At 36.0% G+C, this 144,179-nt stretch overlaps 1 protein-coding gene and 1 non-coding gene across 3 annotated transcripts; both read left to right on the plus strand.

The window, feature by feature from the left end:
• The first annotated feature begins 1,280 nt into the window (after positions 1 to 1,280).
• DDX60 (DExD/H-box helicase 60) lies at positions 1,281 to 104,542 on the plus strand. Of its 2 annotated transcripts, none has more exons than XM_030312780.1 (38): positions 1,281 to 1,409; positions 4,629 to 4,738; positions 4,871 to 4,940; positions 5,855 to 6,044; positions 7,110 to 7,451; positions 9,456 to 9,572; positions 11,877 to 12,038; positions 14,523 to 14,684; positions 22,129 to 22,270; positions 23,231 to 23,386; positions 26,496 to 26,601; positions 27,549 to 27,664; positions 29,156 to 29,316; positions 32,480 to 32,732; positions 34,529 to 34,695; positions 35,239 to 35,397; positions 37,177 to 37,326; positions 40,076 to 40,195; positions 41,349 to 41,444; positions 43,049 to 43,164; positions 44,232 to 44,362; positions 44,449 to 44,558; positions 50,882 to 50,986; positions 51,550 to 51,678; positions 52,954 to 53,078; positions 57,340 to 57,498; positions 60,602 to 60,749; positions 62,897 to 63,049; positions 65,217 to 65,321; positions 70,385 to 70,585; positions 76,333 to 76,437; positions 76,729 to 76,870; positions 78,487 to 78,608; positions 86,023 to 86,170; positions 87,490 to 87,632; positions 92,508 to 92,659; positions 100,508 to 100,570; positions 103,815 to 104,542. In XM_030312780.1, exons 2-38 carry the CDS (start codon positions 4,735 to 4,737, stop codon positions 103,912 to 103,914), a joined length of 5,130 nt encoding a protein of 1,709 aa, XP_030168640.1. In that variant the 5' UTR covers positions 1,281 to 1,409; positions 4,629 to 4,734; the 3' UTR covers positions 103,915 to 104,542. The 2 variants fall into 2 exon arrangements, with proteins under 2 accessions (XP_030168640.1, XP_030168641.1); XM_030312781.2 differs by lacking the exon at positions 1,281 to 1,409 and adding an exon at positions 3,741 to 3,813.
• A 1,052-nt stretch (positions 104,543 to 105,594) lies between these two features.
• LOC115513187 lies at positions 105,595 to 105,696 on the plus strand. Its single transcript, XR_003968604.1, has one exon. It is a non-coding gene; the product is annotated as a U6 spliceosomal RNA (small nuclear RNA).
• Positions 105,697 to 144,179: the final 38,483 nt, after the last annotated feature.

Raw genomic sequence — 144,179 nt, forward strand, 5'->3', positions numbered from 1 at the left:
GAGAGAGAAGTAAATGGATCATGGACTAAACAAGCACAAGCATTGTTTAGATTTCTCAATGATTAGATCATCATCGGTGATCTTTGACAGAGCAGGTTCAGAGCACATCTGGCCTAAAAGGGCCAGAGGATTTGGAAGAGGGGGAAGAAGTGTTGTAGACAATGAGTGGACCCATCAGGTTATTCTGCATAATTCCACAACTCAAAATCCTTAATTCTGCAAAGTACCTTTTGCCAGAGAAGTTAACATGTTCACGGGTCGCAGGATTTAGAATACTGATTTCTTGACAGGAGGAAGGAGAGGATTATCATTATTAGAGATGTTAGAGAAAGACGGATATGAATATAATAGAACTTTAGGCCAGTCATGTGTCAAGTTCCAAATTTTTAAGTTTCCTTCCTCAGTTTCGTCATCACAAATTTGTAAATAAGTGAATGAATGAATGGGTGCCTGATGGATGTGAGCAATGTCCAGTCTCTCCATCCCTTTTTCTTTAACAACTTGACTCTTCAATTTATGACAAGAAAATATGTCACGCACTGCTCTCTCTGTTCTCTGTGGGACAGTGTCTGCTCAACTGTTCTTTACCTGCCTTGCAGACAAAGCAGCTGTGGCTCTCCATTGTTGCTAATATTACCCAAATCACTGTCACCTCCAGTTGCCTCTTCCTAGAATTCGAGTATATTTGCACATGAATCTAAGCACATTAAGAGACTAGAAGGAAAGAGAGGCTAGGGTTAAAACCCAAATTGACAATAGTTTCTGCCACGAAGGGCAGACATTTAGCGAAAATAACATGAAGGCAGAAGTAAAAAGCGAGCGGGCTGCGCTTTCGATTTTTTAATGGTGTTTCTTGGCTCCACATATAGTTTGCACAGGGCAGTCATCATTATCTTCTCCTACTAGAACTCCACGTTCAGGTGTTCCTTCCCACTGTTTTTGTTTTTGCATCAAAGGGGAGCAGCAAGACCCACGGTGGAACTTCAGATTCCACAGTGTTCTACTTGATCTATTTCTAAACTCTGCCCCTCCTTGATTTTTATCTCCCAGCTGTCCCAGATCTCTCGGCCTCACTCCCCTCTGTTTCCTGTCCGAATTCCGAAGCCCAGGTTACCGTTTCTGCTATGTCTTAAGGTCCCCACTGAAGGGAAGGATGTTCAGACTCACTCTTCTGAAATCCGTCGGACCTATTTCGTGATAAAGGAAAACGAAACTCAAACGTGCCCGATGTGAGAAACGAAACCAAAACTTCCTTTCCGGGTACAAAAGACTGGCCGAGGCGGCTCGGCAGGTCAGAAGCCAAGGTTCAGGCGCCCCCTCGAGTTGCCACTCAGGGCTCCGCGCTCTGAGCCCCTGTCGGTCGCTTCCTTCCCTGCAGGTGCCCGGCAGCTGCTCCACCGACGCCACAGGTCCGGTGCGGACGCCGGGGTGGAGGTTGGCGGGAGCAGGGGAAGGTGCTCCGGGGAGCGAACCGGGGTGGGGGCGGAGGCGTGCGGAGCGGGCTCCGAGGCGACCGGGGTCACTGCAGGGAGAAACCCGGAGTGGAGATGTCGCTCGCGGTTCCAGCTCTCTGGTCCAGGCGGGAGGTGGCCCGGGAGCGGCCCCGGACGCGCCCCGCTGCGCCCCCCGAAAATCGTGGTGGACGGGTCTCCCGTTGGCGCCCGGAGGCAAGGCGTGGGGAGAGGCAGAGGAAAGGGACGCAGGTGGGGAGCGCGGGGTCTGGAATCCGAAGGAGAGGGGTGAGCGTTCAGGCTTTTAAGGGGACCTCTTCAAAGAAAGACTGCTGGGATCTGGGGCCTTAGGGAAACTAAGGGAGGTCAGATCTGAGCATAACCAATATGACCTAGACATCGGTAGCTGCAGGCAGCTAGCATCCCCACCCCACGCACAATCGGGGCGCAACTACAAACTTGCAGAATCAGAATCTGCATTCGAATAACTTACAGGCGATTCCTACCTACCCCTACATTTCAGTGGCTTCATGCAATAATCATTTATTTCTTATATAACAGTTAAAAGAATGTAAAAATGGTCAAGGGACATGTATTTGTTTTCTATTGCTGCATAACAAATTACCGCAAATTTGGGAGATTAAGTCAATAAAAATGTATTATTTTATAAATTTCCGTGAATCAGAAGTCTAGACACAGAGTAACTGAATGCTTTTACTCAGCATCTCACCAGACTAAAATGAAGGTGCCTACTGGAGCTGCCATCTTGTCCAGGTTCTTTCCAGTTGTTGGAAGAATCCAATTCCTTGCAGGTGTGGTATTGTGAGGTTCCCTGTTTTCTTGTTGGCTGTTGGCTGTGGGTTATTCTCAGCCTTTAGATTCCACCCTCAGCTCCCGGCCAGGTGGTCCTCTCAAAGCATTGTGGCTTATGTCTTCAAAGCTATCAGGAGAGTCTGTCTCCTGGAATGTTGGAGTCTTACGTAATGTGACCTAATCATGGGAGAGACTATCCCATTCAATCTTCCGGTCCTGCCCACACCCAAGGAGAGGATATTATACAGGGCAGTGCACCAGGGTGGCTGGAGTCTTGGAGTGCATCTAGAATTCTGTCCATTGCTGGTCAGCTTTTCTCCAGTGTTTCAGGAAATTGACTCTTTCCATCAAGAGGTTCCATCATTCCCTGGGCCTTATTTTCTGAATTGGGCTGTCTCTAATAATCTATGATTTCTCTTTTTTCCCATCCCTTCTCTTTTTTCTTTTAAAGATTGTTTAAATCAGAACCCAGATAAGGTTTTGGCACTACTGTGATTGGATAATATGTCTTTAGGCTTGTTGTAGTCTCTTTCATCCTCTTGTAATTTGTTAATAAATTGGAGTCCCTTCCCTTCCCTTCCCTTTCCTTTTTTTTTTTTTGGCCTTGTAGAGATTCTAATCTTCCTGGTATCATTTAACAGGTTCTTCTATCTTATAAATGTCTCGTTAATTAATTGTTGCTACTAGAGTTTTGATCAAATTCAGGTCAAAATTTTTGGTGGAGTATTTCTTTTTTTTTTTTTTTAATGTTTATTTTTGAGAGAGAGAGAGACAGAGACAGAGAGCTAGTGAGGGAGGGGCAGAGAGAGAGGGAGACACAGAATCCAAAGCAGGCTCCAGGCTCTGAGCTGTCAGCACAGAGCCCGACGCAGGGCTCTAACTCGGGAACAGCGAGATCATGACCTGAGCCGAAGCTGGACACTCAACCGACTAAGCCACCCAGGCGCCCCTAATATTTAATATCAATGTGTGCCTCATCATTATATGTTCTTTAATGTCATATAATATGAATATCTATCTATCTATCCATCTATCTAATCTATCTATTATCTATCATCTATCTATCAAGTTCCACTGCCCTAACACACTATATGGCATATGTGAAGAATGTCTCAATATTTGTTTTTTGTAACAGAATGCTCAAGTGCATTTTCTTCTGCCTCTTTGACGGTTCTTTCTCAATTACCTTTGCAGACTCTTCCTCTTCTCTGTTGGCATTTATTAAATATTAGTGATCTGCAAAACTGTATTTTCAGTCCTTTCTTCTTCTTTCATGATACTGTGTCTATCTGTCCAAGCAAGTTCTTCTACCTCAGTGGCCTTATTTACAATAATATTCAAGTTACTCACATATTCAGGTCTAGCCCAGACCTTGGGTTTGACCTCTAGACCTACATATTTAATTACTCACGTGACATGTCCTACAGTCTTAAACTCAAGTCAAACTCAGAGTGACCACAAATGAACTCATGATCCTTCCCTGAAATGTAGGCTTGTTCCAAGGTTTCCTGCCCAGGGAATGGCCTCGTCCTCCATCCTGTTGCATCAGGTAGAATCTTAAAATCATCCTTGACAACCTTCATTCTTCCCTCTTCTCCATCCATATCAGATCCATTACAAAATTATGTTAAACTAACCTTTCAAATATTTAATATCCATAGGGGTCCCAAACTACCATCAAACTGTATTGCATCAAACTACTCTCATTACCCTTCTGAACTGTGGTTTTCTCTCTGCTTTACTAACAGGAACTTTGATCCCATCTTATCTATTCTCTCTACTGCAGCCAGAGTAATCTTTCAAAATGTAAAGCCGCTCATAACACTACGTGCTTAAAGTCCGTCAGTGGATTTTAGGATGAAAACATGCCCTCAAAGGCTCTGCCTGCTCTTATATTTCTGTAACCCTCTAGTACAGCTAACTCTTTCCTCACTCTCTCCATTCCAACCTCGTTGACTTCTGTTCTGGATCTAGAACCACCCATGCTCATTCATGACACAAGACTTTTGTACGTGGTATTTTCTGGTATTTTTTGTGCACGGTCTTTTCTGCCTGGAATGCTACTCCCCCCATCCCTGTATTTAATTAAATTTTGTTTCATCCTTCAGAAATCAACTCAAGCATTACTTCATTAGGGTGCTTCCTCTATCCTCTTTGTCACAGTTTAAATTTTCCATTGTCCATATGATTATCTGATTAATATTTGTCTTTCCTGATGGATTTTAAGCTCCATGAGAACTAACAGCATGTTGCTCTTTGTTCATATATTCCCATTGCCTGATGTTTTGCTTAACACACAGTAGTCATTTAATACTATTTGCTGATGGAATAAATGAATTTCTAATTTTTCTTCTTTCTTTGTAGGTCTGTCATGTTCATTAATAACTGCCACTTAGAGGTACCAAAGTAAAGGAAATTTGCTGTATTTAATGTTTTCCAGTTCAGGTTCGAGGTCCAGAGAGCAGCAAGAATGGGTAATTTTCAATTTAAAATATTTATAACTTACAAAATAATGATTCTTTAAGCTACATGGATTTAATAGAATTAACATAACTTTATTGTTATTTCTTCTTTTTCAAATAATAATTAAATAATTTATTTTTTAGGTTTAGAAGAACACATGATGTTTTTAGAAAAAATGTCACAGTTAATTATGAGTGCATTGCCAAAAGCCAAGTGAGTATTGTAATAAAGATTTCACTACGTGGAGTTTAAGACACAAAACAAATGAACATAGGGGAAAGGAGAGAAAAATAAGATAAAAAGAGACAGGGAGGCAAAGAACAAGAGATTCTTAAATACAGAGAACAAACTGAGGGTTGCTGGTGGGGGGATGGGCTAAATGGAGGGATTAAGGCATTAATGGGCATTAAGGAGGGCACTTTTAGGAGTATCAGGTATCCTATGTGAGAGATGAATCACGGGGTTCTACTTCTGAAACCAGTACTACACTGTATGTTAACTAACTTGAATTTAAATAAATAAATTAAAAAAGAGGTGTACATTTGGATACCATATTTCCTGTATATCTATTTGACATGAAAGTAATGTGTATCTATCTCAGTATATATATTATAGTATATTATATATACAATTATATATGCACATGCATATATAAATACATATATGATTGTTTAACATAGAACTTTGAGAGCTGTTTGATAGTGAATGGAAACAGTTTTGTCTTGCATTATTTGTACACAGCTATCAATGAACCTATTGTTTTATAAAGAAATAGTATTGATTAAACAGGAAGGAAATTTAACACAGGTCTATATTCAGAATAGAGGTGTTAAATTCCCGATTCCAATCCAGATTCTGCCATGTGGTTTTACATCATTTGCTCTGTCTCTTTGAGCCTCTTTTTCTATGTCTATAGAATGGGAATGATCCCACCTTCTTCCTATGAGGGATAGTCATACATATGGATATATTTGAAAAGTCTTAGCGTAGAGACGGACATAAAATAATTCCTTGGCAAATTCACCTACTGATGATAGTGATAATGGGAGAATAATGACAATGCTACTGTCTTTTGGGGGCCTTATTTAATGAATATGTAATTTTTGTTTTAACTGTTTTCATTTTAGACATTCCAGTTTATTCAATGATTTTGTTGAATCTGAATTTTTTCTGATTGATGGCGATTCATTACTTGCTACATGCATATGTGAGAAATCATTAAAGCAGGGGCAGCAGCTCCACTTCTTTTATGTAATTGAATGCTATCTTATGGATCTTATCAGTAAAGGAGGACAATTTGCCATAGTTTTCTTCAAGGTAACATGTGATTTAAGACCTAAACCTAAAATTCCTTACTATTTTATATTTTTTTCTTATTAACACGTTAAATACATGTATAAGAATTCATAGTTTAAAGGGAAGAACAGAAAAAATACCCATAGTCCCCGTATTCAGAAGTTACCACATTTAAGGTTATATTTTATTTGCAACCATTAAACTTTATATAAAGACACACACGGTCATGAAGGAGGATGAGTAGTCTCTACAGAAGCTCAGTTGGATTCAACTTTTCCAACTCGGAGAAGCGCTTCTGTTTTCAGAACTCTGTAGTCAGTTTCTTTGAGCCTGGAAAAATGTCAAACTCATTGATACTACTTCATTTATTCTTTGTTCCATAGTAAATACCTCTGAGGGAAGGTATTTGGTCTTCCTTTTCTGATTATGAATATAATTAATAAAATATTAACAGTATCAAATACAGAAGTATAACCACTACCACCCTTTCCTTATCCTATCCCTGAAGGTAACCAAGGTATTACCCTTAAGGGTTTTGGAATGTGTCTGTTCAGTCATTTTGCAGTCAACACTATTGTTAGATTTTTAAACATTGCTGACTTCTTGCAAGTGATGTTTTGAATACAGAGCCGGTATTCTAACCTCATGTTTCCAGTCCAGTTTACTGCACTAATTTTGATCTGTTGAGAAAAACCTCTGCTGCTTCAGGACAATCACACTAAATTGGGATCGTCCTCTCCAAGTGGTTCACCTCAGCTTCCTGTTCTGGATAATTTATATCCGCCATTTGCTTTTGCATATTTTTTCTCTCCTTTTTCTTTTTGAAGTGAAATTGGAGAGGAAAAGAATTAGACTACGAAGGGAAAGTATGATAAACCCTGAGCATTATGTGCTTGCTTAATGGGGACGCCTGTATTTAAATCCAAACTGTGATTTATGGCACGTATTTGTGAAATGACAGTCAAGGTCTGACTATAACGCAGAACAAAACTGTATTGGAACCTTTTCTTCTAATGACTTTAATGATACGTGTAAACCAACTAAATGGTAATTTCAAAAAAAATATACTTTATCCCATTCTTACAGGATGCTGAGTATGCATATTTCAGCTTCCCTGAACTTCTTCCTTTGAGAACTGCTTTCATTCTTCATCTTCAGCATAATACCACCATTGATGTTCAAACAGAATTTTCTGGATGCTTATCACAAGGATGGAAAAGTTTCTTAGAAGACAGTTACCCATATTACCTGATGGTTGCAGATGAAGGCCTGAACCATCTGCAAACGCACCTTTTCAACTTTTTAATTATTCAGTCTTGGTCAATCAAAGTCAATGTTGTGCTTTCCTCAGGGCAAACATCCAATATTCTTCGACTTTATGCGTACCTTATGCCAAGCACGTACACGAACCAAACTTTTTTCAAAGAGGTAATTGATATCTAAATATAAATTTCTTCTAGACTTTTACAGAATTTTCCAAGTTACTTGACTTTTATTTCTACCACTTCTATGGAAATTATCATAGGTTTCACAGAGAGGTATAGAAAATTAACAATAATGATAATACAAATGCAATCATATGTTCAGAACTTGTAATAACAACAATGATTGGTACTTCTCATGAGTCATTTTTTAAATCTTGTCAACAGCCCTTTAGTTAGGTGTAAGTATCATCCGTGTTTTGCAGATGAGGAAATAGATACTTGAGTAAGTAATTTGTTCATTATCAATAGTAAATGAATAATAAAGCATGGATTGAAAAGGAGCAGTCTGACTTTAGCCCTTATGTGCGTAACTACTGTGTGGTATACTGCCTCCAAGTTAATGAAGGTCAGAAATGCACTCATTTGGAGGTAAAAACTCATGCCTCTGTTGCTAAGACATACTGGTGAAATACTTGTTAATACGGTAGTTTTAATGAGAAAACAATGGAGAAGGGTGATGAGGATGGGAAATAAGCAAAATGCTTATTTCATAATATTAAGGCATTAATAGAATTTTCAGAGTATTTAGATTTTAATCCTTTGCTTGATCTTGTTATTTTGCTGCATTGGTATATTTGACAATTACTACACTGAAATTTGGGGAGTTAAAAATACTAATTTTATAAATGAATCTAGTTTCTGGTTAATTTTCACTACTTATAGTGAATCCTCATATGGAGATATTAATTCTGTATTTCATCAAAATAATTTGTGAGTCAATTAACATTTTTTACTCTTTGACAATACTGTCATACTCCTTCTGCTATTTGGAAACATCCAGATGGTTGTCATGAAATCTGATAAGATAGTTTGTTTTGCTATAGTTAGAATCCCAGTCATTAAACTATTTCCAACTCTAGTTGCCTGCTGTGGGTAGGATCAGCCCTGGAGTTGATTTTTATATTGGGAAGAGGAACTGTAATCAATTGATCTCATTTCATTCTGTGAAAACAGTTTCTGAATCTGAGCTTGAAGAGTGCTCTACAAACATCCTTCCCAGTCCGTCCTTAAGAAGATTTTTTTAAAGGTCCCTGGCTGGCTCAGCAGTTGGGTGACTGACTTCAGTTCAGGTCATGATCTCAAAACTCATGAGTTTGAGCCCCACCGAGCTCTGTGCTGATAGCTCAGAGCCTGGAGCCTACTTCGGATTCTGTGTCTCCTTCTCTCTGTCCCTCCCCTGCTCGCACTCTGTCTGTCTCTCTCTCTCTCAAAAATAAATAAACATTACAAAAATTGAAAAAGAAAATTTTTTTAAATTTTAGGTTTTATTTCTAGTATAATAATATGTTTCCTAGGTTAGTGAGTACTCATTTTAAAGAGGTTGTTTCACTTATCTATTTGAGGACTATATGAAATGCAAATAAAAATTCAGTGTAATAAGTGATGAATCACTGAATTCTGAAGCCAGTATTACACTGTATATTAACTAACTAAAATAGAAATAATAAAAACAGTATATGATGATAATGGCTGGATAATAGGTACCTGAGGGGAGATGATGCTATTGCTTATTTAAATGTATGTTTGAAAATTTTCACAATAAAATATAATGTATTAAATGGGCGCACTTTTTTTTTTTTTTTGAGATGTTGGAAATGTTCTAAAATTAGATTATGGTGATGGTTACACAACTCTGTAACTTTACCAAAAGCCTTTGAATTGTCCCCTTTATGTGAATTTTATGTTATGCTAATTATACTTTTTACAAAGTTTTTTAAAAAATAAAATGCACTAAGTTCCCGGACAAATATTAATTCAGCAAAGACAACATAGTGCTGCTTGACAGACTTTAAAAGTATTGTTGATGATCTGTAATTACATTAGTGTAATTTTTTTAACTTGGAAATATATTTTCACAATTATATCTTCAATATATGATTTTCTGTAGTTGGAAAGTGATTAGATATTTTATTTATGACAATTTATGTGACTTGCTTTTCTTTTACAGAATAAAAAGAAGATTGAGAATGCTTATAAAATCCTGATTAAACAATTGCAAGAATGTAGAATTTTAGCACTAGAATCTCTTTTTGGAAATTTAAAATGGAAAAATATGATGGACGAGGTACTGAAACTTTTAAAAACTTTTTATTTGAACTAATTTTTTAGTTATAAAAAAAAGTTGCAAAAATAGTACTGAGTTCCCATAGACTTCTCACTCAGCTTTCCCTAATGTTAGCATCTTATGTAACCATGGTGCATTTTTCAAAACCAGGAAATTAACATCAGTGTAATACTATTAACTAAGCTTCAGACATTATTTGAGGTTCACTTACTTTTCCATGAATGTCCTTTTTCTGTTCCAAGATTCTGTCTAGGGCTCCACGTCCATTTAGTTATTTCTATCTAGTCTCCTCCAATCTGTAGTAGTTTCTCAGTGTTTCCTTATCTTTCATGACCTTGATGTCTTTCATGACCTTGATGATGATATACATGGTGGTGATGGCTACATGGATGTATATTTATCTTCAAACTCATCAAGCCTGGTCTTTCTGAGCACTGTTTTACACTTTTTGAAACCATAAGATGTACCATTCTTATCTTGTATTTTTTCTATCCCAGCCTTGAAATCAACTACTTCTCTAAGCAGTTCTGGTTGCTTTTATTGGAAAGTAGAATTTAGAAGCCAAGATCTGGGAATTAATGTTTGTTCATTTCCACTGGGATGTCATTACTATAAGGACTTTTCAGCAGACACAGCTAGGAAATATATGTATATATGCTAAGCCATGCATACACATCTGTCTATTTTTTTTAAATCTATCTATGTATCTATGTATCTATCTATCATGTATCTATCATCTATCTTAAATATCATGCTTTCACACCAATGACTTTTACTCCAGTTCAACTTCATATGCTTCATTTTACCCCTCCCATTTCTTTATTTGTAATTTCTTTCTCCAACTGTGAGAAATTCAGCTCTCTCATTACATACAATATATTTACTTATTTTTCATCAATTCTAATATATACATATAGTTTTAGAATTGCTAACCATATCATGTGAGAAACATATTCACTAGGTGGATTATGGGATTTATGTGCAGTTCTTTTTAGCCTTAGTCATAGAATATGTTAAAATACTGCTTTCCAAAGTTTTTTAGGTTAGTTCTTTTCTTGCTCACCCCATTCAGTTTGGTTATGTTATTCATTATTAATACAGGTAGGTTTGTTGGTTAATATTTGTATTTCATTTTGGGTCCCTCCCACCCATATTCAGATCTTTAAAGTAAAAAAAAAATTAATGTTTATTTATTTTTGAGAGAGAGAGAGCACAAGCAGGGGAGGGGCAGAGAGAGAGAGAGAGGGAGACACAGAATCCGAAGCAGGCTCCAGGCTCTGAGCTGTCAGCACAGAACCAGACGTGGGGCTTGAACTCACAAACTGTGAGATCGTGACCTGAGCCAAAGTTGGACACTCAACCAACTGAGCCACCCAGGTACCCCAACCATATCCAGATTTTTAAAAATTAACCTGTTTATTTTGGAGGGTATGTGAAAGGTATATGAAATATACTTATGATTCTAAGAATCAGAGATCTACAAAAGGATATACTCTAAAAAGTGACACTTTACTCTTATCCCTGCTACTCTGATCCCATTTTCTACTGTTCACCACACTTCCAAATACTTCTGTAGGTAACTTGTCTCTTTAGTTTCAGGTTTATCCTTCTGGTGCTCGTTTTTTTCTTTCCTTTTAAAAATTAATTAAGTAATTAATTTTTGCACAAAAAAGCAGACGTGTGTATTTTCTTATATCCTCTTCTTTCTTAAATAAAGGATCACATAATGTAGATATTCTTTAGTGACTTTCTTTGCAGATTTAGCATGTTCTAGAAATCATTTTAAAGAGATTTTAAAAATCTGTCTCATTATGTTATATAGCTGCATAACACTCCCTTGTGTGGATATACTGTAATTTATTTAACCAATTTCCTACTCTGGAATTTATATTTATTTATATTTAAATATGTTTTATATATTTTTATTTATACAAATATAAATGCTGTAATGACTAATGATATGTATGTGCAATTTTGTATTATTAGAGGTATACCTTCAGAGTAGATTTTAAAAATGGAATTGATGTGTCAAAAGGTAAGTGTATATGTTGCTTACTTAGGTCTTATCAATTGTCTTTCTAAAAGGATTATATCACTTTTTTTTTGTCTTTCAGTTTTTAATACTTCTCTGTATATTACAGATATGAGCACTCTCATCTTAAAATTTTATTTATTGTTTTTAACAAATATTTATAGTTTTATGTAATCCCTATATCTATCTTTGTATGATTTTTTCTGGTAAGATCACTTGAATAAAAATATTTTTTTAGATGTCATAATGTTTACAGTTTTCTTCTGTGACAGGCACGTGAAACTATTTCTCTGCTTAAGCAACTCTGGCCAGAAGGATCTGACATTCGGCGTGTTCTTTGCGTTACTTCATGCTCGTTGTCTTTGAGAATGTACCATCACTTTTTAGAAAACAGGAACAAGACTATCTCTGATCAGAACACTGACATCCAAGAGGTGTGATTATTATAACTTTCTGTGAAACGTCATTGCTGTCCACTTTTGAAATTTTATTGATTTCTATCTGCCTTTTCTTCCTTTTGGTATTTTATTTATTTCCCTAGTTTATTCGTATAAATTTCCCCCCAAGAGGGAAAAACTGGAATTTGTTTACAGGAAATATCTATTATATTGTTATATGATCTAGTGTTTTACTATACAGATTTTTGTACTTCTTAGTACCCATTCAAGTCACATTTGTCCAATCATCCAGAAGAAGGAGGAATAAGAAAGGAAATTAGCACATGGTGACAGCTTACATTATCATGTTCTGGGCTCTATGCCTTGTGCCTTTATATACTCACAACTGCATTTTAAGGGAGGTATTGTTATTCCCACTTCACATATGGGAACACCTGAGGTTCAGATAGTCCAGGAAACATTCCTCAATTAAATAGCAGTGTGAATTGAAACCATGTCTGTTTTGTTCAAATTCCATAATACCAAACTGTCTTATCCTCATTGTAGTGTCTTAGTGCTGTCCTTGCTAGAGAAGTACTAAAGGTCTTAAACTTTTTTAAAATTTTACTTTAATTTATTAAAAACTGTTTTTTTAATGTTTATTTTTGAGAGAGGGAGAGAGAGAGAGAGAGAGGGTGCAAGTGGGGGATAGAGAGAGAGGGAGACACAGAATCTGAAGCAGGCTCCAGGCTCTGAGCTGTCAGCACAGAGCCCAATGAGGGGCTCAAACTCACTAACTGTGAGATCATGACCTGATTCGAAGTTGGAGGCTTAATGGACTGAGCCACCCAGGTGCGCCCCCCCACACCACCGAAGGTGTTAAACTTCTTTATGGTTGATAGAGTCCCTTAAGAATCTGCTGGCCAGTATGGATTTGCTCTCCAGTAAATAGTCCTCCTTATATATATGTGTGTACATATGCACATGTACACACACATGTGTGTACACACATTATTTTATATACAACCTGACTGCGAGGGCATTCTTGCTTGAAAGTTTTTATTAAAGAAAAATGAAACATTTTGTAGCATTTTTGTACACTCTCAGAGAAATGAACAGGACTTACAGCATTTTACCTAACATCCTTTATATTTGGTTTTCCAATATCTACTTGAATACATATTTAGTAAAATATTTTTTACATGATTAGGCATGACATTTTAAATTATTATCACAAAAATGATACCAGACCGAGTGTATCTCTGGAACTTCTTTTACTATTAGACTACTTGGCCTTCTGGGGGCATTCTGAAATAAGTCTTAATTTTGCTTTACTGACAACCCTGCAAACATTTGAAGATGGCTTGGAGACCCTTGTCCCATTATGTTAAATATGCCCATTTCTTCACACTTTTTCTAATTGGGTAAGTTTTTTAGATGTGTCCTAGTTTATTCACTATGGTAATGTTCAGTGTAACTTTTATTTTTATTTTTTTTTAATTTTTTTTCAACGTTTTTATTTATTTTTGGGACAGAGAGAGACAGAGCATGAACGGGGGAGGGGCAGAGAGAGAGGGAGACACAGAATCAGAAACAGGCTCCAGGCTCTGAGCCATCAGCCCAGAGCCTGACGCGGGGCTCGAACTCATGGACCACGAGATCGTGACCTGGCTGAAGTCGGACGCCCAACCGACTGCACCACCCAGGCGCCCCTCAGTGTAACTTTTAAAGTATGGTGCTTTAGTGGCTCCTGAGTGGCTAGTCGGTTAAGCGTCCAACTTCAGCTCAGGTCATGATCTCACGGTTTGTGGGTTCGAGCCCCGTGTTGGGCTCTGTGGTGATAACTCAGAGTCTGGAGCCTGTTTCAGATTCTGTGTCTCCCTCTCTCTGCCCCTCCCCTGCTCACGCTCTGTCTCTCTCTGTCTCAAAAATAAATAAACATTGAAAAAAAATTTAAAGTTGATGCTTTAGGGGCACCTGGGTGGCTCAGTCAGTTGAGCATCCAACTTCGGCTGAGTCGTGATCTCATGGCTTGAGGGTTGGAGCCCCACATCAGGCTCTGTGCTGAGAGTTCAGAGCTTGGGGCCTGCTTCAGATTCTGTGTCTCCCTCTCTCTCTCTGCCCCTCCTCGCTCGCTCTGTCTCTCTCTCTCAAAAATAAATAAAAAGATGAAAAAAATTTAAAGTATGATGCTTTAGACAGAATAGGGCATTTAAAGTATGGCTCCATCAGTGCAAAGCCCTGTGGGATCATGGCTTCTTTAGACGCTGGACCAGCTCACCTAAAGTTAGGCTTCACTAAAAATACTAAAGAATGCTTTATGTAAACTGCTCTTCAGCTGGCAGTTCCCTGTCCCCTTACCTGAATTCTGTATTTTATATGCATTCAAATTTATGTATGAAGAAAAAAACTCAAAAACATAGAATTAAGAATGTAATAAAGTGTGATTCCTACACAGGAAAATGTGGCTGCTGACTGTTGTGGTACTACATGCAATTCATAGCCTGGTGGTCTCTATTTTGCCTTCTTTATTTTATTCAGGTGGAAAGTAATTGCTTAGACATGATGCAAGAAATGGAAGATTTGTGTAAACTGCATTGTCTCAGTGTGGTTTTTCTACTCCACTCACCTCTTTCTCAAAGGGCCCGTGCTAGATTCATCACTTCCCATTGGGCTAAGAACATTCAGACTTTCTTGAAAATGGTAAATATGCTCTGTATTAGTTTGTTTATTTTTTGTTTCAATTGTGTGATATAAAGAAACCACAGTCACCTTCAAAACAGATTTAAAAGGGAATAATGGCAGCCCTTTGGGGACTTTAAAGGTTTAATGGCCCAAGTCATTTTCTTGCTAATTTCAACAACTCTGTTTGGTAATAATAACAAACAGCATGCTATATATCCAGCCTAAGGAAAAAACTCTCTATTTTCCTTCTTCCAGTTTCTGTCAAGATCAGGTTTTTGTGTTATTAATTATGTGAGATTGGTAACCATTGTATTCTGCTCTTGAGAGGAATTAAAGATACAAATGTAATAGTTATTTTTGTCCATTACAGATATTACTTAGAGAATATTTGTAGACTGTAGGAAAATAGCAAAAACAAAAGAAAAACTTACCCAGGTACCCACTATTCAAGTCAATAACTATTAATATTTTGGTTTATTCTCTTAATTTTAAATGAATAAGTCTTTCTGTTATTTTTTGTTATTGTTTGAGACATTGGAATGAATATATATATTCATATTCATATATGACATTTTCTTCTCACATATTTTTAGAAGTTTTCTTTCATACTCTTGGTTAGCATAATTTTTTAGTGGCCACTATTTTTGTAATGGATGTACCATGGTTTACTCACCCATTCTTATATTGTGGAATATTAAGAGGGTTTTAATTGTTATAAATGCTGCTGCTATTCTCCTGGTTTTTGAGTGTAAGCCTTTTCCTTTGATTTGGGGATGTTGACTTAGACTTCATGCCCAGAAGTGGGATTAGTGGATCAATTTAAATGGAAAATTAAAAAAAAAATTTTTTTAATGTTTATTTATTTTTGAGAGAGAGACAGACTGCAAGCAAGGGAGGGGCAGAGAGAGAGGAAGACACAGAATCCAAAGCAGCTCCAGGCTCCGAGCTGTCAGCACAGAGCCCAATGTGGGGCTCAAACTCACAAACCATGAGATCATAACCTGAGCCAAAGTTGGACATTCAACCAACTGAGCCACCCAGGCGCCCCTAAATGGAAAATTTTAGAGAATCTTGACACTTTTAGTCAAAATATTCAAGAAAAATATTTTAGAACCAATCAATTAGTAAGCTAGCCCCAAAATATTTATCTAATGTATATGCATTGTGTGAATCAATGGGGATACAGTGAGAAAAATAAGACTATATTTACCCATCTCATCCTACACTTTCATAGAGCTACATTTTGCAGGAAGACAGATACTGATTTTTTAAAATTAATATGAAGGAAGAATTACAGGATACTTTAGAGTCTGATGATAAAAAGTCTCAGTTCAGTTAGAAAAGGATGGCTTCTTCCAAGAATTGAAGAGATGTGAAGTAAGGCAAATATTGAAGGATGAGTAGGGATTGGCAAGTTGGTGAGAGGAAGGACACTGGATTCTAGGAGGTGAAACAGCATTCGGGATCATCCTGACAATGGCATGATCAAGGAACTGGAATACAACTTGTAGAACTAGAATAGAAAGAGAAAGTGATAAAGCTGAAGAGATGGGTAAGAGGCAAATCATATAGGTCTGTATAGGTCCTGTGAAGAGAATGTGGAGATTTAACTTGATCATAAGCACAATGAGAACCAACTGAATGATTGCAAGGAGATGAATGGCACTTTCATTAAAAAACAATTTCTTCTGGGCGCCTGGGTGGCTCAGTCGGTTAGGCGTCTGACTTCAGCTCGGCATGATCTCACAGTCTGTGAATTAGAGCCCTGCGTGGGACGCTGTGCTGAAACCTCAGAGCCTGGAGCCTGCTTCTGATTCTGTGTCTCCCTCTCTCTGCCCTTCCCCTGCTCATGCTCTCTCTCTGTCACAAAACAAAACATTAAAAAAAAATTTCTTTGGTTTGCAGTGCAGAGAGTTCATTGTAGAGGTAAAAATGGATTTGGGGAAACCATTGGGTGATTGTTACCTCAGTTGATATATATGCTAATGATATTAGGGACTAAGGAAATGGTAAGTAGGGATGAATAGCAGTAGGCAATTTCAAGAATTATTTAAAGTATAAACTTAAGTTTAGTGTGGGCATGGGGAAAAGGGAGGAGTCAAATGACTCTAGATCTCTGGCTAGAGCTTTTGTGGGGACAATATTATTGTATGAAGTATAATTGCGAAGAAAGATTATGAATTCAGTTTTGGGAATATTGAGTTTACGATGCCAGTGAAATATCCAAATGGAGATATCTAGTAGACAATTTGAAATACTGGTTTGGAGCTTAGTGGAGTGGAGTAAGTTGGTGGTAAAGAATTGGGAATCACTAGCCTATGGATGTTAATTAATGCCATGGTGGTGGATAAAATTATTTTGGGAAAGACAAGAGGGCCTAGGACAGAGACCTGAGATACTCCAATATTAAATGGTTAGGGATAGATTGACACTAGCAAAAGACACTGAGAAGGAGCTGCTTAGATGAATAGAGCAGAAAGCTAAGACAATAGATTGTTGTGAAGGTCAAAGGAACTGGGATTTTCAAAAGGTGTTTGTGGTTAATAGTACCAAATGCTATGGAGGTTGAGGACCAAAAATACTACTTTGGGTTTAATGACATAGGACTCACTGTTGATTTTAATGAAGAGACATATTAATGGAGAGCCTAGAAGCAAAAATCTGTGGTAGAGTGGGTTCAGTGGTGAGTAGAAAGGAGAAAATAAAGGTGAAAATAAGTTTACATGTAACAGGTTGAGATTAAGGAAAGTGACACAGGATAAAATGGGATAGGAAAGTGTGTCTATTAGGAATGTTTTTAAAATGGCAAAGACAGAGCATGTTTAAATGCTGATCATAAAATTAAGAGAATAGGATGAAAATACAAGGAAAATAAGGTGAGAGGGGATAGGATCTAGAGTATATTCTTATACAGAGGGAGCAATATTGCCATTTTTGTAGGAGACAATAAAGAAAGAACAGTGCAACATTGGCTGTGATAGAAGTTGTAGGATAACTTTGTTCCTATGTGCTGGTTCAATTTTCTTTGTGAAGTAGGAGACAAAGTCATATGCTGAATGTTGTGGCAAGGAAGCAAGCCCAGAAGTGTAGAACCAGGAAATATTTTGGAAATATTTATTGGGGAACTTAGGGGAGTAAACTGTACTGAGAAACAGAGATACCATTCTGTCCTGCCTAGCACTTTTGAATGCTTATTTGAAGTTTTTGACAAAACAATTATAGTGGCATCACTTTGTATTATTGTATGATTTTCTTTTTCTGTAGTCGCAACAACATGGCCATAGGCACAAGGAAAGCAACTAATTGGATGGTATGGAAAAAAGGGACAAGATAATTTAGGCACAAAAATGCTATTAGTGGATCTATACAGTTTGATGGAAAATAAAAAAGGAAAAGAGACTTTAGTATCTTTGCAAGAAGGTAGTAAAAATGATAGACTAGGAAACAAAGTTTCCTGGAGACAGACCAAATGGACTCTATTGGATAAGGAGAAAGTAGAGGAACTGTAGAACTGGACGTCCTGATATGATCAATAAAGAATTGTGAATGATCATTAGACAAAGTTAAAGGCATGGGTCAACAGGTGGGAGTGAGGAAGTATTCATCAGGGAGTGTGGCAGATGCTATTGTTGTTTCCTTATCTATGTCTGCCACTTACCTATTTTTCCCTCTTACTGTAAGTGCAACTCTCTGCCTGAAGGTTTTGTTTTCTTGATCTGAAATGCTGGGGTATTAATGTTTCTCATGCCTTCCACCAATGACAGATGAGGAGTTGGTGGATGAAGACCCCAGCTTCCTTGTATACAGGTTGATATAACTCTGAAATGTAGTTAGGGATTCTTTAGGGATTGGGGAAAAATAATAATTGTTGGTCTATGTATAACAAATATTATTGAAAAAGAAAATTACCATCTTCTGCCCCCACTACATCTCCCTCATAAAGTGTCCATGAGTTGGGGAGAGGGAGAGAGTTGGGGAATAAATGAATAGAATCACCATAAGTGGGGTGGGAAGGGCATGATAGAATCTTCCTAAAGTTTCAGGGGTCTGTGTATAAAAAGAAGCTGTGATTTAGTTCCCAGGAAAAAGACTGGGAGAAAGCTAGCCTCACCTAGGATACCTGTGGCTATGTATGCCAGGGAACTTGTCTGGAAAATGCAGTGTGTTGTCTAGGCATGAAAGTGTGGGAAATCTTCCCTGTGCTTCCTGAGGGAAGGGCATCTAAAAGTTCCTGTAGGCTCTAAATGAGTCATGGTAGTTGATCGAGAGGGAAGGAGAACCTGTGATTCTTCACAGAGTTCTCAGAAGCCAGATGAGGGGATTTAAGTGGGAAATGACATGGAAAAAAACCCTCTAAATTTGAAGACTATATTTCAGTACTCTAGGAATTCCATGGAACCAACTAGAGGCCAATCCATGGCCATTTGACCATTTAATCTATACAAGAGATCTGGGACTATTGCCTGTATAGAATACTAAAGAGTGAGGTATAACTGGAGACAGCCATACTGAGTGGTAGGCACTTTTTTTTTTTTTTTTTTTTTTTTACTGAAATGAGGATGACACTTAGGTAACACTCCTGTCAAAGTCTGGCATGGGAGATGCAGTGGCGGCTCATGAAGGGAATTGATCTGAGTGTGACTAGGAAGTAATTGGATTTTACTTTGTAGTGCTTAGATTATATTTATTGAAATAGCATAATAGGGATGTAGGATCAACAATTAAAGTTAAGAAACAAATATTCATGATTGTTTATCTAGGTTTGTATTTATGGGCATTTACAACTGTTCTAACAGAAGTGTTACAAGGTTTTGTGTTGTGGTGAACACAATATCATGTGGTTCTGCTGATGCTTTGGGGAAAAATATTTTCCTATATCCCAAATCCCATTGGGGAATTTTTCTCTAAGTAAGTTTTAAATGTTTATATATTTATTTTGAGAGAGAGAGAGAGAGAGAGAGAGAGAGAGAGAGAGAGAGAGAATCCCAAGAAGGTTCCACGCTGTCAGCGCACAGCCCCACAGGGAACTCGATCTCAAGTGATATCATGACCTGAGCCGAAATCAAGTGTTGGATACTTATCCGACTGAGCCACCCAGGTGCCCCTCATTTATAGAGTTTTATAAGCAATTTTCTTTATGGACAATGGTCATTAGGTGAAAAGGATATTATAAAGTCTGTCTAAATTGTGGAATGTTCTAAGATGGCTCTGCAGGAAATTGTGGTTGTAGCTGATAGAAACCATCATTCTTTAATTAGGATGGCATGGACTGCTGGGCAAGATAGGAATAGCTACCAGTTATTTTGCACCAGATTTATGTGTGTACTTTGCCTAGCCTATTAACATATAATACTACTACTCTTGTATCTTCATTTTACAAATGAAAAACTTGGGCTCAGAAAGGTTAAGTGGCCCATTAGCACAACTGAGTGATCGAGTTGGAGCTAACTTCATTTCTCTCCAGCCTCCAAATCTGTGCCCTTCCCACCATCCTCTGCTCTCTTAATGCGGGGAAACAACTGATTATCCCACAGTCAAGCATCCCTCTGTTCCTTTCTATTCTCCATGCTTCATTTTGGTAGCACCCAGTGACTGGAAGTGTAAATTCAGGTAGCCTCTGAAATGTTCACAAAGAAAGGCATGTTCTGAGACCTCTGGAGAAAGCAGCTAAGCAAACTGAAGGGAGAGTTTAATGTTTACTCACATCTGGACACTTGGAGACCACATGGAGGCACCTCTTGTAGGAAGTGTATAAAATGAGGAATATTTGCTATACTATTTTCACACGTTACTGTGTACTTAGTAGTATTTTGTGAAAGGATTAGGTGGAGAGAACCTTACATGACAGTGGTTTTCCAAGTATGGTTCCCTTGACCAACAGCATCAGCATCACCTGGGAACTTCTTAGAAATGCAAATTCTTAGGCTCTACCCCAAACCTACTGAATCAATCTCTGGGGATGATGCCTAGTAATCTGTGTTTTATCTGAAAATCTTTCCATGTGAGGCTTATGCTGAAGTTTGAGAACCACTGCTCTATGGCTCTGTGGAGGTCTTTTTAGTATTTTATTATTGTTTAAATTACACTATAGGCAGGAGGCTCCTTCTTTGATATTTATGATTTCTCATGAACCTTGGGCAGTCTCCCTAACTTATTTGGTCAAAACTAGGTTTTCAAAGCAGTAGCCCATAGCCACAAGTGGATATTGAGCATTTGAAATGTGGGTAGTCTGAATTGAGGTGTGCTCTAAGTTTAATTTTTTTTTCTTTTTTTCAACGTTTTATTTATTTTTGGGACAGAGAGAGACAGAGCATGAACGGGGGAGGGGCAGAGAGAGAGGGAGACACAGAATCGGAAACAGGCTCCAGGCTCTGAGCCATCAGCCCAGAGCCTGACGCGGGGCTCGAACTCACGGACCGCGAGATCGTGACCTGGCTGAAGTCGGACGCTTAACCGACTGCGCCACCCAGGCGCCCCGAGGTGTGCTCTAAGTTTAAAAGAAACACCAGATTTCAAAAGAATTTAGTATGAAAAACACATAAACTATTCTGTTGATATTTTTACACGGATTACACATTGAAATTATAACATTTTGGATATGTCATGTTAGATCAATAAATTAATTTTGCTTTTTTTTTTTAAATGTGACTTCTAGAAAATTTAGAATGAGATATATGCTGCTTGCCCATGTTACGTTTCTATTGGATACTTCTGGGGTCAGTTTCCACATCAACATAGATAAATAAATTGTTCATGTTCGGAAAGTGTTTGGTTTTATCATTGAGGGATTGTGGAGCAGAGAACACTCGGTTTTCCCCCTACTGAACTTTATTCCCCAAAAGCTATCATTGGCTGAAAAGATGACTAGGCTTTCACTCGCTGAGGTTGTCTACTCATGTCTACTCAGCTCTGAACTAAGTGTGGCCAGTGAAGACATTCTGCCTGTGTTAGACATGAAGATAACCTCACTGTCATAAACTCCACAAGAGCGCACCAAAGTAGATGGAGCGGAATCTTTGAGTTTGAGGATTCAGCATCTTCCCCTGAACAAATGGCATATTTTAAATCCTCTTTTGACCTGAAAGTAAAACCGGAAAACATTAAAACCTCAGTAAAGAACAGAAGCGCATTTGAAAGCAGAAGTATTTCTGTAGCATTGGAACTATATCTGTGCATTAGTGTGAGGAAAAAAATTGTATTGAGTCCAACACAGGTTTCTGTGATTCAGAATAAGGAACGATGTTGAATTAATTTTTTGGTCAGTTTGGTTTTATTTTATGATCCAGTCTTTTTAGATATAAAGCATTCATCATTATCCAGCTCAAAAGGTCTTACATTAATAAGAATTGGAGGAACCTTGCCAACTTGTCTTTCATTGGATTATTGATGTGTTTGAAGTTGTATAATAGTTTATTGCTAGTATAGCAATTGTCAGTGACTTGGTTTTATTTCTAATTTTCAGAAAAAGTGGTGTGAATATTTCATCCTAAGTAATATAAACATTTTTGAATTTTGGAATCTGAATTTAATTCACCTTTGCGACTTAAGTGATGAGCTTTTGTTGAAGAATATTGCTTTTTACTATGAAAATGAAAATGTTGAAGGTACCATCTTAATATATTATAATAACTGTACTTTCACCCAGAGATAAACATTATAAAGAACTTAAAATTTCAAAATAATTTTCCTATATGTCCAACATATAACATAACAATTATTTTCCTCCCAATCTTTGTTTATACATGTATATAAGTTTTATTTAGTTGCAATCAGAGTGAATGTTATATTTTTAAAAATTTTAACTTAATATACTCCACAAGTATTCTTAGAAAAAATATGTGTTTGGGTATTTAGCATTTCTGGATCATTTTAACAGTTGAATTTTTCATTTAAATATATGCATAACATTTAAAAATATTTACTTTAATTAATATAATCAATCTATTACTATGAGATATTTAGGGAATTTTAATTTTTTCCCAAAGATAAAGCTGATTTGTATATTTGGAAAAAAATAAAAAATTAAAATTTATTTTTCTTTCTTTGAATTATTTTCTTAGAATAATTTTTTGCTGTTTCTTAATAGCCAAAAGGGGAAAAAAACATGTTTTAAGAGAGCTATAGCCCATTGTACATTATTGAAACTTATTTGACCTCTAGAATTTGGTTCCTACACATAGCAAACATTGGAATGAGTTAACTGCATTTAAGTTTAGCAACCCTCTACAAATTTTCTCATCTCTGAAAAATGAGCTTTGTTCAGTTTTATTGGTTGTAGAAGTTATATGTGGCATAACCTTTTTTAACCTTATAAAATTGATATCCACAGTTATTGTTAGTTAAGACAGTTGCAATCTTAATACTTAGCTATCAAATAGGAAAACAAGATAATTTGAAAATCTATAGTCACATTAGGGACCATATTCATTTAGGTATCGTGTGGAACTCACTGAAAATTTCACTGTTTGAGAAATATTTCAGAACTCTATGAATTTAGTAAAAATGTGTGCTTCTCTATATATAGGGATGACTTTTAATGTTTAGTACTTTTAAATATTATATAGGCCTACATTTGAATTTGGGAGATGTCATTATGAAGGATTATGAACATCTCTGGAATACTGTGTCAAAGTTGGTCAGAAAGTTTTCTGTTGGAAAGCCATTTCCTCTGAGAACAACAAAACTTTCTTTTCTTGAAAAGAGTCCATCACCAATCAAAGGTAATAAATCTATAAATTAATTTGAAATGACAGTTCAAGTCTCTGAAAATGTTTTGAATGCACCACTAACTAAATGCTACAGGTCTAAATTATTTTCTGGCACTATGCATTTTAATAATAAGTTACCTCTCACTGTATCATTGGGGTTATATATATATATGTGTGTGTGTGTATATATATATATACACACACACACATACATATATATATATAACCCCAATGATACATATGTATACATATATATATATACACACACACATATATATACGCACATATATATACACACACATATATATATATATATGTATGTTTTGCTCGTAACTAATTGTTGCCAGTTAAAAAAATGCCAGTTATATGTGAGTTTCATTTCTATCAATATGGCAGTATAAATCAGGTGAAAAATCTCTTTCGGGAAACAATTGAAATGCTGGTCAGACACACTAAACATCTTTTTGTATTATCACATCTAAACTCAAAAAAATAGAAGGGAAATTCCAGGAGTCAAAAATAAAGGGAGAGGCTGATCTCTGGGTAATTCAAAATGAATTACTCTGATAATTTTTAATTATAAGTCCATCTTCCCAAGAATCTGTGGTTTCAATTACATTGTAAGTAGGGTCAAGATAACACTAAGCCAGATAAATAAGGTGATCAGAAGAATCTGGTACATTCTCTGTAAGGGAAAAACATCATAAGGCCTGGTTTTACAGGATACATGTTTTACTCATACTCTGACAAATCTGAGTACAAATACAAATTTATAAAACAACAGAGGAAATAAACTGCTAAGAGAAACAATAAGCTATGGAACTAGAATAATTTTGTAATTATCAAAAGTAGAATATACTATATACATACTTAAAATGCTTAAAAAAATAAAATATGAAATTTGAAACATGAGAAATAAAGTAACCAAAGTTGTAGAAATGAAAATATTGTCAATGGATAGGTTAAAAAGCTGATTGGATATTGCTAAAGAGAATGTGTGAACTAGAAATAGATCAAAAGAATTACACTTCAAAATAGAGATGACCATGTTATATACCTTAAGCTTATACAATATTATATGTCAGCTACATCTCAATAAAGCTGAAAAGAACTTAAGAAAAAAAAAGAAATAAGAGATGAAACAATAAAAAAAGATATGTCAAAAAAGAAGATATAATGAAGAAGTCAAGCCTTTCATTCATTTGGAGATTCACAAGGAAAGAATGAACCAATGTGGGTTAGACAATATTTGAGGAGATCGTGGCTGGGTATTGCCTGGATTGATGAAAGACAAGAATTGCACATATAAGGATGTATGATGAATCCCAAGTGGGCTAAATTAAACATAAGCACGTATACACTCATAGATAAAAACACACACTGGATACAATATAGTAACGCTGTAGAATACAAGAAAATAAATATCTTAACAAGAGTTAAAGAACAAAAATTAGTCTATGATACACTACCCTATAACAATGATAGAAATCAGAATATAGTGAAATTACATATAATTCTTAAAATATCATTTAAGAATGAAGAAATAATTCACCATTGTAAGAAATACAAAAACGAATTTATCCATCATCATAGCATCACAGAAGATGTTTCCATACAATTGAATTTCAGGAAGAATAAAATGTCCCCCTAAGGAATATGAGAAGGAAAGCTAATGGGAATTTGGGATGTGTTGATATATTTCCAAATATGGGGGAAGAATATATATACTTTTATATCCAGATGAGTTTCACCAAGACTTAAAATTTTATTTTTTATTTTAAAAAAAAATTTTTTTTAACGTTTATTTATTTTTGAGACAGAGAGAGACAGAGCATGAACAGGGGAGGGGCAGAGACAGAGGGAGACACAGAATCTGAAACAGGCTCCAGGCTCTGAGCTGTCAGCACAGAGCCCGACGCGGGGCTCGAACCCACGGACCGTGAGATCATGACCTGAGCTGAAGTCGGACGCTTAACCGACCAAGCCACCCAGGCGCCCTAAGACTTAAAATTTTTAAAAAAATTTTTAAGTGTTTATTATTTTCAAGAGAGAGAGAAACAGAGTGCGTGTGGGGAAGGGGCAGAGAGAGCAGGAGACAAAGAGTCCAAAGAAGGCTCCAGGATCTGAGCTGTCAGCAGAGAGCCCAAAGCAGGACTCAAACCCATGAACTGTGGGATCATGACCTGAGCTGAAGTCAGATGCTCAACCAACTGAGCTACCCAGGCACCCCTCACCAGACACAGACTATTGAGTGCAAGTAATTTATTGATCCCAGGAAGAGCAAATAAGGAAGTGGTTAGGTAAGATCAGGAAGAGAACAAAACCAATGTAGGACAGGCTACTGGTTTCCACTGTGGGTAACTACAGGTAGATTTCACTGAGAATCTTAGAATGGTGTACAAACCACCTCAGAGATGTCTCACCTGAAGAGACTGGGGCATTTACTGTGAAATTCTTGTCATGTTTTTGGCTGAGGGTTATCTCTGGGGCAGTGGAGACTCAGCACCTCTGGCCTTCTTCACATGGCTGTAAGAAGAAAAGTGCTCTGGCAGAGACTTGGATGATGAAGATGTCAGGCAAACACAGAACAGTGAACACCAAGGGATTAACAGGCACAGCAATAGCAGCTTACCTAGAATTATGAACCAGATAGTAATAAAAAAGCATTTATTAGCCAAATATTATATACACATATATATCTATACATGGATATCAAAGAGCATGTAAGAAAATACTGTAATGATACCAAATTTCATTTCCCCTAACTTCTTTTTTATTTCATTTTCTTAAAAGTATTTATAGGGTAGATATCTGAGTAAGAGTTCCATATTCAAATTCCTTATAATGGGGGAAAATAAAAGGAATAAAGAGGACACAGGTATTTTTCTACTTACTTACCTATGTGCCTAAATGCTGCCTATTTCGTTATACTCTGCTATGTTCCAAAATGTTTTAATGTGGGTAATAGCTGTATGGGAAGGTCTGGAATTGATAAATGTAAATAAAATCAATGAAAAATGGTTTTTAATGTAAAACTTTACAAAATGATGTATAATATTCCTGTATGAAAGTTTCACATTTTACAATGTCTTAATTTTTTTTTTTTTTTACTTCTTTACAGATACTTCCAAGGAAAATATTCCTAACTTGGGTTTTATTCCAATGTCATGTGAATTGGTTGATAAGTTTGTTGGTGACATTTTGAAAGATTTGCCTTTCTTAAAGAGGTATAAGAACAAAAATGTCTCAATAAATGATTGGGTGGACAAATGATTTACAACAAATGTCGCAATTCTATGAAGTGCAACAGATTAAATGGAATATATTAGATGCAATATGTGTTTGTAATACCAAATGAGTTTAATAGCAAATTTATCAGTGTCTTTGATCTTAACTAGGTTAAAATCAACATGGTTTAAAAAAATTTTTTTTAATGTTTATTTCTTTTTGAGAGAGAAAGAGAGACAGAGCATGAACAGGGAAGGGGCAGAGAAAGAGGGAGTCACAGGATCCGAAGCAGAGTCCAGGCTCTGTGCCATCAGCACAGAGCCCAACGCAGGGCTTGAACTCACGAACCACGAGATCATGACCTGAGCTGAAGTCAGTCACACTGAGACACCCAGGTGCCCCCAAATCAACATGGTTTTAATCTTAGAGTAAAATTACTCCAGCTGGGGTTGCCTGGGTGGCCCAGTTGGTCAAGTGTTTGACTCCTGACTTTGGCTCAGATCATGATCTCACAGTTGGTGAGATCAAGCCTTGCAACTGGCTATGCGGGCTGTGCAGAGTCTGCTTGGGATTCTTTATCTCCCTCTCTCTGCCTTCCCCTGCCAATGCATGTGCACATGTGCAGCTCTCTTTTTCTCTCTCAAAATAAATAAATAAACATTTTTAAAAAAGTACTCCAGCTGGATGTTTTTAATTAATGGATCAATAATGAATATTTGTTGATGTTGATGGTACTGTTAGACATGTTGGCTAGATTCTGGGTTCTTAGGCACCTAATAAACTGCTTTTTGGATTCTAACACCCACATCATCTTACAGAAAGAGGAAAGGTGGCTGTGATTTTTTAAAAATATTAAAAAATGAAATCTAAAAAAATGAAATCTGTGCTGTGTTCTGTTTGGAAGCATGAAATTTAAAATATGCATATATTTCTTTTTGTATCATAGCGATGATCCTGTTGTAACTTCACTGGTTAAACAAAAGGAATTTGATGAACTTGTGCATTGGCATTCTCACAGACCGCTTAGTGATGATTATGACAGGACAAAGTGTCAATTTGATGGTGAGTACTGTGACTCTGTTGAAATAAATTAAAATCAATTTCAGTCTCTGCTTTTTATTTTGTAATGAAAAATTATCAGGTTAGGAGCCACAGTTATACTTCTTTTTTTTTCTTTAATTTTTTTTGAGAGAGAGCTCATATGCATGTGCACGCAACTGGGAGAAAGACAGAGTGAGAGGCAGAGAGAGAATCTTAAGCAGACTCAGGGTTCGATTTCACAAGTGTGAGATCATGACCTGAGCTGAAATCAAGAGTCAGACACTTAACTGACTGAGCTACCCAGGCACCCTATAAGTTATATTTCTTGAATAATGATAGTCTACAAGGTATTTAGATGTATGACAGTAAAGATAGTAATGAAGAAGTCCCACTTCGTTTACTGATAGTCATACATACACAGGTATGCAGATGTCCTAGGAAGTGAACCAATCCTGCATTTGTCCCCATAAAAATTAGAAGCTGTTTTAAAGAAATATGGTTTATAGTTAAAATGCCTGTGTATTCCTTGAAGTTCAAAACACCAAGGCCATAGTCTTTCAAGCAATTTCAGCTGCTTTTACATCACCCAGTTGATTACGTGTACCAAGTTCTAGCATTTTATGTACCTTCCTGCTGAGGATGGTTAGAACTGCAAAAAGAGGCCCATGAAATCACTAACAGTAGATCCATAGAGATCGAATTAGGGATCTTGTCTTATTAGTTCCCTTGTCTTCATCTCACTTTTGTCTATCCTGATGCTTAACCTCCACCCTTCTTCAAGTTGACAAAACTTACAGAAGAATTGAGGAGTGTGCATAGTAAGCTCACTCATATGAAATACTTGTCAGTCTGCATTTATAAATGGCTACTAAGATCCTGAAAGATGTGGGGGGGTCTTTTAGATTAACCATTAATATCCTTCAAAGTGGTTTAATTTGATATATGTAGATATAGACACAGAAAAATTAACCAGCTTAATTATTGTCTAAATTGTAGTTTGTTTTGGGTGTGGGAGCAAGTCATACCTTGATTGTTGGGATTTCCTGTGTCATTGGATTTTTCCATAGTGAAAGTATTCTTCAGTTGCTAAGCTGTTGGCTCTGCAGCTATGGTTGGAGTAAGGATTTTCCTATCAAGTGATTCCAGAAGCCAGAATATCTAAGATGGATATATTCTAGATTTTGCCCCTACCTTCTTCTTAAACTCATTCACAGGGCACATAACAGAGGTAATACCTAGAATCTGTCATTCTTTGTAGCATCCTAATATTTGCTTTGGGAAGTAGACAGTGAAAGAGTGTTTTGTCACTTCTGTCCTTTAAATAAAGTAAGGAATTACTCCATAGACAAGATTTAGCCTGACTTAAGATTCCTTCTTTAACAAAAGTAAATCAGACTAAATTACTATTCCAAACTAAAAAGTACATGTGTGCATGGGATGGTATGAAGAATTAGTGAGAATGTTATTGAAAAAAAAATAATAGTTTTACATTTCAAGTCTTTTCTTTTTCAGAAAAATCTAGAGATCCTCGTTTTCTTAGGTCTGTGCAGAAGTATCATGTTTTTCAACGATTTTATGGGAGCTCATTAGAATCAGTCTCTCCAAAAGTTGTTGTAACTCAAGCTGTCAAGCCAAAGAGTAATTTCAGTATACCCAAGAACAAAAAGGCACATGTAGGTTCTATTAATTCTATCATATTTAAAACTTTTTTTTTTCCTTTTCTTAAGTTGATATTTGTTCAATTCCTTTGGTAGTTTCTTTCCATGCTATGCTTTTTCTTTTTATATATGATCGTTGGATTATTTATTATTTATTTGCTAAGAAAGTCTAACCTCCATATAAAAGGTTATATATGATCCACTGTGCATAATAAAATATATTTATGTATTTGGAAAAGAATATAAGATATTAAGTTACTAAAGGCTTAGATTTAGAAATGTTGAAGTAAAATTAAAAATATAGTTCTTTGGGAGTTCTGGTCTATGATGGCAATATAGGAATTTCCTGAAGTCACCTCCTCCTATAGACATAATGAATTTACAGAGACATACAGAAGAATTCTCCATGAAGACAATCCAGAAACTAGAGAAAGAACTCCTACACATTGAACAAATGAGAAAAAACCCACAATGAAACAGGTAGAAGAGGCTGAGACACATTGTCACCAAAAACTCCACCACTGCTGCAGAGACACAATTGGGAGAGAACTCACAAGTCTTCAGTTTTTCCCTCAGGAGGAAAGGATTGGGACCAAAATTTTGGGTCTAGCACCCCAACATTTTAGTTCCACCTGAGGAATGAGCCTCCCTAAAACATCTAGCTTTGAAATGCCAACAAAGCGGGGCGCCTGGGTGGCGCAGTCGGTTAAGCGTCTGACTTCAGCCAGGTCACGATCTCGCGGTCCGTGAGTTCGAGCCCCGCGTCAGGCTCTGGGCTGATGGCTCAGAGCCTGGAGCCTGTTTCCGATTCTGTGTCTCCCTCTCTCTCTGCCCCTCCCCCGTTCATGCTCTGTCTCTCTCTGTCCCAAAAATAAAAAAAAAAAAATAAATAAATAAATAAAAAAACGTTGAAATGCCAACAAAGCTTGCATCCACAAGACCCACAAGACTTTAGCCTGGCTATCTCCCCAGGGCTCAGCACAGAGGCAGCATACCAAACTGCTCATTCCCTATCTTTCTCCGAAAGAGGCTGATTTGCATACTTTAAAAACAGGGAAAGAGGACTATAAGCATTGTTCTAGAGAAAACTATCAAATCACAAAGGAAGAGAAAAAGAGAAGAGAAGAATAAAGTCAGAAAAAAATTAGTGGCAATAGTAAGTCAATACCTATTAACAGTTAATTTAAATATAAATGGTGTAAATTCTCCAATCAAAAGACATAGAATGGCTGAATGCACACTAATACTAATACTAATATTAATATTTCATTTATAATTGCATCAAAATATCTAGACATAAATTTTACCAAGGAAGTAAAACACCTGTGCTCTGAAAACTATAAAACATCAATGAAAGAAATTGAAAGCGACAAAAAAATGGAAAGATACTCCATGCTCTTCTATTAGAAGAATCATTGTTGTCAGAATGTCCATACTACTCAAAACAATATACAGATTTAATGCATTCCCTATCAAACTACCAACAACATTTTTCACAGAACTAGAACAAATAATCCTAAAATTTGTATGGAACCATAAAAGACCGCAAATAGTCAAAGTAATTTTGAAAAAAGAACAAAACTGGAAGTATCACAATATATACACAAGATATACTACAAAACAGCATGATATTGGCACAAAAACAGACACATAGATCAATAGAACAGAATAGAGAGCCCAGAAAGAAACCCACACATATATGGTTGTTTCAAGAAAAAGGAGGCAAGAATATATAATGGGGGGAAAGACAGTTTAATAAATGGTGCTGGGAAAATTGGACATCTGCCTGCAAAAGAATGAAAGTAGACTCCTACCATATAACATGCACAAAAATCAACTCAAAATAAAGACTTGAATAAAAGACCTAAAACCATGAAACTCCTAGAAGAAAATGGGGTAAGTGCCTTGGCATTGTTCTTAGCAATAATCCACTTCTGGGTATATATCATAGGAAATGAAAACAGACTATAGAAGAGTTTTTATTTTCATAGCCAATTTTATTGTTAGTGAGATCATCCAATTACGACTTTTTCTCTCTCATTTAGGGCTAGCAAGAAGGTTCTGTGTTTTTTGTTTTGTTTTTTTGAGAGATGTTATAAAGTAGAGAGTTTGCAAAAATTCTTATTACATACTGTAAGATATGAAGACTGGAAAAAAATCCCATTTTTTTCTTTTATGTCATTAGTAATTAAATAAATTCTCTCATTGGGACTAAACACCCTCAACATTGTGTAAATATGCTTTTGTAGCAACTGTTCAGTAAGTCTGCATATTCAAGATATAATAAGCATTGTGTATGGCAAAGGGCCAAAGGTCACTCTTATTGAGAAAGAACCATGCTGAGTTAACCCACTTGGTAGATGAAAACTTTGGGACACCTCAAATAATATTGATTAGAATTAAGTATTGAGAAGTGTGGCAACTAATATTGACTTTATTATAGGCAAAGTTTAGATATTAGTTTCATGACTAACCTGAGTAGTGGGAGGTTTATCAGAATTTTCTTGTCAATACATTCTCTAATTTGAATTTTTAAAAATATTTATTTATTTTTGAGAGAGAGAAGAGAGAGAGAGAGAACACAAGAGCAGGGAAGGGGCAGAGAGAGGGAGACACATAATCCGAACCAGGCTCCAGGCTCTCAGCTGTCAGCACAGAGCCCGACGCGGGGCTGAAACTCATGAGCCCTTAGATCGTCATGATCTGAGCTGAAGTCGGTTGCTTAACTGACTGAGCCACCCAGGTGCCCCTATAAGTCTCCAATTTGTTTTTTGCAGATTAATAAATTGGGTTGGTGAAAGTATAGTAAAGTGGGTCCATATTGTATTTAATCCATTACAGGGAGAGCAGCAGGAACAAATGCAGGAAACATGAAAAAACAATGGCCTGATGTTTCTGATCTACACCACTTGAAATCTGCAAAATTATTTGTGGAGAGGCTTTTTAGTCTTAAATTTAATTGTCATAAATTTTCAATTAACAGAGGCTTTAAGAAACAGATACTAGGAAAAAAAAGGAAACAGATACTGAAATTAAAGTTGTTCCTATTGAAGAATGGGATGGTTGTCAAAATGATCAATATAGACTTAAAAATATTCTCCCATATGTGAAATTTAATCTTGGGATATTTCCAACTTCTTTTATGGTATGTTGTTTTTTTGTTTTCCTTTTTGGTCAGGAGACCAAGGCTGAAATAATTACTAGAGAGAATAAGAAGAGGTTATTTGCTAAGGAAGAACAAAAAGAGGAGGAAAAATGGAATGCTCTGTCATTTTCCATTGAAGAGGAAATGAAAGAGAACTTAAACTCTGGAATAAAGAACCTGGAAGATTTTTTAAAATCATGTAAAAGTAACTCTGTGAAATTTCGAGTTGAAATGGTCGCGTTAACTGCCTGCTTGAAAGCGTGGAAAGAACAGTGTCGCGGTAAAGGTATGTGACTCTATATTTTTTGCTTTGATAACTGGAGAATTAATAAAATAAGGTAATGATAATGGATGTCATTTATTAACTGGAAATTTGTGTTAGAAGCCTTAGATGCATTATGTGATTTTATCCTTACAAAATTCCTCTAAGTCTTATTACTTCTTTTATCAGTGAGCAGTGAAATCTCAGAGAGAGTCTAAGTAGCAAATATACAGCACATTCCTAAACAAATTCAAATCAAATCAGTCAAAGATGGCTTAAGAATAACTACTTCAAAATTGTGCGCATAGTCAAGGGAACCAACAATGACGGTGAGGCTCCCTGGGAGAATCTGTCACTCATCTTTGATATCTGAAGTGCAAACATTTTCTTGCTAGGTAAAACTAAGGATTATGTTTGCTGAGCATGTTTGAATTCTTCCAAATGTTGCTATTGCTTGCATGTGCTCTACTTTGCAATTTCTGTAGAATGTGGTAGAATAAAAAAGAAGAGACAAGAAGAGGAAGATAGAGGAGAAATAAAACTGGGTAGAGACATATAAATTGATAACAGGTGAATGATCATGTGCCATAATAGCTCCAAACTGACAATTCTTCCTAGTAAACCTACGTGATCTGTCCGGTTTGAGCATCTCCACACTCTTGAATCCATTTAACACATGGTTACCAGGTTCTTTTTTTTTTTTCCTTCTACTCTTGTTCTGCTAACTTCAATCTCCTTTAACATAGTCAGCCTTTCATTGTGGATTCTGTCACAGTGAGAAGCATAAGATTTGGCTTATATATTTCTCCCTAAACAACATGTTGTATCGGAATTTGCAGTTGATTGCTACTAAGAAAGATCAGAATTCAGTGGCTTACTCTCCTGAGGGTAAGAATTCTATATTGAATTTGTTTTGTAGTCTCTTACAGTATTCAGTGGGTGTTTGGTAATATTTGTTAGATAGCTAAAATATAAGCCAATTGGAGAAAAGGCGAAATTAAAAACAGCCCTAACATGGTAAGTATGGAAAGATTAGAAGTGTGGAGGAATAAAAAGTATATTTATATCTATAAAGAAATGAAGAAGAATTAGCAAAGTCTGTATCTGGCAATTGTAACAGACTGATTGAATTGACAGCCTCCAATGATTACACCAAATAGTTATCTGTGGTCAATAGTAGAATTCAATAAATGTTGCAAAGTTTTTAACCAGATCTTTAAAGTCATCTAAATATTTTTCTTTGACCACGGTAGAGCACACATGAAAATAATAGGTGGAGAAAAGATTTGTTGTTCCCCAGAACTCTTATACAACCTTGAACTTTAACAATCTTCTTTCTATCATGAACTGTAAGATTTTTCTTTGGGGGCACCTGGGTGGCTCAGTCGGTTAAGCGTCCGACTTTGGCTCAGGTCGTGATCTCGCGGTCCGTGAGTTCGAGCCCCGTGCCGGGCTCTGTGCTGACAGCTCAGAGCCTGGAGCCTATTTCCGGTTCTGTGTCTCCCTCTCTCTGACCCTCTCCCGTTCATGCTCTGTCTCTCTCTGTCTCAAAAATAAATAAACATTAAAAAAAAATAAAAAAAAAAAGATTTTTCTTTGTCTCTGTTACTTGTACAGCTATTTCCCGGTTACCCATGGAGATGATGAAGTGGGTATAGCTGCACTTTTATTACATTTTTCCTAGTCCTCTTTATTCCAAAACCTTTGTTAATGTTAAGATAGTGAATTTAACTAGGTCAGATTGATAGCCTGGATGACTAATCTTGGATAATCAAACATTACTTTTGATGATCTTTGTATGTTGTTTATTGTTTGCTAAGGTGAAAGCACAAAAGATTTAAGTATAGCTGTTCAAATGATGAAAAGGATCCACTCCTTGATGGAAAGATACCCAGAACTTTTGCAGGAGGCAGATCAGCAACTCATAGCCAGATGTCTGAAGTACTTAGGATTTGATGAATTGACAAGTTCTTTATATCCAACCCAGGTAATTTTCAGAATAGCTCCATTTTAATAGAATAATTATTGGGTATACATAAAGTATCTTGCAAATTAAGTCACCTCTTCTAGATTTTTTTTTTATACTGACAGTATTTCCTCCAAGTTCAAAGTCATTTACTAGTGATTCAGCTGCCTGTACTTGAGATAATCTAGAATTAGAAAATTGGTACAAATGCTTGTCTGGACAGACTAACTGCCAGGTAATTTCTGCAAAGCCTTAAAACTAATCCTGTGTTTAATTCTAGCAAACAGTTTAAAAACTATATAGTAATTATTTAATTGTCTTTAAATATATTAGATTGTAGCTATAAATACCATAATGGATATTTGAAAATCTTGATGTTTATCAATATACTCACAGTTAAGATAATGATTTAGGTGGTAAAGAACTTGTTCAATAAATATTACAAAACTGAAAATGTGGTAAAATACTTTTCTCATAAAAAGTGCTCAGTAATAAATATTTTAATTATTTAAACAATGTTATAGTTTAAAATCACTTTCCAAATGGATTTTTGAATTAATATAGGTTGTAGGAGATGACATAGAGGAGAAGAAAATGGATAAATATTCAGTTGGCATGGGACCAGTTCGGTTTCAACTACAATACATGGGCCATTATTTGATACGAGATGAGAGAAAAGATCCAGATCCCAGAGTTCAGGATTTTATTCCTGACACGTGGCAGGTAATAATTGAATGAAACAAAAATTTTATTTTATTTGTATTTTATTATTAAATGTTATCTCAGAAACTTTTCATTATTGTGGCTTTACATCTTATATTTGGCATGAACTTAATATTGAGTCCTGTCATTTAAAATTATTTCGTCATTGAAAATTGACGTCATTGGTAAATTCTTTTTCGCTTAAAGTGAAATTTTCTTTTCATTCATTTTTTTGTATATTGACCACTGCCTAGGAGGTACTTTGATGAATTCACATATATATTTTTAAAGTTGTCTGTGTGTCATCCAGTTGTATCATTGCGGAGCAATCTCTGTGTTTTCCCTGTGTCAATAGGATTTCACATGTAAATGTGCAGAATTTTGGTAGTTTAAATAGTACAGCAATTGTTTAGATATTTACATGCTACACATGTCACCATAGTAGTCATTCTTCTATAAATAAATGTAAAATTGATGGAAATAAAACTTAGAATTAAATGGTGTGGTTCTGCATAGATTGGACTAAAAAAATTGCTGATAAGTTGAACATGTTGACCTATAAAAGTGCAATTTCATAGGTTCAATCAAACAGACTTCCAGTTCAGAATATGACTTTATCTTAAGAAGCTGTGGTTTATATATACAATGGAATACTGCTTGGCAGTGAGAAAGAACGAAATATGGCCTTTTGTAGCAACATGGGTGGAACTGGAGAGTGTTATGCTAAGTGAAATAAGTCATACAGAGAAAGACAGATACCATATGTTTTCACCCTTATGTGGATCCTGAGAAACTTAACAGAAGACGGTGGGGGAAGGGAAGGGGAAAAAAAAATGTTACAGAGAGGGAAGGAGGCAAACCATAAAAGACTCTTAAATACTGAGAACAAACTGAAGGTTGATGGGGGGTGGGGCGGGAGGGGAAAGTGGGTGATGGGCATTGTGGAGGGCACTTGTTGGGATGGGCACTGGGTGTTGTATGGAAACCAATTTGACAATAAATAATCATATTAAAAAAACAATATGACTTTATCTTATATTGATGATGGTGGGATATCTTAAAAAACTCCCCCCTCCTTTTCAGTAATGAGAGGACTAGTTCCTTACTTTAGTGCAGGACACAAAGCAGCCAGATGCTCTCCATTAATCCCCTGCACATTTCAGTTCTTTTGATGTACACTTTGAGGTGTGGCCCAGAGTGGACCTAGATGAAGAATGTGCGGACTGAGTGAGGTTTGGGATGTTTTTCCATCTTCTGCCAAATCATATGATTTTTTGATTATTCATCATTTTGATGAATAAAAGCATAAACTGAGGGGATGAAATTTCACATGCCCTCCAAAGGAGGGATCTGGTATTCTTCTATATACAAAGTGAAAGATAACTGGTAAAATTATGAATGGTTGATTTTTTTCTCCTCAGCTACCTTTTCACCATCATAAAAAATACATACTGGTTAGTTCTTAGAGCTTCATTTCTCAAAGCCTTTGGAGAAGAGCTGTATTTAGTCAATGACAAATACTTAGAAAAAAAAATCTTCCCAATGACAAGATACTTTCTTCAGTCTCAGTCACCATTTTTCACACACAAACCTACCTCCGGATGCTCAAAAGCGTAACAATTCTCTCTTCTGAGAGAATGCCGCGAGTTCTTCAGACTTTCCTGTTATGTTTCTTCATGCGTTTTCAACTCCCAGTTATTCCATTTGAAGTTCAGAAAAATATTGGAAGTGTATTCATATATTTGTTTTGGTAACATGCTGTTCCTGTTGTCCACATGAATGGTGTTCTGAACCCTGCAGCGTGAACTCCTCGATGTTGTGGATAATAATGAGTCAGCAGTGATTGTTGCCCCAACGTCCTCGGGCAAAACCTATGCTTCCTACTACTGCATGGAGAAAGTGCTGAAGGAGAGCAATGAAGGGGTGGTCGTGTATGTTGCACCAACAAAGGTAGTGCTCACGTGACTTGAGTTTTCTCTTTCATTCCTGAACCTCCTCTTTTAAAATAATGCATCTAGTCACGCGGTGAATCTATTTCACTTTTTGTTATTTATTTATTTTCCAGTCTTCTTAATCTATAATTGGCATATAACATTATTGTGTTATTTAAGGTGTACCAAACATAATTCGGTATGTGTATATTGTGAAATGATTGCCACGGTGAGCTTAGTTAACGCCCATCACGTCATATAGCTACAAACTCTTTTAGTGATGAGAACTTTTAAGATCTATATATACTCTTAGTAACATTCAGCTGTGCAGTACAGTATTGTTAAACACAGTCACCATGCTCTACATTACATATCTACTACTTATTTTAAAACTGGAAGTTCATACCTTTTGTCCACCTTCACTCATTTCATCCATCCCCTCTTACCCCTACCGTCTGGTACCCACCAATTTATTCTCTGTTTCCAGAACTTTCACTTTGTTTTTTGACCCGCATTTTCCCCTGCCAGTTTCAGAGGCCAAAATAACACTTTTCTTAGAGCCATTGTGAGGAAAAAGTCTGGTCTTGGGATTTTGTCATTCAGCATTGTATTTGAATCGAGAGAAGCACCCACACTTTGCTGGGCAATGTTGAGTCTCTTAGGAATCTAATACTGCCTTTCCAGAATTTATGAGATTGATCTAATCTGCTGTTGGGCATTTGTGACTGGCCTGTTTCTCAAGCCAGATTGTTTTGCCATTTTTCTTTTATGTCTATTACTGCCTAAGGTTGAGCTTAAAAACAGAAAGTATGATCTTTGTCGTTTAGGAGAAAGTTTGATTTATGGAAAGTATGTTTGCATTTCCTCATTCATGACCCTTTGCTTGTAATGTGATTACTCTTAGGAAAGACAAATTTAGTTGAGATAACTTTAATTCTATAGATTAAAATGAATTCAAATTCCATTTCAGTTTCTAGGAAAATGTGTAAAGTTTAGTGACTTGTGGTCAGCCTGAGAACGAGATTGATCAATACGGTTAATTGAAATTGGCACTTTATTTTTTATTGTAGCTTTTTGGTTTTTCATGGCTATTAAAACATTAAGTGTTCATTGCAGGAATTAATAATATTTATCAAGAAAAATTAAGCCAACCAGAGATGGAATTTTAGTAAGTCAACACTGTACATATTGCCAAATTACTCTCTTAAAAGTTTAAATCCATTTTTATTTCCACTGGCACGTATAGCTATAGTCTCTTTTCTTCTCCAACATTTCTATTATCACTTGAAAAGCTTCTGCCATAAAAATAAAGTTTCTGCGATACTGACAGGTGAAAACTTCTCTCAGATTTCAATTTGCGTTTCTGTGATCACTACTACTTTGGGTATCTTTATGTGATTTTTTTTGGACATTGACATTTTGTTTTTGTAATTTTTTTAATGTTTACTTACTCTTGACAGAGAGACAGAGAGAGAGACAGAGTGCGGGCAGGGGAGGGGCAGAGAGAGAGGGAGACAGAGAATCCCAAGCAGGCTCCAGGCTCTGAGCTGTCAGCACAGAGCCCGATGTGGGGCTCGAGCTCACGAACTGTGAGATCATGACCTGAGCAGAAATTGGACGTTCAACCAACTGAGCCACCCAGGTGCCCCTGGACATTGACATTTCTTTATTCATGAACTACTTGTGGATGCATTTGCCCATGTTTTGATTTTTAAGGAAGAAGTGGGCTTTTCTTTTTATTGAGTTGTTAGAGTTTTGTATACTAAGTATATTATTCTTTATATGTTATAATAAATATACTTTAATTTTGGCTTTTTACTATATTGGGTCATATAAATGATAATAATCTGTTCATATCTTTGTGTAGTCAGGCTTATCAATGTTTTCATTTAGTATTTCCATGTGTGTGCCCAGATATATGAAAATATATGAAAATGTTCACTTTTAGTGTCTTTATGTGTATGTTTTAACCTTTATGTTTTAATCTATGTGGATTTTGGTGGGGGGGGTGGCGTGTGCATAAGTGTGAAATAGATGTTCATAGATTTCCACATACTCAGTTCCACTAGCCAGGCTACCTACTTGATCCAAAGTATTCATGTATCTATATTTTTTTTTACATTTTTTTTTCAACGTTTATTTATTTTGTTTGGGACAGAGAGAGACAGAGCATGAACGGGGGAGGGGCAGAGAGAGAGGGAGACACAGAATCGGAAACAGGCTCCAGGCTCTGAGCCATCAGCCCAGAGCCTGACGCGGGCCTCGAACTCACAGGACCGCGAGATCGTGACCTGGCTGAAGTCGGACACTTAACTGACTGCGCCACCCAGGCGCCCCTCATGTATCTATATTTAAACTTTAGGTATCTGAAGGAAGTCCCCAAATATGAGAACTAGAAATCTGACTATCCTTCACTTGATCTTTCTTTTATAGTAGACTCACAGCTTCTTTCTAAGCCTTTGTCAAAGGTATTCAGATATTTTCTTTCTTATGTGTGAGCAACATTTCCTGTTTTTTCTGATTAAGCCATTTTTTTCCCATTTTACTTTAAGTTGAGGTTTATCAATGAGGTTCACATGCTTAGTCAAATATCTCAAAGAGAATATGTGAGTGTATTTAGAGTAGATGGGTATAAGAAAGGGGCTGTTAAGCTTCTGTACTTGTAGTCATACATATTTTTAGACTGTTCCTGTTGTTCTCTGAGGTTTCACCTGTGCTTTATTATGTGATTATTGAATCTCTTCCTTTATCAATCCTTTATCAATCAGGCCCTTGTTAATCAAGTGGCAGCAACTGTTCACAGTCGCTTTACCAAAAATCTGCCAAATGGTGAAGCTCTATGTGGTGTTTTTACAAGGGATTATCGTCATGATGCCCTAAACTGTCAGGTAGGATATATTAATTAATGCATTTGTTATTAAATTACTTAATAGTACTAATATATGTTTCTTACACTAGAGATTCCACATCTGCACAAAGCCTTGTGGAAATATTTTTTTTGAATTTACAAGAGATGAATGACTTTAACAGAAAATTTAATATTGTTATATTCCAAAGAGTGAGAACTAGCACTCGTCTTTCTCTGAGGACGCTTAAATTTTGATTTCATATTTCAGTTATTGTTTACTGCATCATCTTGATTTATAAATGGATTCAAAATGATCCGAAGAGTCCAATGTTATTAAAAATTCACAAACACTGATTTCTAACAAGAATTACTTTGTCTTGCTAATTAGGAAACTCTTACTGTTCTTGATGAGTAGGATACTCATCATAATTTCAAAAATGTTGTGTTATTGATAGAATACCTGACACTAAGTAAATCATAGATAGTTTTCCTCCTTAACGAATTCATAAATAAACAAGTAAGACTGAACAAAAAGTGAAAAGATGATCGTAGAACACAGCAGAGCAGGCATGAAGATATGCTACCCAGATTGCCTCTCAAGGACAGTTTTGCTGCCCAAATGTGGCGAGGGTGGTCAAGACAAATACTAGCTGTCAGTTCCTCCAGTTCTGCCTCCACAGTCTGTGTCCTGTGGCTGAGTTAGGCTAGAGTATGAACACCGGGACATTTTGGCCTGATGTGGACTATTTCTGACAACCAGTATTCACTCCAGAATTCTGAGCCAGGTTGGCCAGGGTTTCTTCAGGCTTGTTTTGAAGGTTAGCTCCTTCCTCAGCCCAATCCTGCTTCTCCCCATGTTTGAAAATAGAAATTCTTCAAACAAAACTATCTCAGGGTCCGATTTTGAGGAAATAAACCTGTGATGATTAACTCTGTTTGTATTGCTTTGAATGCTTATAGATAAGAATTTTAAACTTCAAACTGATATTTTGCCACTTTGATGCATAAGAATTATAGTTTCATAAGGTTCAACCTAATATATCACAATTTTAAAGAAACATTCTCAAAAGTAATACTATATCCTAGTTATTAGCAGGTACATTTAGGAGTTATAACTCTATCTTTATACTCTTATAACAAAGTCTGCACATAGTAAGTATTCAAAATGTTTGTTTATGCAATGTTATTTTTAGGTACTTATTACAGTGCCTGCCTGCTTTGAAATTCTGCTGTTATCTCCTCATCGCCAAGCATGGGTGAAAAGGATCAGATATGTTATATTTGATGAGGTAGGTTTGGTATTATTTCTCTAGGTTGATTTCCTAGTGTGCATAAGTGTTATAATGAAGATATTTGGTGCTTCAAGACATCTGTCCCTTTGTGTAGAGTTCAGGTTTGGCAGTGGCAGGGGTGGGGGAGGTGTTGCCTTTTAAATGGTTTCCCCAGTGAATCATATATCTTTTGGCTCTGTTTTCCTGTTGTGATTCAATAGGGGTTATTAGTATATGCGGCGGAGCTCTATGTGGCAAAGATACCTGCTATTGATGACTACTGTTTCAGGGGAGCACAATTAACCACCATGGCATAAGTTTTCCTGGATAGAAATTTCAAAATCCAAACTTTGATGTCTAAAGCCAAGAATTTTGGTCTCTAATAATAATGACAGTTATATAAGTTATTTTATCAGTCACGGACCCAACAGGAAACAAATGGCAGAGTAAAAACACAATTCAAGAAGAGAGTTTTCCAAAAATGTGTGTGAGGGAAACTCACATTAATAAAGATTAATACAGTAATCTAGGCCAGTAACTTACCCCTGTGCTTTAAGGGGCAAGGCAAAGAAGCAGTTACTTAGACTCAGAAGGAGATTCTGATTGAGCTAGCCACACTGTGAGTACTTATCTTAGTTGAGGGACATAGCTAGTTCAAGGTAACCATTAAGGAAAGGATCCAGTGGAACAAAGACCTCATGCTCATTCTCCTCCCTTCTTCTGATCCCTTGCCAAGGCTGTCCATTGGCCGAGTCCAGTGGAACCTGAGAATATTGGAGTTCTTTTAAAGCAATCTCTATAGGTCATTTTTTTTGGCCAAGGAGAGCAGGATGGAAAACAATGGAGATTTATAGGGGCAAATAGAAGATATTTACATTTTTATAATAGGAATTAATATCTTGTTCCATGTGTAAAGGAAGATACTGAAGAAATTTAATTAGAGACATGGCCTGATCGAATTTATCTTTTAGACCTATCATTCTGGCTAATGATATGAAGAATGCTGGGGGCATTAAGGGAAGCTAGGATAATAGTCAGGAGGATATTGTGGTAGTGCACTGAGATATGATGATGACTTGGCTGGCAGTAGACGTGCAAAGAAATGCGTAGATTTGAAAGAAATTTCCAGAAGTAAGAGAAAGAGGAATTATTGATGGATTGGTTATGAGGATTAAAGAAAATTTGTGTAGGGGTGCGTGGGTAGCTCAGTTGGTTAAACGTCAGACTCTTGATTTTGGCTCTGGTCATGATCTCACATTTTATGGGATGGAGCCCCCTGTTGTACTCTGTGCTGATGGCACTAACAGTGTGGACCTGATTGGAATTCTCTCTCTCTCTCTCTCTCTCTCTGTCTCTCCCTCTCTTTCTCTCCTCCTCCCTACCTCTCTCTCTCTTTCTTTCTCCCTCTCTCTCAAAAGTAAGTAAATAAATATTTTAAAAAAAAAACAAGAAAATACATGTCAAATTTTTCTATTATCTGGATTTGGGGATATTTATAAAAACTTCGTATGGGCAGTTAAAGGTAACAGGAAAGTGTGTATGATGATCCAAGCTCTTACATCCTGTTTTAATTTGCTATTTTTAAGTAAGCTTTTCAAAGGAGAAATTTTTTGCTTTAATAGGTCCATTGTCTTGGTGGAGAAATTGGAGCAGAAGTCTGGGAGCATCTCCTTGTCATGATCCGATGTCCCTTTTTGGCTCTTTCAGCTACCATAAGTAACCCTGAACATCTTACCGAGTACGCCTTATGTTCCAATTTATATAAATGCTTTTGTATTTAAAATTTTATACTTTCTATATGGGTTCTGACGAGTTTCATAACATTCTGGTGAGTTTATTAACTTATCTCCGACTATTTAAGGAACAGAGCATCAATAGCACCTCCTAGCAGGTGCTGAGAAAGGCCACACTTAATAAAAGAAAATCAAGGAATGTCCCAGGCAGATCTGCAGTTGAGTAGAAAATTTCTTTCATATCCCTAAAAAAGTTCACTGTAAGTGATAGATCTGTGTTCTTTGTTTTAGTCCTTTAGCAAGACATAAAAAATAAAATAGTATAATGACACACTCTGCCCCAGACCCTGAGATTTCTTATCTTGGCCCACTTTGTAGATGTTTGGAAAGGTAGCAAAGACTTAATAATTGAAAGGCCCATATCATTTTGTCATTGGGCTAGATTTTTGCCTACTAATAATAACCATTATAGCAAAGACTACTATGTGTTGGGCAGTGTTCTAAGTGCTTTGCAAATATTAATTTATTTCAAATACCCAACAACCCTTATGATTTACTACTTGTGATTACTACTATTAAATAGTACTTCTAATACTACTGTTATTATTTCCATTTTTGTGGAATGTGAAAATGTGGAAAATGAGGCACAGAGAGTGTCAGTGATTCAACCAAGAACCACAGATAGCAGTAAGGAGGCTGGGATTCAGTCTCAGGTAGTATACCTCCAGGGCCTATTCCTTTAAGTACAATTTTTAAGGCATATGAAAATTTTAAAAATGTTTATTTATTATTGAGAAACAGAGAAAGATTATGAGCATGGGAGGGGCAGAGAGAAGGGGAGACCCAGAATCCAAAGCAGGCTCCAGGCTCTGAGCTGTCAGCACAGAGCCCAACGCGGGGCTCGAACTCACAAACTGTGAGATCATGACCTGAGCCGAGTCTGACGCTTAGGCTAGCCGACTGAGCCACTCAGGCACCCCAGCATATGAGATTTTCTTTATTTAAAATATTTAATGTCACAAGAAGTACTACTATATTACTGCTTACATGATATGTAAATTTATCTTTTAAGGTGGCTACAATCAGTAAAACGCTACTGGAAACAAGAAGACAGTACAATGGGAAAAAATAGAAATGCTGGCTATTGTGCCAGTTCTCACAAATATCACTTTCGAATGAAGGAATCATATAAAGTTAGACTTGGTATGTTTGGAATTTTTCTTTTGCCCTAAAATCAGTCCAGTCCTTATGTGTCCATTGATTTGGAAATTCTTGTTCTTCATTGTTAGTGCTCTATGGAGAGAGATACAATGATTTAGAGAAGCATATATGTTCAATAACACATGATGACATCTATTTTGATCATTTTCACCCATGTGCAGCACTAACAACAGATCATGTAAGTAATACTTTAGCCATATCTGTTATGAGTAATATAAATTACTTGTATATATATTATAATTGAAAAGCTGCCTACGTGATTCTTATCAGAATTATAGACTACATACTTTATATCATTTTACCTTAGTTTTCTTTTTTACTTTGTTTATTGTATATATTTGACATGTAGCATAAATTTAAGGTGTATAACATGTTATTTTGATGTACTTATATATTGTAAAATAATTGTTATAACAATATTTAGCACCTCTATCATATTACATAATTATAGTACAATATTATTATCCATATTTATTATATTGTACATTAAATTTCTATGTCTTATTTACTCATTGCAAGTTTGTACCATTAAACAACACTGATCTTACCACCCACCCTACCGTACATCCCCCGATAACCATCATTTTACTGTGTTTTTTACGAGTTTGACTTTTTCAGATTCCACATATAAGTGATACCACGCAGTTACTTGTCTTTCTCTGACTTATCTCTGTATAACTTATAATGTGATCAAGGTGCATCATGTTGTTTCAAACAGCAGGATATCCTCCTTTCTCAGGGTTGAATAATATTTCTAACCTCAGTTTTTTTAAAAGTAACAAAAATAACTTTGTAGTCTTCAATGAACCCTCAGTGGTGTCTGGATTCACAACGCTTGAAAATGATGAAAAATTTTAACCTGAAGTTTTTTGGTTAATTTTATTTATTCTTAGAGATTTTCTTTGTTCATTTTCCTTCTTCTCAACATGTATGTCTCTCCATCCACTTCTGTGACACTGACTCTTAGTGTACAACTATATGTGGACAGTTCCTAGTATATGTGAGAATCTGATCACTGAGTTAGGTTAAATAAGGAAAGGATGTTTTGCTCACATACCAGTCACAACATGATTTTTTTGGTAGCAAATTAATAAAGTAGAGGTTTGGGGACATCATTTGGGGTATTGGGGTGTCTGTGGAGGAAGATTTCTTAATTTTCCTTTCATAATTCTCTTCCTTTCTCATTCTATTCTTAGGAATGGCCCATTCAAGCTTAATTGCCTCTCAGAGTGATAATTAGTAGTTTGTCTTCCTTCCAAAATCTGTCTTCCTTCCAAAATCCAAGTTGTCAGTTAAGCCTCCTAAAACATAATTATGATCTTGCCAAGCTTTAATGAGTTTCCTTTGGAAGTTACTGAATGCACAGCTCCTTAGCTTGGCTTCCTATGGCTTCTCTGACCTCACCCCAAAATCTGATGTATCTTACCTGGAGGTAAGATTTATATTTTACCTCATAATTTATATTGTTCCTGGAGTGTTTCACTCTAGATTCCTAATGCCAGCTGTCCAGATCCTGTTCATCTTTTATGACTCTTCTAATGTGAAACATCTTCAGAGTCCTTCTGTGACCTCCTTAGCTGGATGTAATCTTCTACTTCTATAGCATCTTGTCTGTATTTCTTGTATGACAGAAGTCATGATCAGCTTACTGCTAAAGTTACTTCTATACATGTGTCCTTTATCTTACCAGAATAACTCCTTGAAGACAAATTTTGTGTCCTTATGAGTTCCTAACAAACTGTATATAAAAGGTGCTTAATAAATGTATGGTACATAAAGACAGCCAACCTAAATTGAGCATTGAATTTGTGTTCTAATAATTGTCCATATTTTGTGTCTTGGAAACATCACAATAGTTTTAGGATGGATGTCTTGTTAATATTCCCATTTACAAATGAGGAAGGTGAGGCATAGATAATTCAGCTAACTCATTCTTGCACCGTGAATAAGTGTTGGGGGCAGGTTGTAATCAAGATAGAGTACAGAGTTTGCCCTGTCATCACGGTATTCTGAGTAATCTGTTGAATAAATCCTTGAATGAGTGAATGCATGAGAATCACTATAGCTTTTGGGCAATATTGCAATGGCTTCTAAAAGCAACTGAATGAATCCTAATCCTGGTAATTTTCTTATAAATTTTATTACAAAAGTTTCTCTTTTGTGTGGTAATGGCCCAATCCAAACTCTAAATAAAACTGAACTATGGACAAAATTCCTGTGACTTAACTCACACCCCAGACTTAGAATATGGATGATGACCCACACATAAATAATAGACTTCTTTTTCTGTCTCTGCTTCTCTCTCCTTTTCTCTTTCTCTCTGTCTCCTTTTTTCTTTCCCTGTCATCACTTGGCATTTTTATAACAGCATAGTATTTAAAAAATTATTTATTTTGTGCAGGATGGTTCAAGGCAGGTTATCTTTAAGTAGCAATGAGCACAGTGATTTGGAGTACCTAGCAAGAATGGCATTTTGGTCCAAGTGCCTTTCCTCTATTCTCAGTAGCTATTAATGGAGTAACTGGAAAGCAACAGAACTGCTACATACAGTGTGCTCTGACCCTGTGTGACTTCTGCAAAGGTCATGCTGTTGTATGAGTCTTCTTGACTTCGGGACTTTTGTAGCAGTCGTGGAGGATGTACTCAAAGGCCCGAGCATTATTAAATGTGTGTTGACAGCTGTGTGTGCAGCATATGTTTTATAGTATGTTTCCTTAAAGGAGCATCAGTGAAAAACAGGTAGATTTTTCCAAACAAGTAAAGAATTCCTGATCTTGTATAGTAAACTTCAGATTAATATGAAAGAACTGAGTGGTGAGAAAAAGCATGATAAATTGCAGCAACATAAAGAGAAGAGCCATCCACCTTGATTGTCGCCCCTACAGCTCTATCATAGAAATCATTTCAGAAGGGAAGGGGTGGAACAGGATGAGTAAACTGGCCTTAATCCAACTGAGGTGAAGGATTGCCCTTCCATCCATGTGAGGCTTATTTCTGGCAAAAAGCAGAGCTTGGCCTTTGCCACCAATTACCATGTCACACAGGAACAGCTGCTCACTCCTGGAGAGCTGTCAGCCCCAGGAAGTCCTTGAAAGAACTGTTGCCTCTTTTTGCTCAGTACAGATCAATGCCTACCATCACCTGTGGCGTTAGGGACAATGTAGTTTGCAAAAATAACATCATGGTATAATACTATTGTATTTACAAAGGAAGGATGGGACAAATCTGTGACCCTTTAGTTTTCTTCCTTCTGTGTCTAGGCTGGCTCAGGTTTTGCCAGTTCTTTCACTGTGTAGTGGAGAAAAATTGAATTGAATTCCCAGCTTCTAGCCACAGAGTTATTAAGCTAGTTTTAAAAAATTAAGACTTATAAGTTGATCATTGACAGTTGAGGCATCAACCACGTGCCAAGTATTTCACTAGACCTATTATGTAATCTAACTTAATTCTTACAACAAATCTATGGCATAGGCAGAATTATTGTCCATTTTGGAAATGAAGAAAGCCACGCTCTGTACAAAGGTTAAATAAGAGACTTAAGAAATCATAAACATTCTAGTGACAGAAATAAGATTTATATCTTAAAAATTGTGACACATTTTGAATTTATTTTACATATATGTATTTTAGTAGGCAAAAAGTTGCCATTTTCAAGTAGTATTTTTTTTAAGTTTATTTATTTTGAGACAGAGAGAGAGAGAGAGAGAGAGCAGGAAAGGAGCAGAGAGAAAGGGGGGGAGAGAGAATCCCAAGCAGGCTTTGTGCTGTCAGCATAGAGCCTGACACAGGGCTCGATCCCATAAACCAAATGGTGAGATCATGCCTGAGCTAAAATCAGAAGTCCAATGCTTAAACCAAATGAGCCATTCAGGTGCCCCACCACCTTCAAGTAGTGTTAATAAAAGAACAAAATGCTAACATTCCAAAATAACATATTCAGTTACTATGTTGACATAATGCAGTCGTTACTATCTAGCTAGCTTTTAATAGTCCAACTGAGAGATGCTAAATGATAATTCCATGGAATGATTTGCATCCTACAAAGCTTAATTCAAGACTAATTGATTTTTTAATAAATATATTTGACATGTACCATTGTGAAAGCTTAAGGTGTACAACATGCTGATTGGACACATTTATATGTTGCAGTATGATTGCCCTTGTAGCTTTAGCTAACACCCCTGTCAGGTCACATAATTAAGATGTTATTTTGTGGTGGCAGTAATTAAGATCTAGTCTCTTAGCATGTTTCATGTTTATAATACAGTATTGTTATCTATAATGACTATACTGTGCATTAGATCTTCAGGACTTACGTATCTACTAGTTTTAAAAGTTTAAAAATCATGCCGATATGTGTATCTTATTTGATTTTACCACTCTATCAGGCAGAAGTACAGATATTTTAATTCCTGTATTATGGATGAAGAACTAAACTGGCCTTTTTAAGTAGAATTGAAACTAAATCTTCTAATTCAAACTCTACTGTACTTTCCATTCTACCAGTTGTTGTTATTGTTGTTGTTGTTGTTGTTGTTGTTGTTTTCCAAATGTGTGTGTTTGGCATGGCTTTATTGCCCAGAATTTCCAAACCTAGCTTTTAAAACTTAACAGCTATTTACTAAAACAAATGCCCTATCGCCACATAAGTTTGGAGAAATCTGTATATATTGTCCCTTCTTTGAGATTTGACATTTCCAATGGCAAACCTTCTAGAAGCCTATTTAATAGAACACCCGTGAAAAGACACTCCCCTTTCTTTTAAAGAATACCTACTGGCATTTCAGGGATCATGGTTTGACAGGCAATTTTTTTAGCAATAGTGGCTGACATCAGCAGAAAATACTACAATGCAAGCTTTTTCAGAAACAGGAATTTTTGATTTATGCTTTAAAATACTTGTGGAAAAATTAATGCCCTGCATTATCCAAAAGGCTTAAAGCAGAACCAAGGGACTGAGCTGGGGAAGAAGCTTTCTTGACTGTCCTGAAGGTGATCTGAAAGTCTTCGTGTTAAAGTTGACCAAGTTCTTATCTTAGAACTTAAGCAAGTAAGACTTGTCCCCTTTAGCCTGGGTTGGTACTCTAAAGCAAAGAATCATGTTACTAATTGAATCAATTTCAACCTGCAGGGTACCGGTTGTGTTTTCTTGTCTAAATAGTCCACCAATTTTTTAGCTTCCCAGTACTCTTGATTTGAAATGTGGAAGCATCTATAGAGAATTAGCCCAATTAAAAGGTTTGGGAAACAATAAACCCACTTTTTGAAGTTTTTTTTTTTCCCCAATTTTGCTAAATCAAGCACACTCTTGGTTAGTATTTTGTTTGCATGTAGCACTGACCATCATTTGAACTTTTCAGTTTAGTGCTGTTTTGAAAGTCTTTGCGTTCATTATAGTGACTCTGAGGCTGCTGTCTGAAAAAAAGAGGAAGAACTGAACTAAAACAAAAGTATTTATTTGGGGTCTTAGAATTGCAAACTGGGAAGCACAGATTTGGGTAGCAACCCAAATTTTGTCCCATTGAAAAGTAAATGCCAAAGGTCTTTATTAGCAAGACCTGGTGTTGCAGGAGTTTTTGCTTCAACTCCCCAGGTTCCTTGTCTTGTGGCTTCGAAGAATGAAGAGGTGGGCACAAAATGAGCAGCAGGCAAAAGTTTATTAGAGTATAAGATCAGAAAGGAGGAATAGTAGGAAAGCTCTCTACAGAGAGGGGACATTTGAAAGTGAATGCCTGTGAACTATAGGCTAGAGTCCTTGTTTTATAGGGTTCGGGTGGGCCCTCCCTTCTCTTACCCCTAGTTCCTTCTCAGGTCCTACCCTCATTGGCTTGATAAGTCTAGGTGCTGGCTTGTCCCTTCGTGATTGGCTCATTTCCATTGTATGAGGGGTGGTCTATGGCCATATCATTCCTTTTGGGTTATGCATTTTATGGTTTACTACTTATTTTTAGTTAGGTCTTTTGTCAAATTCCTGAGGGAAACCTGAGGGGGAGTGGGTGGTGTTTATTACATTCTTAAGAGGACACTTACCCCTGAGGGGGGTTGGCTGTGGTCAGACCCTCCTAGTATTGTTCCAAAATATGTGTCTTTTCCTGCCCTGGTACCTCAGGTCCTAATCATTCCCTCTCTGCCTATTTTATCCTATCTTTCCCTATCAGGAAACTTACACAAGTTGTTTTCCAAAAATTATGATTGGAAGATATGATGACATTTTATAATTTATTGGTTTTCTGAGTACATTATGTCAGTTACTAGGAAAATATCTTTTTCAGAGTGTCTAGTTTTTATCAAGAATGCACATGCAACAGTCCTGTTTTCAGTCCTATTCCTTTGCCCAGTTCAATAGTCCGTTGTAGTTACTGTTTCAAAAACAGAATAAAGTTTTAGTTCCAAAATAGGGTCTCTCATGTTCGGAGGTTTTACCCAGGTTCATGAGGCAAAGGACAGAACATAAGATAAAATAAAAGAATATTAAAATTGTTAATTTTTTTTTAAATGTAGATTGAAAAGTATGGATTTCCTTCTGACCTTACCCTTTCCCCTCGAGAAACCATCCAGCTTTATGATACCATGTTTCAATTCTGGGAAAGCTGGCCCAGGGCCCAAGTAAGTAATAATTACACAATTAATCTGAATTAATGTTATTATAGTGGATGGTAACATTGCTGTTCATAAAGACAAATTCTCACCCTTTCTGATCATGTGCATCTAATCTTTTAAAATCATACATACACTCTCCAAAATACAACTGCCCCTTCTCAGACATTCTTCTTCCTAATATTGTGTGTGTTACTTTAACAGGGGTGCAATGCCATTGGATTCTTGAAAATATTTCTTCTTTCAATTTCTGGGATGCTACAATATCTTAGTCTCCTTTTACATCTTGGATTCATATTCCTTCATCTTCTTTCGTTGTGCTCCCCTTCTCTCTTTATGCCCTAATTGCTGTCTGTTTTCATCTTCTACTTGGTTTTGCTCTGCATTCTTTCCTTTGAAGAGTTCATGTGTCCTATTAGGTTTATGTACTGGAAACTTTGGGGGGATAAAAAGACATTTAATAGTTTATACTCTCAAGAAGCTTGTAATTCTTTTAGTGAAATGTATAATTGAGAAACATCTTTGGATTTTCTTGCATGATTTTATTTAACTTTGTGGCATTTCTTTTCAAGGAGTTGGATCCAGAGAAATCCATTCATTGTAAGAATAAAATAGTCATTAAAAAGTTGGATGCTAGAAAATACGAAGAGAGCTTAAAGGCAGAATTAACAAGTTGGATTAAAAATGGCCATGTTGAGGAGGTAATTTTCACATGTTTTTTGGCAAAACAATATGTTCCTTGTTTTCTTGAGTTACCTTGGTGTCATTATCACCACTACTATTATTGTTATTATTTTAGTCTTCAATTTTCATTTTAGGATTGTAAGTTGAACTGGAAGTCTAGTGATTCAGAGATAGAATAGAAAGAGGAAAAGGAAATTGGTCTTTGTTTAATACTTGGTGCTTTCTAAAACATGTACCACAAGCCAGGAATTCCTGTTTGGTGTTATAATAGATAAGAACAGAGGGGTCACTATCCACAGAGTCAGTGTTCTTGATGACAGCAGAGAGATTGAAATCACAGTAACAGTAAATGAGAAGATTCTTTACTCCTCTATCTTCTGCTGTCTTGGGATTTTTTTTTTAAGTTTATTTATTTTGAGAGAGAGAGAGAGAGAGAGAGGAGCAGAGAGACAGGAGGAGAATACCAAGCAGGCTGCATGCTGTCAGCACAGAGCCTGATGGGTGGCTTGATCTCATGAACTGTGAGATCATGATCTGAGCCAGAATCAAGAGTTGGATGCTTAACTGACTGAACCACCCAGGCATTCCAATTGTAAGTTTTTTCTTTCATGATTTTTATTGCAACTTGTAGGAACTATTTGTATATTAAAACCTTAACTTGGGATCATGTAAGTTTTACATATTTATATTAAGTAAGTTGATGGTGGTTTTTATATTTTGAAGTTTGTCTTATTGTCACACATTGTGGTTTTGATTTTTGGGGAGTGACATATATTAGACTTTTCCCATGTGAGTTTTTTACATTACGTTTTGAGTTAGATCATCTCCCATTCAGAAACATAATTAACTTCCATTTCCTTCCATTTATTTTGTCATTTAAAAACATTCAGAATGTATTTGAAAGTGATTTTTATACATGACATGGAGAGAAACTGATTTACCCTACCTTCAGCCACAGTATAACCAGCAGCATTTACTCAACAACCTCTTTCTGACTGATTTGTGTGGACTTAAATAATTGCATGTTAAATTGCATATATGTGTGCATGTATATATATATATATATATTCCTCTTTTTGTCGTTGTTCTTTTAGTGCATTGATTTACATATTTCTTTGATGGTTTCTTTACAAAATTTTATATTTTTATACTTACTTTGTTATTATAGTTTATTTTAAAAAGCTCAGAAACATAGATTAGATGACCATGAAAATATTTTAGCCAAAAGTAGTAATTCCTTTTTTTATTATACAGCATTTAAAACTAATAAAATTTTTTATTCATTGCTACAGGCCAAAATGGTTCTGAGGAATCTTAGTCCTGATTCAGTATTTAGTTCAGGAAACACAGTAAAAATGTTTCCACTGCTCGTTGAGAAGCTAAGGAAAATGGAAAAGTTACCGGCATTATTTTTTTTGTAAGTCATCTAATTTAATTTTTTTTTTATAATTTGTATCATGCTTATTCTTTTAAGGTGAGGAAAGTTACAAAATCCACTGTTGTAATAAGCTATTCATTACTGTTTTTGGTGCTCATTTGTTAGCAGAATGCATATTTAGCATCTTTCTAGTTCAGTTCTTGAAAAAATTTTTTTACTTGTGTTATTACAAATTGCCATCTTTAAATAGTTTTCTACTCCTTTTTTTGTTATATTTTTATTGTAAACTATTATATTTTTATTTCGGTCTTATACATTTCCAGTAAATAATGAGGTTCTTTGCAAAATAAATTGAATGTTTATGATGCACACAAGTATCCCATATAAAATTAAAGTATCCTTACTATATGTTAGCATCTTTATTCACGGGGTATTTTATTGTTTTTAATTTATGGTTATGGGAATTGTAACTTTGAGACACTGCTATCTTGCTAAATTTTATGTGCTGTAGCATGAAATAGCTTAAAATTGAATGTAATCATCCAGTTTGGGTGAAGTATAAATTATATGAAAATATACTTATTAATTGGATATTAACTTGGATCACATAGTTTGCGATCAGAAAGAATGCTTTATTTACTTTAGATAATTTCAGACTATTTTAAGCCATGGAAGCTTTAAAGAAGCCACAGATATAAATAAATAAATAAATAGTAAATAAGGCACCATAATCTCGCTTAAGTGGCAAAGTTTAATGAAATTGTTTACACCTAAATAGACATATAGTAATTAATCATTACTGGTGATGTATATTTAAAATAATAATGATAATTAAATGTATTGTTGTGTTTGGAACTTTTGGAGATTACAGTACAGTGGTTCCTTTGACCTTTGTTATTGGGACAAGGAAAATAAATTTTCAAACTACTAAGAAGTTACACAGCTCACCTACTTTACTTTAGAGTGTGGCTATAGATTTCAGTTAGAAACAAACACAATTCTGTGCATCTGGGATATTTCTGGAAGCCTAACTATAAAATAGAAATCCAAAAATAACTATATTTATTGTTCATGTACACATACATGCTTAAAATATTTAAAAAGCAAAATATTTTCACCTAATGTGTGAAGGGAGTCAAGACTTACTTCATAAAATAAATAAATCATGGAGATGTAATGTACAGCATAGCTACTATATTAAGAATATTGTATTGCATATGTTGCTAAGAGATTAGTTGTTAAAAGCTCTTATCACAAGTGAACAAATTCTGTAACTATGTATGGTAACAGATATTAACTAGAATTATTGCAATCATTTCATAATATATGCAAATATTGAATCATTTTGTTGCCCATCTGAAACTAATATAATCTTGTATATTAATTGTACCACAATAAAAAAAAAAGGGCAGTGTATAATAGAATATATAGTGTTTTATGCACCTGTAAAAGCTTCTTTGGAACCTATACCTAGGAGCACAATCACCATATTTTGTAGTGTGGACAAACTAATGGGGTAAGTTGACTTACCCCTAATGTGGTTTCTTAGCTTATGTCCCATCAGTAGTTCATGAGGTTCTATTGTGACCTATCGTCACAAGCTTGTGGGATCGGTTTTTCTAATTGTTGCCATTCTGATTGTGTAAAATCATGTCTTGCTACTGTTGTAATTTGCATTACTCTGATCGGGATTGACTTTGAGCATTTCTTTCAAGTAAGTAGTCTTTCAAGTTTTTGCTCATGTGCTATTCAAGTAATTTTTCTTTTGGGTTTTGTAGCTTTTTTTTTTTTTTTACTATTTCAAGAATTCTAAAAGGTGAAAGATTTATACGATCTGAAGAGAAACTAGAGTATTATTTTCAGGAATTCTAATTAATTCATTGTCAGTTACTAATTTGGCAGTTATCTTCTCTGAGTCTAACACCTGTCCATTAACTTTGCCTGTGCTATTTTTTGTTAAATAATTCTGTTTAATTTTGATTCATTAAAATCCATCAGTGTTTAAAAAAAAGGAACATATTTCACAAAAATATCGTGGATTTAATTTTGCTTGAGGAATTGAATCTTGGCATGTCTATGGAATTTTGGGCTCTTTAGAAAATGTACTATGAAAATGCTTGGTCTTATGCAGTTTAATTTGCTCATAAGTAACTCCAGATCATCAACAAATCAGGATACTTTAGGGCTCAATCTGTGCATCTGAGAGCTTTTCAAATAATAGTTGTACCTGTCAACGTCTCCAGTCTGGTCTCTAGAAAAAAAAAAGTGTGAAGCATGTTTAATGTTAATGACGGTATCAGTGTGCTTAAAAACATGCATTTCACAGTCAGGCTCAAGTCTGGATCCTACCTCTGTTGTCAATTAGTATGGCACTTCGAAACAGCTACCTGATGACTTTCAAACTTAGTTTCCTCATTTGCAAAATAAGGTGAGAAAAATAGTAATGCATAGGGTTGGGGTGAGAATTAAATACAAATAAATTATGAAAGTCCTAAGTGTAGCACTACACAGTATTATTGGCTGAAGTCCAGTCATGAACACATTCATTTCAAATAGGTTATCAGAGAGATTTGAGAGGAAAAAATTATTTCCAAGTGATTTAGATTTTTAATAGTGAAGTACTGTGATGAAAATGATGTCATTTCATACAGATGTTCACCTACATCATGTAAGTTGCATTAATATAAAAGAGAAACAACATGATTGCATAGTTAAGAACATGGACTTGGAGGCCAGACTCAGCCACATACAAGTGTGGAGTCTTGGGCAGATCACTTATGTGTCCATTTTTTCAGTAGTGAAACCGGGATAGTAACAGTGCTTTCCTCATAGGATCATTGTGAATACAAAATGAGTAAATATATATAAGACAGTTAGAGTAGTGTCTGAAAATAGCAGGTCTAAGTGTTTACTAACTTTATTGTTTCATTGTCTACTGTATAAAATTTCCTGCCATGTGGTATAGACTGCCTTTTTTTAAATCTTTACTTCACCAGTATGCCAATTTATTTACTTTTCAATAGCTAACAAGATTTTCTCTTCATGCTAGCTCTTTAAAGACTTTACAAAAACTCTTTGCCTCACATTTAGAAAGCTTTATTGATGAGAGCCAACTTACGATTTGCTGTAAGAAGCTGTGGTTAGTATAGTAATGATGGCTATTGGCTACTGCCAGCCGCAGCATTTTGCCAATAAAATATTGAGAGGAGATTAAAACTTCCATGGACATTTCAGTCTTCTTATCAAAGGTCCTAGCTTCCTGACTCAGGGAAATGCATGTGATGTAAAGATAAGGAATTTTTTTTTTTAAATTTTACTTCCCCTAGAAACATATTACTCTTCACATACCATGTGAATTTGGTCTTTTACCTATTTTCCTAGTTAATATATCAGGTCTGAAACGGCCAAATCGTTACAACCTGCACTAGGTTGCTAGTTTAAGTCCTACAGTAGCAGGAAGCCTGGACCGCTAGGTCCCTAGGTATTTACGTTTCAAAAGGTATAAAGCCCAGAGCCTGGAGACATTTCTGGATTGTAAAGGCCAGCAACACCTGAGGTTTATCTGGTTTCTGGAAAGAAGTAACTACAATCCAGAAGGTTAGGGTGAGAGCCCGAGATTATCTCCATTACTGCCTAAGAGCAAAGTTTTACTGTATGATCTCACTGTATATATAGAATCTAAAAAAGCTGAACCCATACAAACAGAGTAGATTGGTGGTTGCCACGGACTGGGGGCACACAGCGGGTGAGAGAAATGAAGACATGTTGGTCAAAGGGTATAAATTAACTTTTATAATATGATTAAGTTCTGGGAATCTAATGTACAACATGGTGACTATAGCTAACAATACTGTATTGTGTACTTTAGAATAGCTAAACGAGTAGATCTTAAATCTTCTCACCACACTAACACACAAAAAGTAACTATGTGAAGTGATGGATGTGTTACCAAACCTTATTATGGTAATTACTTTGTGATATCCACCTGTATGAAATCATCCTACTGAACACCTTAAACTTATACAATGTTACATGCCAATTTTACTTCCATAAAACTGGGGGAAAAACAAAGAGAAAAATAAAGGAGTCTCTACAACTCATAGAAGATTTGTGAAATCTGAACTTACATATATTTACAGAATGCTAAGGGCCTTTGATTCTGTTTAGGAGGTAGACCTAAAGATTAGTGGAATTAAAAACTTGACAAGTATATGTCAGGATGTTAACAATAGGTGCAAATTTATTTGAATCTTGATATGATATTGTTTTCAAGGCAAGGAGTCTTTTCATTTGTTTGTAGATTTAACTTAGGAGATGTAGAAGAGAGGGCTTTAAGTGTGAGAACTTCCCTGGAGCAAAAGCAAGCGGAAAAAAGGTCTCTCAAAGCTGATAAAGAAGCCCATGATGTGACCAACAAACTTCGAAAAGTTAAAAAATCCATCGAGAAACAAAAGACAATGTAAGTATTTAACTAAACAAATTAGTGGCTAAAAAGGTTAAAATACTTCATAAGTCCAGTCGGAAACATACTTTGAACGTGCAACAAAGAAGTTCTAATTATTGCTTGGACTTATTTGCCAATTGTGTAAATTTGGGTGGGAGAATCAGGTGAAGATAAGTGGCCATAATATTTATGTATGTATTCCTCAGTTGCGTAGATGAGTCTCATTTAGGACTTCAGAGAGGTAGGACCACAGCCTATGAGCATAGGTGGATTATGTACCTGACGTAATCATCTCTCAAACTAAGCATATGTGACTGCAGCTCTCAGTTCTCAGAACAAAATCAACACATGTTGTCTGGGGTCACAACATGGAGGTGTCACTGATTTACCATCACAGTCACATAAGTAAATATAGGATGAATTTTAGAATGCATTGAAATGCCAATTTTATGCTTGGTAGAATTTTTTTAAATTTTTTTTAAGGTTTATTCATTTTTCAGAGACAGAGAGAGACAGAGCATGAGTGGGGGAGGGGGGTGGGGGGCGGGGCAGAGAGAGAGGGAGACACAGAATCTGAAGCAGGCTCCAGGCTCTGAGCTGTGGGCACAGAGCCTGACATGGGGCTCAAACTCACAGACCATGAGATCATGATCTGAGCTGAAGTTGGTGTTTAACTGACTGGTGTTTAACCAGGTGCCCTGGTAGAAATTTATTTTTGACTCCTCTTTCTTGTTCTCATGTCTAATCCTGACAACTCTAGGTCCAAGATTCTCTCCCTATTATTCTCTCTGCTTTACTTGCTGCCTGGTTTAGATGCTCATTATGTCTTCCTTGAATGACGATAGAGGTCTTCTTTTTAGACTCCAGAGCCTTAGAGGTCACTACTCTCCAGTATAGCTAACAATGGCCCTTGCTAACATTCAAATTGGGTAAATTATTCCATGTTCAATATTCTTTTTTCCTTGCTTAGATGATAAAGTCTAAATTTTTTGACTGTTGTTGGTATGCCAACAGGTTTTAGGTTTTGCCCTAACTTTTTCAGCTTTACTTTCTACCACTCCCCTCCAGCAATATTCAGTATGTATGGTTCTCCTTACATGACCTGTTCTTCTGCATCTGTGTTTTTCCATGATCTGACCCATCTGCCTAATTGCACTCCTTTGTGATTGCCCCCAAAGCTTACACTCATAATTTTGCTATCTCTTCTCTGAATCTTTCCCTAATTCTCCAGTTGAATTTAGTGTTCTTTTTTCTGTGTTCTTGCTACACTTTTAATAATTAGTAGATCAATTATTATAGTGTATTGCTGTTATTTTTACTTGTCTTTCTTTTTCCTACATTATTAGTATTTCCCTCTTTTTATCTCTAGTGCTCAGCATGTTGCTTGACAGGTAATAGTCATTTCATAAATATTTTTAAGTAAGTCTGAGCAATCAAACGCAGATACTTCTTCAAAGCTGACACAGATTTTAGAGCTTCTCTCATTCAGAGTTCTCAAATTCTAGGGCAAGCTATAATTCGCTGCTGAACTTTCTGCCTCTATTATTTCTGCCTGTTGTATTATTTCCTTAGAAGTAATGGAAGGTGAAGAGCCCAGAGACAGTGTAGGAAGTATAAGCCTTTTTAGTACTGATCTTTAGACAACTTTTCTTCAGGGCACTAGGAGACATCATTTCAAATTGGATTAGTGACCAACAATTCACACTATAAAAATACAAAGAATGTTTTAACACTTTGTTCAGCACCATCATTATACGGAGAGTGAGAGGGGGCCTCTGCCTTGGTCCTTGTGTTTTGGAGAGTACTACTCTGGTCCTCCTCTCTTTGTATCTATTCCAATAATATTAGGTGTTAGTGGATCTTAGGGGACTTGGCCACCTGGAGCTCATTCTCACCCTTTTAAATTCTGCATTGTTATGGAGTTATATTTGTCAAGGTAGGAGAAGAGAATATATTTTATTTGATAGTTTGTTACCTTGATTTAAAACTTATAAATATTTAAACCACAATATGTGGGCCTCCACTAGTACTCTGCCTCATGCTCTGCAAACATTAGGGCCAGGCCTTTCCATAGTTATATCCTTGAGTTAAGGGTTATGTTAGCTGGAGGTGAGACCTCTTAGTGATGGGTTACACGTGAGGTCATCTTCTCATATTTGGAATTGTCTTATATTCACAGTTAAGGGGAAAACTGAAAAAAAAATCAAAGAAAGGGTAAGTGATCTGGGTATCTGTAAAAGGCTGTCACATTGAGAGGTAATGGATAATACAGTCTGATGACATGGCAGAGGTTTATGCGGCCATATCTTAGGCAAGATTCCCTAGTAGCGCACCCTGAAAGGAGGGTATCGGTGTAAGTGATTTATTGAAAGGTTGAGCTCATGAGGGCCCTGTAAGAAAGTGAAGGAAGCATAAAAAGGGAAAGTGAAGAAAATATGCATAGATATGGGTCTTGCTGCAACATTGCCTGAGCCTGATCCAACAGGGAGATCTGAGAGCATCACAAAATTGCCCAACTTGGGTCAAGGTGGCTGATTTTTGTACTTCATGTCAGTCAATTACTGGCTGTGGGCAACTTCCTCACTCTGAGGAGAGGTTGGAAGCTCTTGTCCAGGAAGCTCTTGTCAGTTGAGAACAATTCTCCAGGGAACAGTGTAACTGAGAGCCCTTCCTTACCAACCAAACTCAGAGAGCTTGTAGCCTCTACCACAAGAAGGAAAGGAGAATGGCCTGAAATTGGCAATGTGGAGCAAGGGGTATGCCCACGTTACCTCCAAGCCTAGAGTAATGAAAGATGAGAAAGAGAAAATGATCACCAATTTAGTAAGAGGAATCAAAGTCCTCTGGGGAGAACTGGATGTGGTAAGAAGGCTACTTGCAGCAAGAAGGTAAGGGAACACTCAGGGAAAATATGGGTGTACAGGGAAATTTTTTTGCTATGGGATCACAAGGCCCAGAAGCTAATGAGGAAGTGCATTAGAGGAGGAAGTTTGAGTCAAAATAGTACAGATGTATATAGGAGTGACTGTCTGGGTGATGAGGGGGTCTGGGAAGTCATGGGCTCACTATGGTAAGCAAATCTGACTATTCATTGATTAAAATTTATTTTTATGCACAGAGATGAGAAAAGCCAGAAAAATCCCAGAAAAATGGATCAAAGACTGATACACGAAGCTGAACATACTAATCTACTCAGGACTTTAGAGAAGAACCTGGAAATCCCTCAGGAGTGTACCTATGCTAACCAAAAAGCAATAGACACAGAGGTCAGCTCTTAGAATGAAATGCTCCTCCAGGAAATGATTTCGCTCATCAGCTGTTATTTCTCAGTTATAGACAGTATTGAATGCAATAACTAAATGCAATCTCTACGAGAATAGAAATCTCTGTGTGTGAACTTCCAGTTACACATAACTCTTGAGGGCTTTGCAGAGCATGTCTAAAAAGGATAAGATCAGGATTTATAGATTATTTCTTGTTTGTTAACAATTAGTCCCTGAGATGGTCTGCCCTTTTATTATTTTTTCTTTCACAAAAAGGGTTTCGCAGCCTGAATTCTAGACTTCAATCCCACATGCTTCATTTGAATATTTGGGTACATATGGTTCAATGCTCTTTAAATAATGTACACAGAATTTGTCAAAATCAGAAGCTTTGTATATTGTAGTTAAAACATACCACTAAAAAGACATTGTTATATCTAAAAGTGGTATGTCAATTTTTTCATTAAAACTTTTTTTATAAACATTGGGGTACAAGTGCTACTGCTGGGAATTGACCCAAGGGATACAGGAGTACTGATGCATAGGGGCACTTGTACCCCAATGTTTATAGCAGAACTCTCAACAATAGCCAAATTATGGAAAGAGCCTAAATGTCCATCAACTAATGAATGGATAAAGAAATTGTGGTTTATATACACAATGGAGTACTATGTGGCAATGAGAAAGAATGAAATATGGCCCTTTGTAGCTACGTGGATGGAACTGGAGAGTGTGATGCTAAGTGAAATAAGCCATACAGAGAAAGACAGATACCATATGTTTTCACTCTAATGTGGATCCTGAGAAACTTAACAGAAGACCATGGGGGAGGGGAAGGAAAAAAACAAAAGAGGTTAGAGTGGGAGAGAGCCAAAGCATAAGAGACTCTTAAAAACTGAGAACAAACTGAGGGTTGATGGGGGGTGGGAAGGAGGGAAGGGTAGGTGATGGGTATTGAAGAGGGCATCTTTTGGGATGAGCACTGGGTGATGTATGGAAACCAATTTGACAATAAATTTCACATATTAAAAATAAAATAAAAATAATAAAAATATATACCCTTTTTTAATGCAAATAATTAATGCTTAAGGTAGATGAATTTGAAAATACAAATTAGTATAACAATAAAAGCAATGCCATCAATCAGAGGTAATCACTTATCTTCTGGATAAACCTTTCATTCGTGACTACACACACACACACACACACACACACAGGTCTTTTTTTTTTTTCTTTTAAAGTTTATTTATTTTGAGAGAGACAGAGACAGGGTGAGTGGGGAGGAGCAGTGAGAGGGGGAGAGAGAGAATCCCAAGCAGGCTGTGCACTGTCAGTGCAGAGCCCGACGTGGGGCTTGTACCCATGAAACCGTGAGATCGTGACCTGAGCCAAAACCAAGAGTTGTGGATGCTTAACTGGCTGAGCCACCCAGGTGCCTACGCACACAGTTCTATTATATACCTTTTTTGTTTCTTTTTTTTTGTAAACTTCATGGTCTCTCTCTTTTTTTAATAACCATGAATTTACATCATCATTTGAATTCCTTCTCAATATTCCATTGCATGGATGACTATACAACTGAAGTGTCTTTGGCTTTTGGACACTTAGGTTGTTTTTGTTTTTTTGTTTTTTGTTTTTCTTTTTCTCCCTCTCATAAGCTGTATTTATCTTTGTACATATAACTCTACACAAGTGGATTTCCTTCTTAGGGAATTGACATTTTTAAGGCCATTTGTGATGGATTTGCAGTGAGAAGTAAGCACTCCCCCACCATATAGGATGAGGAACCTGCCCGGCCATTCTGGAGAAGTTTCTCTTTCTCCCTGGGGAGAGCTTGCAAGGCTCCCTCAGGTCATGCACTCACACTTCCTCCGGGTGTTTTATCTACTGTGTCGTCAGGACTTTTCACCTGAGTAGTGGGGTGAGAAAGTGAGAGACAGTCTGTTCAAGATTTTGGAATATTTCCTATAGTTACTGCTGCTGCCATAAGATGTTGTTTGTACTCACGTAGAGTCCATTTCAAGCACTTGCTTCGTTTTGTCAAACGACTGCATAGTATGACTGTTATTTTCATTTAACTATTTTATTTTCATTTAAATTAAACTTAGATAAGAAATGATCAAAATCCCTAACACTCTTGCTTCTTTCAGACTTTGCAGATGGTGTTTGATCGAGTAAAATCCACAAGAAAAGGTGAACAACTGAAGGCTTTGGCAAGAAGGGGTATTGGATATCATCACAGCTCTTTAAACTTCAAAGAAAAACAGTTAGTTGAAATTCTTTTTAGGAAAGGATTTATTAGGGTAGGTAAATGTTTTCATTCCAAAAAGTGAAGCTATGTGTGTGGGAAAGTGAATGTCCATGAAAAATGGACCACTTTTTTCTCATCTAATTATATCTTTTTTTAAATAGCCCATAATGTCACTGCATATTCTTCCATCTCATTTAATTGAGGGAGGAGGTTTGAAGTTTATCATTTAGCTTTTCTCTTTTTCAAGAGATTAAAATATTCTCTAAACAGATACTTTTCTAAATATTTCTGTAATGAAGCATACGTATTATGATCTTGGAACAACCCCTTTCTGTTTCATTTATAATATCTAGGGAATTTTGTCAGCTGTTCATATAATTTTGGCTACAGACATTCTTTCCTGGGCTTGGAGGACGCTTATGATAGGATTTTGACCAAATCTTTTCGCAATTTAATAGCTGAAATAAGAGCAAGAATGCATTGCTTCCTCAGTGCCCCATTGCATAACTTGGCAATGAATCATTCCTAAATGAGTCACTCCTAAATGCTCTCTCTCCTATCACTAATAATGGACAAGAGGAAGATTACTTTAAATAGCTTGAAAACCAACCCTTATTATGTTTTACTTAGTATGTTCCATGAAGGTGCATGGGGATAATCTGGATAAATCCACAAGGAGGATTTATATAATTTCTTTGTTTACATCTTGAGTAATATTTAAAAATAGCCTGTGAGTTTTAAAAATTATCCATATTAAAATTTTTGTATGATGGATATTACATTTGTGTGTGTGTGAGAGAGAAAGACAGAGACACAGAGATACAGAGACCCAGAGTGAGAGAGAGGGAGGGAGACAGAGCAAGAGGAGGAGGGTTGAGAGGAGAGAGTGAGAGAGTACTACAGTAAGGAGTACCTTTTAATCTTGAACTAGATGTTGAGAAAAATTCAAGGGTAATTTTTTTAATCTGGATAAAAACAAAACCATGTCATTAACAACTTTGCTTAATTTCTCTCTTAACTAATAATAAGCTATTTATTTGCTTTAAAAGCCAATAACTGGACACAAAATTTTCTCCAGGATTATAAATTCAGGAAAATAGGCACACTTATTTTGATCAGTATGTCTTGTGTCTAAAATACTATATGTTAAGTGGTAGTGTCTTAATTACTATTATTTTAATAAATGAATAATTGGATCACTGTAGAAAAGACACTATGGAAATAGTGATAGCTTTGTTATAAAGAACACATTTTTAAAAAGGTGTTTTTTTCTAGTTACAGCATAAATGTAATGTTTTTACTCTGCCCACTTTTTTTAATTGAAGAACTTTAGAAAAATTCTTAATAAATGTGTTTTTCATTGTCACAGATATATTCAGTTACAGAATAAATAGAGAAAATTATTCCAAATACTTAAATATTAAAAATAAACCGTAGCATATATGACAGTCAATGTAAAGAGAAAAAGAAAGCCATTTAAAATACCCAACATTATATGAGAAAATGAGCAAAAGTTGATCATTTAAGAAACTTTAAAGTTTATCCTACCCCTTTGTTTGGCCAGTTATCAAGGCAATTCAGAGGGAAAAATGAAACTTTGTTTTAGTATTATGATAAAATATGTTCTTTCCAAAGAAATAAACTTCACAAATAAGTTATAGTGGATGAAGTAGGCAATTGCCCAGAAGTGGCTTTATAAAAGTATTATTACTGTGTCATAAGGAAATTCCCTTTTTAGTTATTATTAAGAAATAGTTACTGAACACCTGTCATTTATTCTTCTCAGTGTGGAGATACAATGGTGAATAGGGCTTGGAGTCTGATATAGGAGAAATAAACAAATACTATCACTATTATACTAGTAGTCATTAATGCTATGAGGAGAAATAATGTAGGATAGTGTGGGTGGTTATTTTGGGTGTGGTAGACCAGAAATTTCTCTTTGACATTCGAGCATAGAACTGAACAAGCCAGGCGAATATTTGGGAGAAGAATATTACGTGCAGAGCAGTGACTGGTATGGTCCTGGGCTGAGAATGTACTGGATGTGTTTGTGAAATAACAAGATTACCAACGTGGCTAGTATCTGTAGCCACTTGGTTCACTTGGGAAAATACCATTTTCCCAGTGTGGTTCAACTGAACTTCAAAGAGTTTTAGTAACTATATGGCATTCTATTGAAATGCTATTTTATGACATAATTTTTTTTTTCTCTCTAGGTGGTGACAGCTACTGGGACACTTGCTTTAGGCATCAACATGCCTTGTAAATCTGTGGTTTTTGCTCAAAACTCAGTCTACCTGGATGCTTTAAATTACAGACAGGTATTTCAATATGCATACACTCACTATTGCATCATGAAAATAGGACCATAAAATAGTAAAAAATGTGAGCTGTTAGTTTACAAACCTATTGCAGTTTGTGTGCTAGCACACCTTGACATTCATTCATGCCTGACTGTCATTTTTAGCTGTGGTATAGAGGAAACATGTGAGCTTGGAATGGTGTGGCCATCACTAACCAGATATGTGACCTTAGGTGAGATATCTGACCCGCCTGATCCTTTTTTCCTATCTCCAAAATAGGGGTAATAATTATTATCCCATAGCATTTGCAAAAATTAAATGAAGTAATTTCTACAAAAGATACACATCAAAGGTGCCGGATAAACATTTACTCATTCATTTCCTGTGCATATGATTTTGCCTCTGGAGCTAACACTTCTCTCTTTTTTGCTCCCAATACACAATCTTTTACCAAGCCCATTTCATTATTCTCCTACATGTAGTGGTATTCGATTTTTGCCTTGCAACTTCTGCTTTCAGTATCTCTCATCATATATTCTTGGCCTTGTATTATTTTTTTTAAATATTTATTTATTTCTTTTGAGAGAGAGAGAAAGAGTGGGGAAGGGACAGAGAGAGAGGGGAGAGAGAATCCCAAGCAGGCTCCTCGCTATAGTGCAGAGCCTGACACAGGGCTCAATATCACAAACCATGAGATCACGAACTGAGCTGAAATCAAGAGTCAGATGCTTAACTGACTGAGCCACCCAGGCACTTGGCATTGTATTATTAAAACAGTTCTCTAGATTTTCGATTCTTACTCTCCTATGCCCCGCACACAGTATGGTTTGTCTTTATAGGATTCCATACTCAGGAACATTTGATGATTCTTTCTGCCAGTGGCATCAAATTTAGATATATCAGCCAATATTCAAGTTTTTCCCTTCTAAACACTTACTTTCTATTCCCTTATAGACTTTGTTCCTACTCAATATAACACCCCTGTTATTTCCCACCACTTTACCAACCTCTACCCCCGTTCTCCTGATTTCTTTTTCTGCTCCTGTGTCTACATGAGCTCTCCTCTCCCACATCATCTTTGGGATTCACAGAGTTAGGGTTCTGGAGCAAGGGTGTTATAATATTTCAGAAATTGAACTTGGGAATCAAATTACCAGGGTGTGAATTCAGGACCTTTCACTTTCTGGTGTTTAACTATAGACAAGTTTCTTCTACTCCCCGTGTCCTTCTTTCTACATTGTAAAATGGAGTTAATGATCATATTGTCTTAATGACTACAGCTTTATAAGATAGCTTAAAATCCAGATTTGTGATGCCTTCAGTTTTGGTTTTCTTTTTCAGGATTGCTTTGGCTATTCAGGGTCATTTGTGGTTCCATACAAATTTTAGGATTGTTCTAGCTCTGTGAAAAATGCTGGCAATATTTTCATGGGGATTGGATTAAATATGTAGACTGCATAAAATGTATAGACATTTTAACAATGTTTTTCCAGTCCATAAGCATGGAATGCTTTCCCATTTCTTTATATCCTCTTCAATGTCTTTCATAAGTGTTGTATAGTTTTCAGAGTATAGATCTTTTACCTCTTTGGTTGGGTTTATTCCTAGGTATCTCATTGTTTTTGGTGTAATTGCAAATGGGATAAATTCCTTGATTTATTTTTCTGTTGCTTTGTTATTGGTGTATAGAAATGCAAAATAATTCTGTATGTTGGTTTTATATCCTGTGACTTTGCTGAATTCATGTATTAGTTATAGCAATTTTTTGGTGGAGACTTTCAGCTTTCTACATAGAGTATCATGTCATCTGCAAATAGTGAAAGTTTGACTTCTTCCCTGCCAATTTGGATGCCTTTTATTTCTTTTTGTTGTCTGATTGCTGAGGCTAGGATTTCCAGTACTATGTTAAATTGTAATGGTGAGAGTGGACATCCTTGTCTTGTTCCTGACTATAGGAGAAAGGCTCTCAGTTTTTCCCCATTGAGGATATTACGCATGGGTCTTTCATTTATGTCCTTTATGATGTTGATATATGTTACATCTATACCTACTTTGTTAAGTGTATTTATCAAGAATGGATGCTGTGAAAAAGAAAAAAAAAAGAATGGATGCAGTATTTTGTCAAATGTTTTTTCTACATCTATTGAAAGGATCATAGGGTTCTTATCCTTTCTTTTATTAATGTGTTGTATCATATTGATTGATTTGCAAATATTGAACCACCCCTGCAGCCCAGAAATAAATCCCACTTGACCGTGGTGAATAATTCTTTTTGTGTCCTGTTGGATTTGATTTGCTAGCATCTTGCTGAGAATTTCTGCATCCATTTTCATCAGGGATATTGGCTTATAATTCTCCTTTTCAGTGGGGTCTTTGTCTGGTTTTTGGAATCAAGTTAATACTCGCCTCATAGAATGAGTGTGGAAGTTTTCCTTCCATTTCAATTTTTTGGAACAGTTTGAGAAAAATAGGTATTACCTCTGCTTTAAATGTCTGCTGGTAGAATTCCCCGGGGAAGCCATCTGGCCCTAGACTTTTGTTTGGATTTTTTGACTGCTATTTCAATTTCTTTGCTGTTATGGGTCTGTTCTATTTCTTTCTGTTTCAGATTTTGTAGTTTGTATGTTTCTAGGAATTTATCCATTTCTTCTAGATTGCCCAGTTTATTGGCATATAATTTTTTCATAGTATTCTCTTATCATTGTTTGTATTTCTGTGGTGTTGATTGTGATCTCTCACCTTTCATTTGTGATTTTATTTATTTGGGTCCTTTCTCTCTTCTTTCTGATAAGTCTAGCTAGGGGCTTGTCAGTTTTACTAATTCTTTTGAAGAATTAGCTCTTAGTTTCATTGGTCTGTTCTACTGGGTGTTCTTTTTGTTTGTTTCCATATCATTTATTTTTGCTCTAGTCTTTATTATTTCCATTCTTCTGCTAACTTTACGCTTTATTGCTTTATTTGCTGTTCCTTTTCTAGCTCCGTTAGATGTAAGTTTAGGTTGTGTGTTTGAGACCTTCTTACTTCTTGTGGTAGACCCATATTGCAGTATACTTCCCTCACAGGAATGCCTTTGCTGTATCCCAAAGTTTTTAGACTGTCATGGTTTTATTTTCATTTGCTTCCATGTACTTTATAATTTCCTCTTTAATTTTCTGGTTAACCCATTCATTGTTTAGTTGGATGTTCTTTAATCTCCATGTATTTGTGGTCTTCCCAAATTTTTTCTTGTGGTTGACTTCCAGTTTCAAAGTGTTGTGGTCTGAAAATATGCATGGTATGATCTCAGTTTTTTTGTACTTGTTGAGGCTGATTTGTGACCTAGTATGTGATCTATTCTGGAGAATGTTCCATGTGCACTCGAAAAGAATTTGTATTCTGTTTTAGGATGGAATGTTCTGAATATATCTGTTAAATCTATCTGGTTCAGTGAATCATCCAAAGCCATTGTTTCCTTGTTGATCTTCTGACTAGGTAATCTGTCTATTGCTATAGGTGGGGTGTTAAAGTTCCCTACTGTTATCATATTATTGTCAATGTGTTTCTTTATGTTTGTGATTAATTGATTCGTATATTTGGGTACTTTCATGTTGGGAGCACAAAATTTACAATTGTTAGATCTTCTTGGTGTATAGACCCCTTAATTATGATATAATGCCCTTCTTCATCTCCTGTTACAGTCTGTTTTAAAATTTAATTTGTCTGATATAAGTATGGCTACTCTAGCTTTATTTTGGCATCCATTAGCCTGATATATGGTTCTCCATACCCTCACTTTCAATCTGCCAATGTCTTTAGTCTAAAATGAGTCTCCTGTAGGCAGCATATAGATGGGTCTTCTTTATTTTTATCCATTCTTATACTATACATCTTTTTATTGGATCATTATTGGTCTTCTTGGGGAAGGGCCTGCTGCTCTAATTCTTAGGCGGATTTGCCTAAATGGAGATGTGCCTGGAGGGTGCGGGGGTGGGGCTTGGTGTAACACCTCCATTCTCTACCCAGTGGCACAGTTTAGCTCACTGAAGTCAATCAGTGCTGGTGGGCTATTTGTGAAAATGGCTTTGTCCCATTCTCTAGTCTCTGGAGTGGGAAGTTCACACCCTCCCAGACACAGAAATAATCATTCCTCCTGTGTCTCCAGCTTCTGTCAGATCCCTACCTTCACCCTGTCTGTGTCTGAGCTGTCCACCTGTCAGGTGGTATAGCTCTCCTCTGTTTTGTCTCAGCTGTGGCTGTGTTTCAAAATCATACACTTCAGAGACTTCTGGGGCTCAACCTACGCTTATACTGTAGGAGAGGGTCTCACTGTGCTATGGCCAGGCCTGGCTTACCCCATAAAACAGTTGCATAACCACACAGCAGCAGCAGCTTGAAGTTTATGGTAAATCACAACACACAGCTGATGCCAGGGTTTGCTGTCCTCAGCCAGAGTCTTTGTTCCTATACAGGCCATGGGGCAGCTCAGTGGCGCCCACCAGATCTTTTGCCCATGGAGAGGCTGTATCACCTCTACCAAATGCACTGCCTATAAGGAAATCACTTCTCCCTTCTCCCTGGGCTCCCCCCTGCTTCCTCGCTGGAGCACCAGCAGGTGCCGACCTCCAGAACTTCAGACTCTCTACTCTGCTGTTTATAAAAAAAAAACGGTGGTATTGAAACCCTCTCCTTTTTCCCTGTCAGTGGTTTTGGGGAACAATTTTCTTGTGCACTCCTGTGTGTATGTTTTCACTCCTTTTTTCCCCCACTCTTTCTCTCTGGCTACTTTTCAGGGGTAGTGATTTTCTTTTGTGAACCTGATACTCTCTGCTCCCTGTCTCCTTCTCTTTTTCTCGTCTGTGAAAAGGGCTCCCTCCTCTCTGGGGCATGGCGGCTTTTCTCTCCCCCAATTCACTTCTCCACGTTGCGTACCTGCCATGTTCTCTCCCTCAAATTATGGAGATTGATCTCTTAATCCTCAGATTGATTTCCTAGGTGTTCAGATGATTTGATGTTGATCTAGCTGTGTTTATGAGACAAGGTCAGGGTCCTCCTCCTACTCTGCCATCTTTCAGGGAGGTTTTACTTTGTAATTTTGTTTCCAGATGTCTGGACGTGCTGGAAGACGAGGTCAAGACCTGATGGGAGATGTATATTTCTTTGATATTCCATTGCCCAAAATAGGAAAACTCATTAAATCCAATGTTCCTGAACTGAGAGGACAGTTTCCTCTCAGCATAACCCTGGTCCTGCGACTCATGCTGCTGGCTTCCAAGGGAGATGACCCAGAAGATGCTAAGGCAAAGGTACCGTGCTTGACATTTTCTGAGGCATTGTCTTCATTACTAGCTGCACTGTGATTGGGTTTGCTCTTGATTAGAAGTCTGTAGCAGTAACTCTTCTGTTTCATCAGGTTTTTTTTTTATGTTTTGCAATGTCTTAAATAGTATAAGGTTGGGAGTGGAATGGGAGAATAATAATTAGTTTTATTTGTCTCCTCTATCAATTATAGAATTCATGGCTGGATGGACATATGGAATTAAAGATTACCTTTTTCATGTGTGATCAGCATTATCCTACAGGACTAAGCGTGCAGGCTATAGATTTTAAAAGATGTGGGTTAGATTCTGGTTTTCAAAAGGAACAGGATTAGTTGTTATTTCTTAATAAAAGTTTATATTTTTTTGTAAAAAAAGTAGTAACCCAAAGTCATCAAAGAATATTTAGATAATGCAAAAGGTTGAAAGAAGGAAAAGGTTTTATCATCCAAAGACAGTGAGTGATATTATCATTTTGGTATTTTGGCATAGGTATGCATTTGGTTTCAAATACTGATATATTTAATTGGACTTCAGAATATGGTTGTAAACTTTTCCTGAAGTTTATTTGCTCAGGTAAATATTTTAAGTCCAGTCCCACAATGAGAGGTTTAAAATTCATAATTAAACCAATTTGATTTTCATCCTTATGAAGATGCCTTGTTAAAGACACCCTTTCTTCCCTGTTTTTGTATATGCCCAATTAAATCAGTGTTTGTCAATGTGTTTGTCAATGTGAGGGTTCTTTTAGGACTTCTGTGATGAGTTGGCTCTTGTGTTGTTGATGGTCTTACAAAGCAGGCACATATCATTTTAGACCAAAACTTCCCCATTTCTGCATTCTTAATTGTTACTTCTGTGTAGGAAATAAAAACACATTTTTAGTAAGCTTTTAAAAATATTTTTTAGAAAGTTTATTGAATTGGTTTATTTTCTTTGCCTTGGCATATTTGAGAAGATCTATCTAATCTTTATACATAAAAGGCTCAAATGTGGACATAAAATTCTTAGAATATTCTCTTTACTCATCACATCAAACTAAGATAGCTTCTTTTCTTCTGGCATTTACTGTTACAGAGGAGTAGATTTTTTTAGTCTCCCCTAGTGGAGCCATGCTAATTCCTGTTTTCTTGTAGTTAGTTTGATTTTTTTCTGTCTATGTAATTATATGAATATTAAAAAAAATCCTAAGGTTTCAAATTCTTTTCATCAGGATTTTCTGTTCTGTGAATCAGTTTTTAAATTGATGTTTTTGTTATTAAATGTTAAGAGCTTTGAAACTTTATGTTCAGATTTAAAAAACAATTTTAATGTTTATCTATTTATTTTGAGAAAGAAGGATAGAGAGCGAACAGGGGACGGGGCAGAGAGAGAGAGGGAGACAGAATCCCCAGCAGGCTCTGCATTGTCAGCATGGAGCCTAATGAGGGGCACAAACTCACGAACCCCAAAATCATGACCTGAGCCGAAAACAAGAGTCGGACGCGTAATTGACTGAGCAACCCAGGCTCCCCTTCATGTTCAGATTTTTTAAATTGTGGTAAAATACAAATAACATAAAATGTATCATCTTAACCATTTTTAAGTGTGCAATTCAGTATTGCTAAATGTATTTGCATTGTGCAATGCTCAAATAGTTTTGGAATGCAAAAGAGGTTTCTTAAATTAGATCTTTGATATTTGCTTCTGTTTTAATTTGTTCAACTTTTTCAGTTAAAGGTTTAATTTTTAAATCAAAAATCCTTTTTTGGTTCTCTAATGCTATGTATTTCTTCATTATGATAAATCATGTGAAATTTATCTTTCACATTTATAATGCTGCTCTCCAGAGTTTCAGTTCTGCTCTTTAGTAATACACATGTGGATATTAAGTCTGCTATGGAATTTTAGTTCTCCTGAAATTCTTCACTATTTCTTATGTGAACTCTTTCACATCTTAATAAAATATTATTTTTTTAAATTTTTTTTTTTTTTCAACGTTTATTTATTTTTGGGACAGAGAGAGACAGAGCATGAACGGGGGAGGGGCAGAGAGAGAGGGAGACACAGAATCGGAAACAGGCTCCAGGCTCTGAGCCATGAGCCCAGAGCCTGACGCGGGGCTCGAACTCACGGACCGCGAGATCGTGACCTGGCTGAAGTCGGACGCTTAACCGACTGCGCCACCCAGGCGCCCCAAAATATTATTTTTTTAAATGTCAGTTTATAATTGTCCACTTACCTTATGCTGTTGTGCCTTGTCTTTTTTTTTTTTTTTTTTTTAATTTTTTTTTTTTTCAACGTTTATTTATTTTTGGGACAGAGAGAGACAGAGCATGAACGGGGGAGGGGCAGAGAGAGAGGGAGACACAGCATCGGAAACAGGCTCCAGGCTCTGAGCCATCAGCCCAGAGCCCGACGCGGGGCTCGAACTCGCAGACCGCGAGATCGTGACCTGGCTGAAGTCAGACACTTAACCGACTGCGCCACCCAGGCGCCCCTGTTGTGCCTTGTCTTGTTGAGGTCTTGTCTTAGGACATCCGAGGATGCCAAATAATTTTTCAAAAAATTTTGTTGCTGCATGAAGAAAACAGTTTTTATAGGTCGACCTTTTTTTTCTTTATGGTACCTTTTTGTTGTTGTTTGGTTTTGTTTAAGAGTAAGAACCAGTGTTTTCCTGATGGTTCTACAGAACCTGGTCCCTGATTTTCTTGTTGACCTCACCCTTCTCTTCCCCCCCACATGAGCCCACTACCGCTCCATAGATACTTCAGGCACATTACAGTCTGAGGACCATGACTTTGCGTGCATAGTCTCCCTGCTTTACCTTATTCAAGTTTTTGTTCTAACATTACTCTCAGTGAAGACTACTGTTACCACCCCTTCTAATTGTAAATGTATCTCCTGTCTGCTCCACTGTGATCCTTATTCATTTATATATAGCATATATCTCTTTTTATATAGCATCAAATCTCTCTCTCTCTTTCTCTCTCTCTCTCTCTCTCTCTCTCTCTCTCTCATGTTTTTATTTGTTTTCTCTATATTTCTCATTGAAATTTTCTCATTTACCCTGTGGCTAAAGACGTTTGTCCTAATTTCTGTGCAGACATTTATTTATTTATTTATTTATTTTATTTTTTAATGCTTATTTATTTTTGAGAGACAGAACATAAATGCTTATTTATTTTTGAGAGCAGGGGAGGGGTAGAGACAGAGGGAGACACAGAATCCGAAGCAGACTCCAGGCTCTGAGCTGTCAGCACAGAGCCCGATGTGGGGCTTGAACCCACGAGCTGTGACATCATGACCTGAGCCAAAGTCAGAGGCTTAACTGCCTGAGCCACCCAGGCACCCCGGCTTGTGCACACATTTAATAAATATTGTTAGCATGACAATAATTTTAGAAAGATGATCAATTTTCTTATGAAGAGTTGATCTATTGTGGGTTTTGGTCACTTTTGAATGCAGGTACGTTTGTTTCAATCTTATGGGAAGAGCCTAAATGTCCATCAACTGATGAATGGATAAAGGAGATTGTGGTTTATATGTACAATGGAATACTACTTGGCAATGAGAAGGAATGAAATATAGCCTTTTGTAGCAACGTGGTTGGAACTGGAGAGTGTTATGCTAAGTGAAATAAGTCATACAGAGAAAGACAGATACCATATGTTTTCACTCTAATGTGGATCCTGAGAAACTTAACAGAAGACCATGGGGGGGGGGGAAGGGAAAAAAAAGTTAGGGAGGGAGGCAAACCATAAGAGACTCTTAAAAACTGAGAATAAACTGAGGGTTGATGGGGGGTGGGAGGGAGGGGAAAGTGGGTGATGGGCATTGAGGAGGGCACCTGTTGGGATGAGCACTGGGTGTTGTATGGAAACCAATTTGACGATAAATTTCAGGAAAAGAAAAAAGAAATAAATCTTATGGATTGCCAAGGAATAAAATACATGATTTTACTCTGGCTTCTCTCTCACCACCTAATTGCTATTCAAATACCTATTTATTATTTATTTATTTATTTAGAGTGTTGGCAGGGGAGGGGCAGAAGAAGAGGGAGAAGAGAATCTTAAGCAGGCTCCATGCCCAGCACAGAGCCCAATGTGGGGCTCGATCTCACCACTGTGAGATCATGACCTGAACCGAAATCAAGAGTTGGCTGCTTAACCGACTCAGCCACCCACGCACCCCCAAATACCCTTTTAAATCTGAAGCTAGATGAATGGCTTTTGGCCCAAATGTCAGTATTTAGTAGATTTTTAACTTATGTATCTTTTCTGGACTGAAAGCTTATTGATCTATTCCTGCCAGTCTCGCTGCCACATTGATCACGTGGATGTCATTCACCACTACAAACTACATTATGCGTTGCTGTCAGAGTCCTTACTGTCCTAGTCAGACTTTAGTTATGTGTCTACATCTCTAAGATTACAGTGAACCACCATGAATTGCTCACCCTCTTAGTCGTCTGCTGTTTTCTTGCTGTTGCCATCTAATTCTAAATGTAGAGCAACAGAGAGAAGAGGTAGCAGGAAGGGCATTTTTGGCACCCTGAGAAAGAATCATCCTAGAGTAAAGGTGATGTCCACTATACCTCCCTTCCTTTCTCCCTTCTTTCTCTCCTCTCTACGTTCCCCTCCCCCCCTTCTTTTCACAGAATCCACTGGCCTTAAAATGATTGCAGATTCTTCCTAGGTTCTATAAGCTCTCAGGCTTAATGGTGGCCAGGCTTAAATTTTGGTGATGTTGGGAAGTTTTCCTTTTGTTGGAACCTCATAGACATTTTAGTGGGCACATAAAAGATATCTGAACTGCTACCTCAATGCTGTTTTATATTGGAAACCAAGCAATCTTTTTACTACTTCGGTTCTAATCAAGATAGTTCCATTATTTTTGCGACAGTACTGCAGGACGTGCCACAACATATCTTGTTTTCTCGCAGAACAAACCAAGAGCTGTAAACTCTTAAACTGGATTCACATTTATTGTCAGATTATTTGGCAATACGTTTCATTTCTGATGATTCTGTTTGATACGTTCTGGTTGTTAAGAGAAGGATGTACCATGCCAGAAGATGGCAAAGCAAACAATATGAAATGTGACTGAGTCTTGGGTAATACCTATCCTCTGGTTTTGTATTCTTTTGTGTGATGGTCAGTCAGGTGCAGCCCCAAGAGGAGTCAGAGGTGGAGCTCAGGAAAATAAAGTACTGTAAGTGTTAACGACAGGAACCACGGCACTCTATGCAGGACTCTGTACAAAAGACAGCAGGCTGGTCAGGAGGCAGAGGATAAGAGCAGCGGGAAGGTTTGGGTGCCTGCTTTTATTAGAGTTTCTATAGGAAAAGCAAGACAGGGGAGGATAAGCAGTTTAGCATTGGCTGGTTTGAATAATTCTAGTGAGCTTTGTGTGGGCGGTACAGGTGGCCTCTTGTGGCCTGGCACCTGGCCCTGGGATGATTTAGGATACAAGAAATTTTGACTCTGTGGATGCGAGTCACTGAAGGAAGTAGTTAGGGGTATATGGTTGGGATTGGTTGGTTTGCCTATGATAGGCATGCTTTTAGGCAAATTGTTATTATGTTTAGAAATTAGCCAGCACTGGGAGGAGCAGTCTCTCATCAGCCAGAGAAGTTTTTTTAAGATGTCAAAACATCCTAATATACAGGAAAAAAAATTGAATTACAGTATACCCATATTATTATTTACAAATGAATTTCATAGAACTAACATGGTGTAAATTATTCTTTCAAGGTGCTGTCAGTGCTAAAGCATTCATTGTTGTCCTTCAAACAACCCAGAGTCACGGAGATGTTAAAACTTTACTTCTTGTTTTCTTTGCAGTTTCTTATGAAACAGGTATGGCTGTCCTTTGTTTTTGTTTTTTTGTTTTTGTTTGTTTTATTTTTTTGAAAAGGAATGGAACTATCTTTAATTTTTATCATGCCAAATTAGTTATAGTCTTTAGAAGGTCCTATCCATTGACTAATATTTCTTACACTTGATATAATTACCAAAACTTGGCGAGGTAATGATTACCAATGTCTCTTACATTGCCATTAAGTACTATTTTAAACTGACAATCAGTTCGTTATTAATTCATGTCTGTGGTGAGTTGACTCAAACTAATAAATTATTTTTGTTCTTTAGGGCTATTTAGATCAAGAAGGTAAACTGATGGGGTTTGCTGGACTTGTATCACATTTGCATTATCATGAGCCTTCTAATCTTGTGTTTGTCAGTTTTCTTGTAAAAGGCCTTTTCCGTAATCTTTGTCAGCCAACTAGGAAAGGTAAGCTTGATGTTTTGGGTATGTAATCTAAAAATAGCAACAGAGACTATATGAAGCCAACACTTGAGGAGTATTTTTTTCTACAAATATTTAGATAATTTAGAGATGCCAAACTAGATAAAATGAAGTTTTATATACCTACTAATTGTATGGAAGACAGCCATATTTTGTGACACCTATTTTAAAATGTCAATATCTTATGAACTTTAGTGATTTCTGGACTCCAGGATTCAGAACTTATTAAATAATGTATGGTTTTTTAATAAATATTTTTTTCTAATTAAATGTCACACATGCTCATCATAGAAAAAGGATATAGGAAAGCATTATGTTAAATAGGAAATTCACCATCAGTGTTTCTGTATATTTTCTTCCAATCATATTTTCTTAGACTGTAACTATATAGTATATTTAAATAACTGATATTACTTTAATTGCATAATCTAGAATCTTGCTTTCCCCAAAATATATTTTTGCCAATATCATGTAAATTTTTTGTGAATTCCATTTTAATGTCCACCTAATACTCCACTTAACACATTTTTTATTAAAACCTTTTTGATTTTTATAATTAAACCATGGACCTTTAAACAGTGTCCCTAAAAGAAATATTTTCCTTTTTGTGCTTACATTTGTTATAGTTCCTAATGCCTGGCAAATGCAGTGCCTTTCAGAGCGTTTCTTTATCTTCTATCATGAATTGATAACAACAGTTTACTTTGTGCAGTAGGTTTAGTTACTATGCTCTGACCATGCATTGTTCTGTGAAACAAGGATACTCAGGAAATTCTGTCCCCTCAAAAGCTCTGCAAGAGAAATAATTTCCTGCAAGTGGAAATACAGTTGTGTTTATTGCTATGTGTGTGTGGGTGGGGTGGGGTATGAGGGTGTATGCTATTATAAACATGGAGATAGAAAATTTGATAACTTTATGAGGCACATAATATGGCTATCACTATTTTGTAAATGAGGAAACTCAGACACAGAGAAGTTAAATAAATTGCCATGGTCACACAAATTACTAAATGTCAGAGCCAAGATTGAAATAGGAAGAGTCTGACTCTGGAGCCCAAGTTATTAAATGTAGCACCTTTTTAATCACTACTGTAAAGTGCTCATGTGTTGTGAAGAATAGAACATAAGTCAAGTTGATGGTATCTTAGTATGAGTGGCGAGAAGGTAAGACAGGGAGGTAAAGCTGGGAGGTGATTTGTGGGCTGTACTTTGGAAAGCCTTAAATGCTAGACTAAGGAGATTGGATTTTGTTTATGAGGCATTAGATACAATCAGAGATTTTTGAATAGGTGAGAGACATGATCATAAAATGCTTCAGGAAAACTGATCATAGCCTGAATTTGGGGAGTAGAATCCAGGTAAGGAGATGAGGCAATTTGTGGTTGGAATGGCTAGGGTATGAATTAGAGTGGGAGTAGCAAGAGTGAAAAAGAAGGTACAGATGTAAACTGTCAGCAGACGGAGTCATTCCTTGGTTGCTATATTTGTCACAAATTTTCAGTTTTCATGAAATGAAATGCAATAGAACATACAATTTAAATGTTAAAAATTGGATTGATACCGGTTTTTACATTTGTAACAAGACACTTTGTTTTATATAGGCTCAAAACATTTTTCTCAAGATGTTATGGAAAAGCTAGTGTTAGTATTGGCAAATCTATTTGGAAGAAGATTGCTTCCAGCGAAGTTCCAAGATACCACTCTCAAGTTTTATCAATCAAAGGTAAAATGTATGCTTCTGATAACATTAAATAATTAGTATAATTACATAGAGCCTATCATAAGTGATTCAGCAGCAGTAGGATTTTTATCAACATAGGTTTCATTTGTTTTGTGGAATAATAATTTTTCTTTCTGTAATGACTGTTACATTTAACCTCAAATTCATAAGCTTCTCCTTGTAAACCTATCAAAAGATCAATTGCCTTAAGAAAAATAAGATCAAGAGTTTTGTTCATGTTTTCCATTTGCTTGTATGATTGTATCAAATTACAGCATTCAGCAGCTAAAGAAACCATGTAGATAATTATACATTGAAGGAACTTTAATGAACTTAAAGAAAAGTCCCTATCATTGAATCTGTAGTTCTCATAGGGTCTTTTTATGTTGAGATAGGGCTATGGTAGGAAATATATGTTGTGAACTCTAATGTCCTCACTGAAAAAAATATTAGAATAGTCATTGAAGAAATCATTCCTTGACTCATACAGAATAGAAACAAAATGCCAATTTTATTTGCAAAATATTCTTTGATCATGATTTGCTATTTTTAAATCAACATCAAATACTATTACCAATTTACTCTATAAGAATCTGAGAAAGTGGGATAGTCCGGTTATACTACATAATCTTAGTAAAAGGTGACAAGGAACAAAAAGAGATGAGTTAATCTATATTGTCTAATTCCACAAATACAAATCTTAGGCCTCACACAATGTTGTCTTGATCAGTGAACACATCTTTAGTTATTGATCTATCATCTTCACATTTTTTTCATCACATGTATATGCTTGAAGTATTGCTCGTTTTGTTTAAATGATTTATATTAAACTTGGGAAAGTCAGTATCTAAATTCTCACAAAGACATCATAAAAATCCACAATAAAAGAAGGTTTTGCATGAAGACCTCCTCTCTCTCTCTCACTGTCACTCTCTCTCGCTTTTCTTAAAGTTTATTGGAAATTTGTGCACTTCCAGGTAGGGTATAGTAAATGTTCATCATTTGTATTGCAACAGAGAGCTGTGGAAAGAATGATTGGCTAAAATTATACAATGGCAAGAACTTATTCAAGGTGTGATAGGAATCTCTAACCATGGTTTTTCTCCCAAAGAATTTGTTGATTCTGGACATGGTTTGAAAATGTTCTTAGCATATACAGAGCCTCTTCTGTGAGATTAAAAAAAATTATGAAAGCTTTTAGTGATCACATGGGGCTAAAGTGACAAAAACTTGAGAGACATAGTATTTCTGTGAGTGTACTGAGGATGTATATACTGAGTCCCAGATCTGCATGAAATGTTGGGTTACTACACAAAATTTTTTTGCAGTCTTATGGAATTTATTAAAGAAAACCCACGAAAAGGAAGGTTCTGCATTTATTCATAGGCTTGTATCCCCCTCAAAACATTTTGAAAGCTTTTAGAGCTGAAGGATATAAAGGGTTAGGAAGTTCTGTAGGAAAGAGGTAAATCTTTGGCAGTCTTAGGACTGAGAAAACTAGGCCCACCAGTCTCATACTCAAAGTTCCAAGAGGGTCATGACTCAGGAACAGAGATAAAATGGATATAGACTGAAACTTAATAAAACTGGAAAACAATATTAGCAATACCAACAATACCACTTTAATCTCTACTTGGATCAAAGTGATCACATCTTCACTCATTTAACCAAATACAAAAAGGGGAGAACTCACTCTGGTGGAAGATGACATCAGCCTACCAGGTCCTTTTATAAACAATTTCTGGTGAAAAAAAAAAGCTACAAAACTAAAAAAATGAATAAGCAAGAACATACGACCAGATGGCAGGAAGAAAAGCAGGCAATAGTAGTACATACAGAGATGATTCAGATACTGGAGTTAAGAGACAAAGAATATAAGTATGGTTAATATGTTAAAGAAAATAGGAGAAGTGATAGACTAAATTCAGAAAGATGGAGATTTTCACCATATAATTAGAATTTTATCTGATAATTTTTTAATGTTTATTTATTTATTTATTTAGAGAGTGCATGAGCTGGGGAGGGGCAGAGAGAGAGGAAGAGAGAGAATCCCAAGCAGGCTTCACGCTCTGTGTAGAGTCTGATGCCGAACTCGATCTCACAACTGTGAGATCATGACCTGAGCTGAAGTCAAGAGCTGGATGCTTAACCAACTGAGCCACCCAGGCACCCTTTCTCAGATAATTAAATGGAGACTTAAGAATTGAAAAATATATCTGATCAGAATATATATATATAAGAAAGAATCAATGAGCTGACAGCTCAATAGAAAGTATCCAAATGGTAACAAAGAGAAAAAATTAAAATAAAGGCAGATAGCATAAGAGAATTATGGATCACATTCAAAATGTTTAATGTTATGTAATGGGAGTCCCCTAAGAAGAGGAGGGAGACAAATGGCAGAAGAGTATTCAAAACTAATAACTTGGAGTTTTCCAAAGCTGATAAAAGATAGCACTCCATAGTTTCAAAAGCTTATAAGTCAAATTCAAGAAGGGTAAATATAAAGAAATATTAAACAAAAACTACTCAAAGTCAAAAAAAGAGATTAAATCATAAACTGGCTAGAGCTGAAATAGACATTTCCTTGAAAAAAAGCAATAATAAGATTGAAGGCCGACTTTTTAACCAAAATAATGGAAACTAGAAAAAGATGGGCAAAAATTTCATCCTACTCTATTTTCATACAGAAATATGTATATATATTTTGCATATATTTTAAATATAATTTAAAATAGGGTAAATATATTGTGATTGAATTAATAACATATCAGGAAGATATGCATATATCTGCCTTATTTTTTTAGCTTTATTGTTATTGAAGTATAATTGATATACAAAGAATTGCACACGATTAATGTATACATCTTAATGTGTTTGGACATATGCGTATACCCATGATATCATCACTATAACCAAAGTACTAAATATATTCATCACATCCCCAAACTTCCTAGTGTGTGGGGTGTTTGTTTGTTTGTTTGTTTGTTTGTTTTTTTGGTAGGAACACTTAACATGATGTTTATCCTCTTGTATTTTAAAGTGCACAGTATTGTATTGTTAACTATAGGTAGTTTGTTGTACAGCAGATCCCTAGAATTTACTTATCTTGTATAACAGAAATGTCATATCCAATGAAAAACAATTCCCCATTTCTTTAGGCCCTTGCAATCACCATTCTGTTCTCTGCTTTTGTGAGTTTGACTATTTAAGATATAAAGGGAATATAAAAATTTATAGGATATAATTTCCAAATACGTGAAATCATGAAGTATTTGTCCTTCTACAACTGGCTTATTTTACTTGGCATAATATCCTCTAGGTTCATCCATGTTATTGCAAATAGAAAATTTTCCTTCTTTTTTTTAAAATGTTTTTTATTTATTTTGAGAGAGAGAGCAGGGGAGGGGCAGAGAGAGGGAGCCCAAGTAGGCTTTGTACTCTCAGCACAGAGCCTGACTTGGGGCTCAGGTGCCCCAGATTTCCTCCCTTTTTAAGATGGAATAATATTCTACTGTAGGTATATTCCATATTATCTTATCCACTCATCGGTTGATGGACATTGGGTTGTTTCCATATCTTGCCTATTGTGAATAATGATGCAGTGAACATGGGGGTACATACATCTCTTCAAGATCTTTATGTCAATTATTTTGGATATATACTTCAAAATGGGATTACTGGATCATATGGTTCTATTTTTAATTTTTGAAGAAACCTTTAAATTTTTTCCATAGTGGCTGTACCACTTTACATTTCCACCAAGAGTGTATAGGAATTCTAATTTTTCTATATTCCCCTCAACACTTATCTTTTGATTTTTTGATAATACCCATCATTAAAAGTTGAGTGACTTAATATATATGGTGGCCATTTGCATGTTTTCTTTGGGGAAGTGTCTATTCTTGTCCTTTACCCCCCCCCTTTTTTTTGCTCTTAAGTTATAGAATATTCTTATATATTTTGGATATTATCCCCTTATCAGATAGATGGCTTAGAAATATTTTCTCTCATTCTGGAAATTCCTTTTTGCTTTATTCTTATTCTTATTATTTGCTGTACAGAAGCTTTTTAGTTTGATATAGTCCTACTTGTTTATTTTCATTTTTGTTGCCTATGCTTCTTGTGTCATAAAAAACAAAACAAACAAACAAAAAATTCCAAGACCCATGTCCTTATATTTTCTTCTATGAATTTTATAGTTTCAGGTCTTCTTTAAGCCTTTAATCCATTTGAGTTTGTTTTTATGTACAGTGTATGGTAAGCGTCAGTTTCATTCTTTTATATGTGTATATCAAATTTTTCTTGACGAAACTATCCTTTCCTCCCTGTGTGTTCTTGGCACCCTTGTCAAAGATCTGCTGACCATATACATGGATTTATTTCTGGACTCTATTCTGTTCCATTAGTCTATATGTCTTTCATTATGCTGATACCATACTGTTTTGATACTGTGGCTTTGATATATATTCTGAAATTAGGAATGGTAATGCCTCTGGCTTTGATTTATTTTCCCCTCAAGGTCATTTTGACTATTCAGGGTGTTTTGTGATTCTGTATGCATTTTGGGATTATTTTTCTATTTCTGTAAAAAATGCCATGGGATTTTGGTAAGAATTATAATGAGTCTGTAGGTCACTTTGGATAGTTTTGTCATCTGAATAGTAATTATTCTTTCAATTTATGATCATGGCATGCCTTTCCATTATTTGTATCCCCTATAATTTCTTTCAGTGTTTTATAGCTTTTAGGTAGAGACCTTTCACCTCCTTGGTTAAGCTTATTCCTAAATATTTTATTCCTTTGATGCTATTGTAAGTGAGATTGTCCTAATTTTCTTTTCAAATACTTAATGTACAGAAACACAACTTTTTTTATGTTGATTTTGTATCCTGCAACTTTGCTAATATTGCCTATCAGTTCTAATAGTTTTTTGTGTATGTGCTAAAAGAAATATATGCCTTAGGCAAACAAAAAAATCTAAACTTGGGAAACTTGAAAATATAACAGGGCATGAAGTGCACTAGAAAGGATAATGTGTGGGTAGATAATATCTACTGTACCTAAAAATAATTGTAATGTATTATAATAAATTTATAATATATACACATAACTAAAATGCATGACATTTATAATGCAGGTGTTGGGAAGAGTAAATATATTTAAATATTTTAAGGTTCTTGCAGTATTAAGAGTCGTGTAAATTAAAGATGTATTTTGTAATCTCTGGGGGTAAAGATTAGCAAAATAATGCACAAATAAGTGATGATAGAAGAAAAACTGATTAAAAAAAGACAAGAACAGAGAAAATAATATATAATATATAGTCCAGATAGAAACCAAATACTAAAATAGTATATATAAACTCAACTGTGTAAGTAACTACATTGAATATATATGTGCTAAATGCATCATGTAAAATACTAACATTTTTAGATTGTATTAAGGAAAAAAAAAAAACCCCACAATTGTATGCTGTTTATACAAATCACATCTTAGCTATATAGTCCAAGAAATTTTGAAAGTAAATGCCAGGTCAGAAAATGCCAGATCAATACCAGAAGAATCAGAAACACCTTAATTGTCTGAAAATTAACAGATTCATTTCCAAATACATGTAGGACATCAGAAGAAATAGAAAAAGAGTTAACATGGTTCTGAGACTGAAAGCATGGGTATAATACAGAGACCTGATGTAGTTGTAAGCCTTTTAACACTATTTGATTTAAAAAAAAAAAATTTGTACTTGTAATGTTTACTATGATAAAATACATCTTGGGCATAAATTAAATTCCTTAAAAAAGAAAATTAAAAAATTAAAATAAGAAAAATACATATAGGACAAAAATAAAATGGAAATTATAAAATATTTTAATTAAATAGTGAAAGAAGCATACACATACAAGATGCAATTCATTCAGTGATTGTAGGGAAATTTATAGCCTTATAATCATATTGTAGGAAAGAATAGAAGCTGAAAAAAAATCAGTGATTTAATTTTCAACTTAAGAAGCTGGGAAACCAAACAAATGAAATAGAAAATCTAACTTAAGGGGCGCCTGGGTGGCGCAGTCGGTTAAGCGTCCGACTTCAGCCAGGTCACGATCTCGCGGTCCATGAGTTCGAGCCCCGCGTCGGGCTCTGGGCTGATGGCTCAGAGCCTGGAGCCTGTTTCCGACTCTGTGTCTCCCTCTCTCTCTGCCCCGCCCCCATTCATGCTCTGTCTCTCTCTGTCCCAAAAATAAATAAACGTTGAAAAAAAAAAAAAAAAAAAAAAAAAAAGAAAATCTAACTTAAGATAAATTTTACAAATATCAGGAAGGAAAATGGGACATTACTACAGATCTTACTTTGGTCATCAAAAAGAACAAAAGGGGGATATTATGAATGATTTATGCCAAGACATCTGGCTATTTGTACAAAAAGGGAAAATTCCTAGAAAATGCAACTTTCCCAAACTAACCAACGAAGATATAAAAAGTCCTCAGTGTCTGGTATCAAAGAAATGTGATCAATTGTTTTTAAAAATCTCCATGAAAACAAAACAAATGAACAAACAAAAACAGGCCCAGATGATTTCATTGGAGATTTCTTTCAAACATTCAATGAATACCACCAATTTTTCACAAACTCTTCTAGAGGATACAAACTCTTTTTGGGAGAAAAACCTAAAATTCGTACCAAAGCCCTTACATTATAACAAGGAAAGCTATAGAATAATATAGAATAATTAACAAAATAGTGACAAAATGAATCCGGTGAGGTTTTGAAAACCTTCCCAACCAAGTGAGAGTTAGTTATTCCAGGCATGCAAGTGTACTACTTTTTATTGTTGTTTGCTCTCGAAACATGTTACTAGATTCTTTGAAATATTCAGAAGTGAAATGTAAAAGAAGTGTCAAAGGGGGGAAAGAGAAAGAGACAAACCAAGAAACAGACTTCAAACTATACAGAACACACTGATGGTTACCAGAGGGCAGGTGTGTGGAGGGATGGGTGAAATAGATGATGGGGACTAGGGACTGCACTTGTGATGAACACCCGGTGTTTTACAAAAGAGCTGAATTACTAAATTGCACACCTGAAACTAATATAACACTTTATGTTAGCTAACTAGAATTTAAATAAAAACTTAAAAAATTTTTAAAAAGAGGGTGTCGATTAAGTAGTGTGAAAGCAAATTTTTGAGAGTGAGGGTATTGATTTTTATAAATGCATATAGAAACAAAAAATGAACTTTACTTTCACAGATGAAGGAATGAAGCAGTTACATTGTTGAATAAATAGGTAACTACAGAATTATATTGCGGTGTTCTTTGCCATTCTTCCAAAGTTTCAGTTTTTGAGAAAGATATATAGATCTTTCTGAAAAATAGTTGGCCTTTAGGTGTTCTTAATGATCTTCTTGCTGACTTAGGTGTTCCTTGAGGATCTTCCTGAGGATTTTAATGATGCTTTACATGAGTATAACATGAACGTTACAAAAGACTTCGCCTCCTTCCTACTAAGTGTTTCTAAATTGGCTGATATGAAACAGGAATATCAACTCCCGTTGTCAAAAATAAGTAAGTATATCCTAGCCCCATTGTGGATTAGAAAGAAAAAGTAATTTTTCTAAGAATATTTTTCCCAGAGGAAGGGTAGAGCCTGGGAAATATCAGTCTGCCTTAAAATAAGGGGATTCTTTCTACTTTCCAAAGAAAGAAACTCTTGATTATTAGAAGTCAGAAGGGTAATGGAGAATAAAATTAAATAGAGTCATTTGTAAACCCATCTTGATTAAAGGTTGCTTTTGGGGCAAGCCTGGCACATGCATCAAGGACATCTGTAAGATGAAGAGAAACCAGAGACTATTCTGTCACTTGTTTTCTTGAGAGGAAATATGTGTAGTGTTCATGAACATAGACTCTTGGCAGATTGCCTGGGTCCAAACTCTGGCTCTGCTGCTATTAGCAGTGAGACCTTGGGCAAATGAGTTCATATTCATGCCTCCATTTTCTCAAAAAATATATAAAAAAGAAAATAACATTACCTACCTAGTCTGGGTGATCTTTAAGTAATTCAGTTAATATATGTGAATACCTTAAAACAGTGCTAAGCACATAGTATACACATTAATCTTTGCTGTTATTTTTCATAAGCTATTGGATAGAAATCTTCTAGGGGAAAGTAAACAGGAAAAACTGACTGGGATAAAGGAAAAGAGTTGAGCCATGAGTAGTAATTTCCTAGTTTCACTATACCCTAACTCCTCAACTGGGAAAAAGTTAAGGAAGCAGGGGCCATAGCTTCCTGGGCCCTATTAAAGTGGGAGCAGCATGAACAAAAGCAGACAACAGTGAAGCATTGTAAGCATCCCAGAGGAGACAAAATAGGAGTGCATGAATATTCTGCCTTCATTGCAAATTAGAGTGAACACTGAATGCATAATCTGGTGCTTTTTAAGAGTAAGAATGGAAAGAATATTTCTTCTCACATGCCATTCTCAAACCTACTAATCGTGGTCTCTTGGAACACCCAGTCTTGGAAGGATTCTGAGGCCAGATCTGAGTTCAGTAGGAAAAAGCACCAAGGTAATAACAGTAATTCTATGTTAAAAGATTATGCAATTTAAATGTAGTCTTTTATTACTTGGTGGTCAAGGAACTGAAGTATGCAAAATGTTACATTGATAATTGTATTGATAGCTAACATTTATTGAATGAATTCTGTGCTGTTCACTTTATGTTAGATGTACCATTCACTTTATGTGATGTATCTCAGTCTGATGTCGGTCCTGGAAAGTTGAAGGACTCCATATGCAGCATGGTCTAGTATAGGTGCATAAAGCTCAACAGTTTGTCTGATTTTTAAAAATTAATCTATCCCAACCTGTTATGGCAAGATTTCACAGGAAAAGAATGTGAGGATTCCCAACTTGTGTCTCACTTGATGAACTGCAAAGAAGGAAGAGTAGCTATTTCTCCATTTGCTTGCCTCTCTGGAAACTCTGATGGTGATTTGTTTCAGCCAAATACTCCAAACCATGTAAGTGGAAATGGGGTTTATAAATAAAAGATCCTTAAGAAAGAGTTGGATTGGAGCACCTGGGTGGCTCAGTCGGTTAAGCATCTGACTTCAGCTCAGGTCATGATCTTCCAGTGCGTGAGTTCGAGCCCCGCATCGGGCTCTGTGCTGATAGCTCAGGGCCTGGAGCCTGCTTCGGATTCTGTGTCTCCTTCTGTCTGTGCCCCTCCCCTGCACTTTCTCTCTCTCTCTGTCTCAAAAATAAACAAACATTTAAAAATGTTTTTAAAAAGGAGAAAGAATTGGACTTACACTTCTAGGCTATTTAGAAAGGATTCAAATTTCTCAAATTGAAAAAAAACTTCAGGTGTATGATCAGAATTATCCAGGAAATGTCACTCTTGAGGCCCGTATGATTTCAGCTTTTCAATGTTGGCCTGAGGGACCCTGCTCCATTGTGCAGAATTCCCAGTAATACCACTTCCCTTCTCTCTTTATAGATTGGTGCAAGTTTGCCATGAAAAGAGCATATAAAACTATCTTCAAGCTTTCCCAGTATTGTTATAGATGTTGTCAATGCCATATATATTCAGGATCACTAGTGTCCAAAATGGAGTGTAAAGAACTAGACACCTTGGGAATATGCTGGAAAACCCATTGAATGTTGGAATAAACTCGTAGAAATTTAATTGATATTTTAAGACAAGGTTTGAGAAGAAAAAAACTTTTGTTACATTTGATATTATGGTTTAACGCTAGTGTCAAAACTCCATCCTAGTCCAAAATCAGATAGTCCCCTATTATGTAAAATAGTCCAGTATCACTTAAAAGAATTTTGAGGGCGCCTGGGTGGCGCAGTCGGTTAAGCGTCCGACTTCAGCCAGGTCACGATCTCGCGGTCCGTGAGTTCGAGCCCCGCGTCAGGCTCTGGGCTGATGGCTCGGAGCCTGGAGCCTGTTTCCGATTCTGTGTCTCCCTCTCTCTCTGCCCCTCCCCCGTTCATGCTCTGTCTCTCTCTGTCCCAAAAATAAATAAACGCTGAAAAAAAAAAAAATTAAAAAAAAAAAAAAAGAATTTTGAAAACCTAAATAGACCCTTGTGCATTTTAAGTCGACACATGCATTTTAATCATAAATTCAAATAATTTCTGATGATATAATTTCCAGCTTTAGATAAACATTGCTACATTAAAATAAAGCCATCATATCATTTTAATACATAAAAAAGAATATGAATACTGAAGCATTTGAATAACCATAATTATAAAGCTAAAGGCAGTCAAGAATAAAATTTTTAACAATCTCAAATATGGCATAGTTCTTTTCTCTTGTATTTAGATTGTACCTTCCCCTACATAATTTTACCTTAATGTAATATATTTTTAAACATGAAGTCACCCTACCTGACACATTTCTTCACTTAAATAGTATGCAATTTCAGTTTAATGGTTATTTCCTGTTTATTACAGAAACTTAAATATAATACAAATTTTGAGAAGCATTGCTAAGAATAAAATTAACATTGTATTAGAAATGTATATACGAATGGGATGGACGAAGCTATTTCTTTTAAAATTAGTCCATACAACTGAGGATGAATATTTACTTATTTTTAGAATGAGACAGAGTTCCAGAATTAAAACTTAATTTGAATTCTGAGAAACCTTATTCAAATAGATAAGTAGCTCAAAATGGAGCAACTTTTGTTATAACAGTGGTATACAATTCTTCTAATTCCTTCCAAGTTTGTGCCAAATCACCTAGCAATCTATTATCATAAATATGTTTTGTATGTGCTCTTAATGAATAGCTTAATTAGATCCACTTTAATTTTGTTGAATTCAAATAGTTGGAAACAACCTAATTTAAAAGAAAAAAAAAGTATTTTTAACTTAGTCTGTAAAGTCATCCATTTTCTTGATAAGAAAGCCGTATTGCTCTTTGTTGGTAGTCTGTACGTTTTCAAACCCCAAGGAAATGTACCATAGTAAGTTTGAGGAGACTTTCTGTTTTATAAGATGAGAGAAAAACATTAATGAAAGAAGAGATGGGAAAGGATTTTTTTTTTTACCGAAAAGGTATATAGTTCAAAAATGAATTAGAAACTACTGCTCTTGATATTATGTGAAGCTCTTTGAGGCTAGTGCTATAGGGCTTTACCCTCATGTGAGTGGTGTCTTACAGATTGTGGAGGAATGTGAAACTCTGGCATGGAAATAATAGAGGATTGAACTTTAGCTTATAAGATTTTATGAAGCTTTTTTTCCCTGTATTTTATTTCTAGAATCATAAACAATTAATTACTTCCGTAAGAAGTTTATAGCTAATAACATTGAAAACCAGACATTTTAACAAGACATAATTTTCCCTTTTCTCTATTTTATGATTAATTTAACTTACGGTCAGTATGTACCATTAACTTCTGTTTCCTTGCCATATGCAAAATTTTCCTTGGGGTTTTGGAGGGCATGAATACAGTTATAATAGGGTATAATGTCTGTGTCTTATTGCCACACAGTCACCGTCAATTAGAAGAGATCTTTAAGGTACAGAACATGAACTAATTCAGACTCATTGTTGTTCCTGGTGGTGTACTAGAGAGAGGAGGCCAGTTTTATTTCTTCTATTTTGTAGCATCTTGAACTGATGGATATTTCCAGAGTATTCCATGATGGCAACATGCCCTTTGCCTTCCCCAACTGACTTTGTGAAAATTTACTTTCCTAGTGTAAGTTATAACCTCTCAAGCATGTTTAGCTTTTATTGTTTGTTAGATTTTAGTTTAATACTAAATATTTATGCGCAATGTCTTTAAATAACATAGAGATAAGGTATAAAGCATAAAACTAAAATGAACACCCATGGACTCAGGATCTACGTGCTCCTCTTCTATTTTATTCCCTTGCTTCTCCCCTTTCCCCCGGTGGCAATTATCCAAAATTTTGTGTTTTTAATGCTCCTTTAAAAAATATAATATTGTAAAGTCACTTTTTATATTTGCTGCTTTTGATTTTATGAAAAGTTTCCATAGTTTCCAGAATGTTGTTTTTTGCTGTTTTGTTTTCTCTTTTGCACTCAACGCTGTTGCCCCTAAGTTTCATTCATATTGTCATGTGAAACTCAATTTTATTTTTATTACTTCATAATATTTCAGAGTGTGAATATAAAAAACCCATTGATCTATTCTCCTATTAAAAACTGTTTGTGTTTTTTTCTAGTCTTTACTGTTACAAACAGGGCTGCTGCAAATTTCTGGTATACATGTCCAGCATTTTCCCTTGAATGTAAATCTTCTGGATTTTTGCAGGCAAAACTGTCTTCTGGATCATAATGGAATAAGAATATCCAAGAACTCTTTTTTTAAATTATTTATTTATTTTGGGAGAGAGAGAGAGAGCAAGTTGGGAGAAGGCTGAGAGAGAGGGTAAGAGAGAATCCCAAACAGGCTCTGAACCATCACCACAGAGCCCGATGGCAGGCTCAAACTCATGAACCATGAGATCATGACCTGGGCTAAAATCAAGAATCTGATGCTTAACCGACTGAGCCACCCAGGTGCCCCAAGAATATTCCAAAACTCTTAATAATAAAAGAGCTTCCCAAGCTACTACCATATTATTTTAGAAAGTAGTTTTACTGATTAATATATTAGATTTCCTGTTAACCCCATACAGTTTTCAAAAAATAAGCAGACATCAAAAGCTATTGGCTTGTTTACTTCCTCCTCCTCTGTCTCCTCTTCTTCCTCCTCCTCCTCACCCTCCTCCTTACCCTCCTCTTCATCCCCTTCCTCCTTCTCCTCCCCTTCCTCATTCTCTTCCTCTTTCTCTTTTTTTTTTTAAATTTTTTTTTTCAACGTTTATTTATTTTTGGGACAGAGAGAGACAGAGCATGAACGGGGGAGGGGCAGAGAGAGAGGGAGACACAGAATCAGAAACAGGCTCCAGGCTCCGAGCCATCAGCCCAGAGCCCGACGCGGGCTTGAACTCACGGACCGCGAGATCGTGACCTGGCTGAAGTCGGACGCTTAACCGACTGCGCCACCCAGGCGCCCCTCTTCCTCTTTCTCTTACTTCTCCTCCTCGTCCTCCTCCTCCCCTTCTCCTCCTCCTCCTCCTTCTTCGTCTTCCTCTTCTTCCTCTTCTTTTTCTTCCTTCTCCTCCTCCTTTCCCTCCACCTCCTCCTCTTCCTTCTCTTCATTCCCTTTCTTCTGTTTCTTCTCCTTCTCCTTTCTTCTTCCTCCTCCCTCTCCTCCTCCTCCTTCTTCTTTATTTTTCCTTCTTCATCTCCTTCCTCCCCTCCTGCTCCTCCTCCTCCTCATTGTCGTCTTCTTTCTTTCTTTCTTTCTTTCTTTCTTTCTTTCCTTCTTTCTTCCTCCTCCTCCTCCCCCTCCTCCTTCTTTTCCTTCTCTTTCTTCTCATTCTCCTTCTCCTTTTCCTTCTCCTCCTTCTTCTCTTATCCCCCTACATCTTTCTCCCTTTCCTTTTTATTCTGGTAATTGTGTTCTAACAATTGTTAGAGTTGTTCAATTGAACTCTTCTCTTAAACAAGACACCAGTTCTCTGATACTCTCTTTACAAGGTATCTCCTGTACAAATTAGGATAATGAAAAAAATTTTAATTAGCTTTTATTTCCTAGTGAGTCTTGTTATTATTCTACTGGTTAGAAGGTTGAAATTGCCAAGAGTATGCTGTGAGGTTAACAGTGTTCATAGGTACTATTATCTAGGTGTACTTAGGACAGCAACAAACCAGTGTGTATGAAAGACACCCTCTTCCTTCACCATGAAGAGTATGCTTCAAAAATGTTGATTAAGGAAAAGAACTACAAAGCACAATATAAGAAAGCATTACCTTCCTTTATACATAAATAACAGTAAAAGTTGTATTTCTTTAGGTCATTCTGCGCACAATTGGTATCAATCACACTCAGGCTCCTGTGCTGTGGTCAAAGATATTTGATAACCAAGGAAGAAGAATGCCACTTAATGCTTATGCACTTGATTTCTATAAACATGGTTCCTTGACAGGACTAGTCCAGGACAACAGGTATGTTTTGTCTATCTTCACCTATCCCCCCACTCTCTCTTGCTCTTTAATCATTTCTACTTCTACCTTTATTTCTGTCTCCATGTCTGCATTCATGTCTGTGTCTACATCTTTCTCTTTCATTTCTACCTCTACCTTTGGTTCTATTTATGTATCCATCTTTGCGTTGCTATCTAACGGATGAACCTAATGAATTTTAGGCAAAGCCTTTTACAATTTTAAGTATAGGCTAATCATGCTAAATATACTGGAATTTTTTTCCTGTAGATTAATGGCAAGAGGGAATAACAAACTCTGTGTTATTTTTGTGGTTTACCAACATACTTTTGGGACTTAGGCTGACTCACTTGACCTAAGGATGTACACTACAGATATAAATATTTATGCATACTCACAGATGTGTTTTTACTTATTACTATCCTATTTTATTCATCATGAGATATTTTAAAACTGAAAAATAATAACAAACAGTGCCATGCTCACCATTATCTGAGAGAAGTATATAAAAAGGTATGTAACTCACACATCTGAGGACTGAGCACATGACAGTTGTGTTAGCTCTTTGGCAGGGAATACATTTTCAAAAACAGTAAGGAGGGGTAAACCATCTTGGATTTACCTGGGAGAAGAAAAATTGGCCCAGACATTGAGCAGGTGGATGTGGGAGGAGCATTCTGTCATACCAGTCAGTAATTCAATAGCATTTTATATAAAATTCTGAACAGTATATATTGAATTAAAGTATTTAAAACTCCAGACACTTGAGAAATGTTGATCAACTTTTTTATATTTCATAGATCACTCATGCAGATGTATTTTATTATATTTTTAAAGTTTTTATTTTGATCACTTGGTGCTTATCACAACAGGTGCACTCCTTAATCCCATCACTTATTTCACCCATCCCTGCACCCCCACCCCCTCTGATAACATCTGCTTGTTCTCTATAGTTAAGAGTCTGCTTCTTTATTTGCCTCTATCTCTCTTTTTCCCTATGCTTATTTGTTTTGTTATTAAATTACTCAGATGAGTAAAATCATGTGGTATTTGTCTTTCTCTGGATGACTTATTTCACTTAGTATTCTACTCTTGAGCTCCACCCATGTCATCACAAATGGCATTTTTAATTCTTTTTTATGGCTGAATAATGTTCCATTATATATATATATATATATATATATATATATATATATATATATATATAATGTTCCATTTTATATATATATATATATATATATATAAACCACTTCTTTATCCATTCATCAGTTGATGGACACCTGGGCTGTTTCCATATCTTGGCTATTGTAAATAATACTGCTATAAACATAGGAGTGCATGTATCCCTTTGAATTAGTGTTTTTGTATGCTTTGGATAAATACCCAGTAAAGCAGTTGCTGCATTGCAGGGTAGTTCTACTTTTAACGTTTTGAGGAGCTTCCATACAGTTTTCCACAGTGGCTGCATCAGTTCATACTCCCACCAACAGTGTAAGAAGCTTCCCTTTTTTTCACATCCTTGACAACACTTGTTTTTTGTGCTTTTGATTGTAGCCCTTCTGACAGGTGTGAGGTTATATCCCATTGTAGTTTTGATTTGCATTTCCCTGATGGCAAGGGATGATGAGCATCTCCTCATTTGTCTTTTGGCCATCTGTATGTCCTCCTTGGAGAAATGTCCGTTATGTCTTCTGCCATTTTTAATTGGATGTGTGTGTGTGTGTGTGTGTGTGTGTGTGTGTGTGTGAGTTGATTTTTGTAAGTTCTTTATATATTTTGGATACAATCCATTATGGGATATGTCATCTGCAAATATCTTCTCCCATTTTATAGGTTGCCTTTTAGTTTTGTTGATTCCTTCACTGTGCAAAAACTACTTTTTTTTTTTTTAAGTAGGCTTCATGTCCAGTGTGGGGTTTGATCTCATGACCGTGAGATCAAAAGTGTCACACTCTACTGACTGAGCCATCCAGACACCCTGAAGCTACTTATTTTTGACGTAGTGCTAATGATTTATGTTTGTTTTTGTTTCCCTTGCCTCAGGGGACCTATCTAGAAAAAAGTTGCTATGGCCAATGGCAAAGAAGTTATTGCTTGTGTTCTCTTCTGGGATTTTTATGGTTTCAGGTCTCACATTTAGGTCTTTAATCCATCTTGAATTTACTTTTGTATATGGTGTAAGAAAGTTTTCCAGTTTCGTTCTTCTGCATATTGCTGTCTAGTTTTCCCAACATCATTTGTTATCCATTTGTTGAGGAGACCATTGTTTTTCCATTGGATATTCTTTCCTGCTTTGTTGAAGACTAATTGATCATATAATTGTGGATTTATTGATGGGATTTCTATTCTGTTCTATTGATCTACTTTTGTACCAGTACCATACTGTGTTGATTACCACAGCTTTGTAATATAACCTGAAGTCTGGAATTATGATGCCTCTAGTTTTGCTTTTCTTTTTCAAGTTTGCTTTGGCTATTCAGGGTCTCTCATGGTTCCATACTAATTTCAGGATTGTCTGTTCTAACTCTGTTAAAATGCTGGTGGTATTTTGATAGGGATTTCTTTAAATGTTTAGCTTACTTTGGGTAGTAAAGACATTTTAACAATATGTGTTTTTCCAATCCACAAGTATGGAATGTCTTTCCACTTCTTTGTGTCATCTTCAATTTCTTTCATTAACATTTTATAGTTTTCAGAATACAGGTCTTTTACCTCTTTGGTTATGTTTATTTCTAGGTATCTTATTGTTTTCTGGTGCAATTCTAAATGGGGTTGATTTATTAATTTCTCTTTCTGCTGCTTCCTCCCTGTGTATAGAAATGCAACAGATTTCTTTCTGTACGGTGATTTTACTGAATTCATTTATCAGCTCTAGCTGTTTTTTAGTGGAATCTTTCTGGGTTTCTATATATAGTGTCATACGATCTACAAATAGTGAAAGTTTTACTCCTTCCATACCAATTTGTATGCCTTTTGTTTATTTTCGTTGTCTGATTGCTGTGGATAGGACTTCCAGGACTATATTGAATAAAAGCGGTGAAAGTGGACATTCTGTCTTGTTCCTGACCATAGAGGACAAGCTCTCAGTTTTTCCCTTTTGAGGATGTTAGCTGTGGGTTTTTCCTAAATAGACTTTATTATGTTGAGGTACGTTCCCTCTAAACCTACTTTGTTCAGGGTTTTTATTATGAATGGATATTGTACTTTGTCAAATGCTTTTTTTGTGTGTCTATTGAAATGATCATATGGTTCTTATTCTTTCTCTTATTGATGTGATATGTCATATGGTTGATTTATAAATATTGAACCACACTTGCAACTCAGGAATAAATCCCACTTGATTGTGGTTAATGGTTTTTTATTTTTTTATTTTTTTTTCATGGTGAAAAATTCTTTAATGTATTGTTTTTTTTATATATTTTTTTACATTTATTTATTTTTTAATCTTAAAATTTTATTATTTATTTTTAATATGAAATTTATTTTAAATGTATTGTTGGATTTAGTTTGCTGGTAGTTGTTGAAGTTTTTTTTGATCCATATTAATTAGAGATATTGGCCTTTTTTTTGTGGTGTCTCTACTTGTTTTTGGTATGACAATAATGCTGGCCTCATAGAGTGAATTTAGGAGTTTTCCTTACTCTTGCATTTTTTTGGAATAGTTTGAGATGAATAGGTTTTAACTCTTCTTTAAATTTTTGGTACAATTTGCCTGTGAAGACATCTGGTATTGGACTTTGGTTTGTTGGGAGTTTTTTAATCACTGATTTAATTTTGTTGTTGGTAGTCAGTCTGCTTATATTTTCTGTTTCTTCCTGTTTTGGTTTTGGTAAGTTTCATGTTTCTAGGAATTTATTCATTTCCTCTAGGTTGTCTAATTTGCTGGCATATAGTTTTTCATAATATACTGTTATAATTATTTGTATTTTTGTTAGTGTTGGTTTTTATTTCTCCCCGCTCATTTGTGATTTTATTAGTTGTGTCCTTTCTCCTTTTTTTGATAAGTCTGGAGAGTGATTTATCAATTTTATTCATTTTTTTCAAAGACCCAGCTTCTGATTTCATTGACCTATTTTTTTTTTTTTTTTAGTTTCTATATCATTTATTTATGCTCTAATCTTTATTATATCCATCCTTCTGCTGGCTTTAGGTTTTACTTATTGTTCTTTTTTTTTAACTCCTTTGAGTGTAAGATTAGTTTTTTGTTTTTTGGTTTTTTTATTTGAGATTTTTCTTTCTTCTTGAGTAGGCCTGTTTTTCTATAAACTTCCCTCTTAGGACTGCTTTCGCTGCATCCCAAAGGTTTTAGACCTTTGTATTTTCATTTTCATTTGTTTCCATGTATTTTTTATTTCTTCTTTGATTTCCTATTTGACACATTCAGTGTGTAGTAGTATGTTAGTTAACCTCCATCTCTTTGCGGTCATTGCAAATTTTTTCTTGTGGTTTATTTCTAGTTTCATAACATTGTGGTCAGAAAAGATGTATGGTACGATTTAATCTTTTTTGAATTAGTTGAGGCTTGTTTTATGGCCTAATACATGACCTATTCTCCAGAATGTTCCATGTGTACTTGAAAGGAATGTGTATTCTGATGTTTTAGGATAGAATGTTCTAGATATATCTGTTAGGTTCAGCTGATCCAGTGCGTAATTCAAAGCCATTATTTCCTTGCCAATTTTCTGTTTAGTTGATCTGTCCATTGATGTAAGTGGGGTGTTAATGCCCCCTACTCTTATTGTGTTGTTATCAATTAATTCCTTTATGTTCATTATTAACTGTTTTATGTATTTGGGTGCTTTACTTCTTGTTACAGTCTTTGTTTTAAAGTTGAGTTTGATGGGGCGCCTGGGTGGCGCAGTCGGTTAAGCATCCGACTTCAGCCAGGTCACGATCTTGCTGTCCGTGAGTTCGAGCCCCGCGTCAGGCTCTGGGCTGATGGCTCGGAGCCTGGAGCCTGTTTCCGATTCTGTGTCTCCCTCTCTCTCTGCCCCTCCCCCATTCATGCTCTGTCTCTCTCTGTCCCAAAAATAAATAAAAAACGTTGAAAAAAAAAAACTTAAAATAAAAAAAAAATAAAGTTGAGTTTGTTCATTGTAAGTATTGCTACTCTGGCTTTCTTTTGATATTCATTTGTATGATAAATGTCCATCCTCTCACTTTCAATCTGCAGGTATCTTCAGGACTAAAAATACTCTTATAAGCAGTGTATAGATGAGTCTTTTTCTAAAAAAAATCCATTCTGTCACCCTGTGTCATTGATTCAAGTATTTAGTCCATTTACATTCAGTGTAATTATTGATAGATATATATTTATTGATATTTTATTACTTGTTTTGTGGTTCTTTCTGAAAATTTTCTCTGGTTCTTTCTTGTCATTTTCTTTTTCATGATTTGATGGATTTCTTTAGTGATATATTTGGCTTTCTTTCTCTTTATTATTTGCATATTAATTAGTGGTTTTGATTTTTGGTTACCATTAGGTTATATCTTCTGAATATAGCCATCTATCTTAAGTAGATGGTCAGTTAATTTGAACCCATTCTTTACTCCTCTCCTCCCCATGTTTTAGGTACATGGTGTCTTATTTTCATACTTTAATTTTGTGAGTTCTTTGGCTGGTATTTTACAAAAAAGATTCATTTATACTGATTTTGTGTTTCCCACCTTCATACTGTCAATTTTGGTGTTTCATTTTTCCTTAGCATCCTCTTTAATATTTCTTGGAGGGCTGGTTTAGTGGTCATGAACTGCTTTAGTTTTTGTCTAGGAAACTCTTTATTTCTTCTTCTATTTTGAATGATAGACTTGCTGGATAGAGTATCCTTGACTACAGATTTTTCCTATTCAGCATTTTGAATATATCATGCCACTCCCTTCTTGCTTGGAAAGTTTCTGCTGAAAAAGACCCTGATAGCCTAATGGGATTTCCCTTGTATGTAACTGTCTTATTTTGTTTTGCTGCTTTTAAATTGTTTTCCTTATCACTATATTTTGCCATTTTAGTTGTGTCTTGGTGTTTATCTGCTTTTGTTGATTTTGTTGGGAGTTCTTTGTGCCTCTTGGATCTGGATATCTATTTCATTCCCCTGATTAGGGAGGTTTTCAGCTATTATTTCTTTAAATAAATCATTTGTCTCCTTTTCTTTCTCCTGGGACTTCTATAATATGAATATTTTTATGTTTGATAGAGTCACTGAGTTCCCCAAGTCTGTTCTTGTTTTGCATAATTCTTTTTTTTCTTTTGTTCAGCTTGATTACTTTCTAATACTGTGTTTTCTAGGTCATTAATTTGTTCCTCTGCTTCTTCCATCCTGCTGTTCATTCCATCATGCATGTTTGTGTTTTTGTTTATTGAGCCCTTTATCTCTGATATATTATAACTTATCTCTGTGTTAAGGTTCTCACTCATGTCTTCCATTCTTAAGTCCAATGGGTATCTTTAGGATCATTTCTTTAAATTCTCTATCAGACATGTTACTTATATCTGTTTCAAGGCCATGGCCTTGTCCTGTTCTTTAATTTGGGACAAATTCCTCTCTCTTCTCATTTTGTCTAAGTCTCTGTGCCTGCTCTATGTTAGGAAACTCAGCTACTTCCCCTGTTTTTTACGGTAATGGCCTTATGTAGAAGAGCTCCTATGTTGGTAGACATGGTATAGGCACAGGTTTGGGCTGGTCTTCTTTGGGAGGGTACCTGCAGCACTGGGACTGAGGCAAGAATGACTGGGAAGGGTGGTTCCAACAGAGTGTGTGTGGGGATGAGGCTTGGTGTGAGCAAGTTAGGTAGCGATTGTCAGCTGTTAGCATGGTGCTGGTTCCTGCAGGTGGCCCTGTGCGTATGCTGAGGGATGGGGGAGGAAATTATGCTGGCCAGTTTCTTTGTTCCCAGAGGGGTCTCTTGTGAACACTGCCTCTCTGAAACATACTCTGAGAAGAGCAAATAACCTCCCCACTGTGTGCCGCAGCCACTCTTCAGGTAGTTCTTTTCATGCTGTGCATCTGTGGGCTGTTTGCCCTGTCTTCTCTCCAAGAGCAGCCTCGATGCTTTTGGGCTCTATCTGTGCCACACCTACTGACCTTTAAAACTTCAGGCTTTATTTAGGCCCTGCTGGTTGTAAGAACTCATGAAATTTGGACCATCTCTTTTTCCAAGCCAGTTGGTATGGGGAAACATCTCCTTGTACAATCCCCTATGTGCTAGTCTGTCTCTTGCCCTTCTCCATGCCTGTGGCTCCCTCCCCATTGCAGCAGCCACAGTATGTTTCTCTCCCAAACCATGTCTCTGTGCTTCTTACCTTTTTTGATGTGGCCTCTTGTCTACCTTTAGTTGTGGAATTTGTTTTGTCAGTCTTCAGGTTGATTCTGGTGTATTTAGGATGTTTTGATAGTTATCTAGTTGTATTCATGGGATGAAGCAGGCTTCGGGTCTTCCTACCCTGCTGCCTTCTTCCCCCTCGGATGTATTTCTGATCATTTTTAAAAATATTTTTAAATATTTAAATATTTTTAAAAATATGACTCATTGTCATGAATAAAAGTAGTTGTGACATTAGTAAATAGTCTGATTCTTCCCTTTTGATTCTCCAGCCCCCATTCACTCTTCTGAGCTTAACTTTCCTACTTTGGTTTTCTCCTGAAATGGTCAGTCTCCTATGCGTATTGTACTTGTGATATTTGAATTCATAATTATCACTCCTGTTGATTGAATTATCCTTTAGGATTGTGGCATTCTAATAAACATGTCTTGACAGATGAAAGTAATCTCTTATTGACAAAGCCAAAATTTCAGTATCAAATAAGTTCTTTAATGTTTTTATACTATTAATTTTCAAAATGATATTTTGTTTAGGATGAATGAAGGAACTGCTTATGAGTTGTTGAAAGATTTTGCACTCACCATTCGATCTATCAGGTATGTTATATACTTTAAGTATTGATTTCATATTTTCCAAATTTTTAATGGTAATTAAATTGAGTTTGTTGACCTCATACTTTTTTTAAGTTTATTTAATTTGAGAGAGAGAGTGCTTGAGCATGAGTAGGGGAGGAGCAGAGAGAGAAGGAGAGAGAGAATCCCAAGCAGGCTTTGCATTGTCAGTGCAGAGCCCATGCAGGGCTCAGACTCATGAACCATGAGATCGCCATCTGAGCTGAAATCAAGAGTCAGATCCTTAACTGACTGAGCCACCCAGGCACCCCTGTTGACCTTATACTTAGAAGTGACACTGAGCTTCTTTGATGTCATGCCTTTCAACTCCCCAAACAATTTGCAGAGCTTCTCTTCAACACCCTGTTGCACTGGTTCTATAATAGAATTAATTCCAAAGCCCATTTGACGTAAGGTTTAATTCAGACCAGAACCCTAGCCTCAGGCACTGCATAATAGAACGATATTCCAAAACCTCAGGAATTCCTAGATGCTAGTATTCTGTTTTCATAACCAGTGTTTGTCAGATACATGATACTTCACAGGGCCTCTTAGGGCTCCATTGGTCCCTGGTTATATATCAATTTACATATTCTGGATTCTCTTGCTTTATACAGTGTTTTGCCCAGGCTTCATCTGACACTAATCTCTCATATTGGCTTCCTGTTTTCATCTTTAACAGAGCTCTGTGGGGACCCAAACAATTCCAAACTTTATATGGATACCCCCATCCTAAGGCTCTATTAGAAGATCCATCCTTAAGCCCATCATGTATTTCCTGGTTAAATATACATCTTCCTAAAGCCTCTGTTCTGCATGTACCTTAATACTTTATGGGTTTTCCCTTTTCTGTCACTTGCTTTAAAAATTATATTTCTTCACATATATGAATACATGTAATTTGCCATGAATCTCTTCATCTTCATGAAGTTGTTGCTAATTAGGTCATTGTTTTTTATTTTTTTGATACAAGATTAGTTAGACCTGTTTGGATGTTGTATACAGAGAATGAAACTATGAGGATGCTAGAGCAGAGGGAACTGCTCTAGTTTCTTGAGTATCTCTATGTAGTGTATTTCTTGAGTAGCTCATAGTTATTCAAGAACATCTGAAGAAACTCCAGAGACTTTGGAGCTGTCTCAAAATCTGATCCTAGAAATATCATTCATTTTTTTTCTTTAAAAATTATTGAAACATTACTGATTTGAGGAATATGTTTAAGCATTTAAGATAGAGATAATCATTAAATCTATCCCTTCTTTAAACATAATCTTACAGTGTAGTGTGAGGAAACTTACTTGTAGATATTAAAAAGGTAATAAGTGCTAGGGTGACAGATAAGGGGGCAACTAACTTGACCTTGGATTCAGAGAAAGATTTTCAAATGAAGTAATTTTTTTCACTAAGTCTTAAGGTATATTAAGGGGGAAGAGGAAATAGTGTTTTCAAAGTACAGAAATGAGAAAGGGCCTGATATGTCAGGTATTGGCTTCGATCTCACTATAGTGGCATGGGGAATATGGGAGTTGTGATAGGGATGGGGGAAGATGCTGAGTTGCTTAAAGGAGCTTTAAAGACAATTTGGATACATTGAGAAGGGTCTTAATTCTCATATTATGGAGTCTGGGCTTAATATTTTGAATTATGTGTAGACAGTGCATAGACATGAGTATGATAATGGGTCTATGGTTTATATGTGTGACAGAGATGTGTATGGCTTATGTATGTGGCAGAAACTCAAAGGCTATAACAGCCATGCAGGTGAAAGTGGGTGTGGGTCTGAATTAAGGACATAGAACTAATGATGATTAGAGAAGTATTTATGATATAGTATTCAAAGAAACTGTCAATAAAGGCCATGTAGTTGGTGAAGATAACAAGGTTTCTATTTTAGTTAATGATACATAAGAAACATAGAGGTGAGGGTGAGGTTGGAGGAGGACTAAGAACCAAAAATAGTGAGTTAGAATTTATATATGTCACATAATATCTGTGGGAAATCATTCAAGAGGAAATGGCGGTGTCATAATTATAGGTCTGTAACTAGGAGGAAATTCAGTGTTACAGATACAGATCTGGTCATTGTTTGTATTAGGTCAATGAAGACACTAGGAAAAATTCTGGAACTCTAGTGAAACCAAGGTAATAGAAATTACAATAGGTTGATAAAATGTCAGATCCTGATTATGTTCAGCACTTTATCACTGCAGCTGCACGGTTCATTTGTGGATTTCCTCTCTCCTTTCTTTTCACCTGCATATTCATTTCTTATTGCTGCTATAACAAATTACCACAAATTTAGTGGTTTAAACCAACACAAATTTATTATCTTACAGTTCTGGAAGCCTGAAATCCAAAATGGGTCTAACTGGGTTAAAATCAAGATGTTGGCAAAGCTCATTTCTTTCTGGAGGCTTTAGGACAATCTGCTCTATTGTCTTTTCCAGGCTCCAGAGGCTGCTGGCATTATTTTTATCATGGTCCCCTTCCCTCTTCAAAGCCAGCAATGGTGGGGAAAGTCTTACATTGAGATGAGCTCTCTCCTGCCTCCCTCTCCCGCTTACAAGAACCTTTGAGACTATAATGGGCTAACCCAGAAAATCCAGAATAATTTTTCCATCTCAAAGTCACCTGATCAGCAACTTCAATTCCATCTGCAACCTTAATTCTCCATTGCCATGTAAACTAACATGGCCCTAGATTTCTGAGGATTGGAACATAAATATCTCTGGAAGACCATTATTCTATTTATTACACCCTGTTTTTTTCTTTTTAATTTTCTTAGATACCTAGGTAAAGGAAGTAATATTTTGCCCTTCTTAGCGGTAGTTACTTGTGGGTTTCAGTATATATTGGACACGGTAGCCAAAAAAAAAAAAAAAAAAAAAAAATCACAAAATAGCCTCTAAAGAGGTGTATGGAGAAAGGAAGGGAATTTGTGTTGTTGCTTTTGAAGGGAAGAGGGATAGGTTTACATGAAATTTGTTGGCCTTTAAAATCCTCTTGGTAATTGACGTGAAGAGGAACTGTACGGGAACTGTTTTGTTATCTTTATTTTGTTATTTTTTCCATTCAAGTTTTTTTTAAGATAAACATGTTTCTTATCATCATTCTTCATATTTTTCTACCATTTCATCATGTAATGGGATTTTCTTAATTCTTCCCACATGGAAAAAGTCCTTCTTATAGTACTGACTCTCACTAAAATGCTGTGTATTTCCATTTACAGTGTTTCCTTGCGTGAACTATGTGAAAATGAAGATGACAATGTGGTCTTAGCATTTGAACAATTGAGTGAAACCTTTTTTGAAAAACTTAACCAAGTTTAAAAACAAAGACTATCCAGATCACTTAAAATATTTCCGTGGGCATTTTTCAAGTCGTATTTTGTGATCCTCATATTTTTGGTCATAAATACATATATAATGAAGTGGAAGTAACAATTTGGAGTCAGAATTATAATCAAACCCGGCATGTCTTTCATGAGTACCCTTGGAAAAGTTATTTAATGTCTTTGAATCTTGGCTTCTTTATATAGTTGAATAATAATGCCTATGTTTCAGCTAGTTTGTGGATTGATTGAGAAATGTGTAGATTTTGTTTGTGACTGAAGAACAATTTTTACTCTGTGAGGCCTAAACAAATATTACGTTCTCAACATTTTTTGCCTCAATGTCATAATTTATAAAAGTCTATTAAGGCTAGAATAAGCTACTACAGTACGCTGAAGTTGAAATATATTTTCTTTAATTAACTTAAATGTAATCATATGACTTATATATATGGTCTTTAAAATGGTGGCTTGTAGTAAACTTGAACTACTTTTTTAAAAAAATATAAATGAGAGTTCTGGCATGAATCCTGTGATGTTTTAAAACAACACATGGCTTGTGATTTGGCTTGATTTTAATTGTATATAAATGACTGAAAAACTACAAAGAAATAAAATGGGTGTAGTCAACTTACCATTGGTCTCTTTGTGTTAAGTCTATGCATCTTTCAAACTATTTGCACACACATTTACATTTTGTATATAATAAATAGTTCACATATAATCACTTTCACTCCCTAGCCTTAAGCCTCAGATCACAGTTTTAGAAACTATTTTAGACCCTAAACTTGAGTATTTTATCCTCAGAGCAAAAGGTCTGTTCTCTCCTTCTATCCAGATGTCTGACTGAAGATGATCTTTTGTATGAAATTATTTATACATATATTACATTGGTTTAGAAAAACACCTGTGCTTCATTTTGTCTGGAGATAAAAGAGTACTCTGTTACCTGGACATGTCCCATTATTGCATGTGCCATGTTAGGGGTCTCTAGTTTCCTTGGTTTAGACCCATTCACATTATTTAAAACTCACAATGTAACAATTTCTGGACACCAAAATACATAGAAACCAAAGCCGTTTCTATTGACCACTCAATGGTCAGTAGACTACTACTGATCTCTCCTAGAAACACTGATACACAATATTAATAAATTGTCACGTTGGTTTCCACCTCTCACTTGTGGTTTCATAAGTCTGATGAATACATGAAGATTTTTTTTCCATGACTGAACCAAACTGGCTCCCTAAGTTTTAGGGATAGAATAAGATTATTTCCTACAAACTGGCATTCTAGTAAAAGAGGAAGTTATACCTAACCTCTTTAAGGTAGGTCTAATGGTCAGCTTCCTTTGCTTCCTTTTTGACTTTTAGCAATAACTCTAAAAAGTAACATGGAACAACTTTTGAAGAGAGAATTTATATAGGAACTCTGAAAACATTTTATGTTCTATTTTTTGTGATAATGTGAAATTTTTCTTTCTGAGAAATATGTATAGACATCCTGGTAAGATTTACTGGAGAATCATTATTACCACCGTAATTTATTCCCATTTTTTTTCCCATGAGAGGAAAACATCATATTGGCATTAGGTCTATAAAGGGTCTTCTGGAAGAGCCACTTGTAAAAATTTTTATGTTGAGAAAATTATAGACGCAAATGCTGGAAATAATATACCATGCTCACTTCAGCAGCACATACACTGAAACAGGAAGGATACAGAGAAGATTAGCACATGCTCCAGGATGACATGCAAATTTGTGAACTATTCCATATTAAAAATATATGTATATACCTGTGCATATATGGTTAATTCATTTATGACAAAGGAGCCAAGAATAGACAATGGTGAAGGGAACATCTGTACAATAAATGTTGCTGGGGAAAATGGACAGCCACGTGCAAAAGAATGAAACTGGACCAATATCTTACACCATACACAAAAATTAATTCAAAATGGAGTAAAGACATAAAAATAAGATGAATCCATAAAAATCCTTGGAGAAACCTAGGCGAGTTCCTTGGCAACATTGATATTGACAATGATATTTTGGATTTGACACCAAAAGCAAAGGCAACAAAAGCAAAATAAACAGGTGGGACTATATAAAGTTAAAAAGCTTCTGCACAGCAATGTAGACCATCAACAAAATAAAAAGGCAACATGCCAATGAAGAAAAAATATTTGCAAAGGATAAATCAGATAAGGGGTTAATATCCAAAATGTGTAAGGAATTCATGCAACTCAACACCCAAAACCCTCCAAATAATCCAATTAAAATGGGCAGATGACCTGAATAGACATTTATCCAAAGAACACATACAGATGGTCAACAGACACATGAGAAGATGCTAAACATCACTTATCAGCAGGGAAATGCAAATCAAAACTACAAGAGGTATCACCTCATGTCTGGGAAAATGGTTATTCAAGTGTTGGCAGATGCGGAGAATAAGGAACCCTTGTGCACTATTTTGGGAATGGTGCAGCCACTGTGGAAAATACTATGGGAGTCCCTCACAAAATAAAAAACAGAACTACCATATGACCCAGGAATCTCATTTCTGAACATTTATCTGAAGGAAATGAAAATGCTAACTGAAAAAGATATATGCACTCTGATGTTCACTGAAGCATTATTTACAATAACCAAGACATGGATGGAATCTAAGTGTCCATTGATGGATGAATGGATAAGTAAAAATGTGAGATTATATATATATGAATATTATTCAGCTATAAAAATGAATGAGATTTTGTCATTGGCCACAACACGGATGGAACTTCAGGTCAGTCATTATGCTAAGTCAAATAAGTCAGAGAAAGACAAAGACCATATGATCTCACTTATACGTTGAATCTATAAAATAAAACAAAAATTGAACTCATAGCAGTGAAGAGATTGGTTGTTACCAGAAGTGGGAAGTGGGGTGGGTAAAATGGGTAAAGGGGGTAAAAAGTTACAAACTTTCACTTGTAGAATAAGTTATAGGATAGGGGTGCCTGGGTGGCTCAGTTGGTTAGGCATCTGACTTCAGCTCAGGTCATGATCTTGCAGTTTGTGAGTTTGATCCTCGCGTCAGGCTCTGTGCTGACAGCTTGGAGCCTGGAGCTTGCTTCAGACTCTGTGTCTGCCTCCCTCTCTCTGCTCCTCCCCTGCTCACGCTCTGTCTCTCCGAAAATAAATAAACATAAAAAAATAAATCATAGGATCTAATGTAAAGCATGGCGATTATAGTTAATAATGCTGTATTGTATATTTGAAAGTTGCCAAGAGAGTAAATCTTAAAAGTTCTCATCACAAGAAAGAAATTTGTAATTATGTATGGTGATGGGTGTTAACTAGATTTATGGTGATCATTTCACAAATATACAAATATACACAAAATATACAAATACCAAAACATTTAGGTATACTAATATATTGTGTCAATTATATCTCAATAAAAAAAGAAATAATACAGAGAGATCCTATGCAGCCTTTACCTAGTTTCCCAAATGGTAACATTTTGCATAATTACAGTACAATATCAAAATTAGGAAACTGATATAAATATAACCCATTATTCAGATTCCATCAGTTTTACATGCACTCATTCCTGTGTATTTAGTTCTAAGCAGTTTTGTTGCATGTGTAGTTTTGTGTGACCAGCATTACAGCGAGATACAGAACATTTCCATTACCAAAAGGAATCTTCCTGCTCTTTTATAATCAAAACCACTCCCCTCTCAACTCCCTCCTGCTTCTCCCTGAGTCCCATCTAATTCCACACTCCTGCTCCCAACTGTAACCTCCACCAACCTCCAGCTGTTCTCTAATTCCGTAATTTTTGTCATTTCAAGACCTGTAGAAGTGGAATCTTACAACGTAACCTTTTGAGATTGGCTTTTTTCACTCAGCATAATTACCTTGAGATGAATCCAGGTTGTTACATGTGTCGATAGTGTGTTCCTTTTCATTGCTGAATAGTATTCCATAGTATGGTTGGTTGTACCAGTTTGTTTAACCATTTAACCCACTGAAGGACATTTGGGTTGTTTCCAGCTTTTGGCTATTAGAAGTAAAGCTGCTATTAATATTTATATTTCCTCTGTTTCTTGTTCTGTTTCTCTCTCTCTCTCTCTTTTTTTTTTTTTGCCTTCCTGTGAATTACCTGAAAATCTTTGGATTCCATATTGATTTACTTGTAGTGGTTTTGAGTATATCACTTTGCACAGTTTTCTTAGTGGTTGCAATATACGTGGATGACTTATCACAGTCTACTGGTATCAAGTTTTACTATGCTACTTTTACTTAGATCCCTTTAGTCTTCCTCCTTTTTGAATATAGCTATCTTAGATGTTTGTCTACATACATCGAGCACCACATCAGAATGTTAAAATTTCTGTTTTAATCATTAAATATGATGTAAGAATCTCATGAGAAGAATTATTATATTTAACTCTATTTTTACCCATTCTGATTTTATTTTTTTCCTTTTTGAAGGTGCAGGCTTTCTTTTATAATCCTTTCCTTTCTGTTTAAAGGACTTTCTTTACCATTCTTTTCTTTTTCTAATTTTTTTAATGTTTATTTATTTTTGAGAGAGAACATGCATGAGCATGCAGAGGGGCAGAGAGAGAGGGAGACACAGAACTCAAAGCAGGCTTCAAGCTCTGTGCGGAGAGCACAGAGCCTGATGTGGGATTTGAACTCATGAACTGTGAGATCATGACCTGAGCCAAAGTCAGACACTTAACCGACTGAGCCACCCAGGTGCCTCTTCCTTTACCTATTCTTGAAGGATAGATTTGCTAGTGAAAATTATCTTAATTTTGCTTCAGTGGACAGTTTTTATTTTCTCCTCATTTCTAAAAAATATCTTCACTAGAGGTAGAATTTATGATTGGCAGGTTTTTAAAATTGTCAGTTCTTGAAAAGTGTGCCACTTCTGGCCTTCATGGTTTCAGATGAGAAACCCAGTGTAATTTGAATCGGTATTCTGCTATTGGTTATGTGTTGTTTCTTTCTGTTTGCTTTCAAGATTTTTTTCTTTGTCTTTAGTTTTTAGGAATTTAATTATGGTGTTTTCTTTGCATGTTTTTTAAAATTTAGGGTCCACTTACGTTTTTCACTCTTTAGGTATACCCTTTCTCTAAATTTGGGACGTTTTCAGCCATTATTTCTTTGAGTATATTCTCAGCCCTACCCAGGTTTCCTCTCCTTTGAGACTCCAATTATATGAATGTTAACTTTTTTGCGTTGCTTCGCAGGTCCCTAAAACTCTGTTCATTTTTTTTTCAGACTACTTTCTTTTTGTTTTTCAGATTCATAAATTCTATTTATCTGTTGTAAAGTTCACTGATTCCATCATATGTCATCTCTGCTCTACCATTAAACTCATCCAGCAATTTTTAAAAATTTCTTTTATTGAATTTTTCCATTCTATAATTCCCATTTCATTTTTTGTAACTTCTGTGTCTCTGTTGGGATTTTCCATTTTTTATTTGTTTCAAGAGGATGTGCATTTGCTTGTTGGAAAATTTTAATGACAGATGCTTTAAAATCCTTGTCACTTAATTTCAACATCAGCTTTACTTTGGTATTGGCATCAGTGTTTTTTTCTCATTCAAGTTTTGATTTCCCTAATTATTGATATGATCAATGATTTTTTATTGTATCCTTTGGACATTTGGACATTTTATATAATTTGCTATGAGACTCTAGGTCCTGTTTAATCTTTTTTAGAAGATGATGGGGCGCCTGGGTGGCGCAGTCGGTTAAGCGTCCGACTTCAGCCAGGTCACGATCTCGCGGTCCGTGAGTTTGAGCCCCGCGTCAGGCTCTGGGCTGATGGCTCAGAGCCTGGAGCCTGTTTCCGATTCTGTGTCTCCCTCTCTCTCTGCCCCTCCCCCGTTCATGCTCTGTCTCTCTCTGTCCCAAAAATAAATAAACGTTGAAAAAAAAAATTTAATCTTTTTTAGAAGATGAGTTGAAGTGTAGAGCATGATGAGGTGGGTGGGGGTTCAGCTTTCTTTTAGACCTGTTGACATCTCTCTAGCTAAAGGAGCACAAGCTGACATTGCCTCCGTGCAGATAGCAACATTGTTGAAGTTCAGCTTCCCTGGCAGCAGTCGTTGTGACGTCTTCCCGGTGAAAGTGGAACTGTGCCTTCATGGTCTTGTTCCTTACCTTTGAATGGGGGTGTATACTGAGCTTCAAGGGAGAAGAGAAACAGGGCTGATTCACACTGTTCTGTTGTTTTAGGGTGAGGATGGAAGCTCAGCTGTCACGGGAAATGTTTGTAGACAGAGGTGATTAGTTCTCTCTTGCCCCAATTAATTCCTTCTTACTAATGTGGGTTGAGGGTAGAGATTCAGCACCCCCGGCTCCCTGATACACACACACCAGGGAAGGGGGTGAAGGCAGGGTTCTGATCAGCTCCATCTCACACGCTGCCTTATTTATTCTTATTGACACTAGGTCAGAGGGCAGTTAGAAGCCCAATGACACCTGGAGAGGGTGAAGTGCAGTGGTGATTAGCCCCTCCTCATCTCCTTTGGATAGATAAGAGACAACAAGAAAACTCAGGGAACTCATTGTCATGTCATTTCTCAAGTCTCAAGTTTCCTATTCTTGTTTTTTGTGTTATGTCTAGGTGTTTTTGTTGCCAAAAGGAAGACCTGGGAGGAATGGGGCTACCCTGTCTTGGATTTTTATTAAAAGAAAGGAAGATACGGACATCTTGGGAAATGTTTGGGTCTGTAATTTTTACTTGAATCAGTAACTGGGTTAAGGGAAATGTTCACCTCTTCATAACTTAACGTTATGATTTCAACAGTGATTTGTGTGTGGTTCAGGAAGTCTCATGGCAGGTGAGGCAAGGCTTCCGTAGCCCGAGAATTTTCTAAAACCCAGTTTTTGCTTTTCTCAATATCCATCTTGATCTTTGTTATATCTTCCTGTTGAATGAAGGCCCTAACTCTATCATCTTCATAATATTGCAAAGGGTCAAAGTCCTTATTAGGTTGTAAAGCCAAATTAGTTCTTATTGCTTATGTGGATGTACCAATATGAAACCAAATCTAACTTCCTACTTAACAAATAGATCGATAATGCTTGTACCACATACCCTTGTGACGCTGGAGTTGATAACAAGCCTTTATTGTAGCTAGTGCAGATGAACAGTGTCCTAGAAACCAAAGAAGGCAGACTCTTTCATTGCAATGACTTGCCTTCTTCACAAAATTCTACATACATATTTAGTCCCCCATGAAAGAATGTATGATCATGCCCTGATTTTATGCGGGTTGGATATGCAGTCAATTAACACTGAAGAAAAAATAAAACTTAGTTTAACAAATGATATATTTAGCTAGTGTTGGCTTTTTTTGCTGGGTTCATATATTAAATATTTCAGATTTTTATTGTTTTTCTCCTAGCTTCTGAACCATAAGTTGTCACAGTCATCAGCTCTGGCTTCTTTTCTCCTTAGCCTCCATGGCTTCTGATACTTTTCCATGAAAGAAATCTCTACATCACTTTTCAGGTTTGTTATGAAGTGAATTGAAGAATATAAAGCATAAGAGAAAAAGAAAATATGAGGAAGTATTGCCTTAGTACATTACAGAGAGAGAGAATGTGTGTGTGTCTGTGTGCATGCATGTGGTGCATTCTTAGCTCTGTACCGTGTAACAATTCTTCCTTCACTAGAAAATATGAGTTTTATAAGTAAACTGCCACTAGTGTTTCTACAGCATAGTACTGAAAGGCCGGAGCTGTTCCATTTTTTTTCAAATCATGTATGATATAACAATAGAAGGAAATTACAACATGAGATTTTCTGTAGATCTTTTATATCTTTCACTTTGTTATGATAAAGTTGTTATCTTTCAGTGAATTTTCCACCTCTTTATACAAACAATACTAACATATTATTGATGTAGCCTTCACAGGGTCTCTCAAATTTATTTTATTTTTCTATCTACCATACTTGCCCGGGTCTATGCTATTGAATTATTAGAATACTTTTATTTTATTTTATTTTATTTTATTTTATTTTATTTTATTTTATTTTATTTTATTTTATAGAGACAGAGAGCACGTGTAGGGGGAGAAGGGTAGAGAGAGAGAGAGAATCTTAAGCAGACTCCAGTGCAGAACCTGATGCAGGACTCTATCCCACAACCCTGGTATCCTGACCTGAGCTGAAATTAAGAGTTGGATGCTCAACCAACTGAGCCACCCAGATGCCCCTATTTGAATACATTTAAAAATTTACATTCCAAGAACTTGTCTAATGGACAAACGTATATGTCACTGTCCAATTAAGCTTCCTAAATACTTCCTTCCTTTCTTCCTTCCTGCATTCGTTCTCTCATATATTCATACTTAAACTCAATACATCCTGGTTGAATGCTCACTATATGCCATGCACAGCAGGAAGCACTGGTCAAGTGGGAAGATTGAGATAAGTAGATATTTACATTAAAGGAGGAGTACAGTAAAAACTAGTTACAAGTTTATCCTTGGTGTGTGCTAAGTACTTTATAGAAATTATTTCCTTTAATTACTAAAATAAGCCTCTGAGATAGATGTCATTGTTATTTGCATTGTATAGATGTAGAAATTAGACCCAGAGAAATTAGATAAGTTGCCCAAGATCATTCAGCTAATAAGTATAAAGCTTTTTTTTCTTTTTTTGAGGAATTTGAACTCAAGCAGTCTCTCTTGAAAAGGCACTCTCTTAACTGCCATACTATACTTCCAACTGACAATAATAATTTTTATTGGGAACTTATAATATGCTAGGTACTGTGCTAAATGTCTTACAGGTAATATATCATTTAATTCTTAAAGCATCCTTGTGAAATAAATATATATAATACAATAGTCTTTGTGAACATGGAGGTGGCAGTTATATGTATTTAGAATTATTGAGGAAGATATCACATAGGCAGTTGAACTTTATCAACTACTTAGTGGAGATCCATCAGAAGCATTAAAGCAAGTGGGTAAAAAGTCTAGATTTCTCTTTTGGAATAAAACTTTCAATTATGTAGTGGCTGGAGTAAAAAGTAATACTGGAGACACAGACTAGCTGGGAGCCCCTTATTAAAATAGTCAAGTCAGAAGTGATAAAACAAAATCCTTAACAAAGGCAGTGATGCTAAGTGTAGAAAGAAGAGATGGATATGAATGATATTTAGGAGATACAATTGCCAAGATCCGATAATGAATTCAGTATGAATCTTGTAGGAGAGGAGGTAGGCTTCTCATCTGGTTGGCCGAATGGATTAGGATGCCATTAAACTATGTCAGATATATCAGACAAATATTTGAGGAACTAAAGTTAATGATTTAATTTGGAGTATATTGAAACAGTTGTTTCAGCAACATTTCTGGTAGGAATCAGACGTGTAGAGAGGCTGCTACCAGTGGTTCCATCAGGGGAGTAGTGTACCTGTCTGCCTTTCTAGGTCTTCTCACTCTACCATCTTGTGACTGATGCTGGGGGCTAGATTGTAAAAAGAAACCACAGATCATAAGTAAAAGATGGTTTTGTACTTGTACAGAGATGAAGTGATGAGGAAAAAAAATATGAGTGCATATGTTTAGGGACCATTTAAGAAAAAAAAAACTGACTACAAAGAGCTAAGTTAAACTTGAAGGTTAGACTTAGGGCAGAATAGTGGTGGTGGTTTGTGTCTGCAGAGAAAATATTTTATTAGAAAACAAATTAAGACCCATTAGAGGTTAATGTCAAAATGGTGCCTTTAGATTGAATTCATATATTTTAAACATGTTAAGACTTCCCAGTAGCAGTTTGGTTATTTAAAAAAAATGTAATATAGGGGTGCCTGGGTGGCTTACAGGGGTGAGGTAGTATCTCATTATGGTTTTGATTTGTATTTCCCTGATGATGAGTGATGTTGATCATTTCTTTATGTGTCTGTTAGCCATCTGGATGTGTTCTTTGAAAAAGTGTCTATCCATGTCTTTTGCCCATTTCTTCACTGGATTATTTATTTTTTAGGTGTTGCGTTTGATAAGTTCTTTATAGATTTTGGATACTAACCCTTTATCTGATATGTCCTTTGCAAATATCTTCTCCCATTCTGTCAGTTGCCTTTTAGTTTTGCTGATTGTTTCCTTCACTGTGCAGAAGCTTTTAATCTTGGTGAGGTCCAAATATTCCATTTTTGCTTTTGTTTCCCTTGCCTCCAGAGATGTTTTGGGTAAGAAGTTGCTGAGGTCAAGGTCAAAGAGGTTTCTGCCTGCTTTCTCCTCTAGGATTTTGATGGCGTCCTGTCTTACATTTAGGTCATTCATCATTTTTTTTTTTTTTTTTTTTTAGAATAATGCTTTTTTTTTTTTTTTAATTTTTTTTTTCAACGTTTTTTATTTATTTTTGGGACAGAGAGAGAGACAGAGCATGAACGGGGGAGGGGCAGAGAGAGAGGGAGACACAGAATCGGAAACAGGCTCCAGGCTCTGAGCCATCAGCCCAGAGCCTGACGCGGGGCTCGAACTCACGGACCGCGAGATCGTGACCTGGCTGATGTCGGACGCCTAACCGACTGCGCCACCCAGGCGCCCCAGGTCATTCATCAATTTTGAGTTTATTTTTGTGTATGGTGTAAGAAAGTCGTCCAGATTCAATATTCTGCATGTTGTTGTCCAGTTTTGTCAACATCATTTGCTGAAGAGACTGTATTCCATTGGATATTCTTTCCTGTTTTGTCAAAGATTAATTGGCATACATTTGTAGGCCCATTTCTGGGTTCTGTATGCTATTCCATTGATATAAGTGTCTGCTTTTGTGCCAGTACCATACTGTCTTGAAGTCTGGAACTGTGATGCCTCCGGCTTTGATCTTTTTTCAGGATTGCTTTGGCTATTCAAGGTCTTTTCTGGTTCCATAAAAATTGTAGGATATTTTTTTCTAGCTCTGTGAAGAATGCTGATGTTATTTTGATAGTGATTGCATTGAATATGTAGATTGCTTTGAGTAGTATGGGCATTTTAACAATATTTGCTCTTCCAATCCATGAGCATGGAATAGTTTTCCTTTTTGTGTGTGTGTCTTCTTCAATTTCTTTCATGAGGGGAGCTTGGGTGGCTCAGTTGCTTAAGTGTCCAACATGTGCTCAGGTCATGATCTCGTGATTCATGAGTTCAAGCCCCACGTCAGGCTCTGTGCTGACAGCTCAGAGCCTGCAGCCTGCTTTAGATTTTGTGTTTCCCTCTATTTCTGCCCCTCCCCCACTTGTATTCTGTTTTTCTCTCTCTCTCAAAAGTAAACATTAAAAATTTTTCTGCCATAAGCTTTCTATAGTTTCCATTGTATAGATTTTTCACCTCTTTGGTTAGGTTTATTCCTAAGTATTTTATGGCTTTGGGTGCAATTTTTTGCACCATTGCACCCTTGATGTCTTTTTCTGCTGCTTCATTATTGGTTTATAGAAATGCAACCAATTTCTGGGCATTGATTTTATATCCTGAGACTTTGCTGAATTCATGGATCAGTTCTAATGGTTTTTTGGTGGAATCCTTTGGGTTTTCCATATAGAGGATAATGTCGTCTGCAGAGAGTGAAAGTTTGACTTCCTCCTTGCCAATTTGGATGCCTTTTATTTCTTTGTGTTGTCTTATTGTTGAGGCTAGGATTTCCAATACTTTGTTGAATAACAGTGGCAAGAGTGGACATCGCTGTTGTGTTCCTGAACTTAGGGGGAAAGCTCTCAGTTTTTCCCCATTGAGGATATTAGCAGTGGGTCTTTTGTATATGCCTTTTATGATCTTGAGGTATTATCCTTCTATTCCTACTTTCTAGAGGGTTTGTATCAAGAAAGATTCTGTATTTTATCAAATACTTTCTCTGCATCTATTGAGAAGATCATGTGGTTCTTGTCCTTTTATTTATTTATTTATTTATTTATTTATTCTTATCTTTTATTAATATGATGTATCACATTCATTGATTTGTGGATCTTGAACCAGCCTTTCATCCCAGGTATAAATCTCTCTTGATCATGGTGAATAATTCTTTTAATGTATAGTTGAATCCAGTTCGCTGGTATCTTGGGAATTTTTGCATCCATGTTAATCAATGAAATTGATCTGTAGTTCTTTTTGGAATCAAGATAATGATGGCTTCATAGAATGAGTTTGGGAGTTTTCCTTCCATTTCTATTTTTTAGAACAGCTTCACAAGGATATGTGTTAACTATTTTTTAAATGCTTGTTAGAATTCCCCTAGAAAGCCATCTGGCCCTGCACTCTTGTTTGTTGGGAGATTTTTGGTTACTAATTCAATGTCTTAACTGGTTATGGGTCTGTTCAAATTTTCTATTTCTTCCTGTTTCAATTTTGGTCGTGTATATGTTTCTAGGAATTTGTCCATTTCTTCCAGATTGACCTATTTGTTGGCCTATAATTTTTCATAATATTCTCTTATTATTGTTTAAATTTCTGCAGTGTTTGTTGTGGTTTCTCCTCTTTCCTTCTTGATTTTATTTGGGTCCTTTCCTTTTTCTTTTTGATTGAACTGGCTAGGGTTTATCAATTTTGTTAATTCTTTCAAAAAACCAGCTTCTGGTTTCATTGATCTGTTCTACTTTTTTTTTTTTTTTTTTTTTTTTGTTGTTGTTTTTGCTCTTTTTGTTGTTGTTATTGTTGTTGTTTTTGGTTTCAATAGCATTGATTTCCCGTCTTCTGCTCGTTTTGGATTTTATTTGCTGTTCTTTTTCTTGCTCTTTAAGGTGTAAGATTAGGTTGTATATCTTAGACCTTTCTTCCTTTTTTAGGAAGGCCTGGATTGTTGTATACTTCCCTCTTGTAACTACCTTTGCGGCATCCCAGAGGTTTTCGGTTGTGGTGTTATCATTTTCATTGGCTTCCATGTACTTTTTAATTTCCTCTTTAACTTCTCAGTTAACCCATTCATTCTTTAGTAAGATGTACTTTAATTTCCAAGTATTTGTTTTCTTTCCAAATTTTTTCTTACAGCTGATTTCAAGTTTCATAGCATTGTGGTCTGAAAATATGCACGGTATGATCTCAATCATTTGGTGCTTGTTGAGGGCTAATTTGTATCCCAATACGTGATGTGTTCTGGAGAATGTTTCATGTGCACTCGGGAAGAATATGTATTCTGTTGCTTTAGGATGAAATGTTCTGAATATATCTGTTAAGTCCATCTGGTCCAGTGTGTCATTCAAAGTCATTGTTTCCTTGTTGATTTTCTGTTTAGATGATATGTCTTTTGCTGTAAGTGGGGTGTTGAAGTCCCCTACTATTATGTTATTGTTGTCAATGAGTTTCTTTATGTTTGTGATTAATTGATTTATATATTTTGTAGTTCCCTGGGCGTGTAAATGTTTACAATTGTTAGATCTTGGTGGATAGACCCCTTAATTATGATACAATGCCCTTATTCATTTCTTGTCACAGTCCTTATTTTAAAATCTACGTTTTCTGATATAAGTATGGCTACTCTGGCTTTCTTCTGGTGACCATTAGCATGACAGATGGTTCTCCATCCCCTTACTTTCAATCTGAAGGTGTCTTTAGGTCTAAAATGGGTCTCTTGTAAACAGCATATAGATAGATATTGTTTTCTTATCCATTCTGTTACCCTATGTCTTTTGATTGGAGCGTTAATCCATTGACATTCAGAATGAGTACTGAAAGATATGAATTTATTGCCATTGTGTTGCCTGGAGAGTTGGAGTGTCTGGTGGTGTTCTCTGGTCTTTCTAGTCTTTGTTGCTTTTGGTTGTTTTGTTTTATTTCATCATTTCTCCCCTCAGAGTCCCCTTTAAAATTTCTTACAGGGTTGGTTTAGTGGTCACGAACTCCTTTAGTTTTTGTTTGGCTGGGAAACTCTTTGTCTCTCCTTCTATTTTGAATGACAGCCTTGCTGGCTAAAGAATTCTTGGCTGCATATTTTTCCAATTCAGCATGTTGAATATATCCTGCCACTCCTTTCTGACCTGTCAAGTTTCCGTGGATAGGTCTGCTGCAAACCTGATCTGCCTTTCCTTACAGGTTAAGGAATTTTTTTCCCCTTCCTGCTTTCATAATGCTTTCCTTGACTGTGTATTTTGTGATTTTGACTATGATATGCCTTGTTGATTATCGGTTTTTGTTGAATATAATGGGAGTTCTCTGTACCTCTTGGATTTTAATGTCTGTGTTTTTCCCCAGGTTAGGAAAGGTTTCTGTTATGATTTCCTCACATAAACCTTCTACCCCTTTTTCTCTCTCTTCATCTTCTGAGTCCTCCTATGATTTGGATGTTATTCCTTTTTAATGAGTAACTGAGTTTTCTAATTCTTATATTGTGCTCTTTTGCCTTAGTCTCCCTCCTTTTTTCTGCTTCATCTTTTGTCCAAAATTTTGTCTTCTATACCACTGACTCACTGCTCTGCTTTGTCTATCCTTGCTACCGTGGCAAGCATTCAAGCCTTCATCTCAGTTATAGCATTTTTAATTTCATCCTGGGTAGATTTTACTTCTTTTATCTCTGCATAAAGGGATTCTATTCTTCTTTCAACCCCAGCTAGTATTCTTATCATCGTGATTCTATATTCTAGTCCAGACATCTTGCTTATATCTGTGTTGATTAAATCATTGACTGTCATTCTTCCTGTTCTTTCTTTTGGGGTGAATTCCTTCTTTTTGTCATTTTGGATGAAATAAAATAAAAATTAAAATTGAAAAATTAAGAACAACACAAACAATCAAATAAAAGAAGCTAGATCCTAGGCATGTTTTGGTATGGTTGTTGAAAGAAGCTTGATAGAATAGAGAAACAAGGGAAAGAAAAGAAAAGAAAAAAAAAAGAAAGTAAAAAAACATTAAAAAATTTAAAAAGGTATACTAAAAATAGAATAAAATAACATGAAGTAAAATAGAATAAAAACTTATAAAAACATAAAAATTATAGTAAAAATTAAATATTTTATACAAGCAGAAAATAAAAATATTTTGTTTTCTCTTTCTGTATCCACGAATAAGAAAAGAAAAAGAAAAAAAATGAGTAGATGGACCAGAGAACAGAATGAAATCTGAATTCAATTACATTGTTTCCTCTAGAAGTCAAACTGTGAAGCACTTTATAGTCCATATACTAAGCAGGTGGAGATTCTCCAGTGGTCATTCTCCAGTGCTTGGTTGGCACAGTTGGATGGGGCTTGGTATAATGGCTCTGTTCTCCACTAGATGGTGCTGCTCAGTTTATTGGGGTGGATCAGTGTGGCCTTCATGTGCGTGTACGTGCAGGTGTGGGATAGGCAAAAATGGTGTCACCCAGTCTCTAGCATCTGAACTCTGTGCTCTCACCAACTGACCATCAGGCACCCCTTCTTTGTCCCTGGCCTCCATCCACTCCCTGTTTCTACACTGTCCATGACCAAGCTGTCAGCCTGCTAGTCATCACCTCTCTCCTGAATTTTATCTCAGATGGGGCTGTGTTTCCAAATCATTCACTTCTTAGGGCCTGTGGCTTGGGCCCACTCTGACTTCTGGGGGAGGGTCTTCCTGAGCAATGTCCAGGTGCTGGCTTGCTCCTGGGGAACATTTGCATGACCGCACTGCTGCAGAAGCTCAGAGACTGTGTCTGGGTGCCAGCCCACCCCAGAAAAATTCATGCGATCATGATGGCAAATCACAACACACAACTGGTGCCATGTTTCACCACACCCTAGAGTCCTCGTTCCAACACCAGCAAACATGGCTGCTCTCCAGTGTCCATGGGACCTTTTCCCGTGGGAAGGCCTCAGGATCTCTACCAAATGTCCTCCCAGCAGGGGAACTGCCTCTCCCCATGTGACCAGAGGACCCCTCGGACCTTGCTATCTGCTCCTGGGGATTTGCTCTTCCCACCGGAGGACTGCCTGGTATCGAGCTGCAGAATTTCTTACTCTGCACTCCCCTGTTTATAGAGTCCTAATGGTATTGAAACCCTCTCCACTCTTTCTCTTTCTCTCTAGCTGCTTTCAGGGGGAGTGTTTTTCCTGTACTCTCTCCCTATCTCTGTCCTCTCTCTGCAAACAAAAACAACTCCCTACCCTCCACGGCTTCTCTCTCCCCCAGTTCACCTCTCCATGGCACATACCTGTAGAGTTCTATGGCTCAAGTTATGCAGATTTTTGTGTTAATCCTCAAATAAATTTTCTAGGTGTGGAAAGTAGTTTGTTGCTAATGTAGTCACATTTCCGGGATGAGAGAAGCAGAGAATATTCATGTTGCTCTGCCATCTTGGCTCCTTGACTGTGGTTAGTTCTTTACATTTTTTTCATAAGTTAGAAGAAAGTTTGTATAACCAATTGAACTGTGGAATTTCTTTTAAGCTGCTATTAGTTTTATAATTGTTTTATGTATTTTGTATTTTTATTCATCATAGTAAGATTTGCTTAAAGTTTGTTGAGTCTTGAATTTTTTTGATTGATGGAAATTCATTATTCATCACTTGTGCTTTCAATGTCAACTTCTAGAAAGGGCAAAATCTTTATTTCTATATTGTGGAAAATTACTGCATGATTTCATTCAAAAGAAGCCAAATTTATAATAGACTTTTTAAGGTAACAATTAAATTTATTTTGTAAAGCCTATGAAATTCTCCTCTCATAGAACGTGAGAAAAAATATTCAATAATTTTAAAATTTGATCAATTATTGCTTTTCTAGATATTTTGCTTCTTTAGATTACAATTAAAATCTCTACTAATAGGAATAATAACAAGTATTATCATTAGGAAATTAACTAATGAGTATTTATCTAACATTTCTATAGAAAAATATATATAGCAGAAAAATATATTTTAACATATTGAAATTCTTAACTGTTTGTATTATTTTAATATGACAATTGTACACAATTGTAATCTTTAGAAAAATCACTGATTACTGTATTTTTATCTCTAAGATTAACATTGACTTTCTTTTCCTGCAGGATGCAGAAAATATATATTTTAATTACCCTGAACTTCTGGCACTTGGTATTATGTTGATTCAACATTTAGGACACAGCACTGATGTCAGTATTCATACAGAATTTTCCAATTGTCTGTCACCAGAATGGGAGATATTTCCTACAGAATATTGTCCTTATTTCTTAATTGTCTCTGAAAGGGGTATAACACCTTGTCAAACAGACTTTTTAAATGTTTTTATTATTCATGCTTTTTAGAATAAAATAAATATTCTACAGCCTTTGGGAATAGAGTCAGATGTCCTTAGAATTCATGGATACTATGGGGAAAAAACCCAATTCATGGATACTGTGCCTCAAGTTGTTATGTTCACCAACATTTTTTTGAAATGGTTAAGTTAGGGTAAATCTCCCAGAAGAGATGAAAGATATAATATGTGAAAAATTAACCAGAGAACCAATAGTTTAAGTCTTCAGTCTCTCCTTTCTTCATCATCCCCCTTTTCTTTCTTAATACATAAGAGGCCAGTGTGGGGAAATACAAAGCAATTATACTACTACTAAGACCAGTAATTTCTTAATGGCTGGTTTTGTTAGAAATAAATGCATTTAAAATTTTCTTCTTATATGTGAATAATCCCAGCAACGAACAGTCCAAGCAAAAGGGGTGAAAGTCTATTTTAACTTGAATTAACTGATTCTTTTTTCTGCAGCCAAATGATCATGAACATTACTTTCCACCTCGTATTTATTTTAACTAGAGGTTTGTAATATGCATTTTTATTTGAACCAGAAGATTTACTTGTGTGTTTCATTTTTGAGAATGAGAAACAACTGCAACATGCCTTGTTTGCCTACATAATAGATTATTTCCAGAAGTCACAGGAAATAGAAATAGTTCTGTATGGTTATTTGAAACTAAACTTGGGAGACATGCAGAAACAGGTAATAACACATTTATTTTGAATTACTAAAGTTCAGCATTTGGTAATATACTTTTAATGATTTGTTCCATCTAGAAGACAGACATTTCCTTCCTGGCATTCATGTTCTTACTGATTATATAAACTTAAATCTTTGGGATGTGTTCTCCATCAAGGCGCATAGCTCTGTGGTAGAAAGAATCTTGCTAAATTTATTGATTACAAGACCCTAATCATTTTCTGCAAAAAACAAAAACAAAAAAACCCAAAAAACCACTTAGTATAAAATACACAGTAAAATTGAAGACAGTGACTATGATAATTATAAGATCTCATTTTTAGTTCTTTGTTTTTCTTGGCGAAAAATTCCTGTTGTATTACTATATAAGACCAACGCCTTCATTGTTTGTCCCAATTTCTAATTACATTAGTTATTTGCTCTAAAATATTGTCTAGTAATGGTATTTATTAAGTGAAATAAGTTTCAAATGTTCAAATAATCTAATAATTATTTTGTCAGTAAGTTATCATGGGCCAGTATAGTTGTGTCATCTTGTTATCTTCTTGGATTTCAAACTGGTGCAGGAAAATCAGTGTAGGAAAAATTAAAAATCAGTTGCACCCAATTAGGATTTCTTATAGCTTGGGAAGTGGCAGCCAGCTTGGTATTGCAGGTCTCTGACACACTCATTCAACATCTAACCTAGACATTGAGACCTACTATGTGCCCAGCTTTGTGTTCGGTTCTGGGAATACAACAGGGAACATGAAAGATACATTCTTGCTCTTGCAGTGCTCACAGTCTAGCAAAGCAGATATTAAACAAACCAATACAGGGATACTTCTTTAAAATTATGAATACTACAATTTAATGCAAAGGGTGTGAAGAGGGTTGGCTAGAAGGACTGGGGCATTTTCAAGCCACATCTGAAAGATGAAGCTGATTAGTTGGGTGTGTGGTAGCGAGGGGTGGGGCAGGAGAGGGACACCATGACAGGAAGTGGTCAACGAGCTCGGGGTACAGAGAGTGATGTGAGATGAGTCTGGATCATGCAGGTTTCTGTAGGCCTTAGTGAGGATTTTGAATAACCGAAGAGCAACAGGAAGCCACTGAAATGTTCAAACCACATGAGAGACATGATCAGGTTTACATTTTTAAAGAACTGCTTTGACATCGATATGGAAAAAGGATATAGTCCTTTTGGTTGTGTGCAGTATTGCTGCAGACTAAGAGTGGTTCTGAAAATTGATAATGCCTTGTTTCCAGAGTCCATTCTATGATAGTACCTGGAATTTGATTAAATTCTTTTAGTCAGTTATTTCTGCCTTAATTCTGGGGTGGTTTTCAGAGATTCTGTTTCTAAATCCAATGCTCTTAACAGACTGTTCATGTACTTTGTTCTTGAGTTTATGCCACTTGTCATCAACAATGCCAAGGAGCTGGTGTTTTCTCTGGTGGTTTTGATGCCCTGGAAGAAAAGAAGGGCATAAGCTCACCATGGACTCATTCTATGGGATGTACCCATAATGCCTTGCTGATTGTAATAAAGTGAAAATACAAATAACAGATGCTGATTTAGATCCTTCCAAGATATTTAAATATGGCTCAAATAATTTCAGTTTCTATATCTCAATCTCTAACATGTTTATAATTAGGATAATATGAGTTGTAATGGTATCTGCCAAATCTTTTTTATGAATGTTCTCTGAATGAGACTCATAAATAGCACTGTCAGCATATTTTAATAATTTATTTATTTCCTACAGCTAAATCCTAAGATGCCAGAGGACAACGAGAAATCCAGAAATTACATCATTTCTATTACGTCTTTGGAAACTCTTTGATAGGAGGTAACAGATCAGTAAGGATTTTAAGAGAAAGAAGTCTGCCACCTCCAGAAAATTCTGTGCGGAAGATGAGAAAATACCAGGTACATTGTTGATTAGCAGGGCTTAGTCAGGTGGGGGTCCTAAGACCCTTTCCCTGCAAGAGCTTCATTAACAATATCCAGCATTGTACACATTGATAATCTTGTGTTCAGAGAAGGAAAAACTAATTTTCCTAAAAAAATTAATAGCTACAAATCAAGTATGCTCTAAATACCATCCATGAATTACAAAGATAAAATAATTTATTCTCCTTTTGGAATAATTGTAAAATGAAGAAATGTGTAACGAGGAAAAACCTACTAATAGGATCTTCACAGAGTTAAGTGCTGTTAACATATTGGTGCATTTCTTTGTAGTCATTTTCCCTTTTGTATTATTAAAAATCTCTTAAAACAATTTTGTAACTGTGTAATCTATAATCTGGCCATGCTATTATTTGCTTATTTCCTTTTGAAATATGGAAAAATAGATAAGAAAAAGAAGAAAAGTCTATACTCACCTCCCACAGATAATCACTATTAAAATTTTGGCATATAATCTTTCAGTCATTTTTGTTCATATAGTGTATTTTTTTTACAAGAAAATCCCTTTCTAGGGGCGCCTGGGTGGCAGTCAGTTAAGCATCTGACTCTTGGTTTCAGCTCAGGTCATGATCTCCTGGGTTCATGAATCTGAGCCCCATTGGGCTCTGTGCTGTCGGCTTGGGATCCTCTCTCTCCTCTTTCTGCCCCTCTCCCACTCAAACTGTCTTTGTCTCTCTCAAAATAAATAAACTTTAAAATATTTTTTAAAATTATGAAAAAATGAAAATCCCTTTCTATATTTTAACCTGTTTCTCCACCTATCAATATATAATGGGCATTCTTTTTCTGTGCTATTAAGTATACTTCTATAATAGCACATTGTTTCCTAAATTTTAAACAGCTTAAAAAAAAAGATGACACAGGCCAAACACATCTAGTAAACTTAGGTTATTTAGAAAAGTATCAAAAAAGTGAAAAATCACTAAAATTTTACCCCCCACCAAAGTTACTTCTATCAACTTTCTGGTGACTGTCTTTCCAAATATTTCAGTGTATACATATTTATAAATATACACACAATTTCAAAATGTACATGTGGCTTTATTATTTTTCCCCATTATACAGTCTGTTTTGGAGAACTTTCTATTTCAATGAGCTAGAAATAAACTTTTCCTTTTAGTATTTGCATTACATTCTATAATATATAGAATATATAATTGATTAATATTATTTTTTGTTATATTTTAATTACTTTGCTATTATAACCTGTGCTATGAATCATCCTATCCTTTTCTATTTACTTAAAGAAGTAACTCCTGGATCTAAGATGATGAATTTTAGGACTTTTCATCTATACTGATACATTCTTATTTAAAAGGCTATAACAATTTTGTCCTTATTTTAATATGAATACAAGCAATAATAGTGATATGTTATCAATTTATCAACTCTTATGTGAAAAACGCTGTGCTAAGTTACACAGTTAGTGAGTCATTGACTTAGGCTGGACTCGAGAACCAGCTCCTTGTGACCATTCAGCTCTAATGATTACCTTCATCAGTGGATGACAGTTCCTACTTTTTCTTTCTGAAGTTCCTCTCGACAAGGGGTTTTAATCTTGATTCTTTGAACACCAGTAACATGAGTATCCTTTCAAAATTTAGAATTCATTTGCATCTCTTCCTTATTAATTTCTTTCATGTCCCTTACTAGTGCTGTAGTATTTTCCTTTTGCTTATTCATTGCTAAGAGGTATGCATATTTAAAACATAATATTCCTTGTCATATATGATGAAAATATTTTCTTAGTCTCCATACTCTATTTTGTGCTGAAGGAAGCTTCTGTTTCTAAGGTGTTATCTGCATCTCCAAGGGTATCCTTTCACCTGTAGTTAGGCCATGCTACTCCTGTCAGGAGCTAACATTACTTAATCTGTTCTCAGGAATTCTTGAGTCCATTGATTCCATATTGAGGAGGTAGACAGTGAAGGAGAGCTAAATAAGGACACACCCCGAGTTCTGGAAAGGAAAGTTTGTCATGCATATTGGCTCTGGCAGCATTCTGTCTTGCATACGGTAGTCCAGATATTAAAATATTATACCCAATGACTGCTTCTATTTACCCCATTCAGACTAATGAGACTTCTTCTGGAAATCACTGGGCAAAAGTTCTATTTCTTCTTCAAGAAGGGCAGCATGCTACACTCCTGAGCAGTTTTTGTGATTATGCCAAAATTTGTCCGGTCTTATAAATGATATCTATCTCAGTTGAATATTAGTTTGGAATAGACTTTTTTCTTAGACTCAATCCCACAGATTTGGAATCCCAGAACATTGATTTTCAGCACAATGGGTTAAGGAAATAATAGCTGAGGAGACAGAGAGGAAAGGCAAATAATCATGCTTGTATAAAATATAGATGCTTGCACTTTATTTAGGAACCACAAGATCCAATTCGATGGGCTACTTCAGTGTCCTAAATGGTAAAACTAATGGCCCAAGATACTGAAGATTTGTTTCATAAATATCAAATGTATTGTCCTAGAAACATCTGTTTTATTGTTGACTTTTTTCTATTTCTTTGTCTTTTAGAATACAAATGCAGAAAAGTTTACTGAAGAAAATCAAAAGAGACAGCTAAACTAGAGAAAAGTGAAGAATTCACCTATCTATTGAAAAAGAAATTAAAGAAAATCATAGTTATGGAATAAAAAGACTAGGAGATTTTCTCCACACATGCTTTGTTAAATCTACAAAATTTACTGCAAAAATGGATGGGTTGAATGCCTGCTTCAGATTATGGATGGAATACTATTCAAAACCAGGTATAGAAGTATATTGACTTTAGAAACATTTTTGAAATAAATGGTCCAAAAGAACAGAGAAAAAGAATTGGTATTGGCCACAGAATTTCTGATTCTTCTGTCCTTTATGACTTTGGGAAATCTTTTTGATGTCTAAAGAGTAAGATTTTCTCTTGTTTAATTCAGTAATAACATCAAGGCAATTTGTGTCTGTTATAGGTATTGGTGGATGGATTCAATCTGAAAGGCAATTCAGTAAACAGTTCTTCAAGACCAGTCATGAGCTGAGTACCTTGTTAAGTGCCCATAGGGCTTCTGAAGAGAAGTGCACTGGCCCTGCTCGAAAGGTGCTTAATGATCAGTCTCAATGACACAGGCACATGCTGTTCTAACTGCAACATAGTGAAATAACCACAACCGCATGTATATTTTCATATATATTCAATTTTTACATATATGTAGAATAAGAATAATAATTTAGGGACACCTTGATGGCTCAGTGGGTTAAACGACCAGCCTCGGCTCAGGTCATGATCTCGTGGTTTGTGAGTTCGAGCCCTGCATCAGATTCTCTGCTGTCAGCATGGACCCCTCTTTGGACCCTCTGTTCCCCTCTCTCTCTGCCCTGCCCCCATTTGTGCTCTCTCTCAAAAAATAAACAATTTTAAAAAAGAATAATAATTTATATATAAATTATAAAGAATTTTATATAAAATATAATACATTATATAAGAATTATATATAATTCTTTAATATAATAAAGAATCTAAAAGAATTTATATATAGTACATATATATATATATATATATATATCTTATTTAACTCTTATAATTCTTTGAAGTAGGTACCATTACCCTGATATTACATGTAAGAAATCAAGTTTCCAGGAGAACAAATTATGTGCCCAAATGTCAGTGGCAGAGCAAGGATTTTTTTTCTTATGAAATTTATTGTCAAATTGGTTTCCATACAACACCCAGTGCTCATCCCAGCAGGTGCCTTCCTTAATGCCCATCACCTACTTTCCCTTCCCTCTGACCCCCCAATCAACCCTCAGTTTATTCTCAGTTTTTAAGAGTCTCTTATGGTTTGCTTCCTTCCCTCTCTAACTTATTTTCCCCCTTCCCCTCCCCCATGGCCTTCTGTTAAGTTTCTCAGGATCCACATTAGAGTGAAAACATATGGTATCTGTCTTTCTCCGTATGGCTTATTTCACTTAGCATAACACTCTCCAGTTCCATCCACGTTGCTACAAAAGGCCAGATTTCATTCTTTCTCATTGCCAAGTAGTATTCCATTGTGTATATAAATCACAATTTCTTTATCCATTCATCAGTTGATGGACATTTAGGCTCTTTCCATAATTTGGCTATTGTTGAAAGTGCTGCTATAAACATTGGGGTACAAGTGCCCCTATGCATCAGCACTCCTGTTTCCCTTGGGTCGATTTCTAGCAGTGCTATTGCTGGGTCATAGGGTAGATCTATTTTTAATTTTTTGAGGAACCTCCACACTGTTTTCCAGAGCAGCTGCACCAGTTTGCATTCCCACCAACATTGCAAGAGGGTTCCTGTTTCTCCACATCCTCTCCAGCATCTATAGTCTCCTGATTTGTTCACTTTAGCCAGTCTGCCTGGTGTGAGGTGGTATCTGAGTGTGGTTTTGACTTGTGTTTCCCTGATGAGGAGCGACGTTGAGCATCTTTTCATGTGCCTGTTGGCCATCTGGATGTCTTTTTTAGAGAAGTGTCTATTCATGTCTTTTGCCCATTTCTTCACTGGGTTATTTGTTTTTCAGGTGTGGAGTTTGGTGAGTTCTTTATAGATTTTGGATACTAGCCCTTTGTCCGATATGTCATTTGCAAATATCTTTTCCCATTCCTTTGGTTGCCTTTTAGTTTTGTTGATTATTTCCTTTGCAGTGCAGAAGCTTTTTATCTTCATGAGGTCCCAATAGTTCATTTTTGCTTTTAATTCCCTTGCCTTTGGAGATGTGTCAAGTAAGAAATTGCTGCGGCTGAGGTCAGAGAGGTTTTCTCCTGCTTTCTCTTCTAGGGTTTTGATGGTTTCCTGTCTCACATTCAGGTCCTTTATCCATTTTGAGTTTATTTTTGTGAATGGTGTAAGAAAGTGCTCTAGTTTCATTTTTCTGCATGTTGCTGTCCAGTTCTCCCAGCACCATTTGTTAAAGAGACTGTTTTTTTTCCATTGGATATTCTTTCCTGCTTTTCAAAGATTAGTTGGCCATACTTTGTGGGTCCAATTCTGGAGTCTCTATTCTATTCCATTGGTCTATGTGTCTGTTTTTGTGCCAATACCATGCTGTCTTGATGATTACAGCTTTGTAGTAGAGGCTAAAGTCTGGGATTGTGATGCCTCCCGCTTTGGTCTTCTTCAAAATTACTTTGGCTATTTGGGGTCTTTTGTGGTTCCATACAAACTTTAGGATTGCTTGTTCTAGCTTCGAGAAGAATGCTGGTGCAATTTTGATTGGGATTGCACTGAATGTGTAGATTGCTTTGGGCAGAGCAAGGATTTTAATAAGCACCCTTACTCCAAAGAATATGCACAAATTAAATAATCAGTAAATTGGTGAACAACAGTGTTATAGATGAGGGCCAGAGAATGAACATTTTTGATTGAAGGGGAGATGAAAGATACTTATTGCTTAATTATGGCCACAGGGCAGTAAATATTAAAAGAGTAAATCATGGAAAGGTCATCTTAAAAAATGTCAATTGAGCCCATACTCTATATTAATCCTTAAAAGTAATAATAACTACTGCCATGATGGTATCATTTTATATGGATTGGGTTGTTTAAACCTTATAATAGCCACATGAGGTGAAACCTATTATTAGTGTCCTTGTTATGTGTATAAAGAAAATAGGGCTTACACCAAACCTCAGGGCAAATCCAAGCAACTTCCCACAGCAAGAGTCTCTAGAGCTGTACTGTTCACAAGTAAAACAAATTAATGTTTGTCAGAAGCTAGTATTTAAAAAAGAAAAGAAAAGAAAAGAAAATAGCACTGAGACAGAACCTTCCAACTTCCTAAATTAAACACAGGCAAGTTAAATTTTAATTCCAGATAAACAATGATTTTTTTTTAATATAAATCTTTGTCATGCAATAATATATATCCCAAACTGGGTCTTGTATATTTTTATTTGCAAAGCTGGCATCACTCTTCTAACTCAAGAGCCCACCCTCGTAACTGCTATGATATACTGGTTCCTATGTGTTCCTTAAAAAAAATTTTTTTTAAAAAAAAAAAAAAAAAAAAATTTTAACATTTATTTATTTCTGAGAGTCACAAAGAGACGGTGCATGAGGGGGATAGGGGCAGAGAGAGAGAGAGGGAGACAGAATCCGAAGCAGGCTCCAGGCTCTGATCTGTCAGCCCAACCTATATGTTCCTTAATTACTGTGGGTGATTCATATGAATATGCTTTTGTTTTTTATCCTGCAATAAAATTTAAGTTAGTTTCTGGGGGTTTTATTATAGATATCTTGCCTAAATTAAATTATGCATGCCAATGTTTTATTCCAATAGAAGCAGAATCCAGAGATACAAACATAATAATTACCTTGATGAAAAGGATTCACATAATCCATCAAAAATATTCAGAACTATTATAAAATACACATCAACCAAAAATAGCCAAATATCTAAAATATGTTGAACTAGATAACTTGATACACTCATTATATACTCAGGTAGATGCTAAATATTACATGGCATTGTTATATGAGTGTGTGTGTACATGTATATGAAATATTCTACTGAATATATTTAAAATTAATGTGTACTAATTACATTAATGTACAGTAGATTAAGTTAATGGTTAGCCATGTATTATTCTATAGAGATATAGATCTAATATTTTTTGTCAACATGTATTTACCAAGAATAAATGTTTTATTCATACCAGGGTTGCTATGGTCTGGATGTTGGTGTCCTCCCTAAAATTCCTATGTTGAAATTCTAATCTCCAGAGTGATGGCATTTGGAAGTGGGTTCTTTGGAAGATGATTAGGTCATGAGAGTAGAGCCCTCATAAATGGGATTAGTGCCCTCATAAAAGAAATCCCAGCGAGCCAACTTATCCCTTTACCATGTGACCTGACAGCAAAAATATAGGTGTCTGGGCAGGCTCTCACTTGGACTTCCTGGCCTCTAAAACTGTGAGAATTAAATGTTTATTGTAGATAAGCCACACAGTTTATGGTATTTTTGTTGTTGTAGCCTACATGTACTAAAAACAGGAGCTCCCGCATCTTACTTAGAATCAACTCTACAAAAGCCCACAGGGCCCTACATATCTGTCCTTGATTACCAACATCTTCCCATTTCCAATCATTCCATTTGTTGAGTGAACAGGAATCCTTTCTGTCTTAGAGCGTTGCATCAGCTGCTGCTGCTGCTTCTTTTTTTTTAGTTTATTTATTTATTGCGAGAGAGAGAGAGAGAGGAAGAGAGAGAATCCGAGGCAGGCTCTGGACTCTCAGAACAGAGCCAGATGCGGGTCTCGCTCTCACCAACCGTAAGATCATGATCTGAGCAGAAATAAAGAGTTGGACACTTAACCAGTTGAACCACCCAGGTACCCCTCAGCTCCTTCTTCTATATGAACATTTGTTCTTTCAGAACTTGGCATAGCTTACTCCTTTGGTTGTTAATGGTTTAGATGAAAACCCATTTCATCAAGGAAACATTTAAGGCCTGCTTGAGACCATCCAATCTTAAGTAGCATTTCCTCTACTCTTCCCCCTTCTCAGTGAGAAATGTCTCTCTACTCTTTTTTGACAGCATGTCATTATCCGATTTTTTTCATATATATTTTGTCCGTTTATTTATTACATATTTCTCAAAATTAGAATGTAAGTTCCATAGAGGTAGCACTGACTTCTTAAATTTTCTGTCTTCAGCTGTTGCTTCCAAAGAATCTCTTTGAAGAGGAAATATTTTTTTAATGTTTTTCATTTTATTTTTGTGTGAGAGAGCATATGCAAGTGGGGGAGGGGCAGAAAGAGGGGGACAGAGGATCTGAAGACGGCTCTGTGCTGATCGCAGAGCCTGATGCAGAGCTTGACCTTACGAACCATGAGATCATGACTTGAGCTGAAGTCGGATGCTCAACTGACAGCCACCCAGGTACCACATGAAGAGAAAATATTTTTTAAGTCAAAATACTTTCCAAGTAACGACTCAAGAATCATGAAGATAGTGCATTTAGAAACTGGGCAACTGCATTTGTGCTATTACTTGGTCTTGTGAAAAGTGTAGATACTTTCTATCAGCAGAAGAATTGGAAGGGGTGGGGGAGAGGACATCAACTCAGGATACTGGCCAGCATGATGAGACATAGTTAGCCTTCTACTTCTTTCTGACCAAGTCCTTCCTTTTTTTTTAAATGTTTATTTATTTTTGAGAGAGAGAGAGAGAGTGAGAGAGAGAGAGAGAGTCAGAGAAAGAGGGAGACACAGAATCCAAAGCAGACTCCAGGCTCTGAGCTGTCAGCACAGAGCCCAAAGCGGGGCTCGAACTCATGAACCGTTCGGTCATGAACTCATGACCCAAGCAGAAATTGGATGTGTAACCCACTGAGCCACCCAAGTGCCCCAGCCTTACAAAATTTTATGGCTTGTAAGATATTGAAAGAAGCATGAAATAAGCATCTTGATGAAGCAAAGTAAACTACTACATGATTGATAATAATTTCTTTGCCTAGATTAAAAATTATAAAATAGTATACACATCTAATATTTAATATTATTTTAGGCAAAGGAATCAGGTACTGAGAAAGATATTTCTAAATATTCAGTTCACATGGGAACAGCTTGATTTCAGTTAACATACATGCGTCCTTACTTATTTCTAGAAGAAAGAAGTGATCCAGATCTCAGAGTGCATCATTTTATAACATTTATTTATTTTTGAGACAGAGAGAGACAGAGCATGAACAGGGGAGGGGCAGAGAGAGAGGAGACACAGAATCTGAAACAGGCTCCAGGCTCTGAGCTGTCAGCACAGAGCCCGATGCGGGGCTCGAACTCACGGACCATGAGATCATGACCTGAGCCGAAGTCGGACGCTTAACCAACCAAGCCACCCAGGCGCCCCTTTTTTCTTTTTTTTTAAAAAAAATTTTTTTGGGGCGCCTGGGTGGCGCAGTCGGTTAAGCGTCCGACTTCAGCCAGGTCACGATCTCGCGGTCCGTGAGTTCGAGCCCCGCGTCGGGCTCTGGGCTGATGGCTCAGAGCCTGGAGCCTGTTTCGGATTCTGTGTCTCCCTCTCCCTCTGCCCCTCCCCCGTTCATGCTCTGTCTCTCTCTGTCGCAAAAATAAATAAACGTTGAAAAAAAAAAATTAAAAAAAATTTTTTTTAACATTTATTTATTTTTGAGACAGAGAGAGACAGAGCATGAACAGGGGAGGGGCAGAGAGAGAGGGAGACACAGAATCTGAAACAGGCTAGAGTGCATCATTTTATTCCAGACATATGGCAAGTATATACTGAAAAAAATCAGCAGTCTGGAAAAGTATAGAAACTTGATGGAAACAATTGGTTCAGATTTCATTGTGCACAACCATAAAATGTTTTTTTAATGTTTATTTATTTTTGAGAGAGAGAGAGAGCAAGTGGGGGGAGGGGCAAAGAGAGAGGGAGCAAGCTCCAGACTCTGAGCTGTTAGCACAGAGCTTGATGCGGGGCTCGAACTCACAAACCATGAGATCATGACCTGCGCTGAAGTCAGATGCTTAACTGACTGAGCCACCCAGGCACCCCCTCAAAAATTGGTTTTATTAAATGTTAGAGCCTGGATTAAAAACTAGGCATTCTAAGTCCAGTTAGACTGCTCTTAACCATTATACCATGTAGTTGTAATATTCATCCACTTAATTTCAATTCTGAAATATAGTGCCTAATGTTTAATGATATGTATTTGACAAAAATTTTCTGTTTTTTAAAAGTAATGGTGCTTTCATATTATGCAAATGTAGCAGCCATTCGTAGTAATGTACCATGATATATCATAAATATATGGATTGTTATATACATATATGTTTTGAAGAACTTCCCTTTTCTACACCCCTTGCTGACCTTTAACTTATGAACAGAAAAATGGAAATTATGAAGAATAGCAGGTTTTGGTAATTCTGAGTTCAGCCTGAGGTTCCCCAACTCAAGCTAAAAAGAATGCAGGGAGTTTGACTGCATGGTACTCTGGGAAAGTCCCTTGCAGAGATGTCTGTTTATTTATTTATTAGGGAATTTTTATCCAAGTTTAAGTAAAGAGTTTTGTAGGAGAAAGTGATGTGTGAGTTATTTCCAAAAAACAGAAAATGATGGTTCCCTTAAAGACCTCCCATCTTGAACACCAGTGTCTCAGAAGGAACTTTGAACACTAATTTACCTTAAATACAGTTGATGTCAAACTAAATTTGACATTAAATATGTATTTTCAAAAAAATTGTGATTTTTTTTTTCTTATCTAGAGGGAGCTTCTCGACATTGTAGATAATAATGAATCCGCTGTGGGGTGACTGGGTAGCTCAGTCAGTTGAGCATGCAACTCTTGATTTTGGCTCAGGTCATGATCTCACGGTTTGTGAGTTCAAGCCCTGCATTGGGCTCTGTGCTGATAGCACGGGGCCTGCTTTGGATTCTCTTTCTGTCTGTCTCTCTGACCCTCCTCTGCTCATGCATGTGTGTTCTCCCTCTCTTTCTCAAAATAAATAAACATTAAAAAAAATGAATCGGCTGTGATCATTGTTCTGACTTCATCAGGGAAAGCTTTCTGCTTCATACTACCGCATGGAGAAAATCGTGAGAGAGGGCAGCGAAGGGATAGTTGTTTATGTTGCCCCTACGGAGGCATTGTGTCCATGTGACACTGCATATCTCACAGTAATTTTCCTCAACTGTAGTTTGTGTCCTCAGTCATAGGGAGGTACCACAGTCTATAGGCTCCGGCATTGCTGTCATGGATGTGAGTGCTTATGTGCTTGGGACCTCGAGCCAGTGTCTTACCTTAGTTTCTTCACCTGCAAAAGGGGATAAGAATATTTACTTTATGCTGTTCTCTAATCATTAAGTGAAATGTATGTAAAGCATCTAATACATTGTCTGGATGCAAACAATGATCAATAATTGGAACCATTCACACTTACCTTATATTCATTTTATTGCTTAAAACTCTCTAGGTCCAAGTTATTAAAAGACAAGATTTGACACTTTTGACAATTATGCTAAAGGAAACCATTCGATGTCTGTGCCAGGATTACATGACTTAAGAGAGCATAGACAAGTTCATGAGAGAAAGAGGGAGAGGCAGAAGCCCATCTCAGTTTTGCCCTTGCTGGGGTTCGATATGCTCTGTGAAATAGCCCCTGATTATTGCAATAGGTTTCTTCCTTTATGGCTACTGTATAAAAGAGTCTGGAAGCTCTTGGCTAAATCAGAACTTTTCTCTTCATCTAGAAGGCACTCAGGGTGTTCTTTCTTCTCTCTTTCCATATGAGAACCCTTAACTGCAGGCCTTAGAGATGCACTAGGAAGAGAGATTCAGATTGCTAATGTTGGAAAGGGTCGTCTCTATTGTATGACCCATTTTTCTCACTTTACAGATGAGGAAACTGAGGCTTAGTGAAATTAAGTAATGTGTCCATCGTTGGATGGCTTATTTGATTTTTTAATAAAAAATAATCATCTGATTTCACCTGTACAAATATATCACATTTATATGGCATAGATTGTTGTTTGTTCGCTGTTTCTGGCTGTCACATCAATAAGCACTGGGTGATATATTATACATTAGGAAAACTTTAAAATGGAACCAGTGGGAACCATTTAGGTGAAAAATACAGTTGATCCTTGAACAACACAGGGATTAGGTGCACTGTCACCCCCACCACTCTGTGCAGTCAAAAATCCAAATATAAGTTTTGACTCCCCAAACCTACTGCACTGTTTTTGCATGAAAATTGTTCCAGACATTAGTTCACTTTAAGCAATGTTTTGCAGTCTTGTCAATAATTATTGAAGAGCAGATTGTATATTTTAGGACTTAAGGCTCTTGTTAATCAAGTGGTGGAAACTGTCTATAATTTATTTACCAAAGGGCTACGCAAAGGATTAGTGGTGTGTGGAGTTTCTACAAGATATTAGTGTCATGACACCTTGAGTTGTCAGGTACGTCACAGACATGTACGTGTAATGGATAATAACACATATTATGGCACTCCATTATACACTTAAAGGCTTTACTACAGGGATGAATTAAATTCGCAATCACCCTGACAATTATATTTGAATGGATTAATTATAAGATTTTTCTTAATAATTTGGTCAACTTTCAAATAATTATATTTTCTTTCAATGTTTTATTTATTTTTGAGAGAGAGAGAGAGAGAGAGAATGTGAGTGTGGCAGGGGCAGACCAAGAGAGAAACACAGAGCTGTCAGCACAGAGCCTGATGCGGGACTTGAACCCACGAACAGTGAGATCATGACCTGAGCCAGAGCTGGATCCTTAACAGACTGAGCCACCTAGGTACCCTTCAAATAATTATGTTTTCTATACAAAGTAGAATGCTTTTCTTATCTGACGTTTCAACTTGAGTAAGCAGCTTCCTCTAATGGTGACGGTTTCAAATTGTGATGATCTCATATTCCCAATGTCCTGTGTGCAAGAATATTTCTTAATGAAATAAGCTTAACTCCTTTTGAATGTATCAGTGGCAACATGCATCTATTACACAAATTCATTACATTTTCTCACAAAGGAGATGGTTGTTTTAATGGAATGTCAATATGCATGTTCTGTCTAAAGTATTTTATTAATGTTTAAATGTTTAAATGTTTAGAAAACTTAAGTTTTTTATTTTTAATTTTTTTTAAAACAAACCAATGTTTCTCTATTCTTTAAAAACAGCTATTGGTGACAGTGCCTCAGTTTTGGAAATACTCTTGTTATCACAAGAGTAAACAAAACTGGCAAAAAGAATGAGATACGTCATATTTTATGGAGTATACTACCTTTCAATGCCATTACCCCAGCTAAAGATTTTTTTTGTATATAAAAATATGTAGCTTATATATTTGTTTTTTAAACTTTTTTTTTAATTTTTTTTTAATGTTTATTTATTTTTGAGACAGAGAGAGACAGAGCATGAACGGGGGAGGGTCAGAGAGAGGGAGACACAGAATCTGAAATAGGCCCCAGGCTCTGAGCTGTCAGCACAGAGCCCGACGAGGGGCTTGAACTCACGGACCGCGAGATCTTGACCTGAGCCGAAGTCGGTCGCTTAACCATGAGCCACCCAGGCGCCCCTGTAGCTTATATATTTAAATAAAGATGGCATTCCTATGGATGGCAATTAAAATAAATATTAATTTAATTATGGAGGGACTGTCTCTATATACTGGTGGTAAAAGGTAAGTCTGGAAGCAGTTGGGAATCAGGGCGAGAGAGAAAATTCTAGATTAAGAGTAACAGGAGCAGAAAAAAAGGATCCCAGAAATCAGTGGACACACCAATGACCAATTAGCAAATATAATTTTTTTTCTTTCTTTCTTTCAGCTAGAGAACTTTTATCACACTGAACTGGCTATCTTTTAAGGGATACTTTCCTCTTTACTTATTACCAGGTATATTACCAGGTATATTGATATTTACTTATTACCAGCTATAATTAGACATGTTTTTTCTGTTTGTTGGTTTAAAATGCGTCATACTCTCAGTCTGCATTAGTTTGATTAATTCTACTAGGAAGTAATTAAAAAAAACAAAATAGAAAGAAGCAAACAAACAAAAAATAGACTAAACAAGTAAACAAATAGGCAGGTTGCAAGTTTAGAAAGATGATATGTAATTTGAATATTACTTCTTAGTTCTTTTCTAATGCAGGTGTTGAAGGTTATCTATTGATCTTCAATTACTGCATTAGCCACACTTGAAGTATTTAATTTTTTAATCATTCAGTTTAAAGTGTCTTTTAATTTCCATCATGATTTATTTTTGTTCCACTGTGTATTTAAGAACTATATTTCCTAATTTCCAAAGTTACTTTTTCTTTAAACTATCTTTTGATTTTGTATTTCTAGCATAGTTGCGTTAGGTCAAGAATTCGTCTTATATTTTTCATCCTGTGCAGTTCAAATTAATAAGGGATTTTCATGGTGGCAATACATGTTGAGGCAATGAGATAAGCAAGCATTCTCAGTAGTACTTATAATAGCATAAAATATATGAAGTAGTCTGGAATAAATCTTTAAAAACATGTGCAAGCCTTTTATAAAGACATCTTTAAACTTTACCAAGTGATATTTAAATATATATATTTTTAAAAAGAATAAAAGTATTTAAATACAGATACAGAGAGGAATAGTCCATGTTTTTCTATTGGAAAATTCAATATTATGATTATAGTTGTCTGAATTTTTAGCTCAGTTTAGACACACATATTACTAGGCCCCCAAATTGTTGTATAGATTCAGTACAATAACAATAAAATCTTCCACATTTTTTCCCCTTGTCTTTCCATGTTGTGGGTGGGGGTGGGTAGGCCCGATGGGAGGGAGAAGTTGATTACCTGATTCTGAAATTTACCTAAAAACACGAAAGAACCAAAGTAGCGAAGATACTCTTTGAAAAAGAAGATCAGGTTGAACAAACTTGCTCTATCTGGTATCAGGATTTATTATAGACCTGTGATAATCAAGACAGTGTCTACTGAAACCAGAGATAAACATATAGACAAAATGAGCCAGAGAACCCAGAAACAGAACCGCACACATTTTATTTAAGACAAAAGTGACATTGCAAAGGGTATTGGAAAAATTGGGAATCCATATGAAAAATAAATAAAATTAGATCACTTCTTCACATCATATACAAAAATCAAACCTACATGGTTGAAAAGCATAAATGTGAAAAATAAGTGAATGAAACTTTAGAATACAATATCTGGGGGTACCTGGGTGGCTCAGTTGGTTACGCGACCAACTTTGGCTCAGGTTATGATCTCACTGTTTATGATTTGAGCCCTGCGTTGCTTTCTGTGCTAACAGCTCAGAGCCTGGAACCTGCTTCAGATTCTGTGTTGCCCTTTCTCTCTGCCCCTCCCCCCCCTACTCTTTTCTCTTTCTTAAAAAAAAAAAAGCATTAAAAAATTAGAATATAATATCTGAAGAGAATATCTTCACTTCTTAGGAGTAAAGATCTCTTTGTTTTTGAAAGAGATCATGGGGGAGGGGCAGAGAGACAGAGAGAGAGGGAGAGAGAATCCCAAGCAGATTCTGTGTTGTCAGTGCAGAGCCTGACATAGGAGCTCCATCTCACATACCGTGAGATCATGACCTGCGCCTATATCAAGAGTTGGACACTTAACCCGCTGAGCCACCCAGGCGCCCCAGGAAAGATCTCTTAAACAAGACCTGTAAAGCACAAACTATGAAAAATAGGTTAGCCAATTTGACTATATTAGAATTCAGAATTTTTATTCATCAAAATATTTCATTAAGATCATGAAATGACAAGGCACCGAGTGGAAGGTATTTGTAACTTATAACGGTCCAAGAACTCTCATTCAAAGTATATAAAAATTTCCTTCAAATTATGAAGGGAAAAGTTATTCACAAAAGATTTCCAAGTGTCCAATACATTCCTGAAAAGGAATTCTCCTGAAATACAAATTAAAATTACAATGAGATACCTCCACCAGATCAGTAAAAATTAGAATCTGACAGTATCGGGTGTTACAGAGGAAGGAAAGCAGCAGGAAAACTCCTACGCTGCCGGCAGGTGCTGCTTTGAAAATCGTTCTGACAAAATCTGATGAAGATGGCGATATTTGATGAACAAGGAATTCCAGTTCTGATTATGTACCCTAGGACCAGAACAATAAGATTTAAGATCTTCAAAAATGAGACGAGTAAGACAATTAAATTAGCACAGCATAGAATAATTGTGGTTTTAATTAATGAATTATTTATTTATTTAGAAAGAGAGAGAGAGAGAGAGAGAACAAGTGGGAAAAAGAGGCAGAGGGAGAGGGAGAGAATCTTAAGCAGGCTCCATGCTCAGCATGGGGCCCAACGTGGGCCTGGGATCCCACTACCCAGTGATCATGACCTGAGCTGAAATCAAGAGTCACAGTCTCAGCCAACTGAGCCACTCAGTCGCCCCAACAACACAGAATAATTGTAACATAATATTGAGCAAAGGAAGCTAGACACAAAAGAACATATGCTATGCAATTCCAATTATAAAAACTTACAAAACTGGCAAAATCAACTTGTGGTTTTTTTCTGCATACACACACACATACGTATATGGAGAGAAGTATAATGAAAAAGGAGAGATAATTTTTTTTAAAGTTTATTTATTTTTGAGAGAGGCAGAGACAGGATGCAAATGGGTTAGGGGCAGCGAGAGAGAGGGAGACCCAGAATCCGAAGCAGGCTCCGGGCTCCGAGCTGTCAGCACCGAGCCTGACGCAAGGCTTGAACCCACAAACTGTGAGATCATGACCTGAGCTGAAGTCGGACGCTCAACCGACTGAGCCACCCAGGGGGCCAGAGACATATTTTTTTTAAAGCAACACAAATTTCAAAGAAGGGGGATATTATAATATAGATTTTTGAGGTGCTGGGAACATTTATCTTGATTTATGGGCATGTTGCTTTGTTAATCTGAATATCACTTTGTTAATACGAGAGTCTATATTTTCTACAGTTTATTGAATGTTATATTTTATAATAAAGCAAAGATTAAAAAAGAATACGAAATTGGTATCAATCTTAGATATGAATAATTACATTGGACAGATCGCTATACATAAAATTATAACATCTATTGCTATTTTAATGTTTACTATGGGCAGTTGTTCTAAACAATTTCCAGCTATAAAGCTATTGACTTTTCAGAAAGATCCTGTGATGTAAGTAGTATTATTTTACCTACTGAATTGAGGCAAAGAGAGATGAACTTTCCCAAACTCATACAATGTTAAGTGACAGAGCCACGGGTAGAAAGCAGGCAGCCTGCTTCCATTTCTGTGCTTTAAATGCTCTGTCACATTGCTGCACAGAGATACAGAGCTCTCTCTACATGTTAAAAAGATGAGGTTAAGTGTTCTCAAACATTACAATGAATTTAAAAGCTACGAAATGTTTATATAGAGTTATTTTAAGGCTTTTACGTCTTTGGTGGTTAAAACACTAGTGACTGATTCTTACCAAGTTCTTGTTTCATCATTATAAATTCTGTATTTGTCTCTGATTTATCATTCTCCGGCACGGCAAACACACTCATGATTGTTGCACTTTACTAAAATGACTTTGTTATCAATATATTTTTGGTGTCCTTACATGCTTTTCTCTTTCTTTTTTCTTCCTATTTTGAAGAAAAGTCCTTTGAAATCTTCTCTTTACTTCTCCACTGTTCCTGTTTCATAGTGACCTTGATTTTTCATAGTAAAAATCAGAAATAAAGCATACACACAGGATTTTTGAAGCTGAGTTGTTTTTCTTTTCTTTTTCTTATTCTACTACAGATGCTCTATGTAGAGCATAACATACACAAAGATCTAATTTTGCTAAATCAAATTTTATTATTAGTTGAGAATTTTTGCAGAAATTATTTAAAATCAAGTCTCATAAGGTCGTTCCTTTGTTCACATGTTACTACTAATTGTACATATCACTGTGGCAAACTTATAATGAATCATTTCACTTATCTTGCCTTTATTTATAGTCACAGGGCTCAGGCTTTCCTCTAGATTTCTGACTAGTATAGAATGAATGCTCTAGGTACATTTGCAGACTAAGGCCTGGAGTAAGTAATTGATATCAAATGAATTTATTTTATAATCATTTTTGTCTGTTTCAGTGGGATATTTCAGCCTATGTTTCAGTTTTTCATTTTGTCTGTATTTACTCAGAAAGAGTAAATGTTTTATTTTGTAGAGTATTTTTTCATATTATTTTCTTTTTATGACAATCTATAATTTAGCCACTATTTCATTTGTAAATAAAAGTTACAAAATGTGTGGCTTTTGTTCTCATTTATAAATGTTATTACCCTGGCAGGTAATAGTAGTTTAGCTGTCATAATGCATGATACAGCAAGTCATTTCTCAATATATTATTGGTAAAGTCTCAAATCCATGTTAATTCTTCTCAAAATCATGTTGGATTCTTTGACCAGCTTTGTCAGTGGGTGAATGAAGTATTGAATGTGGAGAGAGAAGGGAGTAATAAATTCTGGTAGCACATTTTGGAATAAATTGTAACTGATTTTATGTTGAACCAATTTAACCACGTTGTCAGTTTCACCGTCTGGAGGCAGAAATCGGAGTAGAAGTTTGGGCACATCTTCTTGTTATGATTTGGTGTCCCTCCCTGGCACTCTCTGTTAGTATCCATCATCCTAAACATCTCACTGAGTAAGCCTGAGTTTTACATTCATTTTTATCACTATTAATAGACATTTAATTGTATCCAGTCATGAATTATTTAAAATAATCTCTAAAACCAAACCAAAACAAACCTCTCTTCAAGACTTGTTTTCCCTGATGGTGAGTGATATCCTGAAACCAATATTGGACTGTATGTTAACTAACTAAACTTTAAATTAAAAAAAGACTTATTTTCTTTAAATTTGGTTGTTTGACTAGAAAGCATTTTCTCTCACCCTTGGATTAGATGTGGTTTCCATACTTAACCTGATTCCTCCCGAACTTTGTGTGAGATACTTTGATACTTAGGTTCTCAGAAAGCAGCAAAAGGCACTTAGTTTAGAACCACCCTTTGCACACTACTTTTCTATGCAAAACATCAACAAATGTTTTCAAAATGAGACAACATGTACAGTGGAAATGGATATACCCACTATATTTAGTCAATGCATTTCTTAAGGAATTTCAAAGTATCAGTTCTTGATATAAAAAGTAACAACTGATTAAACTGTGTGAACACAAATACAGTTTTTAATGTGTTCAAAATTAGAGGAGATTCTATTCTTTTAAAATCACCTTTTAGGGGCACCTGGCTGACTCAGTCAGTAGCACATGCGACTCTTGATCTTGGGGTCGTGAGTTCAAGCCCCACACTGGGCACAGAGCCTACTTAAAAAAAACTATTTAAAAAATCACTTTTTAATAATGTTTCTTAGCAAACAAATGGTATCCTAGATTTGTTTTTCTGTGACAATACCTATCTTTTTCTGCTGTTATAACTAGGCAGTTGGTGTTAATTAAAAGATACTGGCAAAACATTGTGAGCACAGCGGAAAATTCTAACTCATCACACATTTTGTGTTTGATGAAACAACAAAGAAAAAGAATAGAAAAGCCATTGTACAGAGTTAAACTGGGTATGACTATCGTAACCTGGGAGAAGAGCTCAGAATTACTGAGCACATTCTATGTGCTTGTGACAGATTAGAGTATTTTATACATTTAAAACAATTTGGTCTTTACTTAACCTCTGAAAGGAAATCAATTTTATTTTAATTTACAGAGGAAATAAAATAATAAATTAATTCTAGGAGATTAAGTAACATGTTGAAGTCCACACAGCTAATGGTGAACCTATTCAAGTTGAAGATTAAGCTCTTTCCAAAGATTATTTAGAAAAAAATGTGGCTCCTGCAAAATTTCATGTGGTTAAGAATAATGTAACAAGGATATTTCACACCTTATTTTATAAGAACAAAATTAAAGTAAAAAACCTGCCTGGAGGGAGGTTTTGGCATGTTGAGAAATGGTTGCTTTGAAATCCCTTATTTCATTTGTGGCCTAGAGCTATGCTCTCATTCCTGTTTCATACCACAAGAACGTCATTTCTCATGTGTTTTCTTGATGTGTGGATTATTCGTTGTTCTTCTACATCTTGCCTTTGCTTTTCAATCTCTTTATCTGGAGCGACTTTTCCTCCACATGTGAGCAGACTCTATGTATTCATTATTTCAATGACATAGTCTAGAGGCACAGCTCAAATGCCTGCCACCTTGATTCTTTCAGCTCAAGGGCCATAGTATATCCTATATTATGACATTTTCTACTGCCTATTGTGTTTTTTATATGCTTTATTTTTTTTTGAAAAATATCTGACATTTTAAATATATAAGTAAATAGGCAATATTATTTATATATTAAGTATATATATTTATCTATATCATGGTGTCTTATATTTTATATGTACTCTGAATATTTTACTACTGAATGAATGAATGTTGCTATATCTTATACACATATGACTATTTCCATGAGGATTCTCTGAAGTAGTATACAAATCATAGTTTTCTGGCTATTTTCCAATGAAAAGCTGAAAATCCCTATGTAACATTCATGTTTTTACTTAACAAATATTAAAGTACCTAGAATGTGCCAGACCCATTCTAGTCCCTGGAGACAATAGGAAACAGATTCTTTGTTTCATGGAGCTTAAATTTTAAGAGCATAGTGATTAAGCAAGATGTAGAATAAGTCAAAAAATATATGCATAAATTTAAAAAATAGCACGTTAGGTAGTACTTAGAAAAATCAAGTGCAATATTGATAGAGACATATGGAATATCAGCTTCTTAAATTTTAAAAAATGGACAAGGGTCAAAAGAGGACACATATTCTTTCTGTGGCCTGGTAATATTATTCTCAAAGATAGGGAGATGACATAACATTAATAGTAATAG

The sequence above is a fragment of the Lynx canadensis genome, chromosome B1 (genome assembly GCF_007474595.2).
Source record: "Lynx canadensis isolate LIC74 chromosome B1, mLynCan4.pri.v2, whole genome shotgun sequence".
Taxonomy (NCBI): domain Eukaryota; kingdom Metazoa; phylum Chordata; class Mammalia; order Carnivora; family Felidae; genus Lynx; species Lynx canadensis.

Coding starts and splice junctions, on each gene's coding strand:
- DDX60 (XM_030312780.1), top strand. Junction 7,452..9,455: donor ACCAAACTTTTTTCAAAGAG/GTAATTGATATC, acceptor TTTCTTTTACAG/AATAAAAAGAAGATTGAGAA. Junction 41,445..43,048: donor GATATGTTATATTTGATGAG/GTAGGTTTGGTA, acceptor TTGCTTTAATAG/GTCCATTGTCTTGGTGGAGA.